This window comes from Salmo salar, chromosome 27 (assembly GCF_965601325.2).
Source record: "Salmo salar chromosome 27, fSalSal1, whole genome shotgun sequence".
Lineage (NCBI taxonomy): Eukaryota > Metazoa > Chordata > Actinopteri > Salmoniformes > Salmonidae > Salmo > Salmo salar.
The window spans coordinates 36142910-36265231 of NC_138317.1; the positions used below are offsets into that span (position 1 = coordinate 36142910).

Below are 122322 nucleotides of genomic sequence, written 5' to 3' on the forward strand. Positions count from 1 at the left end.
TGCAGGTTTGTCATATGATTTCCAGGCACTTGGTGGAGATGAATACAACAATAATCCATGGCAGGACATTTCCCTGCACCCAGATGGAGCCCTGCTACCAGCAGGAACATGGAGCACGCCATGTCACTAAGTCATGCCTTTTTCACAAAGGTATGTATAGCTAATGCTCCACTCATATGAGGAGTGGAGAAGCCCTATGCACCATAAGCCTATCTACTTCTGGAGTAACTCCCTGTCAGAGATACTGGGATTAGAGGGTTTCGCAGGAGGCCCTGGGCCAATCGGTGTTCAGGGGTGAGGGCTTAGGGGTCAGAGGGAGTGAGTGAAGCTACAGACATGAAGATACAACTTGAACCTCAGAGTAAGGCTACCTCCAAACCAAAATGCATGAAATGCATGTCCACCAAGGCTGTTTGGTGGGGGAAAACACTGTTTTACATTTGTAATTGGTTGATGGATAGTCTTTGCAACTTTTCTGCCGGACAGCACAACACAAGCCTAGAGCCCCTTCTCCCCACTGAAAACCATTGAGTTGCTGCGTCTTTTACACATCCATTTGTCTGATTGTACCCTTATAGTCCTCAATCAACAATGTAAATGTTATCTCTTGCTTTCTCTTTCAAGATCATTTAGTACCTTTATCCATCTCTCTACAGGTGCTACAGAGACATAATATTCAAATGACCTCCAGAGCCCCCAGACGAACTACCTGAGATCTCTTCAGGGCACAGAGAAGTAAGCTCTGCTGGTGGTAATATACTTTATACACTATGTAAACCTCCTTCACTATGGCAGTCTGTGTGATGACATATAGCACATTATAAACCAGGTGGTTCGAGCACTGAATACCGATTGGCTGACACCCGTGGTATATCAGACCATATACCACGAGTATGTCAAAACACTTATTTTTACTGCTCTAATTACGTTGTAACCAGTTTATTATAGCAATACGGTACCTCGGGTTTGTGGTATACGGCTAATATATTGGATTCACTGTACTCACTGAAACTCATGCACTCTCCTCCCTAAATCTCTCAGACTTCTATAAAAACGGACTTGTCCATCCCCCTATCCCCAGGTGAGTCTGCTGGGTCATGGAACTCTAGAGCAGCACATCAAAACACCTGCCACCCTGTTGTCAGCTATCAGCAGACAGTTCCCTGAGGAAGGATGCAACTATCAAGGCTTTAAAATTGTCAAATGTGGGGGATGATCACCAAATGCAATAAAGTTTGGTAGAACCTACTCATGTTCATTGTTTTGTAGGTTACAACACAAAACTTTATTAGTCTGTTCTTATTTTTACTAACTACTCCGGTAACTTAAACATCTGACAACATGCAGACTTTTTCCATCATGACAACACTTAGAGCTTATGATTTATTTTTTTATGAATCAATGAAAGTATCGTATCCAGGGTGAATACTGTACATTTGTATTCAGGTATATAAAATATCACACAGACAACTAAAATATATTTCCCAGACAAGACTGAAGTATAGGACAAATAGGTTGCATTTGGACAAGCAGCACAAGTCTGATCTTTTTTTCCCTAATTGGTCTTTTGACCAATCACATCAGCTCTGAAAAACCAATGTGATTGGTCAAAAGACCAATTAGTGGAAAAAATATCAGAATGGTGCTGCGAGTCTAAACATAGCCAGAGATAAGTGAATATGAGTCAGGTGTTGTGTTCATAGCAGTTTCTATGAATTTGAGTTGTTAAATACACTACATGATAAATGGCTACGAGACAGAGATAAGGAGACTCTTGTTGTAATCAAAGGGAAGGTACCATTGAAGGCCCCAGTATTCAGGCAGGCAGCTTGAAGCAGTGGCTTGATAGAGAGATGACACATTTATTATGTACCTTTCATCACCAAAGCCATGTTAACATTTACAGCACACATTTCTCAACAATCCGACCATTTTGTTGGTATTATTGATCTAAAATGGGCAATTCACACACAATATCCAATTCATAAGCATTGACTAATACCTCTAGGGTCCTGTGGTGGTCTGGTAGCATGCTGCTTTCTAGTGATCTTACTCCCTCTCCACCATATCAAAAACAGGAACAACAATACGCCTAGTCAGGCAATAACTTGGCAAACTAGGCTAATTAAACACAACAAGTAAATGTGTACATGAGCCAAATGATACCCAACCAGTACAGCCTAGTTGTCTATTTGCAGTGAAATTGAGGAATGGGGACATTTTTCTTGCGAACTTCTTCAGTCACCAATTAATACATAAACAGGCAGTGGAATGAAGTAATTTGACAAAAAAAATGAACAGGAAAATGAAACAAAGGTCATTAACAAGTCTTTAAAATATATCTAGTAAATATAGCTATAGTTTTAATAGTTTTTATTTTCTATAAACCAAGCTAAAATGAGCTACACTGCAGTGATGATGGTGGGAGTTAGCTAACTACCTTTCCCCCAGCAGTTTCAATTTAGCTAGCTATTTTGCTAGCTAATTACATTTATATCAACTTTATCAATCAGATGGTTAACTAGCAAATATATTTGTTTTCTCCTCGCATCTAACGTTGCCTGATAAAGCTAGCCAGTTGATAGTAAAGCAAGGATGAATGTCGGGCCAGCAAGCTAACGTAATAACAGCTGTTAATAAAATGGCTGATCTGGAGTTTGTCTGAAATGTAGCTACCATTATATTTCAGATGATAAGCAAACTACTGTCAAGCAACCCCCCCCCCCCCCCCCCAAAAAAAGTGATGTACACAGACAAAAGAGACATTTCGCACTCCACACAGCTCTTTCCCACCTGGACAAAAGGAACACCTATGTGAGAATGCTATTCATTGACTACAGCTCAGCGTGCAACTCCTCCCTCTGCAACTGGATCCTGGACTTCCTGACTGGCCCAGGTGGTAAGGGTAGGCAACAACACATCTGCCACGCTGATCCTCAACACCGGGGCCCCTCAGGGGTGCGTGCCTAGTCCCATCCTGTACTCCCTGTTCACCCTCGACTACGTGGCCAAGCACGACTCCAACACCATCATTAAGTATGCTGACGACACAATAGTGGTAGGCCTGATCACCGATAATGATGAAACAGCTTATAGGGAGGAGATGATTGTGGACTACAGGAAAAGGAGGGCCGAACAGGCCCCCATTAACATCGACGGGGCTGATGTGGAGCGGTCGAGAGTTTCAAGTTCCTTGGTGTCCACATCACCAACAAACTGTCATGGTCCAAATACACTAAGACAGTCGTGAAGAGGAAACGACAACACCTTTTTCCCCTCAGGAGACTGAAAGGATTTGGTATGGGTCCCCAGATTCTCAAAAAGTTCTACAGGTGCACCATTGAGAGCATCCTGACCGTTTGCATCACCGCCTGGTATGGCAACTTCTCGGCATCCATCCGTAAGAGGGTAGTGCGTACGGCCCAATACATCACAGGGGCCAAGCTTCCTGCCATCCAGGACCTATATACTAGGCAGTGTCAGAAGAAGGCCCAAAAGATGGTCAAAGACTCCAGTTACCCAAGTCATAGACTGTTCTCTCTGCTACCGCACGGCAAGTCTAGGTCCAAAAGGCTCTACAACTTCTACCTACAAGCCATAAGACCGCTGAACAATTAATCAAACGGCCACCCGGACTATTTTCATTGACCCCCCCCCCTTTGTTTTTACACTGCTGCTACTCGCTGTTTACTATTTATGCATAGTCACTTTATCCCTGCCTACATGTACAAATTACCTCGACTAACCTGTACCCCCAGACATTGACTCGGTACTGGTACCCCCTGTATATAGCCTCGTTATTGTTATGTCATCTTATTGTGTTAGTTTTTATAACATTTTTTACTTTAGTTTATTTAGCTAATATTTTCTTTATTTCTTGAACTGCATTTTTGATTAAGGGCTTGTAAGTAAGCATTTCACAGTAAGGTCTACACCTGTTGTATTCGGCGCACATGACAAACAACATTTTATTTGATTACCTTCAAGTAGATCATTTTGGTTTTATGTGGGTAGCTACATGTGGGTAGCTACATCCTGGTATTTGATTGATGGAACAATCCAGCCAATGGTTAGGCTGCTGTGGTTTTGGGAAAAGGACCTGATTGGTCAGGAGTAAAAGGTCCTGCCCCCAGAGCGCAAATCAAACAAAACTCAGAGCAAGCGCATTTTCTAAATCTGCAAGTGTATTTTTGATTCACAGCAGAATATTCATAGTTGTAAATGGTCTTGTAATAATTCTAAAAAAATGAATTATCTTATTGATATTATCTTATTGAATGTATTCAAATGTCAAATTACAAGTTTGCGACCGTTGTTAAATCTTTCACACAAGGTTGTGAAATTAAATTACACAGTTGCGAATCGTACTTGCAACCATGAGCCTGAATGTGCGACCATGATATTCAAAATAGAAACTCACGTAGTTCTGTCATCATTGTAATTCACAGGCAATAAAGATAAAACACCAGGTAAAAACACCAGGTAAAAACCCTAGGTGTTATTTTAGATTCTGAACTCAATTTCAAATCACACATTAGGAAGAAGACCAAAATAGCTTTTTACCACCTGAGGAACATTGCCAAGGTGCAGCCGTTTCTATCTCAGGCTTATACAGAGACACTCATCCGTGCTTTTATTACAAGCAGGTTTAACTACTGTAATGCTCTCCTTTCTGGTCTACCCAAGAAAGCCATTGGTCAACTGCAAAACATACAGAATGCTGCAGCACGGGTACTGACCAAGACCAAACGGAGAGCACACATTACACCGGTTTTAAGGTATCTACACTCGCTGCCTGTGAGTTTTAGAATTAATTTAAAGATTCTTCTATTGGTTTTTAAATCAATCCACGATTGTACACCCCAATACATGTCAGACATGCTTTTAAGTTATGTACACAGTAGGTCCCTCAGGTCCTCTGGCACTGGCCTTTTAACTCTCCCAAAGCCAAGGACCAAGAGGCATGGAGAGGCAGCCTTTAGTTACTATGCCCCCAGCCTCTGGAATAGCCTGCCAGAGAACCTGAGGGGGGCCGAAACTGTGGACATATTTAAAAGACATCTTAAAACATACCTTTTTAGCTTTGCTTTTCCTTAGAGTGCTTTCTAGTCATTCAGCTTTTATTATTATTATTATTTAGTTTTTTATCCTCTTATGTTTGTGTAGTAAATATTTCAATAATAATTTTTTTTAATTATTTTTTTCCTGTGAAGCACATTGCGTTGCACTCCATGTCTGAAATGTGCTGTATAAATAAAGCTTGATTTGATTTGAATGTACTGTATCATTCACATAAGATATGTGGAAATGGGTTAAAATTAATGTTATGGAATTGGATGAATAGTACAGTACTGACTCTGGCTCATAAGTGAATATGTAAATAGATATATCCTTTTTAATACATTTTATCTCAAACAAGGACATTTTCCCTTTGCCTAACAACATTCTCACTTACACTAAGCTCATTTAACAGTATTTTCTCAGCTAGGCTATATAACATTCTTCAGTAAAAAAGTATACATTTTTATCTCAATAAACCACCTCCCGCTCCAAATTGTGTGCCCAAAATAGCATCCTATTACCTATATAATGGTTAAAAATAGTGCACTACATAAGGAATAGGGTGCCATTTGGGATGTGAACAAAGAGAACACGAAAGAGAACTCCCGGCCGTGCTCTGCTGTAGAGATGAGTAATGCCAGGATGTTGAGCATAGAAGGGACAATGGCATAGCCGAGCACCATAATGCCACCTGAATAACAGGGATTACTGGCTAATATGCCTGTCTGTTTAGCTACTTATAATACGGACGACTGTATAGCAGCAGTTCAGCTGCTCTTCCCCTGAATCACGGTAAACTGTGTGGTACACTGAACAGTCTTTAACAACAGTACCATAAATAGACCAGAAGGGATGTATTTAGGATTTATTTATTTTATTTAACCTTTATTTAACCAGGAAAAGCCCAATGAGACCAAGAGTCTCTTTTTCAAGGGAGACCTGGCCAAGAAGGCAGCAACAATCAATGCATTACATAATTAAAACATACAACAATACAATTTAATTCAACAACATGATCCAGCCTAAAAACAGCATTTACACTCCTCTGATCTGGTGCTAAATGTACCGTATTCTGTATGCTACTAAATCTTACTACAGTACAGCTTACTCATCATACTTGCACTGCAGACTCGACTCAGTCATACACAATTCATGGAACTCACTTTGTAGGTTTTTGAAAATGATGACCAGCGATTATGACGCGGCCAGTATAGCATCCAAATGCTTTAATAGCTAATAAAGACGTCTAACAGACAATAAATGTTTACAGATCTGCTAGTTTGACTCATCCAGGAATAAACAGTAGGAACAACACTGTGTATGGTGTCCATATTAAGACAGCCTCAATCTCAACAGGACTTTGGCTGCCCTAATATGGACACCGTAACCATGAACTGAGCGCATGTAAAATAGACATCATCAGTCAATAAATAAAAAAGTACACTTTTATTTTTTTCCGGTTTAAGCTAATTGATTTACATATGTAACATGTCTTGTTTGTATTGTGTGTTAATAAAACAGACAGTATGCAGGCTCCCATCACATTCCTGAAGCTGCTTGGCATTTTGTAGAAGAACATAACAAAACACACCAGATCACAGAGCAGAGGCCTACTGCCTGTCTAGCAATCTGTTGAAATGATTATTCAATTGATGTCCTTGGAGAATCATTTAGCTCATCCTCTATTCGTACAGTGATATTTTGGGAGTCAAAGGCCCTCATTCTGACAACATGCTATTTGCCCAAAAGAATGAGTGAACTCTCACCATCCATTACCACCCATCCCTCTCTCCTCCCTCTCTCCTCCCTTCCACCCCAGCTACGTCTGAGATCATCACAGGGCTGTCATATCAGACAGCCCCAGTCAACAGATGCATATCGTACTGAATAGAACTCATTAACACGTACAACCACACCAGATGTCACACAAAACCTATTTTTATATAAATGCCAGCTAATTAATTCGCAAAACCCTGCTATTTCTTAAATGGATGGAAAGAAAGAAAGAAAAAAAATCACATCATGATTTGTACTTCAAATGAAAACCCCATCGCTTCTTAAAGATGAGCGGGAGCATTGATAATCTGGTTTGTTGGGTTTAGTAAATCTCCATCACAATGAGGTGTTGCTGAGGATATTTTTTCCAGAGACTCGTGAAATATTAAAGAAAGCATGGAGAATAGGGATGGGGAGCTTCGACTTGAAAGACAACAGACATAGAGGACTTATTTCTTCTGAAAATAAATTGTTTCTAATGATTGTTATTGAGGCCGGTGGGTATGTTGTGTTAAGGCATAAGTGTAGATTGAGGTGCGTGTGGTGTAAGTGATATCACTAGCAGTGGGGGAGATCTCCATGGAAATGTGGGTGGGTGTGAGCTTCGGATTATCATTTTATTGCAGGGCAGTTGTAACTACAGTACAGTTACTGGTATGCAGGGGAATCATCCTGGGAACATGCAGAAAATGTGTTAAACCGGGGAAAATGCTGAATAGAATTACCCATATCAAATTAAATGCAATGTTCAACAACAATTAATTGACTTTTTCTTCACATTCAGAGAAACAGAGTACGGAGGGAATATCATTCCAACCGTGCTTGTTCTGCTGAATGTATTATTGAAATACATTTTCAAATATTTTAGGTTTTTGTTTGCATTAAAGGACTCACTTGTTAGTTGACTCAGTAGTTGGAAAGGAAACAGCAGCATCCCTGTAGTCATTGGTTCTCAATCTTTGTCCTGGGGACCCCAAATCAAATCAAATTTTAAATCAAATAAAATGTTATTAGTCAGATGCGCCAAATACAACAGGTGTAGACCTTACAGTGAAAGGCTTACTTATGAGCCCTTAACCAACAATGCGGTTTAAAAAAAAATACGGATAATAATAAGAAATAAAAGTTACAAGTAATTAAAGAGCAGCAGTAAAATAACAATAGCGAGACTATATACAGGGGGTACTGGTACAGAGTCAATGTGCAGGGGGCACCGGTTATTTGAGGTGATATGAACACGTAGGTAGAGTTATTAAAGCGACGATGCATAGATGATAGCAACAGAGAGTAGCAGCGGTGCTAAAAGGGGGGGAGGGGAGGGGGGGGGCAATGCAAATAGTCTGAGTAGCCATTTGATTCGGTGTTCAGGAGTCTTATGGCTTGGGGGTAGAAGCTGTTTAGAAGCCTCTTGGACCTAGACTTGGCGCTCCGGTACTGCTTGCCGTGCGGTAGCAGAGAGAACAGTCTATGATTAGGGTGGCTGGAGTCTTCAACAATTTTTAGGGCCTTCCTCGTTGTGCCCTCTTCACGACTGTCTTGTGCTTGGATCATGTTAGTTTGTTGGTGATGTGGACACCAAGGAACTTGAAGTTCTCAACCTGCTTTACTGCAGTTCCGTCGATGAGAATGGGGGCGTGCTCGGTCCTCTTTTTCCTGTAGTCCACAATCATCTCCTTTGTTTTGATCACATTGAGGGAGAGGTTGTTGTCCTGGCACCACACGGCCTGGTCTCTGACCTCCTCCCTATAGGCTGTCTCGTCGTTGATCAGACCTACCACTGTTGTGTCATCGGCAAACTTAATGATGGTGTTGGAGTCGTGCCTGGCCGTGCAGTCATGAGTGAACAAGGAGTACTGGAGGGGACTGAGCACGCACCCCTGAGGGGCACCTGTGTTGAGGATCAGTGTGGCGGATGTGTTGTTGCCTACTCTTACCACCTGGGGGCGGCCCGTCAGGAAGTCAAGGATCCAATTGCAGAGGGAGGTGTTTAGTCCCAGGGTCCTTAGCTTATTGATGAGCTTTGAGGGCACTATGGTGTTGAATGCTGAGCTGTAGTCAATGAATAGCATTCTCAAATAGGTGTTTCTTTTGTCTAGCTGTGAAAGGAAAGTGTGGAGTGCAATAGAGATTGCATCACCTGTGGATCTGTTGGGGTGGTATGCAAATTGGAGTGGGTCTAGGGTTTCTGGGATAATGGTGTTGATGTGAGCCATGATCAGCCTTTCGAAGCACTTCATCGCTACAGACGTGAGTGCTACGGGTCGGTAGTCATTTAGGCAGGTTACCTTACTGTTCCTGGGCACAGGCACTATGGTGGTCTGCTTAAAACATGTTGGTATTACGGACTCGGACAGGGATAGGTTAAAAATATCAGTGAAGACACTTGGCATTTGGTCAGCGCATGCTCGCAGTACAAGTCCTGGAAATCCATCTGGCGCTGCGGCCTTGCTAAATGTTGACCTGTTTAAAGGTCTAACTCACATCGGCTGGGGAGAGCGTGATCACACAGTCTTCCACAACATCTGGTGTTCTCATGCATGTTTCAGTGTTATTTGCCTCGAAGCGAGCATTGAAGTAGTTTAGCTCATCTGGTAGGCTCTTGTCACTGGGAAGCGCTCGGCTGTGCTTCCCTTTGTAGTTTGTAATGGTTTGCAAGCCCTGCTACATCCGACGAGCATCAGAGCGGGTGTAGTACGATTCGACCTTCGTCCTGTACTGACGCTTTGCCTGTTTGATGGTTCGTCGGAGGGCATAGCGGGATTTCTTCTAAGATTCCAGGTTAGAGTCCCGCTCCTTGAGCTCTGTATGTACTGTGGGGATGACGTCATCGATGCATTTATTGATGAAGCCAATAACTGATGTGGTGTACTCCTCAATGCCATCAGAGGAATCCCTGGAAATATTCCAGTCTGTGCTAGCAAAACAGTCCTGTAGCTTAGCATCTGCTTCATCTGACCACTTTTTTATTGGTCTAGTCACTGGTGCTTCCTGCTTTCATTTTTGCTTCTCAGATTTGCCAAATGGAGGGCGAGGGAGAGCTTTGTATGCATCTCTGTGTGTGGAGTAAAGGTGGTCCAGAGTTTTTTCCCTCTGGTTGCACATTTACCATGTTGATAGAAATTTGGTACAACGGATTTAATTTTCCCTGCATTAAAGTCCCCGGCTACTAGGAGCGCCGCCTCTGGGTGAATGATTTATTGTTTTCTTATAGCAGAATACAGCTCATTCAATGCTGTGTTAGTGCCAGCCTCAGTCTGTGGTGGTATGTAAACAGCTAGTGTGGTCCACAGCTTATCATGAGATACTCTACCTCAAGCAAGCAATAGCTCGAGACTTCCTTAGATATCGTGCATAGCCTGCTGCCCCTTGTCTTACCAAATGCAGCTGTTCTATCCTGCTGGTGCAGCGTATAACCAGCCAGCTCTATGTTGATAGTGTCGTCGTTCAGCCATGTCTCCGTGAAAATTAAGATATTACAGTTTTGAATGTCCTGTTGGTAGTTTAATTTTCCACGTAGGTCATCTATTTTATTGTCCAAAGATTGCACATTTGCTAGCAGAGTGGAAGGACTTGGAGGTTTATTCGATCGCCAGCGATTTCTCAGAAGGCAGCCCGCCCTCCGGCCCCTTTTTCTCCGCCTCCTCTTCTCGGAAATCATGGAGATCTGGGCCTGTTCCCGAGAAAGCAGTACATCATTCGCGTCGGCCTCGTCAGACTCATTAACCTCTTTGGGGTAGGGGGCAGTATTTTGACGTCCGGATGAAAAGCATGCCCAAAGTAAACTGCCTGTTACTCAGGCCCAGAAGCTAGGATATGCATATAATTGGTAGATGTGGATAGAAAACACTCAAAAGTTTCTAAAACTGTTAAGATAATGTCTGTGAGTATAACAGAACTGATATGGCAGGCAAAACCCCGAGGACAAACTATCCCCCCCAAAAAAATTCAGCCTACCACTGTTTTCAATGGCTGTCACTTTTATTATAATGCGAAATCCTCCCAGATTGCAGTTCCTAGGGCTTCCACTAGATGTCAACAGTCTTTAGAAAGAGTTTCAGGCTTGTTTTTGGAAAAATGAGCCAGAAATTGTAGTTTTTCTAGGTGGCTCCCATTTTGGCTGTACTGTTTCCAAGCGCGTGGAAGAGAGCGCGATTCTCCATCTTACATTTTAGCGTTTATTTACGTATTAGGGTACCTAAGGTTTGATTCTAAACGTTGTTTGACTTGTTTGGAAAAGTTTATTAGTAACGTTTGGGATTCATTTTGTATGCATTTTGATGGAGGGAAACGGGGTGGATTATTGACTGAAGCACGCCAGCTAAACTGAGTTTTTATGGATATAAAGAAGGACATTATCGAACAAAAGGACCATTTGTGATGTATCTGGGACCTTTTGGAGTGCCAACAGAAGAAGATCATCAAAGGTAAGGCATTTATTATATCGCTATTTCTGACTTTCGTGGCGCACCTGCCTGGTTGAAATATGTTTTTCATGCTTTTGTATGCGGGGCGCTGTCCTCAGATAATCGCATGGTGTGCTTTCGTCGTAAAGCCTTTTTGAAATCTGACACAGCGGCTAAGAAGGACGCTACCGTCCCACCTGCCCGTAAGAAGTTAAAGGAAAAAAAGGATTCTGCCAGTCCATGGTGAGTAATTGCTGTCCTGATGTCCAGAAGTTATTTTCGGTCATAAGAGACGGTAGCGGCAACATTATGTACAAAATACGTACAAAATAAGAAAAAAAGGTGCACATTTTGGTTTTTGACTTAGCACTACACAGCTTCTTAAAATGATCAAGTCTTCATCAAGCTTTCATGATTTAAATCAAATCAAATCACATTTTATTGGTCACATACACATATTTAGCAGATGTTATTGCGGGTGTAGCGAAATGTGTAAAAATGCTTAGATGTGTGGTGCTAAGGCAAAACTAAAATGTGAACCACTTTGGGTCCCCAGGATCCGGCATTGAGAACCACGGGACTAAGTCATTGGCATTTGGCACTCATAGCCTACAGAAGACTAGCCTGACTACCCTTCCACAGTGCTCCGGCCAAACGCCACGCCCACTAGCATTTCTTCTCCACCATGTGTCTGGATTTGCTTTCGTCTAACGACCTCTTCTAGAATCTAAACACATTCTGACCATTCTGATTAGTCCCAGAAAACCGATGGCTTGGGCCAGAGCCTGCCTACACAAATCATGAATCACATTATTGGCTTTGATACTCTGATTGGTTAGATACAATCCAATCATTGATTAATTTCTTCTGTACAACGCCCCGCACTTTTACATCAGCACAAACTACTTCTAGGATGGCAGTTTCAGACTGAATCTATGGAGCGAACATAGAGCAGCGTAATTTTCAGGATAAGTCGTCAGGCAAACAGTAAACAGCTATAATGAATACTCACCTCGTTGTCTGTCAAAATCATGTTTCAAATATTGATACGTAATCATTGGTGACCTGAAGGAGTTACTCATATCTCTGTAGCTGAACCATGAGGTCACAGAAACTGTATTTAACCCAGCATGAGCCACATATGACCCGGCATGAGCTACATATGACCCAGCATGAGTACATATGACCCAGTATGAGCACATATGCTCAACCATCTTTGTTCTTGTTTGCAGTACACTAGATTTGTTTGTCTCAGCCTCAATCCTGCTGAATCCCCAACACGCCCGGGGCTAGAGGCAAAACGGGGGCGAATCGATTTAGAAAATAATGAACTACACACTGAGCAATATCAGGAGGCCTTGGCCTCGGTTATATCTGCTTATTTTTCAAATATTATCTGCAGCAGTATGGTGGACAGCCTGAAGAGAGAGAACCTGTTTCACACCTGCCCCTTCTCACCTCGAGGTGATGAAAACACATCATCACATTTTATTTTCTAGAGCAGTCGATTAAAAACACAGCAATCTATGCACCTGATCACACAATATTTTCCAAAATGAAGAGAATAGACACCAACACAGAGGCTTCAGAGGTTTTTAAGGATGTATTGCACAAACACTCACAATGGTGTATTTGCTCAAAAGCAGGAGCCAAGTCCATTTCTATCTGATTAGATCCACAATGGGAAAGTAGCCATGGAAACCGTGTACACAATAACTAGACATGCAGATAGCCTAGCTGTTAAGAGAGTTTGGCCAGTAAACGAACGTGTGCTGGTTCAAATATCCAAGCTGACTAGGTGAAAAACCTGTTGATGTGCCCTTGAGCAAGGCACTTAACCCTGGTTGCTCGGGACAAGAGCATCTGCTAAATGACAATATATATACTGTATATGACAGTAGTTATTCAATCTAGAAAATCTTTTTAAGGTCCACTGGAACTCCTAATAATTGTCCAACGTAAATGTAATGAGAAAAAAATCAATGGCCATTGGTGCAGGGGTCATTTTTCTTTATGGGGAATGTAGGGGAAATGGCCATGAGGGTCTCATGTCATCTGACACAGCCTGGTTCTAAAGAGCCTTCGCCACATCTGTCATGGACTCTCACAGAATTCCTGTCGATGAACACACACACACACACACACACACACACACACACACACACACACACACACACACACACACACACACACACACACACACACACACACACACACACACACACACACACACACACACACAGCCCTCACCTCCCTACTCAACCAACTACAGAGTAGGATTAGAGTTTAATTTCCATGTTTTATGATTTCTCATTATGTTTCATGATGCCGTAAGCCACTAGATACTGTATGTTACAAGCACAAAGAAACCATAAATTATTAAAGAAATGACAGTTTCACAAGTGGAGTTGTCAACAACGTTTCTGCTAGATTTTTTCATGTGGAGATGATCCAGCTTCGAACTACAATGCCATGCGTTATCCACATACCAGCCCAAAAATATGCCATGTTTCTACATACGTATATGGATATTCCCTCCAATATCCTATATTTTTTCTTGTAGAAATCATAGGTCAAATAAGAGTAATAATAAAAACACAGATATTTGTAGTTATAAAGGCACAAGGCGAGACCCAGATGCAGACACAGGAGGCAGATGGTTGGAGTCTTACAATGTTAACTAATCCAAAGGGGTAGGCAAGAGAATGGTCGTGGACAGGCAAAAAGGTCAAAACCAGATCAGAGTCCAATAGGTACCGAAGGGCAGGTAGAAACAGGCAGGAAAGTAGTCCAGAGTCAGGCAGGGGTCAGAACCAGGACTATAAAAAGAGAATAGAAAAGGAGTACGGGGGAAAACACGCTGGTTGACTTGACTAAACATACAAGACGAACTGGCACAGAGAGACAGGAAACACAGGGATAAATACACTGGGGAAAATAAGTGACACCTGGAGGGGGTGGAGACAATCACAGGAACAGGTGAAACAGATCAGGGTGTGACAGTAGTAGAACGTCAATGTACATTGTAAATTAAGAGCTCCATTGCAAAATGCAATATACAGTGCATTCGGAAAGTATTCAGACCACTTGACCTTTTCCACATTTTGTTACGTTACGGCCTTATTCTAAAATGTATTAAATAGTTTTTTTCCCTCATCAATCTACACATATTATACACTGCATAATGACAAAGCAAAAACGTATTTTTAGAAACTGAAATATCTAATTTACATAAATATTCAGACCCTTTACTCAGTACTTTGTTGAAGCACATTTGGCAGCGATTACAGCATCGAGACTTCTTGGGTATGACACTACAAGCTTGACACACCTTTATTTGTGGAGTTTCTCCCATTCTTCTCTGCAGATCCTCTCAAGCTTTGTCAGGTTGGGTGGGGTCACTGCACAGCTATTTTCAGGTCTCCCCAGAGATGTTTGATCGGGTTCAAGTCCGGGCTCTGGCTGGGCCACTCAAGGACATTAAGAGACTTGTCCCAAAGCCACTCCCCCGTTGTCTTTGCTTAGAGTCGTTGTCCTGTTGGAAGGTGAACCTTTGCCCCAGTCTGAGGTCCTGAGAACTCTGGAGCAGCATTTTGTCATGGATCTCTCTGTACTTTGCTCCGTACATCTTTCCCTCGATCCTGACTAGTCTCCCAGTCCCTACCGCTGAAAAACATCCCCACAGCATGATGCTGCCACCATCATGCTTTACTATAGGGATGGTGCCAGGTTTCCTCCAGACGTGATGCTTGGCATTCATGCCAAAGAGTTCAATCTTGGTTTCATCAGACCAGAGAACCTTTTACTGAGGAGTGGCTTCCGTCTGGCCACTCTACCATTGAGGCCTTATTGGTGGAGTGCTGCAGAGATGGTTGTCCTTCAGGAAGGTTCTCCCATCTCCACAGATGAACTCTGGAGCTCTGTCAGAGTGACCATCAAGTTCTTGGTCACCTCCCTGACCAAGGCCCCTCTCCCCCGATTGCTCAGTTTGGCCGGGCAGCCAGCTCTAGGAAGAGTCTTGGTGGTTCCAAACTTCTTCCATTTAAGAATGATGGAGGCCACGTTGTACTTGGGGACCTTCAATGCTGCAGACATTTTTTGATACCCTTCCCCAGATCTGTGCCTCGACACAATCCTGTCACTGAGCTCTACTGACAATTCCTTCGACCTCATGACTTGGTTTTTGCGCTGACATGCAATGTCAACTGTGGGACTTTATATAGACAGGTGTGTGCCTTTTCAAATCATATCCAATCAATTTAATTTACCACAGGTGGACTCCAATGAAGTTGTAGAACCATCTCAAGGATGATCAATGGAAACATGATGCACCTGAGCTCAATTTCGACTCTCATAGCAAAGGGTTTGAATACTTATGTAAATAAGGTATGTGGTTTCTTTGGTGATAAATTTGCAAACATTGCTAAAAACCTGTTTTGCTTTGTCATCATGGGGTATTGTGTGTAGATTGATGAGTGAAGAAAAATAATTAATCAATTTTAGAATAAGGCTGTACCGTTACAAAATGTGGAAAAAGTCAAGGGGTCTGAATACTTTCCAAATGCACATTTTCAGAAACGTTGGTAGATTAGCTTTTATTGTTGTGAATGAAATTGGTGTGTTTTCACTATCTAATTATGGTATGGGGTTGTTCAATGACAGACATGTATTTGTTTAAAATCGATCATTTGATGGTTTCATTTCAGAGAAACAGATAATCACGTTATAAAGCTGCCACACTCATAGATAAATAAGTAGTACTGCTAAGTTCTACACAGTCAACTATGAAAAATAACTACATTTTTTCATAAAGAACTGTATAAATGATACATTAATGACATCAATATTTAAAAAAAATGTTTTCATTTTTTTCAATACAGTAATATGAGATTTTTATGTAAAACACTTATATTTGACATTTTAGTCATTTATCACATGCTCTTATCCAGAGAGACTAACAGTAAGTGCATTCATCTTAAGATAGCTAGGTGAGACAATCACAAATCACAGACATATATACAGGATATGATTTTCTCATTCCAGTTAAGCAATAGATATATAGCATTTAGCAAAAAAAACATTTTCGTACACATCTAAAATCTATGAATTAAAAGTCTGAAAACACATATTTTACAGACACATGAAAGAACCCATAAGGAATCATTTCTGATGAAAAAACACAATGTGAAAAATTGGTGGATATAGCGTTTTGGAAATAAACTATTAAAATGATCCATTACATTAGACCTTCCCACCACTCTTTCTCTCTCCCTGCAGGTAGAAACATGCAGAAGCACCTGCAGCTCATAAAGGCTAAAGGCAAACAGAGAGGCTGACAAGGATTATATGAGCAGGCTCTCATACGGAGATGTACAGAGAGATATCCATCACTATCTATCGTTGCTCCAGATGCCATTAGCTCCCATAGCTGTAGGCAAACACAGTGTGGCACGGCTTAACACTCATTACCAATCTCACCAGGCAGATAGATACCTAGTGCTGTACTGTACTGCAGCCGGGACTGCCTGCAGCCTGGCTGGCTCTGGCTACACAACGCTGGACAACACTGTGTGTGTGTGTGTGTGTGTGTGTGTGTGTGTGTGTGTGTGTGTGTGTGTGTGTGTGTGTGTGTGTGTGTGTGTGTGTGTGTGTGTGTGTGTGTGTGTGTGTGTGTGTGTGTGTGTGTCTCATTCTGTCTGGCTCACTCAACTTCCATTACCCCCACAGCATAGCGGCCAAGCCAACATTTAACATCGACACCAACCTTAATGTGCTCTAAGAATGCCTTCCTGCCTTCCTTAGCTCCAACACTGCTACCTTCCTGCCTTCCTTAGTTCCATCCCTGCTGCCTTCCTTGGCTCCAACACTGCTACCTTCCTGCCTTACTTAGCTCCATCCCTGCTGCCTTCCTTAGCTCCATCACTGCTGTCTTCCTGCCTTTCTTAGCTCCATCACTGCTGCCTTCCTTAGCTCCATCACTGCTACCTTCCTGCCTTACTTAGCTCCATCACTGCTGCCTTCCTGCCTTCCTTAGCTCCATCACTGCAACCTTCTTTAGCTCCAACACTGCTACCTTCCTGTCTTCCGTGGCTCCATCACTGCAGCCTTCCTTAGCTCCATCACTGCTACCTTCTTTAGCTCCAACACTGCTACCTTCCTGTCTTCCGTAGCTCCATCACTGCTGCCCTCCTTCGCTCCATCACTGCTGCCTTCCTGCCTTCCTTAGCTCTATCACTGCTACCGTCCTGCCTTCCTTAACTCCATCACTTCGGCCTTCCTTAGCTCCATCACTGCTGCCTTCCTTAGCTCCATCACTGCTGCCTTCCTTAGATCCATCACTGCGATCTTCCTTAGCTCCATCACTGCTACCTTCCTTAGCTCCATCACTGCTACCTTCATTAGTCCCATCACTACTACCTTCCTTAGCTCCATCACTGCTACCTTCATTAGTCCCATCACTACTACCTTCCTTAGCTCCATCACTGCTACCTTCATTAGTCCCATCACTACTACCTTCCTTAGCTCCATCACTGCTACCTTCTTTAGCTCCAACACTGCTACCTTCCTGCCTTCCTTAGCGCCATCACTGCTGCCTTCCTGCCTTCCTTAGCTCCATCACTACTGCCTTCCTTAGCTCCATCACTGCTGCCTTCCTGCCTTCCTTAACTCCATTACTGCGGCCTTCTTTAGTTCCATCACTGCTGCCTTCCTTAGCTCCATCACTGCTACCTTCCTGCCTTCCTTCCTTAGCTACATCACTGCTGTCTTCCTGCCTTCCTTAGCTCCATCACTTCTGTCTTCCTGCATTGCTTAGCTCCATCACTGCTGCCTTCCTGCCTTCCTTAGCTCCATCACTGCTACCTTCCTTAGCTCCATCACTACTGCCTTCCTGCCTCCCTTAGCTCCATCACTTCTGTCTTCCTGCATTCCTTAGCTCCATCACTGCTGCCTTCCTGCATTGCTTAGCTCCATCACTACTGCCTTCCTGCCTTCCTTAGCTCCATCACATCTGCCTTCCTGCCTTCCTTAGCTCCATCCCTGCTACCTTCCTTAGCTCCATCACTACTGCCTTCCTGTCTTCCTTAGCTCCATCACTTCTGTCTTCCTGCATTCCTTAGCTCCATCACTTCTGTCTTCCTGCATTCCTTAGCTCCATCACTTCTGTCTTCCTGCATTGCTTAGCTCCATCACTGCTGTCTTCCTGCATTCCTTAGCTCCATCACGGCTGCAGCAGCTAAAGTGAATGGAGGTGGAGAAGAGGAATGGAAAATCACATTAAAACTCACCTCTGGCTAATTTGTGTAATTTCTAGCAAATGAGCTCCTATGCCTCTGGAGCGTCTTTAAGGTGGGATGGATTGTGTTATTATTTAATGCCGCAACTCCCAGCCTCTGGCAGCACCTCGTGGTGTGAGGTAGAGAAAGAACTGTACAAAACAATAAGTTAGCAAGCTGGATCATTAGGCCCATATGGTTTATCTGTATCAGGGCCTAAAGTATGGCAGTGCCGTTAAAACCCAGGCTGGTTGAATTAGTTTGTAAGCTGGATCAGTGTGGTTTCTGTATTCGGGCCCACAGTATGAATGAGTGGGCTGTCTATTGCTGTGCCTCTCCTCTCCTCTCCTCTCCTCTCCTCTCCTCTCCTCTCCTCTCCTCTCCTCTCCTCTCCTCTCCTCTCCTCTCCTCTCCTCTCCTCCCCAACACTCCTCTCTCCGCTGTGCCATGGGGTAATGGTGCAGGACAGGTGGTGGTGGTGGTGGTGGTGAGGCATCTCATGCTGATGAAGTGAAACATTCTCCACCATGGATCTATCTTGCTCTCAGTCTCTCTACCCCCTCCCTCTCTCTCTCTACCTCTCTCTTGCTCCCCTCTCTCTCGCTCTCTCTCTCTCGTTCCATCTCTCTGTTTCTCTCTCTCTCCCTCTCTTGCTCCCTCTCCCTCTCTTGCTCCCTCTCTCTCTCTCTCCATCCCTCTCGCTCTCTCTCGCTCTCTATCTCCCTCGCCCTCTCTCTTGCTCCCTCCTCTCTCTCGCTCCCACTCCAAGTCTCTCCATCTCCCCCTCTCCATTTCTCTCCCTCTCTCTCTCGCTCCCCCTCTCTCTCTCCCTTCCCTCTCTCCTTCTCTCTCTCTATCTCTCTCGCTCGCTCTCCCGCTCCCTCTCTCCATCTCTCTTGCTTTCTCTCTCTCTCTTCCTCTCTCTTGCTCACTGTCTCTCTCTCCCTCTCTCCTTTTCCCTCTCTCTCTCTTGCTCCCTCTTTCTCTCTCTCCCTCTTTCATCTGTCACTCTTTGATCTTCTGGGCCCATCTGTCAGTCAGCCTGTATCTGTAAGTTATACTGAGTACAGTACAGTCTTGTGCTACAACAGCAGAACCTGGCTCTGACCTGGCCTAACAGCTGACCTGGCTCTGACCTGGCCTAACAGCTGACCTGGCCTGATAGTTGACCTGGCTCCGACCTGGCCTGATAGCTGACCTGGCTCTGACCTGGCCTGATAGTTGACCTGGCTCTGGCCTGATAGCTGACCTGGCTCTGACCTGGCCTGACAGCTGACCTGGCCTGATAGTTGACCTGGCTCTGACCTGATAGTTGACCTGGCTCTGACCTGGCCTGATAGCTGACCTGGCTCTGACCTGGCCTAATAGTTGACCTGGCTCTGACCTGGCCTAACAGCTGACCTGGCTCTGACCTGGCCTGATAGTTGACCTGGCTCTGACCTGGCCTAACAGCTGACCTGGCTCTGACCTGGCCTGATAGCTGACCTGGCTCTGACCTGGCCTGATAGTTGACCTGGCTCTGACCTGGCCTGATAGCTGACCTGGCTCTGACCTGGCCTGACAGCTGACCTGGCCTGATAGGTGACCTGGCTCTGACCTGATAGCTGACCTGGCCTGATAGTTGACCTGGCTCTGACCTGGCCTGATAGTTGACCTGGCTTGATAGTTGACCTGGCTCTGACCTGGCCTGATAGCTGACCTGGCCTGATAGTTGACCTGGCTCTGACCTGGCCTGATAGTTGACCTGGCCTGATAGCTGACCTGGCCTGATAGCTGACCTGGCCTGATAGTTGACCTGGCTCTGACCTGGCCTGATAGCTGGCCTGATAGCTGACCTGGCCTGATAGTTGACCTGGCTCTGACCTGGCCTGATAGCTGACCTGGCTCTGACCTGACCTGATAGCTGACCTGGCTCTGACCTGGCCTGATAGCTGACCTGATAGCTGACCTGGCCTGATAGTTGACCTGGCTCTGACCTGATAGCTGACCTGGCTCTGACCTGGCCTGATAGCTGACCTGGCTCTGACCTGGCCTGATAGCTGACCTGGCTCTGACCTGGCCTGATAGTTGACCTGGCTCTGGCCTGATAGCTGACCTGGCTCTGACCTGGCCTGACAGCTGACCTGGCCTGATAGTTGACCTGGCTGACCTGATAGTTGACCTGGCTCTGACCTGGCCTGATAGCTGACCTGGCCTGATAGTTGACCTGGCTCTGACCTGGCCTGATAGTTGACCTGGCCTGATAGTTGACCTGGCCTGATAGCTGACCTGGCCTGATAGCTGACCTGGCCTGATAGTTGACCTGGCTCTGACCTGGCCTGATAGCTGGCCTGATAGTTGACCTGGCCTGATAGTTGACCTGGCTCTGACCTGGCCTGATAGCTGACCTGGCCTGATAGTTGACCTGGCTCTGACCTGACCTGATAGCTGACCTGGCTCTGACCTGACCTGATAGCTGACCTGGCTCTGACCTGGCCTGATAGCTGACCTGATAGCTGACCTGGCCTGATAGTTGACCTGGCTCTGACCTGATAGCTGACCTGGCTCTGACCTGCCCTGATAGCTGACCTGGCTCTGACCTGGCCTGATAGCTGACCTGGCTCTGACCTGGCCTGATAGCTGACCTGGCTCTGACCTGGCCTGATAGTTGACCTGGCTCTGGCCTGATAGCTGACCTGGCTCTGACCTGGCCTGACAGCTGACCTGGCCTGATAGTTGACCTGGCTCTGACCTGATAGTTGACCTGGCTCTGACCTGGCCTGATAGCTGACCTGGCTCTGACCTGGCCTGATAGTTGACCTGGCTCCGACCTGGCCTGATAGCTGACCTGGCTCTGACCTGGCCTGATAGTTGACCTGGCTCTGGCCTGATAGCTGACCTGGCTCTGACCTGGCCTGACAGCTGACCTGGCCTGATAGTTGACCTAGCTCTGACCTGATAGTTGACCTGGCTCTGACCTGGCCTGACAGCTGACCTGGCTCTGACCTGGCCTGATAGCTGACCTGGCCTGATAGCTGGCCTGATAGTTGACCTGGCCTGATAGTCGACCTGGCTCTGACCTGGCCTGATAGCTGACCTGATAGTTGACCTGGCCTGATAGTTGATCTGGCTCTGACCTGGCCTGATAGCTGACCTGATAGTTGACCTGGCCTGATAGTTGACCTGGCGTTTCTTAAATAAATAAAATACCTGACCAAACTATAATACCTCTACCATGGCTATGTCTCCCTGTCCACAGGTTAGGATCCGTATCAGTAGTCAGTAAAATGTAAAACAAGAACAATATTGATATCAGTTATTACATCATGAATGATTATTTCTCTATTCATTGCACGGTACTGGCAAAACATTGGTAATGCTTTACTTGACGCCTAGTGTCTTAACACGTTATGACATGGTCATAATCATGTCATAATATATCATAACAGCTGACATAACTTGTCATAACCTGCCATAATATGGTCATAACACTGTCATGACACAAATATTTACACCTGTCGTAAAATATATTGTGTTAATTTATGGCTGGTTATGACACCTACATAAGAGTGTCAAATCATACCACATAAGGCAAAACATTCCATTACACTATAGCCTACTTGTCAACAGTATGTTTATGTTATATAACGTTTTATGAAATTGACCATGTCAAATGATCATTCTAGTTGCGTACACATTGTTGTCAGACATGTACCTACCTCAGTGCTCTGATGCTGATGACTGGGATGAATACAGGAGTACATTTCAGGAGCAGGACAAGACACCCTCTTTTTGACTGATGACTGATATAAGGGCATGTACGTGATATGGCTTATATGATTAGGATGGTCATAATGATTCCTGACAGTGTCATAAAGTGTATTTTCTTAGTCCAAGTAAAGTGACACAGGATGGTCATAATGCTTCATGACAGTGTCATATGATGAAAAAAACATGACTGTAAAGAAATCATTACAACAACAACAAAGGATTTTAGAAACAAAAGGAAACTTCTTGGCAGGAAAAAACACATTTCAATGTGGGTTTTGACACTCTTATGCAGGTGCCATAACAAGCCATAAAATAACACAATATGTGTCACGACAAGTTATGTCAGCTGTTAAGACATTCTATGATACGGTTATGACCATGTCATAATGTGTTATGACGCTAGGTGTCAAGTAAAGTGTTACCAAAATGGTATGACGCACAGTCATATGCACAGTATACTCCACATCTCTTTCTCTCTCTCTCTCTCTCTCTCTCTCTCTCTCTCTCTCTCTCTCGTCAAACGGCTATCACCTCCTATCTGGGTTCTGGGTGAAAAACTTTAGAGATTTAACATGACACAAGGTACCACGCTGTCTCCCTACATGACCTTATAAGGAGCTGAGGCAGCACTACTCTGCCCAGTGGAGGTGGACACCCTCTAATAGATCTGACCCGTTCACTGTCATGTAGTGCGACAGATACACAAGAGCAGTGATATGATATAAGGCCATAAAGAGGACCCGGTGTCATTCCTCCTGTCTCTTTTAGCCACTCTAAGAGGCATGTGATGTCTAGGCCTATTAAAGTCCTGAACCATGGACGATGTTATAGCTTTATACGTTAGCCTGGTTAGATGCCCTTAGAGAGGTGATTAATACAAATTACTGCATCGTCTCTATACCATTATTATGTATGAAATTTATATTAAAAGGTTAAAAACCGATAAAAATGTGTAAGTATCGGGAAAATCAGTCCCAGGAAATGGATGTTGGATTAATTCCTGTCTGATGCCATATGGTAATGTTAAAAATAAAAAAAAAGATATGTAATTTAACGCTGCGCTGATAGGACATTCTCAATTACTGGCCCAGGGTGTAAGATTGAATGTGGTGCAATGTGACTTCATAGGGCTTGACGATCAAGGTGCTGATCCTTGGCAAGATAGGGTACATCAGAAATGGCACCCTATTCCCTACTACATTTAGACCAAGATCCATAGCATTCTGGTCAAAAGTAGTGCACTATATAGGGAATAGGGTGCCATTTCTGAGACGCAGCCTAATGTTGCCCCTCTAGCCATTTCCTAAGGCACGGTGGCTGTATAAGACATCCATTACCTCATTCACCTTCAGTCACACTACATTTACCTTTTAGTCCTTTAGAAGACATTCTTATCCAGAGGGACTTACAGTTAGTTAGTTCATTCATCTTTAAATAGCTAGGTGGGACAACCACACATCACAGTCATAGTAAATACATTTCTCCTCAATAAAGTATCTATCAGCAAATCAGAGCTAGTAAGGGGGAAAATAGCCAAGTGCCAGTGTTAGTTCACAAATGGCTCATTTGTTGTCCTAGCTTCAGGGGAAGCTGGTTCCACTACTGGGGTGCCAGGAAAGAGAAGAGCTTGGAATGGGCTGCCCTCCCATAGGACTACTGGGTTTGGGGTGTAGGTTTTGAGCAGAGCCTGAAGGTAGGGAGGGGCAGTTTCTCTTGCTGCTCCGTTGGCAAGGACCATGATCTTGTAGTGGATGTGAGCTTCAACTGGAAGCCAGTGGAGTGTGTGGATGAGCGGGGTGATATGGGAGAATTTGGGAAAGTTAAACACCAGGCAGGCTGCAGCGTTCTGGATAAGTAGCAGGGGTTTGATGGCACAAGCCGGGAGCCCAACCAACAGCGAGTTGCAGTAGTGCAGACAGGAGATAACAAGGGCCTGGATTAGGAGTTGTCAACCATAATGGAGAGGTCTTGGAGCGGACAGGCCTTAGACGGAAAGAAGAGCAGCTCCGTTTCATAGAGGTGGAGGTTGAGGTGGTGGGCCGACATCCAAGCTGAGATATCTGCCAGACACGAAAAGATGCATGTCGCCACCTGGGTGTCAGAAGGGGGGAAGGAGACAAGTAGCTGAGTGTCATCCACATAGCAATGTTAGGAGACACCATGTGAGGATATCAAGGAGCCGAGTGACTTGGTGTATAGAGAGAAGAGGAGAGGGCCTAGAACTAAGCCCTGAGGGACAACAGTAGTGAGAGTATGTGGTGCAGACACAGATCCTCTCCAAATCACCTGGTAGGAACGACCTGTCTGTAGGATGCATTCCAGGAGTGTGCAGAGCCTGAGACGCCCAGCCCTGAGACTACAGTATGTGAAGCTCGACTGTGTCTGGTCAGAGTAGAGTGAGCATCTCTCTGCTACCTCACTCCCTCTCATGGTGACATTTGGAGCCCTGTCACTCAGTCTTTGTGTTAAAACAGCATGTCATGTTTGGAGATATAGGAATACCCCATCTTTATACACACACACGTATAGTGTACGCATGCAAGAGCATAAACAAATACGCACATGCACACTTCACAACGACTGTGTTGATGTTTAACGACTGTGTTGATGTTTAACAACTGTGTTGATGTTTAACAACTGTATTTATGTTTATCGACCGTGTTGATGTTTAATGACTGTATTTATGTTTATTGACTGTGTTGCTGTTTATTGACTGTGTTGCTGTTTATTGACTGTGTTGATGTTGAACGACTGTGTTGATGTTGAACGACTGTGTTGATGTTTAACGACTGTGTTGATGTTTAACAACTGTGTTGATTAACAACTGTGTTGATTTTTAGCGACTGTGTTGATGTTGAATGACTGTATTGATGTTTATCAACTGTGCTGATGCTGAATGACTGTATTGATGTTTATCAACTGTGTTGATGTTTAATGACTGTGTTGATGTTTATCGACTCTGTTGATGTTTATCGAATGTGTTGATGTTTAACGACTGTGTTGATGTTTAACGACTGTGTTGATGTTTAACAACTGTGTTGATGTTAAACGACTGTGTTGATGTTGAACGACTGTGTTGATTAACAACTGTGTTGATTTTTATCGACTGTGTTGATGTTGAATGACTGTATTGATGTTTATCAACTGTGTTGATGTTTATAGAATGTGTTGATGTTGAACGACTGTGTTGATGTTGTACGACTGTGTTGATGTTTAATGACTGTGTTGATGTTTATCGAATGTGTTGATGTTTAACGACTGTGTTGATGTTTATCAACTGTGTTGATGTTTATCGAATGTGTTGATGTTTAACGACTGTGTTGATGTTTATCAACTGTGTTGATGTTAATCGAATGTGTTGATATTTAACGACTGTTTTGATGTTTAACAACTGTGTTGATGTTTAACGACTGTGTTGATGTTTATCGACTGTGTTGATGTTGAACGACTGTATTGATGTTTAACGTCTGGATTGATATTTAACGACTTTGTGGATGTTTATCGACTGTGTTGATGTTTATCGACTGTACTGATATCTTACCATTCACAAAGATGTGTGATTCTTCCTCCAAATGTCTGGAGAATAGAACGAACAGAGTGGGCTTCAGAAACACATCCAGTTGAATCTCTCTCCTCAGGAACATTCCGTCATCTCAACACCACGTGCCCAGATTGTCAACACTTCCTTCAAACCTTATTGAGCTGTGATGGAATTTGTAGTACTCTGCATTATTGCTAAGCTGTCATGATTAAAACATGCAATTCCAGTCCTCTCCAGTCTACCACTTCCAAAACTTCAATTTTATACAAGAGTGGGGGTCTAAAGCTCTAAAACGCTATGTTTGGCTTATGAAGGGCATTAGTAGTAATGCTCTTGGCTTGTTCCTCCACCCTCTTCCTAGAGAGAGCAGCAATGAGCTGTTTTATTGGATTGGTGGAATTTTATGCAGACAGCCGAATAACCCTTTGGAACCCTTTTAAGACTGTATAGTGTTATAGCAGCTGCAGGTAGCCTAGTGGTTAGAGTGCTGGGCCAGTAATTGAAAGGTTGCTGGTTTGAATACTCAAGCCGGCAAGGCTCATTTGATGTGCCCTTGAGCAAGGCACTTAACCCTAATAGCTCCTGTAAATTGCTCTGGATAAGAGTGTCTGCTAAATTACGTTAAAAAAAAACGTTTTGTTACAGTACGTGTTATTATCCTCATCCCTTTCACGAGTAACCAATCACAAATCTCCTTATTGCAGACATATCTGTACGATGTCCATATTAAGACAACGTCAGTCTCAAAAGGACTTGTTTCAGTCTCATATCAGTCAAAGCTTTAGACATAAATCTAGGGGGATGTAATCTCAGGCAGATTGTATTGTACCCTGTAGAACCCTCCGGAAGGCAAGGCAGCGCAGGCTCAGAGGGTTGAGGTGATGGAGATGATCGCATGGTGGGGTTTGTTCTTACCGTCCTTTTGTTGCAGAGTATCGCTTAGCTTATTAACTGACCTCAGGCTGAACACACACTGGTTTCCATGAAGGTGAGTTCTCGTGTGCCATATCATTATAATGTAATGAAACCTATGGTACGCTGTCTAATGTAGTGGTTATTGATTTTTTTTTAATGAGCAAGTAGGAGTGTCTGGTGAGCAGGTGTCGAAATTGTCAAGTCTATTTTTACTGATGTTAAATTATAAAGCATTCCATAATTACCTCTCATGGGACACTCCACCAGTTCTGACATATCAATCAAAAGTTAAATGAAATAAACAAACAGTCAGCTACATGATCTATGTTATTGGTCGCGTACACATATTTTACAGATGTTATCACAGGTGCAGCGAAATACTTGTGTTTCTAGCTCAACGGTGCAGAAATGCCTAGCTAAATGCTTGTGTTTCTATCTTCAACAGTGCAGTAATGCCTAGCTAAATGCTTGTGTTTCTAGCTTCAACAGTGCAGTAATGCCTAGCTAAATGCTTGTGTTTCTATCTTCAACAGTGCAGTAATGCCTAGCTAAATGCTTGTGTTTCTAGCTTCAACAGTGCAGAAATGCCTAGCTAAATGCTTGTGTTTCTATCTTCAACAGTGCAGAAATGCCTAGCTAAATGCTTGTGTTTCTATCTTCAACAGTGCAGTAATGCCTAGCTAAATGCTTGTGTTTCTAGCTCAACGGTGCAGTAATGCCTAGCTAAATGCTTGTGTTTCTAGCTTCAACAGTGCAGTAATGCCTAGCTAAATGCTTGTGTTTCTAGCTTCAACAGTGCAGTAATGCCTAGCTAAATGCTTGTGTTTCTAGCTTCAACAGTGCAGTAATGCCTAGCTAAATGCTTGTGTTTCTAGCTTCAACAGAGCAGTAATGCCTAGCTACATGCTTGTGTTTCTAGCTTCAACAGTGCAGTAATGCCTAGCTAAATGCTTGTGTTTCTAGCTTCAACAGTGCAGTAATGCCTAACAATATACACAAATCCCCTCAGAACGAACAACGTCAGAGTCCAGAATATAAACATCTATGTATATGATGGTGTGTAGAGACAGTATGGACAGTATATATCAATAGAAAAGGTGTGTAAAGCAGTAGTTATAGAGGATGAGCCATGACTAAAATACATTACATACATATGAAGACAATAAAACTGTACATAAACATTATTAAAGTGACCAGTGTTCAATAACTATGTACATAGGGCAGCAGTCCGTAGGGTGCAGGGTAGAGTGCCAGATGGTAGCTGGCTCATAACAGTGACTAAGTTAAGAGCCGGGTACTGGGCGGAGGTCGACTAAAGTGGCTTTGTGTCCATGCTTTCTTGATACCTCTGCATCTGCATAGTTAGTCTGGAAGGTCACACATGCTGCGAATTAAATTATTTGGATTATTCTGATATCCAGGAAGTAACTACGCTATACCCCTTATTAAAACTCAATCCCAAATGGCACCCTGTTCCATATAGAGTGCACTACGTTTGACCAGATCCCTATGGACCCTAGTCAGAAGTAGTGCACTAGAGGATAGGGTGCCATTTCAGATGCAGCCCCAGTCAGTGATCTTTGAAAAACCGCTGTTCCTTTAGTTCTGATCTGGGAACAGGGAAACCATCGGTATTGCTGCTGCAGACCTCTGGGAGTTACTGACTTCAGATTGCCTATTCCTCTGCCCCCCAGCCCATTCCTCCCTCCCGCCATCCATCTGTCACTATCAGTAAGTCTCTGAGAGTTCCGCTTGATCCTCGTCTCTCTGTCGCTGTCACTCCGTGGACACACACACACACACACGGACGCACACACAAAAATACCCACAGACGCATGCACGCACACACACACACACGTTGCGGTTGGCCACCAACTCCCCTGCTTTGTGCTCCTGCGCCGCAGCTCTGCCTCTGACGCATATGGTAAGCTAGCTGTACGCATCATGATGTCGGAGCATCCTTCTTTCCGCTCCTCTGACCTTTTCTTTGCATGTCTCCTTTTTTGGGAATCCTGAGGAGAAGACTTCTGCAACAGTTGACATATAGGTTTCAATTCCATAATAGAATCTGACATACAGGTACATAAACAGAGAGCTCATCTAGCTAGCTCACAAACACAACATCTAATCAATTTTGAGAATAGAATGATCCCATGGACCAAACTGGTTGATATGATGTCAATATGATGTTATTTGAACTAGTTTTGACAAGTTTTGCCTGCTAAGATAAATTAAGTGAAGTATTGGCCATAACCTTTGTGTAAAAGGTCATCCTAGGTTTTGGTTAGAGGGCTTTGAGGAAACTGTCTGAATTCAAGACCCCCATATATATATATATATATATATATATAATATAATATATATATACACACACACATACACACACACATACATACATATATATATATATATATATATATACACAAATATATATACACACACACACACACACACACACACACACACACACACACACACACACACACACACACACACACAAAAAAAAAAAGTATCTGGATACCTCTTGAAACTAGTGGATTCGGCTATTTCAGCCACACATGTTGCTGACTGGTTTATAAAATCGAGCACACAGCCATGCAATCTCAATAGACAAACATTGGCAGTAGAATGGCCTTACTGAAGAGCTCAGGGACTTTCAACATGGCACCGTCGTAGGATGCCACCTTTACAATAAGTCAGTTCGTCAAATTTCTGCCCTGCTAGAGCTTCCCCAGTCAACTGTAAGTGTTATTATTATGAAGTGGAAACATCTAGGAGCAACAACGGCTCAGCCGTGATTGGTAAGCCACACAAGCTCACAGAACAGGACCGCCGAGTGCTGAACCGCGTAGCACAAATGATCTGTCCTCGGTTGCAACACTCACTACCGAGTTCCAACCTGCCTCTCGAACCAAAGTCAGCACAATAACTGTTCATTGGGAGCTTCGTGAAATGGGTTTCCATGGCCTAACAGCCGCACACAAGCCTAAGATAACCATGCGCAATGCCAAGCATTGGCTGGAGTGATGTATCACGCCTCACGGTCTGGCAGTCCGACGGACAAATCTGTGTTTGGAGGATGCCAGGAGAACGCTACCTGCCCCAATGCATAGTGCCAACTGTAAGGTTTGGTGAAGGAGGAATAATGATCTGGGGCTGTTTTTCGTGGTTCGGGCTAGGGCCCTTAGTTCTAGTGAAGGGAAATCTTAACGCTACAGCATACAATGACATTCTTGACGATTCTGTGCTTCCAACTTTGTGGCAACATTTTGGGGAAGAACCTTTTCTGTTTCAGCATGACAATGCCCCCATGCACAAAGCGAGGTCCATACAGAAATGGTTTGTCGAGAACGGTGTGGAAGAACTTGACATGCCTGCACAGAGCCCTGACCTCAACCCCATTGAACACCTTTGGGATGAATTGGAACACCGACTGTGAGCCAGGCCTAATCGCCCAACATCAGCGCCCGACCTCACCGATGCTCGTGACTGAATGGAAGCAAATCCCCGCAGCAATGTTCCAACATCTAGTAGAAAGCCTTCCCAGAAGAGTGGAGGCTGTTATAGAAGAGTGGAGGCTGTTATAGCAGCAAAGGGAGGGACCAACTCCATATTATCACCCGTGATTTTAGAATGAGATGTTCGAGGAGTAGGTGTCTACATACTTTTGGTCATGTAGTGTATACACTACTATTCAAAAGTTTGGGGTCACTTAGAAATGTCCTTGTTTTTGAAAGAAAAGCAACTTTTTGTCCATTAAAACAACATCAAATTGATCAGAAATACAGTGTAGACATTGTTAATGTTGTAAATGACTATTGTAGCTGGAAACGGCTGATTTTTAATGGAATATCTACATAGGCGTACAGAGGCCCATTATCAGCAACCATCACTCCTGTGTTCCAATGGCACGTTGTGTTAGCTAATCCAAGTTTATAATTTTAAAAGGCTAACTGATCATTAGAAAAGCCTTTTGCAATTATGTTAGCACAGCTGAAAACGGTTGTTCTGCTTAAAAAAGCAATAAAACTGGCCTTCTTTAGACTAGTTGAGTATCTGGAGCATCAGCATTTGTGGGTTCGATTACAGGCTCAAAATGGCCAGAAACAAATAACTTCCTTCTGAAACTCAGAAACTCAGTCTATTCTTGTTCTGAGAAATTAAGGCTATTCCATGCGAGGTATTGCCAAGAAACTGAAGATCTCGTACAACGCTGTGTACTACTCCCTTCACAGAACAGCGCAAACTGGCTCTAACCAGAATAGAAAGAGGAGTGGGAGGCCCCGGTGCACAACTGAGCAAGTGTAAGTCGCTCTGGATAAGAGAGTCTGCTAAATGACGTAAATGTAAATGTAGAACAAGGACACTAAAGTGTCTAGTTTGAGAAACAGACACCTCACAAGTCCTCAACTGGCAGCTTCATTAAATAGTACCCGTAAAACACCAGTCTCAACGTCAACAGTGAAGAGGCGACTCCGGGATGCCGGCATTCTAGGCAGAGTTGCAAAGAAAAAGCCATATCTCAGAGTGGCCAATAAAAAGAAAAGATTAAGATGGGCAAAAGAACACAGACACTGAACAGAGGAAGATTGGAAAAAAGTGTTATGGACAGACAAATCTAAGTTTTAGGTGTTCAGATCACAAAGAAGAACATTTGTGAGACGCAGAAAAAAATGTAAGATGCTGGAGGAGTGCTTGACGCTATCTGTCAAGCATGGTGGAGGCAATGTGATGGTCTGGGGGTGCTTTGGTACTGGTAAAGTGGGAGATTTGTACAGGGTAAAAGGAATCTTGAAGAAGGAAGGCTATCACTCCATTTTGCAACGCCCTGCCATTCCGTGTGGACGGCGCTTAATTGGAGCCAATTTCCTCCTTCAACAGGACAATGACACAAAGCACAGCTCCAAACTATGCAAGAACTATTTAGGGAAGAAGCAGTCAGCTGGTATTCTGTCTATAATGGAGTGGCCAGCACAGTCACCAGATCTCAACCCTATTGAGCTGTTGTGGGAGCAGCTTGACCGTATGGTACGTAAGAAGTGCCCATCAAGCCAATCCAACTTGTGGGAGGTGCTTCAGGAAGCATGGGGTGAAATCTCTTCAGATTACCTCAACAAATTGACAACTAGAATGCCAAAGGTCTGCAAGGCTGTAATTGCTGAAAATGAAGGATTATTTGATGAAAGCAAAGTTTGAAGGACACAATGATTATTTCAACAACAAAAAAATCATTATTTATAACCTTGTCAACATTTCATGTATGTTTTCATGGAAAACAAGGACATTTCTAAGTGACCCCAAACTTTTGAACGGCAGTGTGTATATATACACTGCTCAAAAAAATAAAGGGAACACTAAAATAACACATCCTAGATCTGAATGAATGAAATAATCTTATTAAATACTTTTTTCTTTACATAGTTGAATGTGCTGACAACAAAATCACACAAAAATAATAAAAATAACAGGCGGGCCAGTCCATAGCATCAATACCTTCCTCTTGCAGGAACTGCTGACACACTCCAGCCACATGAGGTCTAGCATTGTCTTGCATTAGGAGGAACCCAGGGCCTACCGCACCAGCATATGGTCTCACAGGGGGTCTGAGGATCTCATCTCGGTACCTAATGGCAGTCAGGCTACCTCTGGCGAGCACATGGAGGGCTGTGCGGCCCCCAAAGAAATGCCACCCCACACCATGACTGACCCACCGCCAAACCGGTCATGCTGGAGGATTTTGCAGGCAGCAGAACGTTCTCCACGGTGTCTCCAGACTCTGTCATGTCTGTCACGTGCTCAGTGTGAACCTGCTTTCATCTGTGAAGAGCACAGAGAGCCAGTGGCGAATTTGCCAATCTTGGTGTTCTCTGGCAAATGCCAAACGTCCTGCACGGTGTTGGGCTGTAAGCACAACCCCCACCTGTGGACGTCGGGCCCTCATACCACCCTCATTGAGTCTGTTTCTGACCGTTTGAGCAGACACATGCACATTTGTGGCCTGCTGGAGGTCATTTTGCAGGGCTCTGGCAGTGCTTCTCCTGCTCCTCCTTGCACAAAGGTGGAGGTAGCGGTCCTGCTGCTGGGTTGTTGCCCTCCTACGGCCTCCTCCACATCTCCTGATGCTCTGGACACTACGCTGACAGACACAGCAAACCTTCTTGCCACAGCTCGCATTGATGTGCCATCCTGGATGAGCTGCACTACCTGAGCCACTTGTGTGGGTTGTAGACTCCGTCTCATGCTACCACTAGACTGAAAGCACCGCCAGCATCCAAAAGTGACCAAAACATCAGCCAGGAAGCATAGGAACTGAGAAGTGGTCTGTGGTTACCACCTGCAGAACCACTCCTTTATTGGGGATGTCTTGCTAATTGCCTATAATTTCCACCTGTTGTCTATTCCATTTGCACAACAGCATGTGAAATTTATTGTCAATCAGTGTTGCTTCCTAAGTGGACAGTTTGATTTCACAGAAGTGTGATTGACTTGGAGTTACATTGTGATGTTTAAGTGTTCCCTTTATTTTTTGAGCAGTATATATATATATATATATATATATAAATACACACACAGCTCTGGAAAAAATGAAGAGACCACTGCAGAATTATCAGTTTCTCTGGTTTTACTATTTATAGGTATGCGTTTGGGTAAAATGAACATTTTTGTTTTATTCTATAAACTACTGACAACATTTCTCCCAAATTCCAAATATATTTGCAGAAAATGACAACTGGTCAAAATAACAAAAATATGCAGTGTTGTCAGACCTCGAATAATGCGAAGAAAATAAGTTCATATTCACAATACTAATGTTTTAACTTAGGAAGAGTTCAGAAATCAATATTTGGTGGAATAACCCTGATTTTCAATCACAGTTTTCATGCGTCTTGGCATGCTCTCTACCAGTCTTTCACATTGATGTTGGGTGACTTCATGCCACTCCTGGCACAAAAATTCAAGCAGCTCGGCTTTGTTTGATGGCTTGTGACCATCCAGCTTCCTCTTGATCACATTCCAGAGGTTTTCAATGGGGTTCAGGTCAGGAGATTGGGCTGGCCATGACAGGGTCTTGATCTGGTGGTCCTCCATCCACACCTTGATTGACCTGGCTGTGTGACATGTGGCATTGTCCTGCTGGAAAAACCAATCCTCAAAGTTGGGGAACATTGTCAGAGCAGAAGGAAGCAAGTTTTCTTCCTTGAACGTGGCTTGATTCATGCATCCTTCACAAAGACAAATCTGCCTGATTCCATCCTTGCTGAAGCAACCCCAGATCATCACCGATCCTCTGCCAAATTTCACAGTGGGTGCGAGACCTAGAGAGGCCTACAAGCCACAGTGTCTCGCACCCACTAGCTAGAATAAAACAATGATTTTAATTTGACCCAAACGCATACCTATAAAAAGTAAAACCAGAGAAACTGATCATTTTGCAGTGGTCTCTTCATTTTTTCCAGAGCGTGTGTGTGTGTGTGTGTGTGTGTGTGTGTGTGTGTGTGTGTGTGTGTGTGTGTGTGTGTGTGTGGTGTGTGTGTGAGTGATATATATATATATATATAGATATATACTGCTCAAAAAAATAAAGGGAACACTTAAACAACACAATGTAACTCCAAGTCAATCACACTTCTGTGAAATCAAACTGTCCACTTAGGAAGCAACACTAATTGACAATACATTTCACATGCTGTTGTGCAAATGGAATAGACAACAGGTGGAAATTATAGGCAATTAGCAAGACACCCCCAATAAAGGAGTGGTTCTGCAGGTGGTAACCACAGACCACTTCTCAGTTCCTATGCTTCCTGGCTGATGTTTTGGTCACTTCTGAATGCTGGCGGTGCTCTCACTCTTGTGGTAGCATGAGACGGAGTCTACAACCCACACAAGTGGCTCAGGTAGTGCAGCTCATCCAGGATGGCACATCAATGCGAGCTGTGGCAGAAAGGTTAGCTGTGTCTGTCAGCGTAGTGTCCAGAGCATGGAGGCACTACCAGGAGACAGGGCAGTACATCAGGGGACGTGGAGGAGGCCGTAGGAGGGCAACAACCCAGCAGCAGGACCGCTACCTCCGCCTTTGTGCAAGGAGGAGCAGGAGGAGCATTGCCAGAGCCCTGCAAAATGACCTCCAGCAGGCCACAAATGTGCATGTGTCTGCTCAAACGGTCAGAAACAGACTCCATGAGGGTGGTATGAGGGCCCAACGTCCACAGGTGGGGGTTGTGCTTACAGCCCAACACCGTGCAGGACGTTTGGCATTTGCCAGAGAACACCAAGATTGGCAAATTCGCCACTGGCGCCCTGTGCTCTTCACAGATGAAAGCAGGTTCAGACTGAGCATGCGACAGACGTGACAGAGTCTGGAGACGCCGTGGAGAACGTTCTGCTGCCTGCAACATCCTCCAGAATGACCAGTTTGGCGGTGGGTCAGTCATGGTGTGGGGTGGCATTTCTTTGGGGGGCCGCACAGCCCTCCATGTGCTCGCCAGAGGTAGCCTGACTGCCATTAGGTACCGAGATGAGATCCTCAGACCCCTTGTGAGACCATTGCTGGTGCGGTTGGCCCTGGGTTCCTCCTAATGCATGACAATGCTAGACCTCATGTGGCTGGAGTGTGTCAGCAGTTCCTGCAAGAGGAAGGCATTGATGCTATGGACTGGCCTGCCCGTTCCCCAGACCTGAATCCAATTGAGCACATCTGGGACATCATGTCTCGCTCCATCCACCAACGCCACGTTGCACCACAGACTGTCCAGGAGTTGGCGGATGCTTTAGTCCAGGTCTGGGAGGAAATCCCTCAGGAGACCATCCGCCACCTCATCAGGAGCATGCCCAGGCGTTGTAGGGAGGTCATACAGGCACGTGGAGGCCACACACACTACTGAGCCTCATTTTGACTTGTTTTAAGGACATTACATCAAAGTTGGATCAGCCTGTAGTGTGGTTTTCCACTTTAATTTTGAGTGTGACTCCAAATCCAGACCTCCATGGGTTGATAAATTGGATTTCCATTGATTATTTTTGGGTGATTTTGTTGTCAGCACATTCAACTATGTAAAGAAAAAAGTATTTAATAAGATTATTTAATTCATTCAGATCTAGGATGTGTTATTTTAGTGTTCCCTTTATTTTTTTGAGCAGTATATATATATATATATATATATATATATATATATATGTGTATGTATGTGTATGTGTACATGCCTGTGCGTGAAGTCTGAAGACATGGCGTTGTGCCAGAACCTGTGCTAGGCTGGTATCGTGGAAGGTTGCTGTGCTGGGTGAGTGGAATCAAAACGTTGCTTTACCTCCAAGCCCAGGAGATAAAGTACCTGTGTGTGTGTGGCTATGTCCAACAAGCTCTCACAGTCTCACTGCAAAATTTGACATTTATCCACAGTTCTCGAATGGTCAAATTTCAATGTTGTTCCAAACGACACATGGTTAAGGTTTTGGATAGGGTTAAAACGTAAAAATAAAAAATAAATGTCCACCAATGGGATCAGACACAAAACCTTATGATCCATTGTCATGTGATTACACCCATCCACCACCTCCGGCCTCAACAAAACCTACTTGATGGTAATAGCGCTCACTGTTGCCCCTAGTGGCTGGTTTTGGAGGCATTTCCTGACATCCTCAGGACATGGATAGATGTCCAATTTCGAAATCACTCTTGAGCGATCTGCCTGGCTATGTCAGTGTGCAAGTTCTTTTGTGCTGTGTATGTGTGAGAGAAGAACCTAACGTCAGTAAGAGGCAGACCTCTCCTCTCCTCTTAGGGGTTAGCCTACCCGTGGGTGTCATTAAGTGTCTGGTGGGAGAGCAGAGCTGCTCCATGTTTAAAACAGGAGGGCAGCCAGGCAGGTGTCTGACTGAGCCAATCTGTGGGATGTCATTACAGAAACAGCAGTGCTCTGAAAGGGCCAGATTTATCAAAGGTCTCCCTCACAGGGGAGCACTTCCACTACAGTCACTCTGCTGCGTTTGCCAGTTCGACTTTTTTTTTTGTATTTTACACACCGCTGTGTTTTCAGGGAGGGAGATATGCCACAGAGAGAAACCAGAAGGACACGCATGCACGCAGGCTTGCACGCAAACACGCACACACACAAACACAAAAACACACACACACACACACACACACACACACACACACACACACACACACACACACACACACACACACACACACGACATGTTATGGCTCATGGAATATACCAGTGTGGTCCTCGATCGTCATTGTTGCTGATCAGAACAGGTTAATGATATACTTTTTCTAGACTCCTAAGCAATTATTCCTTACACGCATGGCTAATAAGCTGGAATCGATGTTGATTAAAAAGTGGAAGATGGGATATTGATATTGGAAAATGTTCTGAGGAGTGGTATTGAATTTCTATTTGTTGTGGTTTTCAATTGGTCGTGAGAGTCGATGACCACGTCACTGCTAAACTGTAGTGCTTATCTGGTCACAGGTCACAGGGTCGCATTTTCAATTTGTGTTCGTGTTTGATCCATAAGTTTGTTTGATTTGTGAGTGACTTCTAACTCTTTGAAACCGAGTCTGTAAATGTTATTCGATACAATCTATTTGATCATTACAATTATCTTAGAAGCCCGACATAAAATGTTTGACTATCATATCAGACCAATCTTTTATAGGCTACTTTCTTGGAAAACAAACCCCAGATCCTAAGATCTGCATAAATGTGGCGGGTGAGTAATTTGTTCTATTCTGACATGGGTTGTATCCCAAATGATACCCTATTCCCTATAAATAAATAAATAAATAAATAAATAAATATATATATATATATATATATATAATAAGAACATAATGCACTGCTTTTGACCAGAGCCCAATGAGCCTTCTTAATGGTGTTGAAGTTACTCTGTGAAGGGAGACTAAGATCTGAGGGGGGGACGAAAAAGAAGAAAAAAAAAACGCCTTACAATGAACACCCTACTAGTACTTTTGAAGATCATACACTCTATTTACACACACAAAAGTATGTGGACACCCCTTCAAATGAGTGGATTTGGCTATTTCAGCCACATCCGTTGCTGACAGGTGTATAAATTGAGCACACCGCCATGCAATCTCTATAGCCAAACATTGGCAGTAGAATGGCCTTACTGAAGAGCTCTGCGACTTTTGAAGATCATATTTTAGCCCTTGATGTACAGTACCAGTCAAAAGTTTGGACACACCTACTCAGTCAAGGGTTTTTCTTTATTTTCACTATTTTCTACATTGTAGAATAATAGTGAAGACATCAAAACTATGAAATAACACAAATGCAATCATGTAGTAACCAAAAAAAGTGTTCTAAATATCAAAATATATTTTATATTCTTCAAAGTAGCCACCCTTTGCCTTGATAACAATTTTGCACACTCTTGGCATTCTTTCAACCATCTTCATGAGGTAGTCACCTGGAATGCATTTCAATTAACAGGTGTGCCTTGTTAGAAGTTAATTTGTGGAATTTCTTTCCTTCTTAATGCATTTGAAATGACAGTCATTACTTTAAGACATGAAGGTCAGCCAATTCGGAAAATTCCCAGAACTTTGAAAGTTTCTTTAAGTGCAGTCGCAAAAACCATCAAGCGCTATGATGAAACTGGCTCTAATGAGGACCACCACAGGAAAGGAAGACCCAAAGTTCATTAGAGTTACCAGTCTCAGAAATTGCAGCCCAAATAAATTCTTCACAGAGTTCAAGTAAAAGACAACTGTTCAGAGGAGATTACATGAATCAGGCCTTCATGGTCGAATTGCTGCAAAGAAACCACAACAAAAGGACACCAATAAGAAGAAGAGACTTGTGTGGGCCAAGAAACATGAGCAATAGACATTAGACCGGTGGAAATTTGTCCTTTGGTCTGATGACTCCAAAAAAAGTATTTTTGGTTCTAACCGCCGTGTCTTTGTGAGACACAGAGCAGGTGAACGGATGATATCCACATGAGTGGTTCCCACCGTGAAGCATGGAGGAGGAGGAAGTGTGATGGTGTGGGGGAGCTTTGTTGGTGACACTGTCTGTCATTTATTTAGAATTCAAGGCACACTTAACCAGCATGGCTACAACAACATTCTGCAGCGATATGCCATCCCATCTGGTTCAAGCTTAGTGACACTATCATTTGTTTTTTAACAGGACAATGACCAAACACACCTCCAGGCTGTGTAAGGGCTATTTGACCAAGAAGGAGTGCTGCATCAGATGACCTGGCTTCCACAATCCCCCAACCTCAACCTGGTTTGGGATGAGTCAGACCGCAGAGTGAAGGAAAAGCAGTCAACAAGTGCTCAGCATATGTGGGAACTCCATCAAGACTGTTGGAAAATAGAATGATGGTCAAAGATAAAGTATAACACATAAAGTCCAAATAAAACATAATAAAAAGTAAGCTTGAATAACACTGAGGGGCAGTGTTTTTACAGCGAATGCCAGTTTGCCTGAGGCTGATGCCATGCAGGTGTTTGTACACATATACATACATGCATATACACACACTCTCATTCAAATACACACACACACAGACACACACACAGACACACACACGTAAATAGTGCCAGACATGCACTCATACATATACAGTTGGTCTTGCTGTTATGATCTTAGTTGTTCTTAGTTTTTTTTTGCATTGTTGTTTTCTGTTTTCTTTTGTCTTATTCTTTTTTCTCATGAGTTCATCTTCTTGGTTGTTGGTGCATTGGGGGGGGGATGGAATTCATTTTATTTTGTATTTCTTGGCGGGGGGGTGACTGTTGGATGGGTCTCGGATGGTTGAGGGACAGCTATGGGGAACTGTGGGGGGGGGGGGATCTTGGAGGGTTTGCGTCCCCGTTTTTTTTTTAGATCCATCGACGTGCCCCTGAGCAGGGCGTTGACCCTGGATGCTTCTGTGTGTCGCTCTGAATGGAAGTCTGTTGGATGACTGGTGTGGTGTAGTTGTTGAGCAGCATCACTGCAAGTATATTGTATGATTGGGATATAAAAAATATATATAATAATAAAAAATAAAAGACTGTTGGAAAAGCATTTCAGGTGAAGCCAAGAGTGTGCAAAGCTGTCATCAAGGCAAAGGGTGGCTACTTTGAGGAATATAAAATGGTTACAACATGATTTCATATGTGTTATTTCGTAGGTTTGATGTCTTCACTATTACTCTACAATGTAGAAAATAGTAAAAATAAAGTCAATCCTTGAATGAGTAGGTGTCCAAACTTTTGACTGGTACTGTACAGTATATGTAATCAATGGAAAAAGTCATAAGACCATAACTTGATACAAAACCTGCTTGGCTCACAACATGTTTCTCTCTGTACTGTTTCCAAGCCTGCTTCCCTGGAGCCAACCATGCCAGGAATACTTGGCTCATCCTAGCACTAGCTGCCTTCCCAGCAGCCGAGGCCAAGGTTAGGCCCCACTCAGGAGGTCCGTCCAGAGGAAAGGTGTGATGAATGGACTACAGCTGGACCTGGCCAGGCTGGCCTACATGAAAAAGCAGAGGTCCACATTCACAGAATTGGCTCATTTAGTACATTGTGTGTGTGTGTTTGTGTGTGTTTGCATGTGAGCTCCTCTACGTATGTATGTGTGTGATGCATAACACATTGTAAACTCACCAGATAGGACCTATTAGAGGTGAATCTAACGGAACCGTGCTGACTAACAATCTCAGGGTGCCAGTTTCCTCTCATACCCGCCACAGAGAGAACACACCAGGAAGAGAGGCTAGGGCTTCCTGGCATCGCGCCCACAGCCTGGGAACAAGTAGAAGCACTACTTCAAATGGACAGACGACTCGCTTAGGCAACGATAGTCACACACTACCATCATACATACAGTTGAAGTCGGAAGTTGACATACACCTTAGCCAAATGCATTTAAACTCAGTTTTTCACAATTCCTGACATTTAATCCTAGTAAAAATTCTGTCTTAGGTCAGTTAGGATGACCACTTTATTTTAATAAATGTGAAATGTCAGAATATTTCACCTTTTATTTCTTTCATTAGATTCCCAGTGGGTCAGAAGTTTACATACACTCAATTAGTATTTGGTAGCATTGCCTATAAATTGTTTAACTTGGGTCAAACTTTTCGGGTAGCCTTCCACAAGCTTCCCAGAATAAGTTGGGTGAATTTTGGCCCATTCCTCCTGACAGAGCTGGTGTAACTGAGTCAGGTTTGTAGGCCTCCTTGGTCGCACACGCTTTTTCAGTTCTGCCCACAAATTTTCTAATGAATTGAGGTCAGGGCTTTGTGATGGCCACTCCAATACCTTGACTTTGTTGTCCTTATGCCATTTTGCCACAACTTTGGAAGTATGCTTGGGGTCATTGTCCATTTGGAAGATCCATTTGTGACCAAGCTTTAACTTCCTGACTGATGTCTTGAGATGTTGCTTCAATATATCCACATAATTTTCCTTTCTCATGATGTCATCTACTTCGTGAGTGCACCAGTCCCTCCTGCAGCAAAGCACCCCCACAACATGATGCAGCTACCCCCGTGCTTCACGGTTGGGATGGTGTTCTTCGGCTTGTAAGCGTCCCCCTTTTTCCTCCAAACATAATGATGGTCATTATGGCCAAACAGTTCTATTTTTGTTTCATCAGAGGACATTTCTCCAAAAAGTATGATCTTTGTCCCCATGTGCAGTTGCAAACCGTAGTCTGGCTTTTTTTATGGTGGTTTAGGAGCAGTGGCTTGTTCCTTGCTGAGCAGCCTTTCAGGTTATGTCGATATAGGACTCGTTTTACTGTGAATATTGATACTTTTGTACCTGTTTCCTCCAGCATCTTCACAAGGTCCTTTGCTGTTGTGCTGGGATTGATTTGCACTATTCGTACCAAAGTACATTCATCTCTAGGAGACAGAACGCGTCTCCTTCCTGAGCGGTATGACGGCTGCGTGGTCCCATGGTGTTTATACTTGCGTACTTTTGTTTGTACAGCTGAACGTGGTACCTTCTGGCATTTGGAAATTGCTCCCAAGGATGAACCAGGCTTGTGGAGATCTACAATTGTTTTTCTGAGGTCTTGGCTGATTTCTTTTGATTTTCCCATTATGTCAAGCAAAGAGGAACTGAGTTTGAAGGTAGGCCTTGAAATACATCCACAGGTACACCTCAAATTGACTCAAATTATGTCAATTAGCCTATGAACAGCCATGACATCATTTTCTGGAATTTTCCAAGCTGTTTAAAGGCACAATCAACTTAGTGTATGTAAACTTCGGACCCACTGGAATTGTGATACAGTGAATTATAAGTGAAATAATCTGTCTGTAAACAATTGTTGGAAAAATTACTTGTGTCATGCAGAAAGTAGATGTCCTAACCGACTTGCAAAACTATACAGTGGGGGAAAAAAGTATTTAGTCAGCCACCAATTGTGCAAGTTCTCCCACTTAAAAAGATGAGAGAGGCCTGTAATTTTCATCATAGGTACACGTCAACTATGACAGACAAAATGAGAAAACAAATCCAGAAAATCACATTGTAGGATTATTTTATGAATTTGTTTGCAAATTATGGTGGAAAATAAGTATTTGGTCACCTACAAACAAGCAAGATTTCTGGCTCTCACAGACCTGTAACTTCTTCTTTAAGAGGCTCCTCTGTCCTCCACTCATTACCTGTATTAATGGCACCTGTTTGAACTTGTTATTAGTATAAAAGACACCTGTCCACAACCTCAAACAGTCACACTCCAAACTCCACTATGGCCAAGACCAAAGAGCTGTCAAAGGACACCAGAAACAAAATTGTAGACCTGCACCAGGCTGGGAAGACTGAATCTGCAATAGGTAAGCAGCTTGGTTTGAAGAAATCAACTGTGGGAGCAATTATTAGGAAATGGAAGACATACAAGACCACTGATAATCTCCCTCGATCTGGGGTTCCACGCAAGATCTCACCCCGTGGGGTCAAAATTATCACAAGAACGGTGAGCAAAAATCCCAGAAACACACGGGGGGACCTAGTGAATGACCTGCAGAGAGCTGGGACCAAAGTAACAAAGCCTACCATCAGTAACACACTACGCCGCCAGGGACTCAAATCCTGCAGTACCAGACGTGTCCCCCTGCTTAAGCCAGTACATGTCCAGGCCCATCTGAAGTTTGCTAGAGAGCATTTGGATGATCCAGAAGAGGATTGGGAGAATGTCATATGGTCAGATGAAACCAAAATATAACTTTTTGGTAAAAACTCAACTCGTCGTGTTTGGAGGACAAAGAATGCTGAGTTGCATCCAAAGAACACCATACCTACTGTGAAGCATGGGGGTGGAAACATCATGCTTTGGGGCTGTTTTTCTGCAAAGGGACCAGGACGACTGATCCGTGTAAAACAAAGAATGAATGGGGCCATGTATCGTGAGATTTTGAGTGAAAACCTCTTTCCATCAGCAAGGGCATTGAAGATGAAACGTGGCTGGGTCTTTCAGCATGACAATGATCCCAAACACACCGCCCGGGCAACAAAGGAGTGGCTTCGTAAGAAGCATTTCAAGGTCCTGGAGTGGCCTAGCCAGTCTCCAGATCTCAACCCCATAGAAAATCTTTGGAGGGAGTTAAAAGTCCGTGTTGCCCAGCAACAGCCCCAAAACATCACTGCTCTAGAGGAGATCTTCATGGCGGAATGGGCCAAAATACCAGCAACAGTGTGTGAAAACCTTGTGAAGACTTACAGAAAACGTTTGACCTGTGTCATTGCCAACAAAGGGTATATAACAAAGTATTGAGATAGACTTTTGTTATTGACCAAATACTTATTTTCCACCATCATTTGCAAATAAATTCATTAAAAATCCTACAATGTGATTTTCTGGAATTCTTTTTCTCATTTTGTCTGTCATAGTTGAAGTGTACCTATGATGAAAATTACAGGCCTCTCTCATCTTTTTAAGTGGGAGAACTTGCACAATTGGTGGCTGACTAAATACTTTTTTCCCCCACTGTAGTTTGTTTACAAGACATTTGTGGAGTGGTTGAAAAACGAGTTTTAATGACTCCAACCTAAGTGTATGTAAACTTCCGACTTCAACTGTACTAAAGGTGCACATAAAGTCTTACAGTATAACCCTTCTGGAAAAACATGAATTTCACCTGATCACATGTGAAGTGTTCTCAAAAACACATGTTTTTATGTGACCATATGATCATATGTGAGGTTAATGTGATAACATGTAAAGCAAAATGTGACAACATGTAAAGCAAAATGTGACAACATGTAAAGCAACACGTGTAAAGCAACATGGGTTTGGCCGGTGTAGGCCATCGTTGGAAAAAATACTTTTTTTCTTAACTGACTTGCCAAGTTAAATGGTTAAATAAAAACATAAAATAACAAAACCACACGTGTGAATATGTGATCACATGAAGTGTTCCAAAAACACATGTTTTCTACATGTAAAATCATGTAGATACATATTGTAAGGGAATGTACATACATATTGAACATTTCTGTCTGAAACATTAAAACAGTCCTATCCATTATGGCTATAAAAGTAAAGGGAAGTGGAATCCTTGCTAGATTGACTCTATCATACTTAATTATGCACGCATGCTTACACTCACACACCATCAAACACACAGCTCACCAAGCCTGAGGTACCCAAGAACCCCCACCCAGAGAACCCCTGATCCTCCAATCAGACATGGGCCAGATGGCCACACATGTTGGGCCTCACCCCTAACACCCCCACGGTCATGTTGCTGGAACTACCCTGATTAGAGCAGCCCTGGCCTGGCCCAGACACTCTGCTACTGAACCCGCTGGCTGGCTTCTGTGGCCTGCCTCTCTGGCCTGCCCACGGTCGGCCTAAGGCCCACCCAGGCCTGGCCTGAATGCCAATGAACTGGATGTAGTGTCGCTGCAGGGCTGAGTGTTCGTGTGCTCTCTCTCTCCTCTGTATGGAGTAGCTGGAGGAGTGTGTGTGGTCTCTCTCTCCTCTGTATGGAGTAGCTGGAGGAGTGCGTGTGGTCTCTCTCTCTCCTCTGTATGGAGTAGCTGGAGGAGTGCGTGTGGTCTCTCTCTCTCCTCTGTATGGAGTAGCTGGAGGAGTGTGTGTGGTCTCTCTCTCTCTCTCTCCTCTGTATGGAGTAGCTGGAGGAGTGTGTGTGGTCTCTCTCTCTCTCTCTCCTCTGTAAGGAGTAGCTGGAGGAGTGTGTGTGGTCTCTCTCTCCTCTGTATGGAGTAGCTGGAGGAGTGTGTGTGGTCTCTCTCTCTCTCCTCTGTATGGAGTAGCTGGAGGAATGTGTGTGGTCTCTCTCTCTCTCCTCTGTATGGAGTAGCTGGAGGAGTGTGTGTGGTCTCTCTCTCCTCTGTATGGAGTAGCTGGAGGAGTGTGTGTGGTCTCTCTCTCTCTCCTCTGTATGGAGTAGCTGGAGGAGTGTGTGTGGTCTCTCTCTCTCTCCTCTGTATGGAGTAGCTGGAGGAGTGTGTGTGGTCTCTCTCTCCTCTGTATGGAGTAGCTGGAGGAGTGTGTGTGGTCTCTCTCTCTCTCCTCTGTATGGAGTAGCTGGAGGAGTGTGTGTGGTCTCTCTCTCTCCTCTGTATGGAGTAGCTGGAGGAGTGTGTGTGGTCTCTCTCTCCTCTGTATGGAGTAGCTGGAGGAGTGTGTGGTCTCTCTCTCTCTCTCCTCTGTATGGAGTAGCTGGAGGAGTGTGTGTGGTCTCTCTCTCTCTCCTCTGTATGGAGTAGCTGGAGGAGTGTGTGTGGTCTCTCTCTCTCTCCTCTGTATGGAGTAGCTGGAGGAGTGTGTGTGGTCTCTCTCTCTCTCTCCTCTGTATGGAGTAGCTGGAGGAGTGTGTGTGGTCTCTCTCTCTCCTCTGTATGGAGTAGCTGGAGGAGTGTGTGTGGTCTCTCTCTCTCCTCTGTATGGAGTAGCTGGAGGAGTGTGTGGTCTCTCTCTCTCCTCTGTATGGAGTAGCTGGAGGAGTGTGTGTGGTCTCTCTCTCTCTCCTCTGTATGGAGTAGCTGGAGGAGTGTGTGTGGTCTCTCTCTCTCTCTCCTCTGTATGGAGTAGCTGGAGGAGTGTGTGTGGTCTCTCTCTCTCCTCTGTATGGAGTAGCTGGAGGAGTGTGTGTTGTCTCTCTCTCCTCTGTATGGAGTAGCTAGAGGAGTGTGTGTGGTCTCTCTCTCCTCTGTATGGAGTAGCTGGAGGAGTAGTGAAGGGGAAATATTTAGCTGGGAGCAATAACGATGAGGACTGATTATTAATCAATTACGGCCACTTTGCCCGGAGCTTGGCGTTGGAGAGTGGGGAAGAGTAATTCTATTAGCAGTGATGTCTCGATAATGGATTTGATGTGTGTGTGCATATTATCATTTTTCTTCTCTCTCTCTCTCTCTCTCTCTCGTTCTTCCCCCTCTCCCTCTGTTTCTTCCCCCTCTTTCTCCGGTTATTGAAAGCTGGGAATATCATCTTCGTCAGCCCTTTAGTGTCATTTGGGCAAGGCGGAAGAGGAGGGATGGCGAGCGGGGAGAAGAATGCATGGAGGGGGGGGGGGATGGAGAGAAGAATGCATGGAGAGGGAACATGGGATCAGCCTAAATCCTGCAGTGTGTTTTTTCTCTCTCTCCCTCTCTCTCCCTCTCTCTCCCTCTCTGCAGAACATGCAAAATTACTGTGCATGTTCTGTGTCCCATGTCAGGGAGAGAGCATGTTCTGTGTTCCATGTCAGGGAGAGAGCATGTTCTGTGTTCCATGTCAGGGAGAAAGCATGTTCTGTGTTCCATGTCAGGGAGAGAGCATGTTCTGTGTTCCATGTCAGGGAGAGAGCATGTTCTGTGTTCCATGTCAGGGAGAGAGCATGTTCTGTGTTCCATGTCAGGGAGAGAGCATGTTCTGTGTTCCATGTCAGGGAGAGAGCATGTTCTGTGTTCCATGTCAGGGAGAAAGCATGTTCTGTGTTCCATGTCAGGGAGAGAGCATGTTCTGTGTTCCATGTCAGGGAGAGAGCATGTTCTGTGTTCCATGTCAGGGAGAGAGCATGTTCTGTGTTCCATGTCAGGGAGAGAGCATGTTCTGTGTTCCATGTCAGGGAGAGAGCATGTTCTGTGTCCCATGTCAGGGAGAGAGCATGTTCTGTGTTCCATGTCAGGGAGAAAGCATGTTCTGTGTTCCATGTCAGGGAGAGAGCATGTTCTGTGTTCCATGTCAAGGAGTGGTTTATGACCTTCTGTTTAATTTCCACTCATACATAAATGCATGCGGCGAGATATGGGACGCGTGTAAAATGGCACGAGGTGTCTAAGGTTTTTGATTAGATTCGTAGGATCCCCATGACGACAGCTCGTATTCGTAACGTCCCAAATGGCACCCTATTACCTTTGCACTGTGTTACTTTTGCCCAGGACCTCATAGTTATGCAATTTATATAGGGAACAGGGTGCCATTTGGGACTCAAACAATGAGTGTGTGGTTGTTTGCACTTTTAAAGACATTTAGAATGACGGTAAACATGTGCCTAACGCATGCATCTCTCTCTCTCGACATCACAATGCATCATTCCCTGTGCTGTGCCACAACTACCCAACACTGACAACACAATGCATCATTCCCTGTGCTGTGCCACACCTACCCAACACTGACAACACAATGCATCATTCCCTGTGCTGTGCCACATCTACCCAACACTGACAACACAATGCATCATTCCCTGTGCTGTGCCACATCTACCCAACACTGACAACACAATGCATCATTCCCTGTGCTGTGCCACACCTACCCAACACTGACAACACAATGCATCATTCCCTGTGCTGTGCCACACCTACCCAACACTGACAACACAATGCATCATTCCCTGTGCTGTGCCACATCTACCCAACACTGACAAAACAATGCATCATTCCCTGTGCTGTGCCACACCTACCCAACACTGACAACACAATGCATCATTCCCTGTGCTGTGCCACATCTACCCAACACTGACAACACAATGCATGGCATGTCGCATTGATCATGTTGCTCACATAAAAAAGGGAAAAGAACTGTTCTCACAATATAAGAACAAGCGTTAACACTTAACTTGAAGGGTTCCGTACCTACATAAAAGACTCCATAACACATTCCTAACAGATACATACTGCCTTCCTAAACCATACATAACACATTCATAACACATTCCTAACCAATACATACTGCCTTCCTAAACCATACATAACACATTCATAACACATTCCTAACCGATACAGACTGCCTTCCTAAACCATACATAACACATTCCTAACAGATACATACTGCCTTCCTAAACCATACATAACACATTCCTAACCAATACATACTGCCTTCCTAAACCATACATAACACATTCATAACACATTCCTAACCAATACATACTGCCTTCCTAAACCATACATAACACATTCCTAACCGATACATACTGCCTTCCTAAACCATACATAACACATTCCTAACCGATACATACTGCCTTCCTAAACCATACATAACACATTCATAACACATTCCTAACCGATACATACTGCCTTCCTAAACCATACATAACACATTCCTAACCGATACATACTGCCTTCCTAAACCATACATAACACATTCATAACACATTCATAAACAGTACATAAGCATTTCAGTATAGTGTTTTTAACATCAAAATAAAAAACAAACTGAATACAAGTTTTCACTCTGGCTTTTTCACCGGTTCATTTTCCCGGTTATCATCACTACCATAACTGAGAAACTGTGTCATCCATCCACGGTCCACTCTGGTGGTGTCACTGGCTCTGGCCCTGTGACAGTCAGCCAGTCAGCACACAGAGAGAAGACCGGGAAGAGAAGAAGCTCATTACACAGGTTAAAGATCTCTGGGGCCTAATTAAGAGCAGCTAATTTCCTACCTGCACAAGGAAACACTGGCCCAGTCATTTTTCATTATTAATACTTTAAACACTGGCTGACAGACAGCCAGCCTTGACGGAGGGAATCTCAGGCCCATCAATTAACCCCTGTCCTGGGTTGCTGCTGTGGCTAGATGGTCCTCCGGGGGGAGGCTATGGGGGTGGGGTGCAGCTTGTACATATGAATATTAATCTCTTCACCTTTATCATTTTGGGACTGAGGGGGGGAGGGGGGGACTGAGAAGGGAAATGAAGGGGGAGACGAGACAGAAGGGCCGGTGGCTCTAAGGACAAGAGATGCCCTCTCTTCGTGAGTGACCTTTACCATCTCTCTGTGTCTCACACTCACTCAACCTCTTGCTCCACATCTCCTTTGGAACCCTGGGAGGAACCTGAGGATGTCTGGGATTTTAACCTGCGTTTAGGTCTTTAGGATCTGTGTGTAGTAGAATCATCCATCAAGTCTGTCTTGGAGTGGTTACAGTTTAATGGTTTAACTGGCAAACAGATGAGGAGAGTGCTAGGAGAAAGGTGTAATTGTGAGCTATATCATTCATCTGCTTTAATATCATCCAATTCTCAAACTGTACTGGGGCCATGCCGGTATCAAGCGTTTTAGAGTAGAAGTGCTGATTTAGGATGAGTTTTTCCTTTTAAATCACAATGAATAAGATTACATGGACAGGAGGGACTGATCCTAGATCAGCACTTCTACTCTGAGTCACTTTATACATAAGCTGCCAGCCCTGAAGATAGATATCTATCTATATATCTATCTATGTGTATATACACACAAAAGTATGTAGACACCCCTTCAAATTAGTGGATATGTCTAGGAGCAACAACGGCTCAGCCGCGAAGTGGTAGGGTGCACAAGCTCACAGAACGGGACCGCCGAGTGCTGATACGCGTAACGTAAAAAATCGTCTGTCCTTGGTTGCAACACTACAGAGATCCAAACTGCCTCTGGATGCAACGTCAGCACAAGAACTGTTCGTCGGTAGCTTCACGAAATGGATTTCGATTGCCGAGCAGCCGCACACAAGCCTAAGATCACCATGCGAAATGCCAAGCGTCGCCTGGAGAGGTGCAAAGCTCGCCGCCATTGGACTCTGGAACAGTGGATACGTGTTCTATGAAGTGATCTCTAGAGCAGTGGAAACACGTTCTCTGGAGTGATGACTCACGCTTCACCATCTGGTAGTCCAACGGATGAATCTGGGTTTGGTGGATGCCAGGAGAATGCTACCTGCCTGGAATGAATAATGCCAACTGTAAAGTTTGGTGGAGCATGAAAATGCCCCCTTGCACAAAGCGAGGTCCATACAGAAATGGCTTGTCGAGATCGGTGTGGAAGAACTTGACATGCCTGCACAGAGCCCTGACCACAACCCCAGCAAACACATTTGGGATGAATTGGAAAGCCGACTGCAAGCCAGGCCTAATTGCCCAACATCAGTGTCCGACCTCACTAATGCTCTTGTGGCTGAATGGAAGCAAGTCCCTGCAGTAATGTTCTAACATCTAGTGGAAAACCTTCCCAGAAGTGTGGAGGCTGTTATAGCAGCAAAGGGGGGACCAACTCCATATTAATGCCCATGATTTTGGAATTAGACGTTCGACGTGTGTCCACATACACTACGTGACCAAAAGTAACATTGCATTCTGGACATGGAGATATTGATTAATACAGCAAATACTATTTCAGCAAAAGCTGAAGAGTTTCTCATCTACAAACCGATTTGAGGGAACACAAAAAGCACACTTTAAATCATGGCACTATGCATAAAACATGATATCAACAGAAAGTATGGAATATTTTTCCTCCATGACTGCTCCTCCTCCTGTAGTTTCCATTTCCTCCTGTCCCTGGGAGTCAGGATGCAGCCACAGAGACACCGACTAATCCCAAACGGCTCCCTATTCCCTTTATAGTGCACTACTTTTGACCAGGGCCCTGGTCAAGAATGAACTGTAAAGGGAACAGGGTGCCATTTGGGATGCAAAAACAGTGGTCGGGCTACCGCTCTCCCTGACTCGTGCCACTCTCCCTGACGCTCTCCCTGACTGGACCCCCTCTACCGCTCTCCCTGACTCGCTTCCACTGACTCATCCCCCCCACCGCTTCCACTGAATGATTCCCCTAGCGCCCAATGTACCATGACATGTGGGTCCAGTATCTCTGTAATGTATATGAAATAAAACATGGGCAACCATGTTGTGATCTGTGCCCTCTGTAGCACCTACGGTCCAACAGTGACCAATGCACCATGGCGCCGGAGCTGAAACCAATTGTTTTTTTGTTTGTTTGTTTATCTGCGTTGTTTGGAACTTATTTTTTAACTCTTTTTGAAGATAATGTTGCCGCTACCATCTCTTATGACCGAAAATAACTTCTAGACATCAGAACTGCGATTACTCACCACAGACTAGCATAAGCCTTTTCCTTCTTTCACGACTCCAACGAGCCTGAGGCGGAGGATATATGGCTCCCTCGGGAACAGGCCCCGAGCCCCGTGGTCTGCGTGAAGAGGCGGAGAAAGAGAGGCCGGAGAGCGGGCTGCCTGCTGAGAAGTCGGAGGCAATCAAATAAACCCCCACTTCCCTCAATTCTGCTAGCAAACATGCAATCTTTAGACAATAAATGGACGAGTTATTGGGAAGATTAAACTACCAACGGGACATTAAAAACTGGAACATCTTATGCTTCACGGAGTCGTAGCTGAACGACGACAATACCAACATACAACTGGCTGGTTATACGATGTAGCGGCAGGATAGAAGAGCGGCGTCTGGTAAGACAAGGGGCGGAGGTCTATTTTGTAAACAACAGTTGGTGCACGATATCTAAGGAAGTCTCGAGCTATTGCTCACCTGAGGTAAAGTTTCTCATGATAAGCTGCAGACCACATTACTTACTGAGAGAGTTTTCATCTATATTCTTTGTAGCTGTTACATACCACCACAGTCAGAGACTGGCACTAAGATAGCATTGAATGACCAGTATTCCGCCATAAGCAAACAACAAAATGCTCACCCAGCGGCGGTGCTCCTAGTTGGGGCTAGGGGGCAGTATTGAGAATTTTGAAAAAAATGTGTGCCCATTTTTAACTGCCTCCTATACCAACTCAGAAGCTAGGATATGCATATTATTAACATATTTGGATAGAAAACACTCTGAATTTTCTAAAACTGTTTGAATGGTCTCTGTAAGTATAACAAAACTCATATGGCAGGCAAAAACCTGAGAAAAATACAAGCACACAGTGACAAAGGATTCATTTTGCACTTCCTACGGCTTCCACTAGATGTCAACGGATCTTTATAAAGTTGTTTGAAGCGTCTATGATGAACAGAGACCGGATGACAAGGAAGGGAAGTTGACGTCCCTGGGATGTCGTCACTTCATTATTGCGCGCACATGCGCGTTCATGTGAGGCGAGACATTTTTCAAAACGTTTTTCAAGACACAGGAGAGGTCGGGTTGAAATATTACTGATGTTTCACGTTAAAAATGGCCCTAAAGATTGAAGCTAAACAACGTTTGACATGTTTGAACTAACATAAATAGATTTTTTTTTAAACTTTTCGTCGTGACTTTTAACATTTTGAGGAGCCTACTGAATGCGCTAACAACATGGAACAACTTGGAGTTATTTGGACATAAATTATGAACTTTGTCGAAAGAAACCACATTTGTTGTGGACCTGGGATACCTGGAAGTGCCTTCTGATGAAGATAATCAAAGGTAAGGGATTATTTACAATAGTATTATTGATATTAGATGGTTGCAAGATGGTGCTAACCTGTATATCCTAGCCTATTGTTCTTATAGCATAGCACCCCGTTTATTGCAAAGTGTGATTTCCCAGTAAAGTTATTTTGAAATCTGGCAATGCGGTAGCATTTACGAGATGTTAATCTATAATTCTTTGAATGACAATATTATAATTTACCAATGTTTTCGAATAGTAATTTTGTAAATTGTAACGCTGCTTCACCGGAAGCATTTGAGGGAGAAAAAATTCTGAATTTCACCGTCACTGTAAAATGCTGTTTTTGGATATAAATATGAACTTGATGGAACAAAAAATGCATGTATTGTATAACATAATGTCCTAGGAGTGTCATCTGATGAAGATTGTCAAAGGTTAGTGCATAATTTTAGCTGGTTTTCTGCTTTTGGTGACGCCTGTCTTTGAATTGACAAAACATTACACACAGCTATTTTCAATGTACTCTCCTAACATAACCTAACTTTATGCTTTCGCCGTAAAGCCTCTTTGAAATCGGACAATGTGGTTGGATTTAGGAGATGTTTATCTTTCAAATGGTGAAAAATAGTTGAATTGTTTGAGAAATTGAAATTATTAGATTCTTGCAGTTTTTAATTTCCCGCCATGGTATCTTGTCAATAAATCCCATTAGCGGGATCAGAGCGGGAAGGGGTCCTCTAGAGGTTAATAAATGTACAACCATAGGGAAAACAACTCTGGACCACCTATACTCCACACACAGAGATGCATACAAAGCACTCCTTACCCTCCATTTGGCAAACCTGACCATAATTCCATCCTCCTGATTCCTGCTTACAAGCAAAAATTTAAGCAGGAAGCACCAGTGACTAGATCAATTAAAAAAAGTGGTCAGATGAAGCAGATGCTAAGCTACAGGACAGTTTTGCTAGCACAGACTGGAATATGTTCCGGGATACCTCCAATGGCATTGAGGAGTACACCACATCTGTCATTGGCTTCATCAATAAGTGCACCGATGACGTCGTCGACCAATGGCATTGAGGAGTACACCACATCTGTCATTGGCTTCATCAATAAGTGCACCGATGAGCCCTGGATTACAGGCAGCATCCGCACTGAGATAAAAGGCTAGAGCTGCCGCGTTCAAGGAGCGGGACTCTAACCCGGAAGCTTATAAGAAATTCCGCTATGCCCTCCGACAAACCATCAAACAGGCAAAGCATCAATACAGGACTAAGATCAAGTCCTAATACACCGGCTCTGACGCTCGTCGGATGTGGCAGGGCCTGCAAACCGTTACAGACTACAAATGGAAGCAAAGATGAGAGTTGCACAGTGACACAAGCCTATCGGACGAGCTAAACTACTTCTATGCTCGCTTTGAGGCAAACAACACTGAAACATGCATGAGAGCACCGGCTGTACCGGAAGACTGTGTGATCACCCTCTCCGCAGCCGATGTGAGTAAGACCTTTAGACAGGTCAACATTCACAAGGCCACAGGGCCAGACGGATTACCAGGACGTGTACTGCAAGCATGCGCTGACCAACTACCAAGAATCTTCACTGACATTTTCAACATCTCCCTTTTTCCGAGTCTGTAATACCAACATATTTTAAGCAGACCACCATTGTGCCTGTGCCCAAGAACACTAAGTTAACCTGCCTAAATGACTACCGACCCGTAGCACTCACGTCTGTAGCCATGAAGTGCTTTGAAAGGCGGGTAAGGGCGCACGTCAACACCATTATCCCAGAAACCCTACACCCACCCCATTTGCATACTGCTCCAACAGATCCACAGATGATGCAGTCTCTATTGCCCTTTCCCACCTGGACAAAGGAACACCTATGTGAGAATGCTATTCATTGACTACAGCTCAGCATTCAACACCATAGTGCCCTCAAAGCTCATCACTAAGCTAAGGACAGTGGGACTAAATACCTCCCTCTGCAACTGGATCCTGGACTTCCTGATGGGCCGCCCCCAAGTGGTAAGGGTAGGTAACAACACATCCACCACGCTGATCCTCAACACAGGGGCACCTCAGGGGTGCGTGCTCAGCCCCCTCCTGTACTCCCTGTTCACTCATGACTGCACGGCCAGGAACGACTCCAACACCATCATTACATTTGCTGATGACACAACAGTGGTAGGCCTGATCACCGACAACAACGAGACAGCCTATAGGGTGGTCAGAGACCTGGCCGTGTGGTGCCAGGACAACAACCTCTCCTTCAATGTGATCAAGACAAAGGAGATTATTGTGGACTACAGGAAAAAGAGGACCGAGCACGCCCACATTCTCATCGATGGGGCTGTAGTGGAGCAGGTTGAGAGCTTCAAGTTCCTTGGTGTCCACAACACCAACAAACTAACATGGTCCAAGCACACCATGATAGTCGTGAAGCAGGCACGACAAAACCTATTCCCCCTCAGGAGACTGAAAAGATTTGGCATTGGTCCTCAAAAGGTTCTACAGGTGCATCATCCGAGAGCATCCTGACTGGTTGCATCACTGCCTGGTATGGCAACTGCTCGGCCTCCGACTGCAAGGCACTACAAAGGATAGTGCGAACGGCCCATTACGTCACTGGGGCCAAGCTTCCTGCCATCCAGGACCTCTATACTAGGTGGTGTCAGAGGAAGGCCCTAAAAATTGTCAAAAGACTCCAGCCACAGACTGTTCTCTCTGCAACCGCACGGCAAGCGGTAACGGAGCACCAAGTCTAAGTCCAAGAGGCTTCTAAACAGCTTCTACCCCCAAGCCATAAGACTCCTGAACATCTAATCAAATGGCTACCCAAACTATTTGCATTGCCCCCCCCCCCCCCAGCTTCTACCCGCAAGCCATAAGACTCCTGAACATCTAATCAAATGGCTACCCAAACTATTTGCATTGCCCCCCCCCCCCACCCCACCACCACTCTCTGTTGTCATCTATGCATAGTCACTTTAATTAACTCTACCTACATGTACATACTACCTCAACTAACCGATGCCCCCGCACATTGACTCTGTACCGGCACCTCCCTGTATATATTGTTATTCTTTTACCGCTGCGCTTTATCGTAAATTCCGGACTATAAGCCGCAACTTTTTTCCCAGGCTTTGAACCTCGTGGCTTAAACAATGACACGGCTAATATATGGATTTTTCCCGCTTTCAATTTTTTTTTCAAAAAAAAACATTCTGTGACGTGCTCAGTTTTTTGGCGGCATGAAGCTTTCATTAGACCAATGAAATTGCCTAACGGGTTAAGGTTTACTGTTTAGATTAAATCGAGCGCTCTCAAACTTCCCATCATTCTGATTACGGTAGTCATTTTGTCACCCTCATTATGGCAAAGACACGGAGAAATGCATATGATGCAGCTTTCAAGTTGAAAGCGATTGATCTGGCTGTTGGAAAAGGAAATAGAGCTGCTGCACGGGAGCTTGGTCTTAATGAGTTGATGATAAGACGTTGGAAACAGCAGCGTGAGGAATTGACTCAGTGCAAAAAGACAACTAAGGCTTACTGCAAATGTTTTATTTTTTGTTACAAGCCGTGTTTCGTTAAAGCCTATTTATTTTTGTTACAAGCCGTGTTTCATTAAAGCCTGTGTAAAGTTCATTTGTTTCAATGTACCGGTAGGCACCTGCGGCTTATAGACATGTGCGGCTTATTTATGTTCAAAATAATATACTGCTCAAAAAAATAAAGGGAACACTTAAACAACACAATGTAACTCCAAGTCAATCACACTTCTGTGAAATCAAACTGTCCACTTAGGAAGCAACACTGATTGACAATAAATTTCACATGCTGTTGTGCAAATGGAATAGACAACAGGTGGAAATTATAGGCAATTAGCAAGACACCCCCAATAAAGGAGTGGTTCTGCAGGTGGGGACCACAGACCACTTCTCAGTTCCTATGCTTCCTGGCTGATGTTTTGGTCACTTTTGAATGCTGGCAGTGCTTTCACTCTAGTGGTAGCATGAGACGGAGTCTACAACCCACACAAGTGGCTCAGGTAGTGCAACAACCCAGCAGCAGGACCGCTACCTCCGCCTTTGTGCAAGGAGGAGCAGGAGGAGCACTGCCAGAGCCCTGCAAAATAACCTCCAGCAGGCCACAAATGTGCATGTGTCTGCTCAAACGGTCAGAAACAGACTCCATGAGGGTGGTATGAGGGCCCGACGTACACAGGTGGGGGTTGTGCTTACAGCCCAACACCGTGCAGGACGTTTGGCATTTGCCAGAGAACACCAAGATTGGCACATTCGCCACCGGCGCCCTGTGCTCTTCACAGATGAAAGCAGGTTCACACTGAGCACGTGACAGACGTGACAGAGTCTGGAGACGCCGTGGAGAACGTTCTGCTGCCTGCAACATCCTCCAGCATGACCGGTTTGGCGGTGGGTCAGTCATGGTGTGGGGTGGAATTTCTTTGGGGGGGGGGGGGGGTCGCACAGCCCTCCATGTGCTCGCCAGAGGTAGCCTGACTGCCATTAGGTACCGAGATGAGATCCTCAGACCCCTTGTGAGACCATATGCTGGTGCGGTTGGCCCTGGGTTCCTCCTAATGCAAGACAATGCTAGATCTCATGTGGCTGGAGTGTGTCAGCAGTTCCTGCAAGTGGAAGGCATTGATGCTATGGACTGGCCTGCCCGTTCCCCAGACCTGAATCCAATTGAGCACATCTGGGACATCATGTCTCGCTCCATCCACCAACGCCACGTTGCACCACAGACTGTCCAGGAGTTGGCGGATGCTTTAGTCCAGGTCTGGGAGGAGATCCCTCAGGAGACCATCCGCCACCTCATCAGGAGCATGCCCAGGCGTTGTAGGGAGGTCATACAGGCACGTGGAGGCCACACACACTACTGAGCCTCATTTTGACTTGTTTTAAGGACATTACATCAAAGTTGGATCAGCCTGTAGTGTGGTTTTCCACTTTAATTTTGAGTGTGACTCCAAATCCAGACCTCCATGGGTTGATAAATTGGATTTCCATTGATTATTTTTGTGTGATTTTGTTGTCAGCACATTCAACTATGTAAAGTAAAAAGTATTTAATGAGATTATTTCATTCATTCAGATCTAGGATGTGTTGTTTAAGTGTTCCCTTTATTTTTTGGAGCAGTGTATTTTTTATTCAGGTGCGCTTAATAGTCCGGGAAATTACGGTAATTACTTGATACTTTTCTCTTATTCTTATCCATATTTGTTTAAACTGCACGGTTGTTAGGGGCTCATAAGTAAGCATTTCACTGTAAGGTCTACACCTGATGTATTCGGCGCATGTGACTAATAAAATTTTATTTGATCCAGTGCTGTATCTCATATAACATATATATATTATAAAAACATTGTTCTTTTCTTTGCGCTCTGTCTGGGCTACCAAGATAGATGGGTTGGTGATGTCTGTGTCCTCCTGGTCTCTGTGGACTCACGGTCCTCCTGGTCTCTGTGGACTCACGGTAGTGTAGATCGTGTGGTTCATTCTAAAGAGAGAGATCTAGACCACCCCCATGAGTCAAAAAGGTACAGATGTCATAATGAATCACTGGGTGTCCCAAATCAAAAATATATATAGGACAAAACACACATCACGACAATAGAGACACCCCCCAACACTACATAAAAGAAAGACCTAAGACAACATAGCATGGCAGCAACACATGACAACACAGCATGGTAGCAACACAACATGGCAGCAGCACAACATGGTAGCAGCACAAAATATGGTACAAACATTATTGGGCACAGACAACAGCACGAAGGGCAAGAAGGTGGCGACAACAATACATCACGCAAAGCAATGAAAACTAGAATGTTTTTTCCCCCATGTCTTTATTGATGTGGTTTTCCCTACCGAAAGACAAACATTGTTCTCTAACCAAGAATATAATAACAGAACACCAGACCTGAATGAAAGATCATGATCAATATTGCCATAGTCATAACAGCATGTGCAAAGATTCTGTAATACGTAGAAATGTCACCTTTAAACTGCATCCTACTATACCGTTAGTTCATGTAAACCATTTCACGCGTGTGCACTGTGCATCAAATTCACAAACAAAAGAAAATAAAAAACATTGGGGAAATCCATTGCAACATAACACTTTTTTTGTGCGAGCACACAGTGTAGCAAAACAGCCGGCGCATGAACGGCCCGAGGCCGTTCTTATTTACAAGCAATAAAAAGCCTTACACCTGTTGATTGGTGGCAAGACTCGAACACTCGCCTCTGTGGGTGTTTCCCAACTGGCACCCTATTCCCTAGATAATACACTACTTTTGAGTAGGAATACGGCACCGTTTGAGTAGCATACCTGTACCATGGCTACTGCCAGATACCCATTCAAAATGGGCTTTCTCTGTGAAGTATAGCCTAGTGTACCAAGTTTGGAAAAGTTATTCAGACAATTGCCCATCGTCTCTGGGGGTAAACATTAGTTCAGTGGAAAACTCCAGGATCAAGACAGACAGGGCAAACCAAAAGACCAGTATTCACGCTAACCTGTTCCAACTGGACAGGATTTAGAAGAGTGGGTGCCAACTAGACCGCAGTTAGACAGACAGACAGACACACACACACACACACACAAAGAGAGAGTGAAAGAGAGACTGAGCCAATAAACTAGTGTCTCCCATCAAACTAGATAATCTTCCAAAAACACTCCAAAAAGGCCAGTAACCGGAATCAGAGGTTTTGTTGGACTTATCTGTTCCAGGTTCATTTTAAGCAATATTTATAATGTTACTTTCCTTGTAAAGTATGCAAAACACATTAAAATCTAGCAAAAGAATAATTAACAAATCAATTAATAATCATAAGAATGACTGATAATCATATCAAAACTATTCATAAGCAGCTTTTTAAAAGGATACTACAGGACTTTGGCAAGGAGTCCCTTTATCTCCTTCCCCAGAGTCAGATGAACTGGTGGAAACCATGTTTTAATACTCCGTGTCCAGTATGACTCTGGTTAAATAGATAAAGGGCCTCATTGCCAAAGTCCAGAAGTATCCCTCAACAACCTATGACAATTTAAAATATACAAGTGTCATACATGTTGTCAAATTTGGGCAATTAAAAATGAGGCCAGACCTTGCTTTGTTAGCTTCATTAGTTAAATGGATTCCAGTGGTACACCAGTGTGAATGATTGGGCCAAAGCCATGCCAAAAGCCAGGGGCTCAAATGAAACTCACATTAAATACAAAATACGGCCTGTACCCTCCTGGCTTGGTTAGTAACGTCTTACTGGGCTCCATGGCACACAAACATACGTTTTTACAGAACCAAACATGTTGACTTCCTGGCAGTCATTAATGTAGTAATGATTGAAAAGCAACAGCTGTCCATTGGTTGCCACATCCATGGTACACAGATCACCAAAGATAAATTAAAACAATTCAGGGGGTGCACACAGACAGCATTCATTGTGACGTTAGGACCAATTCAGGGGTGCACACAAACAGCATCCAAGTTTGGGGTTGCACACAAACAGCATTCATTGGGTAATTACACAGATCACCAAAGACAAATTAAAACAATTCAGGGGGTGCACACAAACAGCATTCATTGTAGAGTTAGGACCAATTCAGGGGGAGCACACAAACAGCATCCAATTCAGGGGTGAACACAAATAACATTCATTGTAACATTATCAGCTTTAAGTATGTTTAGTGTTTCAGAGGGTCTCCTTCCATAAAGAGTGAGAACGTTGAACCAATAGAATGCAATACCTGAAAACTTGGACGGATACACATTGCCTTCGAGACAGATTCTTGAAAAAAAATGTAATTAAAATATACTTTATAAAAAAGGCTGCAGGGCTACCCAGCAGGGCGACCCAGCTAGCACAGTTGACCGAATAGGTCTTTGGATACTGACAGCAGTACCTTTGACAGCAGTACCTCTGACAGCAGTACTCTGTAGAGTTATTGGAGGCATGAGTTTGGACATTTTTATTGCATTCCAAACGGTACCCTATTCCCGACACACATCACACAAACATGTTTTACCAGAGCCCAGGCCTGGTCAAAAGTAGTGCACTAGAAAAGGGAATAGGGAACAATTTCAGATGCAGCCTCCCTTTCAAAGTACAGTATGCAACTCCTGGTAGGGTTTGGGTGTTATACAGTGAGGGGAAAAAAGTATTTGATCCCCTGCTGATTTTGTACGTTTGCCCATTGACAAAGACACTCTTAAAGGGAGTGCTCCTAATCTCAGCTTGTTACCAGTATAAAAGACACCTGTCCACAGAAGCAATCAATCAGATTCCAAACTCTCCACCATGGCCAACACCAAAGAGCTCTCCAAGGACGTCAGGGACAAGATTGTAGACCTACACTCGGCCTGGGGCTCCATGCAAGATCTCACCTCGTGGAGTTGCAATGATCATGAGAACGGTGAGGAATCAGCCCAGAACTACACGAGAGGATCTTGTCAATGATCTCAAGGCAGCTGGGACCATAGTCACCAAGAAAACTATTGGTAACACACTACGCCGTGAAGGACTGAAATCCTGCAGCGCCCGCAAGGTCCCCCTGCTCAAGAAAGAACATATACATACCCGTCTGATGTTTGCCAATGAACATCTGAATGATTCAGAGGACAACTGGGTGAAAGTGTTGTGGTCAGATGAGACCAAAATGGAGCTCTTTGGCATCAACTCAACTCGCCGTGTTTGGAGGAGGAATGATGCCTATGACCCCAAGAACACCATCCCCACCGTCAAACATGGAGTTGGAAACATTATGCTTTGGGGGTGTTTTTCTGCTAAGGGGACAGGACAACTTCACCGCATCAAAGGGACGATGGACAGGGCCATGTACCGTCAAATCTTGGGTGAGAACCTCCTTCCCTCAGCCAGGGCATTGAAAATGGGTATTCCAGCATGACAATGACCCAAAACACACGGCCAAGGCAACAAAGGAGTGGCTCAAGAAGAAGCACATTAAGGTCCTGGAGTGGCCTAGCCAGTCTCCAGACCTTAATCCCATAGAAAATCTGTGGAGGGAGCTGAAGGTTCGAGTTGGCAAACGTCAGCCTGGAAACCTTAATGACTTGGAGAAGATCTGCAAAGAGGAGTGGGACAAAATCCCTCCTGAGATGTGTGCAAACCTGGTGGCCAACTACAAGAAACGTCTGACCTCTGTGATTGGCAAAACCCTTGTTGGCACCAAGTACTAAGTCATGTTTTGCAGAGGGGTCAAATACTTATTTCCCTCATTAAAATGCAAATCAATTTATAAAATTTTTGACATGCGTTTTTCAGGATTTTTTTGTTGTTATTCTGTCTCTCACTGTTCAAATAAACCTACCATTAAAATTATAGACTGATCATTTCTTTATCAGTGGGCAAACATACAAAATCAGCAGGGGATCAAATACTTTTTTCCCCTCACTGTATGTACTGCATACATCCTCATTCACCATCGACTAAGTGAACCCAGTTACTTTAAAGTGGCATTTTAAAGCAGAAATGTAGTTCTGTCTCTCTCTGTAGAGTCGACCTCTCTGAATAACCCCCTAATGAACCGCTCCCGTCGCTCACAACCCAAGGCATTCAGCAGGAAAAAAAAGGATTTTTAATAATTTGTGTGCCTGCTGCTGTGAATTAGCTACCGGTGCGTTTTTCTCTCCAGACATACTTGCTGACGGCACACAGGCTGGCACTCAAAAATGCTTATCATTACAAAAACTCATCTACTGGCTACCTTCCATTCCCCAATATTAGCACAAGTAAAATACATAAATAAAAACACTACTGAATAAATAAATGCTTTTTTCCCTCCCCTTTGTTTTAAATGGAACAAATTTTGGCACACAAGGTTCTTTGAGGTGCCAACCCCCCCTCGCCCCCTCTCCTCGGCTGGTGGTCTACATATGTGTGAGTGACACAACCTGTTCGGCACTAGCTCATCCCTCCCTCCTTTCCCTGGCATAACATTCCCCCTACTCCTTAAGCAGAGGAGTTTCCCCTCTCCCTGCCGCCCACCTCCCTCCCCTCTGCTCTGCTCCTTAACAGCAGGCTGCAGTACGTCCATCAGAAGAGCTGCATGAAGAAGTCAGGAGCCCAGTCCAGGGCGGTCTGGGCCACAGCCAGAGCGGCCGCCCCCAAGGTGGCTGAGATGCCCCACACGGCCATCTTGACGAGCTGGTTGGCAGCCTGGTTGGCATCCTGGTTCGGCTGCGTGTCCCTGGACAGGACCAGCTGGGAGTCTGGGCCTCCGAGGCCTCGGGCCCGGCCCTGGAGAAGCTGCCGACGTAGGACCGAGTCAGGCCGCTGCTGCTGAGTGGCCGTCTGGAAAGCCTTGAAACAGTTGATGGTGATGCTGGAGACAGACAGAAGTAGATACTGTCTGAGAGAAACACTTTCTCATCTCTGCTGAGTTAGTTATGGCTTACAAGAATACTGAAACGGTAGACAAATATATGTTAATAAGAAAGATTAAGGGAAAGAGACAGGTGAAAAAAAGTTAACAACCATATGGGAGGGAGGGAGGGAGGGAGGGAGGGAGGGAGGGAGGGAGGGAGGGAGGGAGGGAGGGAGGGAGGGAGGGAGGGAGAAAAGTAGGGAAGAAGGGAGGAAGGGAACAGTGCCCTATGGCCTTAACAAAGACACTTCATATGGCTACAGCTTTTTCTCAATTACATTAGCAACACAACACCAGCTAGTGCTGATGGGTAAGACCACAGCAACACACATTTTTTTATTTTTCTCCTCAACAGTTCGGAGAAAAACATCATTAAAAAATCATAAAATATTCACTTCCATTTCATTATCATCCCTCTGGAAGTAATAGTAAACATGGCGCTGCAATACCAAATGCAAATGCCTTTTTTCCTGATTATGAACCTTGCAACAAAAAAACGGGACGGTTAATGGCAGAAAAGCGCCTCTGGGAAAATGGTACCCTGAGTGTTCGTGCCTGGGCTGAGGGGCTCAATGTCTAAGTCGTTCGCTCTCCTTTTTTAAAGAGGGCTTTTAGAGTGTCCCCCTCTCCCATCTCTCTCCCTCTCATTAGTATAATTTGCTACTGCTCCCAGGCTGAAAATAGCTGACAGGTAACAGCAGAGCAATTAACTTTTAAACTTTCACTTTAAACAGCTTAACACCCCAGAGGGCCAGGTTGTTCTGATGAACCTCCTGTAGTGTACATACTGTAGTGGTACACCGATGACTCCTATCACTCACTCCTCTCCTACGGCATCCCAAATGACACCCTACTTCCTATATAGTGCACCACTATTGACCAGAGCTCTATGTGCCCTGGTCAAAAGTAGTGCACTAAATAGGGAATAGGGTGACATTTGGAATACACACTCTGTGTGACAGTGTACTGTGCAGTCGGTGGCTGGCTTAGCCCATGTTCTCTCCTCTCATTTGTCCTCCTGTTGAAAGGGACTAGGACCTCGCCAATGACCGTGACACTGAGGCTTTGAATACAGCTGACAGGATAGTGAGCTGATGACTGTGATCAAAGCAGCTCATTCTAAACCTTCAGGGAGTTGGGGGAAATATTTTGTCAGGTTGAGGTGGCTTTGCTGGTGTCTTAACTTAGAAATGAAGTATGTTGTCATTTCAGGGATATAGGGCCATTTCAAAATGAATTTGGCTATTGGCCTTGTGAGCCTTCCACCCTGTGCCCACCTGTCATTCTCTGTGACGTGGGCCGCAATAGTTGTGTATTCATGTTTTAATTAATGTTTAGCATTACTACACCAGTGATGCGTCCCAAATGGCACCCTATTCCCTAGGTCAAAGTAAAGTAGGGACACAACAGAGGTCAGACGGGTGAGTCGGCATGCAGCTGTCCTCGTGACCCAGAAGAAGCAGAGGATGTTAAGTGTGGTTGAGTCGTCACCGACAGGCCCTGTTCTGTTTGTCGTGGTGCCACCGGGAGCTGCTCTCTCAGCCGTGCAGTGTGACGCAACACTACCGCCCTGCTTGCACTCTCCCTCTTTACTTTTGAGTCCCTTTCTAGCTCTTTCCTTTGCCCTCCCCAGGATACACAGAATAAGTGGGTCACTAGTTCTAACACTTTACCTCACAGGTCATGTCATTCACCACTCTACTACTGAGCAAGGTGAGGGGACACGAGGTCATATGTTACTCTACATTAGGTCAAAGTTAAACAAACACGGACATGACCTTCCTTAACGAAGCTAATGCCAAGTCTCGAATAGGAGACCCCCACAGCCCACTCAGTCTGCCTAGCTCTCCTGGGTTGTATTCATTAGACACTAAAACAGAAGAAAACGGACTGAAACAGGGAGAATTCTACCTGAAATGCCCAATAAGTAATGCTACTTTTCCATTGCAAAACATTGTTTGCATTAATGATTATGACCCTGTCTTCTAGATGTCGCCTCCTCGCTCTACCCGATGTTACCTTTTGACTGACTGACTGACCTTACTACAGGAAGGAAGCAACCAGAAACCAGCCATCCAGAGAGCGTGGCACTATCAGTGTAACTACATTGCCTGTCAGGCAGACATTTGTATCCGGCTGTCACTCAAGGCCTCCTGTCAGCAATGTCATTTACCCCCGGAGAGGAATGACTGCAGCTCTAGTGGAAGGATACAGACCGAGAGACGACTGCAGCTCTAGTGGAAGGATACAGACCGAGAGACGACTGCAGCTCTAGTGGAAGGATACAGACCGAGAGACGACTGCAGCTCTAGTGGAAGGATACAGACCGAGAGACGACTGCAGCTCTAGTGTAAGGATACAGACCGAGAGACGACTGCAGCTCTAGTGGAAGGATACAGACCGAGAGACGACTGCAGCTCTAGTGGAAGGATACAGACCGAGAGACGACTGCAGCTCTAGTGGAAGGATACAGACCAAGGGACGACTGCAGCTCTAGTGGAAGGATACGGACCGAGAGACGACTGCAGCTCTGGTGGAAGGATACGGACCAAGGGACGACTGCAGCTCTAGTGGAAGGATACGGACCGAGGGACGACTGCAGCTCTAGTGGAAGGATACGGACCGAGGGACGACTGCAGCGCTGGTGGAAGGATACGGACCGAGGGACGACTGCAGCGCTGGTGGAAGGATACGGACCGAGGGACGACTGCAGCGCTGGTGGAAGGATACGGACCGAGGGACGACTGCAGCTCTAGTGGAAGGATACGGACCGAGGGACGACTGCAGCTCTAGTGGAAGGATACAGACCGAGAGACGACTGCAGCTCTAGTGGAAGGATACAGACCGAGAGACGACTGCAGCTCTAGTGGAAGGATACAGACCGAGAGACGACTGCAGCTCTAGTGGAAGGATACAGACCGAGAGACGACTGCAGCTCTAGTGGAAGGATACGGACCGAGGGACGACTGCAGCTCTAGTGGAAGGATACGGACCGAGGGACGACTGCAGCTCTAGTGGAAGGATACGGACCGAGGGACGACTGCAGCGCTGGTGGAAGGATACGGACCGAGGGACGACTGCAGCGCTGGTGGAAGGATACGGACCGAGGGACGACTGCAGCGCTGGTGGAAGGATACGGACCGAGGGACGACTGCAGCTCTAGTGGAAGGATACGGACCGAGGGACGACTGCAGCTCTAGTGGAAGGATACGGACCGAGGGACGACTGCAGCTCTGGTGGAAGGATACGGACCGAGGGACGACTGCAGCTCTGGTGGAAGGATACGGACCGAGGGACGACTGCAGCTCTGGTGGAAGGATACGGACCGAGGGACGACTGCAGCTCTGGTGGAAGGATACGGACCGAGGGACGACTGCAGCTCTGGTGGAAGGATACGGACCGAGGGATGACTGCAGCTCTAGTGGAAGGATACGGGCTACGGAGAGGGAAAGTGAGGGAGGGAGGGGGGTAGGGGGTATGTAGATGTCACTGTTAACTGTGAATTGGTATGGCAAACACTCACAACCACACACACAAAAAAAAAATCAGCGCCAAGCATCCTATCACACAACGTCATGACCTTCAAGATGTTAACACACGGACTTGTTTACAATCATACGATGCCTTTGCGTATGAAACACAGATTTTTAGACTGAGTATGAGAGAGAGGAAGGAAAAATGAATGCAGAGGCAACTCTTCGCTTCTCGTTGGAGGGAGCTCTGTCAGAGGTGATTGTGCACAAGGTCTAACTGGCTAATCCGTTTCCAACGCTTCTGTGCTTCCCAGCATGCTCGCTGTCGCTGCGCAGGAACCACTGCCGTGCCAGCCCACTCCACCCCCACCTCAACCCCCCACCGCCTGGCTCAGAGATGTGCCGGAGGTGATATCACTGTCCCCCAGTGCAGCCTCAGTGGAGGCCAAGCCGGCTACATCACAGTCCTGCTGGGCCAGCCGCCTCTCACAGTAAATCCAGAAGGCCGGGAGGGGAGGCCCCTCAACCAAACAGCCAACCAACCTACTGCTGCTGGAGGAGCTGATGCACTGGGTGGGGTACAGCTGGCAGCTTCTGCAGGAAAGAAGTGCTAGGCTAAATTCTGTTGATTTGATTGTGATAAATCACAATGTTTCTTAATCATCAGAAAATTGTCACTGAAGAGGCCTGAAAAAAGCTATTGAGGGAGAACTCTACATCACCACATCCTCCCCATTGTAGCCCATTCTAACCACATCCTCCCCATTGTAACCCATTCTAACCACATCCTCCCCATTCTAACCACATCCTCCCCATTGTAGCCCATTCTAACCACATCCTCCCCATTCTAACCACATCCTCCCCATTGTAGCCCATTCTAACCACATCCTCCCCATTGCAGCCCATTCTAACCACATCCTCCCCATTCTAACCACATCCTCCCCATTGTAGCCCTTTCTAACCACATCCTCCCCATTCTAACCACATCCTCCCCATTGTAGCCCATTCTAACCACATCCTCCACATTCTAACCACATCCTCCCCATTGTAGCCCATTCTAACCACATCCTCCCCATTCTAACCACATCCTCCCCATTGTAGCCCATTCTAACCACATCCTCCACATTCTAACCACATCCTCCCCATTCTAACCACAGCCTCCCAATTATAGCCCATTCTAACCACATCCTCCCCATTCTAACCACATCCTCCCCATTCTAACCACATCCTCCCCATTGTAGCCCATTCTAACCACATCCTCCCCATTGCAGCCCATTCTAACCACATCCTGTCCGGGGGTATCATCGGATGGGGCCACAGTGTCTTCTGATCCCTCCTGTCTCAGCCTCCAGTATTTATGCTGCAGTAGTTTATGTGTCGGGGGGCTAGGGTCAGTCTGTTACATCTGGAGTATTTCTCTTGTCTTATCCGGTGTCCTGTGTGTATTTAAATATGCTCTCTCTAATTCTCTCTTTCTGTCTTTCTCTCGGAGGACCTGAGCCCTAGGACCATGCCTCAGGACTACCTGGTATGATGACTCCTTGCTGTCCCCAGTCCACCTGGCCGTGCTGCTGCTCCAGTTTCAACTGTTCTGCCTGCGGCTATGGAACCCTGACCTGTTCACCGGACGTGCTTGTTGCACCCTCGACAACTACTATGATTATTATTATTTGACCATGCTGGTCATTTATGAACATTTTAACATTTTAACATCTTGACCATGTTCTGTTATAATATCCACCCTGCACAGCCAGAAGAGGACTGGCCACCCCTCATAGCCTGGTTCCTCTCTAGGTTTCTTCCTAGGTTTTTGGCCTTTCTAGGGAGTTTTTCCTAGGGAGTTTTTCCTAGCCACCGTGCTTCTTTCACATGCTTTGCTTGCTGTTTGGGGTTTTAGGCTGGGTTTCTGTACAGCACTTTGAGAATATCAGCTGATGTACGAAGGGCTATATAAAAATAAATTTGATTTGAAATTTGATCCTCCCCATTGCAGCCCATTCTAACCACATCCTCCCCATTGCAGCCCATTCTAACCACATCCTCCCCATTGTAGCCCATTCTAACCACAACCTCCCCATTGCAGCCCATTCTAACCACATCCTCCCCATTGCAGCCCATTTTAACCTCATCCTCCCCATTGTAGCCCATTCTAACCACATCCTCCCCATTCTAACCACATCCTCCCCATTGTAGCCCATTCTAACCACATCCTCCCCATTGTAGCCCATTCTAACCACATCCTCCCAATTGCAGCCCATTCTAACCACATCCTCCCCATTGTAGCCCATTCTAACCACATCCTCCCCATTCTAACCACATCCTCCCCATTGCAGCCCATTCTAACCACATCCTCCCCATTGCAGCCCATTCTAACCACATCCTCCCCATTGTAGCCCATTCTAACCACATCCTCCCCATTCTAACCACATCCTCCCCATTGCAGCCCATTCTAACCACATCCTCCCCATTGTAGCCCATTCTAACCACAACCTCCCCATTGCAGCCCATTCTAACCACATCCTCCCCATTGCAGCCCATTTTAACCTCATCCTCCCCATTGTAGCCCATTCTAACCACATCCTCCCCATTCTAACCACATCCTCCCCATTGTAGCCCATTCTAACCACATCCTCCCCATTGTAGCCCATTCTAACCACATCCTCCCAATTGCAGCCCATTCTAACCACATCCTCCCCATTCTAACCACATCCTCCCCATTGCAGCCCATTCTAACCACATCCTCCCCATTGCAGCCCATTCTAACCACATCCTCCCCATTGCAGCCCATTCTAACCACATCCTCCCCATTGTAGCCCATTCTAACCACATCCTCCCCATTCTAACCACATCCTCCCCATTGCAGCCCATTCTAACCACATCCTCCCCATTCTAACATCATCCTCCCCATTGTAGCCCATTCTAACCACATCCTCCCCATTCTAACCACATCCTCCCCATTGTAGCCCATTCTAACCACATCCTCCCCATTCTAACCACATCCTCCCCATTGTAGCCCATTCTAACCACATCCTCCCCATTCTAACCACATCCTCCCCATTCTAACCACATCCTCCCCATTCTAACCACAACCTCCCCATTGTAGCCCATTCTAACCACATCCTCCACATTGTAGCCTATTCTAACCACATCCTCCCCATTGCAGCCCATTCTAACCACAACCTCCCCATTGTAGCCCATTCTAACCACATCCTCCCCATTCTAACCACATCCTCCCCATTCTAACCACATCCTTCCCATTGTAGCCCATTCTAACCACATCCTTCCCATTGTAGCCCATTCTAACCACATCCTCCCCATTCTAACCACATCCTCCCCATTCTAACCACATCCTCCCCATTCTAACCACATCCTCCCCATTCTAACCACATCCTCCCCATTCTAACCACATCCTTCCCATTGTAGCCCATTCTAACCACATCCTTCCCATTGTAGCCCATTCTAACCACATCCTCCCCATTGCAGCCCATTCTAAAGTCAATCAGACAAATAGAGCCAGAAACCAGGGGTTGGAGTGCGGTGAAAGCTACTAATTTCATCTCCGCCCCAAGAACAATATTGGGGCATGTACCACACGACCCAGCCTTCCCAAATTACCCACTCCACCTCCCCCCACCTCCCCCTCTGATGGAGATGGGGGTTTTGCATGCTAAATAAGACAGCCCCATAATTACCTAGGGACTAGGCTTATTTAGTGGATAGCTGGCATCCGCACAAGCCCCCCCCCCCCCCCCTCTCTCTGTGGTGTGACGAGTGTGACGTTGAAAAGAGAATACATCCCAAACCCAGACGACTAACCCTCCCATCCGTCTCCACAACCTTTTCTGACAAGAGACAGGTTTTTCTGCTTCTCTCGCTGCCTGTCAGATCTGAAGTGAACCAGATTTCTGTCACTGGATCCAAAACACTGTTTAGAAGGCATTTCTGTCCACCAGGGAGACATGAATAGAGGGAGAACAACATTGCTCTTGCGGGCATGGTAAAGGTATTCATTACCTCCCGCTGGTGTTGATAGCATCATAAAAGTGAGACAAGCAACCTACCTGTGGGGGGAAAAAGGAGAAACGCACAGGGATCTACAGGCTCAATCTCACAGACCGACACATAGTGTTTGCATACAAAGGACTGGTATGCAAACAGGCAGGACTGAATGTCAGCCACATCACAATAGACACTAAGGAGGAAGAGGATCAGCTCCAGCATCATGAGGAGAATAGTCTGTGGTGTGGGCTGGGGGACTTTGTGCTCAACAACCCCACCTGCTGGACATGTGGAAAAACCACAGAGCGCTCTACTCTACTCGCAGTCTGAACAAAGTTAGATCTACTGCGAATACTACACAGGGGACTATCTCCCCTCACGTTCCCTATGTTTCAGGTCAGTTCAGACTAAAACCTGATTGTTGGATATGTGAATATTGTAAGTCTAGAGTGTGGTACGTTCAGCCCAACACACTATTGGGGGCACACTGCCTGCCCTCAAGGACACCTACAACACCAAGTGTCGCAGGAAGGCAAAGAAGATCATCAAGGACCTCAGCCACGGCCTGATCTCCCATCCCTCAGACGCAGGCAGTAGAGGAGCATCATGGCTAAAACTGACAGACTGGCTAATAGCTTTTACCCCGAGACGATCAGACTACGCAACAGCAACCACTAGTCAGCAACCTGACCCCCCTGTCCCCCTCCTGCCCCCCAGACTTCCTTTTTTGGCTTTGAGGTTCAGATCTGAATTTGAGGGATCTAGAGGATCCACGCCAGGCCTGAACAGTAAAATCCCATCCCTTACAACAGACAGACATCCAAGAGTCTGCAGGCTGGATGGAATCCCCTGCTGGGTCTACACTGCAGATAATCCACCGTCTACAAGCTCAATCTGACTGTGCTACATTTGGTTCCAAGTAATGTCTCCTCCATTACCAAGTGACTGGCAGGATCCACATCTCCATTAATTCCTCAGCCAGATGTAGCAGGAGCCTCTGTTCTTTAGATCATAGACCCTGACAACACTAGTCATAACACTGGACTACTAGTTGGTTGAAGCAGTCTCCTCCCCTCCCAAAGGTACTGTATTATAGAGGGAGACCCTGAAACACTCACCTCTTGCGGGACTGCAGAGCAGCACGCTTGGCCAGCAGGGAGGGTGGGTAGCGGGTAAAGAGGCAGTGGGCCTGGGTGATGAGCTCCTCGTAGGGCAGGTCCTGGGGGATCTTAGACAGGAGTTGGTGCACCATGGCCATGTCACACTCGGTTTGCTTCACCTCCTTCTCCCTGTGCAGGACGATCTACAAAGGAGACAGAATATTAGCATGCTCTGTCCCATTCAACCAATCAGTAGAGAGTAGTGACAATTCGTCTAGCTACATTCTGTTAAAACCCAATTAATACGTTTCAATACATTCATAGTAGATCAACGCCTACCATCAACGCCTACCATTATACACCAGACTGTGATCTCATCCGGGAGATGTGCGGTGAGTAACGATTGTGGGTTTTGGCCGGGCACACACCCCCCCCTCCGTGCCGAGTAACCTGAGCGGCAGGACGAACTACTGTGCCTGGTAACCTGAGCGGCAGGACGAACTACTGTGCCTGGTAACCTGAGCGGCAGGACGTACTACTGTGCCTGGTAACCTGAGCGGCACGACGAACTACTGTGCCTGGTAACCTGAGCGGCAGGACGAACTACTGTGCCTGGTAACCTGAGCGGCAGGACGAACTACTGTGCCTGGTAACCTGAGCGGCAGGACGAACTACTGTGCCTGGTAACCTGAGCGGCAGGACGAACTACTGTGCCTGGTAACCTGAGCGGCAGGACGAACTACTGTGCCTGGTAACCTGAGCGGCAGGACGAACTACTGTGCCTGGTAACCTGAGCGGCAGGACGAACTACTGTGCCTGGTAACCTGAGCGGCAGGACGAACTACTGTGCCTGGTAACCTGAGCGGCAGGACGAACTACTGTGCCTGGTAACCTGAGCGGCAGGACGAACTACTGTGCCTGGTAACCTGAGCGGCAGGACGAACTACTGTGCCTGGTAACCTGAGCGGCAGGACGAACAACATTTCCTGACTGCTTTGTATCCCGACTTCAAAAGGCCTCAGGCCCCCTTTGGTTTGTATGCAGCTCCAATATCTAGCAGGGGATAGGCTTATGGAAGGAGACGAAAGGGGCCATTTAAAGCAATCTAGCACAAACACAGCTAGTCCTCCACACCAAACCTCTGGTGAGTTCATTACAGTTGTTTAATTAACTGGTCTAGCTACAACAAAGTGCCCTGGATCCCTGTACTTGCTTGTGTGAGTGTGTGTGTGTGTGTGTGTGTGTGTGTGTGTGTGTGTGTAAAAAGATAAATCCTTGCCTTTTCTTTTTGAAAAACTTGTTGTTTTCTTTTGCTGCTGACAAGTAGTCAAAAAACAACTCCATTTACAAAGCGCAGAGCGAGAAAGACACATTTGAAGTTTGGCGAGATATCACTTCCCCAATACCATCTAATGAGAGCTTAGTGGAATGTGTGGACTACTTCGTGTTTTTTTGTCCATTAGTGACCACTGTCCTATACACTGAGAGGACAAAACATTAAGAACACCTGCTCTTTCCATGACAGACTCACCAGGTGAATCCATGTGAAAGATATTATCCCTTACTGATGTCACTTGTTAAATCCACTTCAAATCAGTGTAGATGAAGTGGAGGAGACAGGTTAAAGAAGGATTTTTAAGCCTTGAGATAATTTAGACATGGATTGTGTATGTGTGCCATTCAGAGAGTTAATGGGCAAGACAAAATAATGAAGTGCCTTTGAACGGGGTATGGTAGTAGGTTCCAGGCACACCGGTTGGAGTGTGTCAAGAACTGCAACGCTGTTGGGTTTTTCACACAACAGTTTCCCATGTGTATCAAGAATGGTCCACCATCCAAACAACATCCAGCCAACTTGATACAACTGTGGGAAGCATTGGAGTCAACATGGGCCAGCATCCCTGTGAAACGCTTTCGACACCTTGTAGAGCCCATGCCCTGACGAATTGAGGCTGTTCAGAGGGCAAAAGGGGGTGCAACTCAATGTTTTGTACACTCAGTGTAAATAAGAGTGCATCTCCGAATTCACCTCAGATAGTAATTTGAGCATGGTACAGTCACTTACAGAAAATACACACTGCACCAAAAATATGTTCAGCAGACAACTTGAAAGCACACAGGCGCAGGTACAGAGTAAGGCAGAAGAAACATGTCCATTCCTCACAAAAATGCACAACAACATATCTATTGTATTACTATAAAACAGAGGTCACAGTTCAAATGGTGGTTCTTACCACAGCAGCGAAGTAGATGGCCATCAAAGGGTGTGAAGCCAGGAAGAAGTCATAGAGCCTGAGAACGTGACGGAACTCAGACAGGACGTGGCCGTACCATGTGATGAGCCAGCTCAGAGCAAAGATGGTGCCCACCTCGGCCCTGCAGCAAAACACATGAAGGCAGTTATAATTTTTGGGATAATGTGATAGGCTAGAGGTACGATATATATATATATATTCCTCAAAAAAAATAAAGGGAACACTTAAACAACACATCCTAGATCTGAATGAAAGAAATAATCTTATTAAATTCTTTTTTCTTTACATAGTTGAATGTGCTGACAACAAAATCACACAAAAATAATCCATGGAAATCCAATTTATTAACCCATGGAGGTCTGGATTTGGAGTCACACTCAAAATTAAAGTGGAAAACCACACTACAGGCTGATCCAACTTTGATGTAATGTCCTTAAAACAAGTCAAAATGAGGCTCAGTAGTGTGTGTGGCCTCCACGTGCCTGTATGACCTCCCTACAACGCCTGGGCATGCTCCTGATGAGGTGGCGGATGGTCTCCTGAGGGATCTCCTCCCAGATCTGGACTAAAGCATCCGCCAACTCCTGGACAGTCTGTGGTGCAACGTGGCGTTGGTGGATGGAGCGAGACATGATGTCCCAGATGTGCTCAATTGGATTCAGGTCTGGGGAACGGGCGGGCCGGCCCATAGCATCAATGCCTTCCTCTGGCAGGAACTGCTGACACACTCCAGCCACATGAGGTCTAGCATTGTCTTGCATTAGGAGGAACCCAGGGCCAACCGCACCAGCATATGGTCTCACAAGGGGTCTGAGGATCTCATCTCGGTACCTAATGGCAGTCAGGCTACCTCTGGCGAGCACATGGAGGACTGTGCGGCCCCCCAAAGAAATGCCACCCCACACCATGACTGACCCACCGCCAAACCGGTCATGCTGGAGGATGTTGCAGGCAGCAGAACGTTCTCCACGGCATCTCCAGACTCTGTCACGTCTGTCACGTGCTCAGTGTGAACCTGCTTTCATCTGTGAAGAGCACAGGGCGCCAGCGGCGAATTTGCCAATCTTGGTGTTCTCTGGCAAATGCCAAACGTCCTGCACGGTGTTGGGCTGTAAGCACAACCCCCACCTGTGGACGTCGGGCCCTCATACCACTCTCATGGAGTCTGTTTCTGACTGTTTGAGCAGACACAAATGCACATTTGTGGCCTGCTGGAGGTCATTTTGCAGGGCTCTGGCAGTGCTTCTCCTGCTCCTCCTTGCACAAAGGCGGAGGTAGCGGTCCTGCTGCTGGGTTGTTGCCCTCCTACGGCCTCCTCCACGTCTCCTGATGTACTGGCCTGTCTCCTGGTAGCGCCTCCATGCTCTGGACACTACGCTGACAGACACAGCAAACCTTTCTGCCACAGCTCGCATTGATGTGCCATCCTGGCTGAGTTGCACTACCTGAGCCACTTGTGTGGGTTGTAGACTCCGTCTCATGCTACCACTAGAGTGAAAGCACCGCCAGCATTCAAACGTGACCAAAACATCAGCCAGGAAGCATAGGAACTGAGAAGTGGTCTGTGGTCCCCACCTGCAGAACCACTCCTTTATTGGGGGTGTCTTGCTAATTGCCTATAATTTCCACCTGTTGTCTATTCCATTTGCACAACAGCATGTGAAATTTATTGTCAATCAGTGTTGCTTCCTAAGTGGACAGTTTGATTTCACAGAAGTGTGATTGACTTGGAGTTACATTGTGTTGTTTAAGTGTTCCCTTTATTTTTTTGAGCAGTATATATATATATATATATATATATATACATACACACTCACATACATACGTGGACACCCCTTCAAATTAGTGGATTTGGCTATTTCAGCCGCACCCGTTGCTGACCGGTGTATAAAATCGAGCACCCAGTCATGCAATCTCCATAGACAAACATTGGCAGTAGAATGGCCTTACTGAAGAGCTCTGCGACTTTCAACGTAGCACCATCATAGGATGCCACCTTTCCAACAAGTCAGTTCGTCAAATTTCTGCCCTGCTAGAGCTGCCCCGGTCAATTGTAAGTGCTGTTATTGTAAAGTGGAACCGTCTAACCGAGTGATGAAGCGCATAGCACGTAAAAACTGTCTGTCCTCGGTTGCAACACTCACTACCGAGTTCAAAACTGCCTCTGGAAACAACGTCAGCACAAGAACTGTTCATCGGGAGCTTCATGAAATGGGTTTCCACGGCCGAGCAGCCACACACAAGCCTAAGATAACCATGTGCAATGCCAAGCGTCGGCTGGAGTGATGTAAAGCTCGCCGCCATTGAACTCTGGAGCAGTGGAAACGCGTTCTCTGGAGTGATGAATCATAGTTCATCATCTGGCAGTCTGACGGACAAATCTGTGTTTGGAGGATGCCAGCAGAACGCTACCTGCCCCAATGCATAGTGCCAACTGTAAAGTTTGGTGGAGGAATATTAATGGTCTGGGGCTGTTTTTCATGGTTCGGGCTAGGGTCCTTAGTTCTAGTGAAGGGAAATCTTAACACTACAGCATACAATGACATTCTAGACGATTCTGTGCTTTCAACATTGTGGCAACAGTTTGTGGAAGGCCCTTTCCTGTTTCAGCATGACATTGCCCCTGTGCACAAAGTGAGGTCCATACAGAAATGGCTTGTTGAGATCAGTGTGGAAGAACTTCACTGGCCTGCAGAGCCCTGACCTCAACCCCATCCCTGCAGCAATGTTCCAACATCTAGTGGAAAGCCTTCCCAGAAGAGTGGAGGCTGTTGTAGCAGCAAAAGGAGGGTCCAACTCCATATTAATGCCCATAATTTTAGAATTAGATGTTTGACGAGCAGGTGTCCACATACTTTTTTGGTCATGCAGTGTGGTCATGTAATGTAGTCAAAGGTAGAGGAAAGATGGAGGAGAGAGTGTGCTGAAATAGCAGTGGGCCGGATTCCAACAGCCTAGGCCATGTGAACATGTCAAGTGAATTCAAAGTACATCGTCACAGAGTCTCAATACACTTTACAAGAGGAAATAAACAGCAACAACATCGCTCAACCTCTCATTATAAAAAGCAACAGCAACATCAACAGCTAATTTGTACACTGGCTAATGAAAAAACACCAGTTGAAGTCTCACTAGCTGATGTCACAGGAGGTTGGGGATGATGGGTTTGTGGTAATGGCTGGAGCGGAATTACTGGAATGGTATCGAATACTTTCCATGTGTTTGATGCCATTCCATATGTTCTGTTCCAGCAATTATTATGAGTTGTCCTCCCCTCAGCAGCCTCCACTGGTTGATGCACAGAAAAATTCAATCTCCTGCTGCTGCTGGGGGGGGGGGGGGGGCAGCGCTTATCCTGTATTTGCCTCCAAAGTGGGGATGGATGTCTTAGTGAAATGTGTAAATAAAAGGCTACATCCCACAGGGCTCTGGTCAAAAGTAGCACTATATAGGAAATGGTTTCCATGGAAATAGGGTGCCATTTGAGACACACCCACAAGTTATGCCGATGCCAGCTTCTGTGAGTAAGGACGGTCACACACTGATGATGTAATTATAGACTACAGAGAGCCCAGTCCTAAAGGCAAGGCATTAGGCACGGTTCACTACAGAAGCCCTTTGGACTGCAGTTCTTAATGCAGCTCTATTTTAGGAGCCAAAAATGGCTCTTGGGTGATTGCACGCCAGCGGGAGCTGAAAAATATTTTGGTATCTCAGATTGTTCTGGCAATTCTCACATAGGAACGTCATGCTTTTTACTTTTTAATGTCTTAAAATGAACAAATTCAAAAAAGGTAGATATATTTGTAATGTTGAATAAATGTGTGATGTTTAATTTCAGAATCTAGACATACTCCATATTGTATAGCACACTATAAGGAGGATAACGACAGCAAGATGTCTATATCATTTACGGTTCACAGATCATAGGGTCTTACATGACAAATCTAAAAAAGCGCTTAAAATGTCTGCTTTCAACAGCTTTTTCTCAAAAATGGTTGGTGATACAAAATGTAAAAAGCATTTCAAAACATCCTTCCTCTCAATTAAGTTTATTATGTGAAAATTGCCAGAACAATCGGAGATACCTAAAAAAATTCTGCTGGCGTGGAACGATCCTTTTCTGAGTTGTTATTTCTGGGCTTGGCAGGAGAACAACTCATTGTACTCTTGAGTGCCGCTCATTTAAATCCCCTGTGTCTAACATCCATAAGCAGCCCTATAGCCAACTGAACATTTAGGACGGAAACCACAACAGCAACAATCATTGCATTGTCAAATGTCTTGCCTCTATAAACCTTTCATTTTGTTAAAATTAAGTAACGCCTACTTATAAAAACTAGGCTAAAGAACTGTTCTAGCATCAAATACTTCTTCAGGTAGCCTAAAAGGTAGCCTAAAAACAGTGGCAGCAGGGCCAGACGGAGCACACCAAACCTGTGGGCTTCTGTCTCAAATAGTACCCTATTTTCTAGGTAGGGCACTAGCCTACTGTACTTTTGACCAGGACCCATAGAGCTCTGGTCAAAAATAGTACACTACATAGGGAGATATGATGCAATCTGGGATGCACCCTTCTGCTCGTGGCCCTACACTAGCCTACAGTGACCAGAACAGAGACAGCAGGTTAGAAACCTCCCTCCTGCCAGCCCGTGTCCCAAGATGCACCCCTATTCAATATTTAATAACTAGATCCTCCTATTCTCTACATTTTACATGGCGCTACTATCAAAAATAACTTTATTTTCTATCAGGGCCTGGGGACACTCTGCACGCAACAGAGAAAGACGGAGGGAGTGAGTGAAAACTCAACACTAGAGGTTTATGTGATACAGGTTACCCCATAAAATTCCAACGCAACACCCAGGACACAAATAAGACGAGGACAATATCAAGTACTGTGGTAGTGCGTGTTAGTACACCACACACTGGGGTTTTAAGAGGGTTGGTTACACACACACACACTTTGACCAGCATTCAAATAAAACACAGCTTCAGGTTTTGAGTCTAAACATTGATCCTTATCTAACGCGTTACATTTCCTCTGAGCTGTATGAAAGACATGTCTAGCGTGCAAAAACAAGAATGTCCTCAACCATGCGACTTGCCAACGCAACAATCATATTGACGTTGAAAAAACCTTAAGATGGTTGACAATCAAGACACTGACAGAACAGTGACAGCACAGTGGAAGGCGGTGGAATCCTTTGACTGGCTGACAGCTAGCTGTGGAGACAGGAAACCAGGGCCCATTCTTAACTCAGTCTTCCAATTAAATCCCACCGTGCTATACGTTCTTGTCAGACCATCAATTATACAAACACATCAAATAAATAAGAAATCCAGTCTTTCCTCATTCTCTAGCCCTCTGTTCTGATGTCTCATACTAACTACACACACTGATGGCAAGGCAGGTAGAGACAGATTGATTTTACTCTATCCCATCGATTACTTCTCTCTCAGTTTGACTCGAGTGTAATTAATATCCTGGCTGCGACAACCTACCTTTCCAAGACAAACATGTACACTCTACTGCCCCCTTCAGGAGAGAAGAGTGGGAAGCATGGCCGGTGTTCATAAAGCATCTCAGAGTAGGAGTGCTGATCTAGGATCGGCTTTGCTTTTTGGATAATAATGAATACAATTACATGCACATGGGAGAACTGATCCTAGATCAGTATTCTACTTTCAGAGCCTTCATGAATATGGGCGTACACAAGTAAACACATTTTATGTATACACTGGATGTCAAATATATATATTTGACATCCAGTCAAAAGTTTTAGAACACCTACTCATTAAAGGGTTTTTCTTCATTTTTACTATTTTCTACATTGTAGAATAATAGTTAAGACATCAAAACTATGAAATATCACATATGGAATCATGTAGTAACCCAAAAAAAAAACAAAAAAAAAAGTGTTAAACAAATCAAAATATATTTTATATTTGAGATTCTTCAAATAGCCACCCTTTGCACACTCTTGGCATTCTCTCAACCAGCTTCACCTGGAATTATTTTCCAACAGTCTTGAAGGAGTTCCCATATATGCTGAGCACTTGTTGGCTGCTTTTCCTTAACTCTGCGGTCCGACTCATTCCGAACCATCTCAATTTGGTTCAGGTTAGGGGGATTGTGGAGGCCAGGTCATCTGATGCAGCACTCCATCACTCTCCTTCTTGGTCAAATAGCCCTTACAAAGCCTGGTGGTGTGTTGGGTCATTGTCCTGTTGAAAAATAAATGATAGTCCCACTAAGCCCAAACCAGATAGGATGGCGTATCGCTGCAGAATGCTGTGGTAGCCATGCTGGTTAAGTGTGCCTTGAATTCTAAATGAATTCTAAATGAATCACAGACAGTGTCACCAGCAAAGCACCCCCACACCTTCTCCTTACAGTGGGAAATACACATGTGGAGATCATCCGTTCACCCACACCGCGTCTCAGAAAAGACACGGCAGTTGGAACCAAAAATCTCCAATTTGGACTCATCAGAACAAAGGAAAGATTTCCACCAGTCTAATGTCCAATGCTTGTGTTTCTTGGCCCAAACAAATCTTTTCTTGTTATTGGTGTCCTTTAGTTGTGGTTTCTTTGCAGCAATTCGACCATGAAGGCCTGATTCACAGTCTCCTCTGAACAGTTGATGTTGAGATGTGTCTGTTACTTGAACTCTGTGAAGCATTTATTTGGGCTACAATTTCTGAGGCTGGTAACTAATGAACTTATCCTCTGCAGCAGAGGTAACTCAGTGTCTTCCTTAACTGTGGCGGTCCTCATTAGAGCCAGTTTCATCATAGCGCTTGATGGTTTTTGCGACTGCACTTGAAGAAACTTTCAAAGTTCTTGAAATGTTGTGTACTGACTGACCTTCATGTCTTAAAGTAATGGACTGACGTTTCTCTTTACCTATTTCAGCTGTTCTTAACATAATATGGACTTGGTCTTTTACCAAATAGGGCTATCTTCTGTAAACCAACCCTACCTTGTCACAACACAACTGATTGGCTCAAACGCATGAAAAAGGAAATAAATTCCACAAAATAACTTCTAACAAGGCACACCTGTTAATTGAAATGCATTCCAGGTGAATCTGGAATGAATCTGGAATGAATTCTCAACCTCATGAATATGGTTGAGAAAATGCCAAGAGTGTGCAAAGCTGTCATCCAGGCAAAGGGTGGCTATTTGAAGAATCTCAAATATATTTTGATTTGTTTAACACATTTGTTTAACACATTTGGTTACTACATGATTCCATACGTGTTATGTCATAGTTTTGATGTCTTTACCATTATTCTACAATGTAGAAAATAGTAAAAATAAAGAAAAACCCTTTACTGTCACATACACCAGATAGGTTTCACCTAACCTCTGATGTGTGAATATTTATTTATTTATTTAACAAGGCAAGTCAGTTAAGAACAAATTCTTATTAACAATGACGGCCTAACAAAAGGCCTTCTGTGGGGATGGGAGGTGGGATTAAAAATACTATTAAAATTAAAAATAAATTAAATATAAATACAGGACAAAACACACATCACGACGAGAGAGACAACACAACATAAAGAGATACCTAAGACAACAACAAAGTAAGGCAGTAACTCATGACCTGAACCACCTACTGAGATGTGCCTTTTGTTTAGTAAATCAGATGATAATATGAGGTGCTAGGGAGGCTGGATTGGGTCTTTAACTCTAACAAATCCACACAAAAAAACGAATAATTACCTCAGCATAAAATCATGTAGCTGTGGATCAACTTGCTCCAGTATTGGCATTAGGTAGTTCAGTATGTGCTTGGTGCTGTCCATGGTAGGATCCATGAAATCCCTGCAGGAGCATAGCGTGGCCATGATGGACACAGAAGGGAAGCCATCTTTGTTGTGTTAAAATGTTAAAACAAGGGGTATAATAAGAGAACAGGGTCGCAATATTATTTGAAATCTTTCAAATACTTGTCAAATAAAAATAAAATAATGTTGCATGTGTCGTAAAACAACAGACTAACAGTAAAAATCTGTGTTTGATTGAGCTTGCCTGGCGCAATGAAACCAATGGAATAGTCTGAAAATTGCCATGCCCACCCATCTGGCACTACAGTCAGGCTCAAGCAAAATCTCACAGTAGTTGAAAGATTTCAAATACTATTTCAACTCAGGCCTGGGCTGTTATTTATTCATAAAGCGTCTCATAGTAGGTGTCCTAATATAGGATCAGATTTACCTTTAATATTGAATAACATTACACTGTATATGGGTAGGGGGGGACCTGATCCTAGATCAGTAACAAAAGCAATAACCCTCATAATCAATAACATTATACTGTATTATTGGCAGGGGGGGGGGGGGGCAGATCTGATCCTAGATCAGTAACAGCAATAACCCTCATAATGTATAAGATTATATACAGTGTGGGCAGGGGGGACCCGATCTGATCCTAGATCAGTAACAGCAGCAATAATCCTCATATCTACCTGAGGTGGTGATTGGAAAGGGTCTCCACCATGGCAATGGCCATGCGCTCTCCAACCACCAGTAGGAAGGTGACCACGATGTCATGGTAACCCTGGTAGTAGTGTAACGCAGGGTTCTTCTGTAGGACAACCAGGATGATGTCGATCAGCTGTTCCTGTAGTACCTGCCTCTCGTCCACACGCATGCCTGGGGAGAGGGGAAGAAAACATGGCTGTATCTCAATACTGACTGGGGAGAGGGGAAGAAAACATGGCTGTATCTCAATAGCGAATGGGGAGAGGGGAAGAAAACATGGCTGTATCTCAATACTGGTTGGGGAGAGGGGAAGAAAACATGGCTGTATCTCAATACTTCGGGAAAAAATTAAAAATATTACAAATTTAAAAAAAAAGAGATAGCAGCAAACTCTTTCGCTCTGATTCAATCCATATATTAACAACCAACGTCTAGGCAGCAAACTGCAATCACTAGAGCTTCAGATACTCGTCTCAACCTCAGTGTCTCCATACCTGTCAACTGTTTGCTTTCATCATTTAATTAACTTCAAGAACACTAGACACTGATACAAGCAGCCCATCTCTGGTAGACACAAGGACTGGATTGAAGTCGGTTTCCATCATATTGGTTTTAGTTTTAATAATCAAGTCTCCTTCAATCAGTGGTCATGATGAAGAAAAGGAAATCAGGAAATGCTTAAGGAAGCCACTGAAGAACAGTATTGAGATGCCCCCCAGTAAGACCCTGAGTTAACTGACAAAGGGAGGAGACCGTGAAGTATCAGCTGACCCCTGATCAGATCAAATGCATGTACAGTGAGTGAGTAACTTCCATTCTATTTTATTCAATGGCAGGGAGTAAGTTGCCTCTACTCTAATGTATTATATTCTATTGTATTCTATGTCAGGCACAGTGAGTGAGTTACCTCTTGGGAAACGTTTCATGGACCTCCTGACATCAAGGAGCACCTGGTTGAAGTCCTTGTGGTTCTCTCGGATATCCTTGGCTGGAATCAAAACACAACTGCTTGGTGTCCACCCCCCTCCCAACCATTGGTTTCAGTTGAACATACAATATTCATCAGTACTACTGCCAAAGGCCTTGAATGTTGCTTGTGGGGTATTTACGTTCCTCTGTTGCACAGTTTTGAGGACTAAGGATGAGTCAACGTTGATAGAAGCCACCTGAAGTTAATGAGGTTAATAGTAGGCTACATTCATTTAACATACATCAACGGACTATAGACAGCTAGATGCATGCTGACACAATGTACAACTTGGCGTCATAGGGATAGTTTCTACAGCCATGTCTCAGGGCAATGGCCAACTGCAATAATGGGCATCCATATTCCTCACATGTAAACATCTCACTCACTTGGTTTAGCAGGCAAGTTGTACACATTGACGCTGAGCAGCTTGGGCCAGACTTTCCTCCTGATCTCGTCTGTTAGAAGGCCTCCCTCGCTGATGGCCGCCCTCCGCAGGGTCTCAATGTCCACAGGGTCACAGTTCAGGGCCTGGTGGATCTCCACCAGCTTCAGCTTTTTCCACGACTCATGCTCTGTTTGACAACAGAAAATATGAATTGAGATCATACATGTCGTTCAGATAGCAGTACGGTCTTGACTGTGGTCACGGTTGGCTTGGATGATATCCCCAGTATTTATTGAGTACCACTGCAAGCAACAGCTCTTGTCTATGCTGGTATGTTGAAATCACTTTTTGTCAGTCAACTCCTTTGACATAATGCTATTTAAAGTGCTTGCTTTTCACACTTAATACTATGTTACTAATTTGAAATGTAGTGCATATAGTTAGCAATAGTATCCCACCAATCTATTTCAATCTTGCTTTGCTTCAACTGCATGGGCAACTTTACTGACAGTAACTACTTTCACTTATGCAGGTTGACATGTTTTGAAAAAGAATGAGTGATTATGAATTCTAGAATGTGCATTTGTATTGCCATTAAGAATGATGGTTCATATGGATAAATCCCATCCAGGCTCTGCTCTGGGTCAATCGATGGTCACATTGCTTTGTTGTTCCACGTAGCATGTTGGGCAGCTGGCCAGCCGACAGAGGACTCATACAGAGCTAGTTACACGAGAAGCTATGCATCTATTCAATTATCAACTGTACAACTATTCTCACCATGTACTATATGGGTAGATTATCTGCAATTTGGTAATGATTTAGTACTGATTGATTAAGTTTACCTCCATGTTGCTGTGCATTCCCATTCACCCGGGCTCCTGTACCTTGCTGGTGTTTCCTTCCCTTTTTCATATCCTGTTAAAATTAATAGAGCATCAACAGTACATATGTTTTGCTATCGGCACTTGCAGATATAAATCCAGCTTTAAAATAGTTTATCTAACGACAGAAAACAACAATTAAAACGAATTCAGAGCATGAGCTGTCATTTGTCAAACAGCTGTTCCTGTCCATCGGCACTTGTCCCAGGAAATCAACAGAGGTATTTATTTTGAGGAGGGATTTATATTTTTATGTTATCTGATTGGTGAAAAAGGATCTCCTTCTAAAAATCTACGCATCTTATTGGCTCATTCACTGTCAATTGTAAATAGATTAAGGCGGGCTCAATGTATTAGCATTTGTAGTTTTATGTTCTCACCGATTTCATCGTCTGGTAAGCAAATTCGTGGCTATGAGTGGACTTTGAGCAAAAACACATGTTTATTAATAATATTTCACATATTTTATAGGGCTTTTTTTTATAATGACTTAATCCAAAAGTATTAAAACGGTGCGCCACTTGGCAGCACCAAAAGAACTTCAACTCCCGAAGTCCTCGTCGGTTCACTTCAGGACGACAGAGCGAGCCCCCATAGAATCTCATACAAACTATCGCTCCTCCTCAATCAACCGAATGTTGGCGTTTACAACAGGGACTGCAGCCCGCTCCTCTACAGCTTGCTGACAACACGGGCTGGACTTTCCAGCCGAGACTTGAGGGAGAAACGTCTAGTGCAATTCCAGCAAGATAAGGTTGAATGTATCAAATTTAGGAAATGGGCGACAGAAACGATAGAGTCCCAATGATGACAGGCAGGACAAGGAGATCAACCATCGGCCCCACGCCAGCTGGGGGCAATTCGAAACAAGCCAATGGCAGCAAGCAGAGCAGCGCAGGGGAAAAAACGCCAAGCCATCCGAGCCACAGCAACGGGAAGGTGAAGAAGGAAAAACAGGTGCACGAGCCGGTCAGGACACCACAGGAGAGGAGCAAAATATGCGAAAGGCTCAGGTAAAGCATGACACAGAAGCATAACACACGGCTTTTTGAGGTCACAGACACGTATTCAATCCCTGATGTCTTCAGTTCTAGCTGCCTGTCACTGATCTTTTGTCACTCAGAATGTTATGTATTGAAGGCCTTTGGTATTAACTATAGGTTCCTCATAATATGAGGCCAAAGACTAATCAGCTAGGTTCACTTACGCCATGTATGTTCTCTTTGCTTAGCTACGTGTTTGAGAGAAATCTAGGCCACATGTCTATAGGCTACATTTGCAGATCATGTATTCTGCAGTGAATGTAAATGTGTAACACCAGTGGAGCTATGGCTGTACACCATTCAGTGATCCTCAATCTTGGTCCTGGCTGGATGACGCACAACAAAGTCTGTTGATTCAACTAATCATCAACTCCTTTTTACTGTCTCCCCAGCTGCCATGTCCTCCAGGAGTCCCTGCTCAGCTCAGCCAGTGGATACAGTAACTACAGAGGCATCCTGAACTGGTGTGTGGTCATGCTGGTAAGTGCGAGCCTGCCTTCTGTACATAGCAAATTGCACATTAAATTGTCATCCACCTCCTATGATTAAGGAAATATGGACATGTACACACCATATAAATATAATTATTAATCATTCTATTTCTATGGTACACACTCAAAAAAAATCTCATTTGTTTTTAAAAAACAATACTTTTTTGGGGGGGTTGGATGACATAATGTGATTAATAAGGAGCATGCTACACTTGATGCACTTTTTTCTTCCAATTATTGATAAGCATGCGCCTATTAAGAAACGGACTGCTAGAGCTGTTAACAATCTGTAGATTGATGAGGAATTGAAAAGCTGTATGGTTGGGTGGGACGATGCAAAAGGAGTTCACATCTGATTGGCAAACTTACTGTAAATTGAGAAATTATGTGCCTAAACTGAACAAAAAGAAGAAATTGTCTTATGAAACCAAAATAATTGAAAAAGTATGATTGGGGAAAAAAGTGTTGGAATACTTGAAATTAAATAATGGGCAGAAAGACAAATTCAACTCCATCTCTCATTGAATCAGATGGCTTATTCATAACAAAACCTTCTGATGTTGCCAATTACTTTAATGACTTTCTTTGGCAAACTAGGCATGAAATGCCAACAACATATGCATGCATAAAATACCTAATAATGAAAGAAAAGCATTGTAATTTTGAATTCTATAAAGTTAGTGGAAAAGTTGTCCATCAATAATGAGAAACCACTTGGTATAGACAACTTCGATGAAAGGCTACTGAGAATAGTAGCGAAATATATTGGCTCATATCATTTTTTATTTTATTTATTATTAACAATGTTTGTCCTCAGACCTGGAGGGAAGCCAAAGTCATTCCACTACCTAAGAATGGTAAAGTCCACTTTACTGGCTCTAACAGCTGACCAATCAGCTTACAGCAAACTTCTGGGAAAAATTGTTTTTGACCAGATACAATGCTATTTCTCTTTAAACAAATTAACAACAGACTTTCAGGGCACTCAACATGTACTGCACTGACAAAAATGACTGCTGATTGGTTGAAATAATAAGAAGATTGTGGAAGCTGTACTGTTAGCTTTCATTATAGTCTTTGATATAATTGACCACACTTGTTTAAAAAAAAAAACTTGTTATGGCTTTTCAACCTCAGCTCTGAATCCACAATATGGCAATATTTCTAATAGAACACAAGGTTTTCTTTAAAACATGTAAATGTCTGGTGTACCGCAGGGCAGCTCTCTTGGCCCTCTACTCTTTTCTATATTTACTAATGACCTGCAACTGGCATTAAGCAAAGCCAGTGTGTCTACTAGGGTTTCCGTTAGCAGGTAATAGCTGGCTTTTGTCCGTTTTTTAAAATGTATTTATTAAGAAAAGCTGATGTCCGGGAGAAGAAAAAATCCCATTGCTTTTTAACCTTTTCATTGATGGAAATGCATTTGACTGGTCATGCTTATCGGTCTGTAGGTTAATTTGCATAATTTAGTGGAATTAAATTGGCATGTGTGTACAGTATATTTGTTATGGATCTTATTTATCACGTGTACAGATACAGAACCTTTGAGTGGAAAATCTGTCAGACAGCACGAGAGCCGCTGCTGCAGCATCATGTGGTGCTTTCAAGACAACTGGGAACTCTGAAAAATACGAGGTTAAATCATGACTTCAGTGATCTTCAGGTCGGAAAGTCAGGGCACTAGAAAGAGGCCAGAGTTCCTGAGTTGGATGACCGTTAAAAATGTTTTTTTTCTCCCAGTCGGAGCTCGTGTTCTTTCCCCCCAGTCGTTTTGAACGTACTGAAGTCAGAGTTCCCAGTTGTTTTGAACGTGGCAACGGAAGGCAGGCTTCATCACACACCACTTTGCAATGAGCTGGAGGCAGTATGTGTTTTGAAAACATACTTAATTGTTTGAAACTCTGAATGTTTTAATACATATGAGGCATGTCATACCTTGCTTCAAAGTAGCCTAATAGATCTCCTCTCTTTCTAAACAATATTTTCAACTCTTGACACATGAAACTGCTCACATGTTCAGTGCCCTTTTGAACAGAGTGTTTTCCTGCTAATTGCATTATGGAACTAACATTCACATGTAGCCTCCTGCTTTGTGTGCATTGCTGCACTTATAATGTGAATAAATAATAGTTTATCAACATTTTAAAGTTAAACATTCTGATCTGTTGCATCAGACTTACTGTTTTTTTATGTAGCCTAGGCCTACTGGTTGTATGAACTTGGGATCTATCGTCCCACAACTGTCCCAGAGTCTGTTTGGAATAGGCTTTTTCTTTCTCGACGAGCTGACCAATAGAATAGGTAGCGTAAACTTTCCTACTATAGTAGATTGACATAAGCTAGTGATTTTACTGTTCGTTACTCAGCTTGTTGGCTGAGGAAAAATAAATGTGGACAGTTATTCTAACATGTTCAAAGTACACCAGAATTCGATAAGGACTGCACATCATTGCATCCTTGACTTGCATGTTCTGTTAATATGAATTACCATATTCTAAATGTGATTTCTGTCATTCTGAGCACCGTGGGTGGACGTCCTAATCAGGTTACACACCCAATGCATATGGGTCTGGTAAATTTAAAAAGTTGCCGGTCAAATGTCCGGCGCCACATTTTCCGTAACGGAAACCCTGGTGTCTACGTATGCTTATGATTCAACCCTATACGTGTCAGCAACCACTGTAGCCCTAAACAAAGAGATGGAGTCCGTTTTAGAATGGGTCCTGAACATCTCTAAAACTAAGCATTGCATATGGTACAAATCATTCCCTAAGTTCTACACCTCAGCTGAATCTGGTAATGAATGGTGAGGCTGTTGTGCAAATTGAGGAAACTAAGTTACTTGGTGTTAACTTGAATTGTAAACTTTCATGGTCAAAACCTATTGATTCAATGGTTGTAAAGATGGGAAGGGATCTGTCTGTGATAAAGAGATGCACTTCGATCCTCTTCACTGTAATTGGAGGGATAATATCAATACTATGCATGCCAGACTCTACTGGCTAAAGTAGAGGAGAGACTGACTGCATCACTTATTTTTAGAAGCAACATTAATGTGTTAAATTCAAAATTGTTTACATAGTCAACTGACACACACCAGTGGTCTTTTCAGTTTCCAAATCCAGGACCAAAAAATCCAGGACAAATTCAAGAAAATGTGCAGTATTATATAGAGCCATGATTGCATGGAACTCACTTCCAGCTCAGATTTAGCAGATGAACAGCAAACCTGGTTTACTGATTTAAAAACAACACCTCACAGCACAACGCCTCTCCCTATTTGACCTAGATATTTTGTGTGTATGTACTGATATGTAGGCTGTGTGGCATCTTTTTTAAATGTATGCGGTTCTGTCCTTGACCTGCTTTTGTCTATTAATGTTCATTATTATGTCATGTTCTGTGTGGACCCCAGGAAGAGTAGCTCCTGCTTTCCCAACAGCCAATGGGGATCCAAATAAACTACCAAATCTAGGCCTGGGATTCTGCCCCTGTTTTGCCACTGAAACCGTCGAGACCTATTTATGCTTAAACCGCTTTCACAGAATAATCACCTGATCTAAAAGGTGTTTTGAAGACAGACATTCAGAAGTAGGCCACTGCTACATTTTCATAAAGCAGGCTGTGCAGAAGCCTCTGGTTGCTCTGTGAACCACCACCACTCTGTTAGTCTGGTCTTTGATCTATTTCAGCTGGAAGCCAGTTGCTGTAGGAGGTGCCCTGAGGTTAGAGCCACAGAGAGAATACAGTGATGCTGCTGGCAACTGAGCAGCTATATTGGGGCTATTAAAATCAATCTGCATGGACCCATATTGTCTTTTTTAGACTCTGGAACTCAGACTGCAATTTTTTTGAATACCATGTTGAATACTCTTCTGTCAATCAGGGTATTCATTGGATCTGTGCAGACTCCAACTCTGATCAGCTTTGAGGATGGATGGTTGATTCTGTCTCTCAGTAGACCTACATGTCTTCTTTCCTGCCAATAGCTGCAGTTGTTTTGACCGTCAGCCGATCTCAGCTCGATCTCAGCTAGATCTCAGCTTCTCTTGTGCTGTTGTCTACACAGTGAGAATCATGCATACAGTAGATAACCGTTGTAGCTCAATGGTGTGGTAATGTCTTTTCAGTGCTGTCTCTCAATAGCAATGGTAAACAATATTTTTATCCACGCTACGCCTGAGCACGGCAAACATAAAATGATCAGTTTGATAAGAGAATAAGGAACTCGTCTCTTGCCGCCTCATATTTTATTATTATTAGAGAGAAGTGTTATATGAGCTACGAAGAGACTTCGGACGAGAGCTGATGCTTTTTGGCCATGTGTTATACAGCTTGCCTCATTCAACTCTCTTGCTCTCACTCACTCACTTCTTGATCACTTTCTTGCCCTTATATCAACAAACTAAAACTTTACTTTACATTGTAGCAGTAACAGAAAAGACAGTCACCACCCCTCTCTTGACACTTTGGCAGATAGACTCTGTGGTGGGTATTTAACACTGTAACACGTTGTCCTCCTGTTTCTCTCAGTGAGAGGAGCCTGACAGAGGTTCTTACTCTAATCTCTCTACAATGTGTCCCTTCACATATTTTAACTCATTGTGCTACTCCACCTGCCTCTTGTAGCCTACTGGCGGACATAGGTCGAACAACACATCCAAGCAAGTTTTCTGGCATAGGTCCATTGGACAAACCGGAGGTCCATTTTAGCTGGGTTTAATGTGGTCTCTGATGTTTTGATCAGTCAAGTTTGCACTGTTTAGATAAGCAAGGTGCAACCTATTTACACAGTGCAAACACGGTCTGCCTGGTATGCTAGGCTGCTGGCATTGTTACAGTAATGGAGTGGGCAATGGGCATTGGCTGTCATTTGACTTTGCTGGGGAGGCCAGAGCACTCATGACTCCCATCAACTGTTTGATTTGTCAGATGATGTGTTACAGTTAATTCTGTCCCCAAGGATAAGGTCAAGTGATGACACAGTCTGAGGTGAGAATTTATTTCTTCCTTTGAGGATAACCATTTTTCCTGTTCTCCTTCAAAAGTGTGACTGGAATTTCAAGGGTATTTTATCATTTTTCTGGCAGAACATGGCATTTATAACTTGCACGGACAGAAGGGAGGAATTGTTAAATGCTAATTACTGAAATGAATACGGACAGAATCCCATGTCTTCTAGCTAAAAATAAACACCCATTTATTTCTGTTTGAAGAGAGACTGCTGGAAAAGCTTCCCATCGTCTTCAAAGCATCTGAGCGAGAAGTCTAATTTCCAAAGCCGGTATTAATCTGTCTTTGAAACATGATCGCTATGCCATTCCCCAGAAATCATCCCTATATTCTTTGTACCCGGTAATGAATAATTATGAAATTCAAGTGGAAAATTGCTGGCAAGAGGGGATATGTGCGCTAGAAAACAGATCTAACAGCGAGGAATGTCCATAGAAATATAATTAATTTGAATGTATTTCTATGGGCATGACGTCCACGGTCCTTTTTGCAACAATCCTTTACAGATGGCTTACCACATCGTCTTACGTCAGATTCCGCCTGACACACGTTGTGTAGGAGTGATGCCATCTGACGTAAGAAAATGGGCTCATCAAGGATATTATTCTGTCACAATGATGCCCAGCTAGTTAGAAAGGGCTTGTTCCTCTGCATGTGCTGCTTAATGTAGGCCTAACCAGGTTTCTCTTTCTATCAAAGGGCTCCTGACCTAGCCTCCATCTATCCGCTGTATGTAGGCTGTGTTAATAAACCATCAATATTGCAGTTTCCATATCTAACAGGTCATGTACACTATATATATGTGGACACCCCTTCAAATTAGTGAATTTGGCTATTTCAGCCACACCCACTGCTGACAGATGTATAAAAACTAAATTGAGCACTAAATTGAGCACCCAGCTATGCAATCTCCGTAGACAAACATTGGCAGGAGATTGGCCTTACTGAAGTGCTCTAACTTTCAACGTGGCACCATCATAGGATGCCATCTTTCCAACAAGTCAGTTCATCACATTTCTGTCCTGCTAAAGCTGCCCTAGTCAATTTGGAAGTGCTGTTATTGTGAAGTGGAAACGTCTAGGTGCAACAACGGCTCAGCCGCGAAGTGGTAGGCCACACAAGCGCACGGAACGGGACCGCAGAGTGCTGAAGTGTGTAGCGCTTAAAAGTTGTCTGTCCTCGGTTGCAACACTCACTACCGAGTTCCAACCTGCCTCTGGAGGCAACATCAGCACAAGAACTGTTCGTCGGGAGCTTCATGAAATGGGTTTCCATGAGGGAGCAGCCTCACACAAGCCTAAGATCACCATGTGCAATGCCAAGCGTTAGCTGGAGTGGTGTAAAGCTCTTGGACTTTGGCTCAGTGGAAACGCATTCTCTGAAGTGATGAATCACGCTTCACCATCTGGCAATCCAATGGACGAATCTGTGTTTGTCGGATGCCAGGAGATCACTACCTGCCCCAATGAATTTTTGCCAACTGTAAAGTTTGGTGGTGGAGGATTAATGATCTGTGGCTGTTTTTCATGGTTCGTGCTAGGGCCCTTTAGTTCCAGTGAGGAGAAATCTTAACGCTACAGCAATGACACACTACATGATTCTGTTCTTCCGACTTTGTGGCAACATTTTGGGGAAGGCCCTTTTTTCTGTTTCAGCATGACAATGCCCCCATGCACAAAGCGAGGTCCATACAGAAATGGTTTGTCGAGATCCGTGTGGAAGAACTTAACCGGTCTGCACAGAGCCCTGATCTCAACCCCATCGGATAACTGTGGGATTAATTGGAACGCTGACTGCGAGCCAGGCCAAATCCTTCAGTGCCTGACCTCACTAATGCTCTTGTAACTGAATGAAAGCAAGTCCCCACAGCAATGTCCCAACATTTTAGTGGAAAGCCTTCCCAGAAGAGTGGAGGCTGTTATAGTAGCAAAGGGGGGACCAACCCATGAGATGTTCGACAAGCAGGTGTCCACATACATTTGATAATGTAGTGTATGTTATGTTAGGTTAGGTAGCCAAAGGCTACATGCATAATTGATGCTTAGCTACACTACATGACCAAATGTATGTGGGCACCTGCTCGTCGAACATCTCATTCCAAAATCATGAGCATTAATATGGAACATTGCTGCGGGGACTTGCTTCCAGAGTATGTGAGCAGAGTTGAGTGGTCGGAAATCCCGCTCATCGCTCATGGAGCGGTCCGCACTCACAGGAAGAAAATAACTGCCACTCCAAATTCGCTCCATTCATTAAAATCACAATTTAACCAACACCCATCTATTTTTGTGGCTTCCTGGACCAACCATTTGGTTTTGAATTATTGAAACCAAACCATATGATTTGAATGAAAAGTATTTGAATAAACAAAGGTGAATCTAAGAAGCTCACCATGTTAAATAGGCTACATGTCATATTAAACAGCATATAAACTCTCTAAATAGGTCAGGAGCCAGACAGTCTAAGAAGGCTATATGATTTCAATTATTTCAAGGCTATAGCCTACAAAGAAACACATTGTGAGTGTGACACACTAGGCTGGTAGGGAGTCAGGGACATTAGGTCCTCAGCATTTAAACAACATTTCTTTGTATTAAATCATTTTATAGCCTTTAAATTCATTTTTGTCTGTGGCTTCAGGCTCATGCGACGGTGCCTGGATGGCAGGCCAGCAGTGGGGAATATCCTCTCCGTGCTTGCAGAGCCACTGGGGATGCTAAACATCCTTTTGGCCAGGTTGGGCAGAGATTTATTTATTTGATTTTTCTACTCTCTGAATGGGTCTCTTGGGGTCTGTCTGTTTTTCACGGGCCTTTTCAGAACGGGTCTTACTATCCTCGAGTCCATTCGGAACGGGTCTCCTTTAAAAAATAATAAGTTATGCATATCGGGCCGGGTGGGAAAGCGATGGGTCCATTTGGGAATGGGTCAAACGTATTAGACCTGTGAAGACCTATAGCTCAAACATAAAGATAGTATTGAGTATTTTTGGGGAGGAGGGGTGAGAGCAAATTAGCAGTTCATCTATATCAGATGACAGAAAACAGGTACATTGTGAGAAATGAGGAAAGATATATATATATACACACATAGAGTATCTCACAAAAGTGAGTACACCCCTCACATTTTTGTAAATATTTGAGTATAACTGTTCATGTGACAACACTGAAGAAATGACACTTTGCTACAATGTAAAGTAGTGAGTGTACAGCTTGTATAACAGTGTAAATTTGCTGTCCCCTCAAAATGACTCAACACAGCCATTAATGTCTAAACCGCTGGCAACAAGTGAGTACACCCCTAAGGGAAAATGTCCAAATTGGGCCCAATTAGCCATTTTCCCTCTTTGGTGTCATGTGACTCGTTAGTGTTACAAGATCTCAGGTGTGAATGGGGAGCAGATGTGTTAAATTTGGTGTCATCGCTCTCACACTCCCTCATACTGACTGGTCACTGGAAGTTCAACATGGCACCTCATGGCAAAGAACTCTCTGAGGATCTGAAAAAAAGAATTGTTGCTCTACATAAAGATGGCCTGGGCTAAAAGAAGACTGCCAAGACCCTGAAACTGAGCTGCAGCACGGTGGCCAAGACCATACAGCGGTTTAACAGGACAGGTTCCACTCAGAACAGGCCTCGCCATGGTCGACCAAAGAAGTTGAGTGCACGTGCTCAGCGTCATATCCAGAGGTTGGCTTTGGGAAATAGACGTATGAGTGCTGCCAGCATTGCTGCAGAGGTTGAAGGGGTGGGGGTCAGCCTGTCAGTGCTCAGACCAAACGCCGCACACTGCATCAAATTGGTCTGCATGGCTGTCGTCCCAGAAGGAAGCCTCTTCTAAAGATGATGCACAAGAAAGCACACAAACAGTTTGCTGAAGACAAAGGACATGGATTACTGGAACCATGTCCTTTGGTCTGATGAGACCAAGATAAACTTATTTGGTTCATATGGTGTCAAGCGTGTGTGGCGGCAACCAGGTGAGGAGTACAAAGACAAGTGTGTCTTGCCTACAGTCCAGCATGGTGGTGGGAGTGTCATTGTCTGGGGCTGCATGAGTGCTGCTGGCACTGGGGAGCTACAGTTCATTGAGGGAACCATGAATGCCAACATGTACTGTGACATACTGAAGCAGAGCATGATCCCCTCCCTTCGGAGACTGGGCCGCAGGGCAGTATTCCAACATGATAACGACCCCAAACACACCTCCAAGACGACCACTGCCTTGCTAAAGAAGCTGAGGGTAAAGGTGATGGACTGGCCAAGCATGTCTCCAGACCTAAACCCTATTGAGCATCTGTGGGGCGTCCTCAAACGGAAGGTGGAGGAGTGCAAGGTCTCTAACATCTACCAGCTCTGTGATGTCGTCATGGAGGAGTGGAAGAGGACTCCAGTGGCAACCTGTGAAGCTCTGGTGAACTCCATGCCCAAGAGGGTTAAGGCAGTGCTGGAAAAGGATGGTGGCCACACAAAATATTGACACTTTGGGCCCAATTTGGATATTTTCACTTAGGGTTGTACTCACTTCTGTTGCCAGCGGTTTAGACATGAATGGCTGTATGTTGTGTTATTTTGAGGGGACAGCAAATTTACACTGTTATACAAGCTGTACACTCACTACTTTACATTGTAGCAAAGTGTCACTTCTTCAGTGTTGTCACATGAAAAGATATAGTCAAATATTTACAAAAATGTGAGGGGTGTACTCACTTTTGTGAGATACTGTATATATTTATATATTTTTTTCCACCCTTGTTGATCCCACATCTCATCTCCTGTTTGTTTTTGGAGAAATACAGGAGGAAAAACAAGCCATACTGTATCAAGTTACTCTGCCTTGTGTGGGTTGGTTCCCAGGGTTATCTTTTGCCAGAATAGATTGTTATCAGCCTTCATAGAATGGAGATGATTAAGTATGGCTCATATCAACATAGGGCAGTAGACTTTGACCTGTTAAAATCAAGATAGAATCCTATCTTTGGTCCAGACTGGTGTGCGTTCATCTTAACTACTAAACTAACACCCTGGAACAGAAATTACTACTGATCAATGTCTTTTCATTCATATGATTTTGTTTGTATGAATTTTGTCAATACAATAGAGAAGTTAAGAGATGCTCCGGAACTTTGGCAACTACTAAGTATTTTTTAAACTTCCTGCTTTGGGCTGAATGTGTCAATCTATTCATAATCTATGAGCAGAATTACTGTCTTACCTCAGTTAACCATGAAATCTCTAGTAGAATGCAACTGTTTTTCTGGAAGCTGTGCTGCACCATTTGCCTTACATTTCCCCCCACGTGGGCCAGCACCCTAGCAATTCGAGTTCAACCAATGAGCTTCAGCCCCACGCCATATGAGTCACAGAGCGAGAGCAATGACGTGGTGCACATATCTGCACATAATGTGATGTAGTATGCCATTTTTAGGGATGACTTTTGGCTCATGAGTGCTACTTTCATAACTACTGGCTAAAAAGTATACAAAAGTACTGGAGAATCCCTTTAATAAGAATGGCATAGCCTAAGCTTACTATCACAGTGTACCTTTTGATGTACCTTTTTCAATTGGTAAAGCACATTAGCGCTGTCTCCAACAACAACAAAAAGTATTGGTCGGCCAAGAGTCGTCTCTTCAAACAATCAATTGGTCAAAATGTTTAAATGTGTAATTTTCCATATAGACACATTCTATGTTTGAATAAAATCAATTATATGTAGGCTACTGTGCTTGTCTGATGCTTTAAGCACAGCGATCAAAAAAAATTAAGACACACAAATTACTAAAGAGGAGCCTAACCAGAAGAACAAATCCTGACCCTCCTCCACCTGCTGCTGGCCTTCTGCAGATTCTACCTTTTTTAACTCCTGAAGTTGCCGGGTAACATGCTACACCAGCGGTCGGCAACCTTTTCCATTTGGCATGCCAAGTTATCGTACCATTTCTACTGATCTGCGTGCCAGTTATGATTTTCATTTGCACATTTTCGTGGAACAGTTTCATTTCATTTTATAATAAGGTCATCGTACAGTGATTCTTCCTTTAAAAGTTACGAGCTTATGCTGTAACCGTTTGTGGTAGATAGTGTGGTGCAATGACAGAATGCTACCATCTCAAAGTCAATGTCATGTGGTTAATCAAAACTCTATCTAAAACTATATTGCCAATATGTAAAAATAGCTTACATAAAGCCAACAAATAAAAACATTGCAGCCCACAGGTAGAAAGTATCCTGATTTAAAAAAAAATATCTCTATCTATCCTATAAATCACATTGGCTACACATGGCCTATCTGCAAGGAACTTGAAACATTGTATCAACTAACTTGGTCTGCCCAAAGCTTGTGCTATCAACATTGGAGAGAGCTGGAAAGATGTTTCAAATTGTTTACGTTGAGAACTATTGTCATTCTCAATTAATGTAAAAACAGACTTTGTTTACTTACTGTTTGAGGCAAAGAAAAAATGACTTTGAGAAGCTCCACGGTGATGGTGAGTTAAGACAATGGGAAATAGTATCAGATCCCCAAATGGGAACATTTATAGGCCTACATTTGCGTGCCGGCCAGGTACGTGGCAGGGTCTGCAGACAATCACAGATTACAAAGGGAAAACCAGCCACGTCATGGACACCGTCATGCTCCCAGACAAGCTAAATACGTTCTCTGTGGTCAACATGAGTAAGACATTTAACCGTGTTAACCATCGCAAGGCTGTCGGCTCAGACGGCTTCCCTAGCCGCATCCTCAGAGCATGCGCAGACCAGCTGGCTGGAGTGTGCACAGACATATTCAATCTCTCACTATCCCAGTCTGCTATCCCCACTTGCTCCAAGATGTCCACCATTCTTCCTGTTCCCAAGAAAGCAAAGGTAACTGAACTAAATGCCTATTGCCCCGTAGCACTCACTTCTGTCATCATGAAGTGCTTTGAGGCTAGTTAAGGATCATGTCACCCTAGACCCACTTCAATTTGCTTACTGCTCCAATAGATCCACAGACGGTGTATTCGCCATCGCACTGCACACTGCCCTATCCCATCTGGACGAGGAATACCTACATCAGAATACTGTTCATTGACTATAGCTCAGCCTTCAACACCATAGTACCCTCCAAGCTCATCATTAAGCTTGAGGCCCTGGGTCTGAACCCCGCCCTGTGCAACTGGGTCCTGGACTTCCTGACGGGCCGCCCCCAGGTGGTGAAGGTAAGAAACAACCTCTCCACTTCGCTGATCCTCAAGGGTGCGTTCTCAGCCCCCTCCTGTTCACCCAAAACTGCGTGGCCATGCACACCTCTAACTCAATCATCAAGTTTGCAGAAGACACAACAGTAGGAGGCCTGATTACCAACAATGAGACAGGGTGTGCATGGCGTGGAGGTGTGGTGCCAAGAAAATAACCTCAACGTCAACAAAACGAAGGAGCTGATCGTGGACTTCAGGAAACAGCAGAGGGAGCACGCCCCTATCCACGGGACCGCAGTGGAGAAGGTGGAAAGTTTGAAGTTGGCCTGCGTACACATCACTGACAATCTGAAATGGTCCACCTACACAGACCGTGTGGTGAAGGAGGCTGAAGAAATGTGGCTTTGGCCCCTAAGACCCTCAAACTTGTACAGATGCACAATTGAGAGCATCCTGTCGGACTGTATCACTGCCTGGTATGGCAACTGCACCGCCCGCATCACCGGGGGCACACTGCCTGCCCTCCAGGACACCTACAGCACCCGATGTCACAGAAAGGCCAAAAAGATCATCAAGGACAGTAACCCCCCGAGCCACTGCCTGTTCACCCCGCTACCATCCAGAAGGCGAGGTCAGTACAGGTGCATCAAAGCTGGGACCAAGAGACTGAAAAACAGCTTCTATCTCAAGGCCATCAGACTGTTAAACAGCCATCACTAGGCGGCTTCCACCCGTTTACGTAACCCTGAACCTTAGAGGCTGCTTCCCTGTATACATAGACATGGAATCACTGGTCACTTTAATAATGGAACACTCATCACTTTTTTTTATAATGTTTACATACCGCTTTACTCATCTCATATGTATATACTGTATTCTACTGTATTTAGTCAATGCCACTCTGACATTGCTTGTCCTAATATTTATATATTTCTTAACTCAATTATTTTACTTTTAGATTTGTGTATTGTTGTGAATTGTTAGATACTACTGTGCTGTTGGAGCTAGGAACACAAGCATTTCACTACACCCGCAATAACATCTGCTAAATATGTGTATGTGACCAATAACATCTGCTAAATATGTGTATGTGACCAATAACATCTGCTAAATATGTGTATGTGACCAATAACATCTGCTAAATATGTGTATGTGACCAATAACATCTGCTAAATATGTGTATGTGACCAATAAAATGTGATTTGATTTGAGGTGAGCCTAGTCTATACGTAATCAAGGTGTGTGTGTGTGTGTGTGTGTGTCCTTTCTCAAGATTGACAGGAGCGATCCAAACAAAAGACCATTAATCAATTGACAACTCGCAAATGGAATTGAATAAACTTTTTCTCACAAGTGTAGCCTAGGTTATGTGTTCTGCAAACAACGTGTCCACTCCTCAATGGTAAGAGTATTATAATAATAATAATAATAATATATTGAATGCATTAAAAAATAATTTTCCATAACCAAACAAACATTGTAGATTACAAATGATGGTAAATATACTACTGGTGTGTCATCCCCGCAGACTGCAATGGATTAGTCCACTCCGACAGGTGCTGTGTATGTATGTATGTATGTATGTATGCCATTGCTCGACAAAAAGTCTACCAGCAGCCTATTAACTAAACAATCGACCAGTCGATTAAATGGGGTCAGCCCTAAAGCACATTTTATATTTTAATCATTAACAGACGCTCTTATCCAGACAGACTTACAGGAACAATTAGCGGTAAGTGCCTTGCTCAAGGGCACATTTTGATTACTGGCCCAACGCTCTTCTTAAGCGCTAGGCTACCTGCCACACACTGATTACAAAATGTCTTGTATTGCAGGTCTTGAGCAATGCACGCCTTTTCCTGGAGAATCTTCTAAAGTAAGTATGTGCAGCTATAGGCACCCCAAATATCTATTAGTCTAGTCTGTTAAACTTCTATATCATCATGTGTTGATCACTGAGATCCGAACTGTATCTCCCATCACCGCAGATCCATTCATTTTGACCACAGCTTCTGTAGTAAGCCTCTCATAACTATCTCCTTGTGAACAAAAATATCCATCCATGTGACTTTTTTGTCTCTTTCCCTCCTCTCTCTGATAGATATGGGATATTGGTGGACCCCATCCAAGTTGTTTCACTGTTCTTAAAAGACCCATATAGCTGGCCTGCACCATGCCTTGTCATTGGTATATAGCTTTAATCCGTTTCCTCTTTGGCATGCTAACTGTATTATTGTGGTGGTTGTACATCTTCCAAAATCTATTTATTTGAATAGCTCATTGTCTGGCTTTTGTTGCTTAGCAACCTGAGTCTATACCTGTTTAAAATACCATCAAGTGTTTTTCCACCAACTGTGGGCAAATGTACTCATTTTGGAACAATGTAGCAATATTATACAGCTGTCTTTTGTTGAATACCAGAGTGTGTTTTTTTTATTTTTCCTCCTGCAGTCTCCAACGTGTTCATAATGGCAGCTTTGTACACAGAGCGGAGGCTATCTGTGGTGAGTGTCGTGCCATAATGTCTGGGACTAATGTGAACGATGCACTGTGAAATCTTACTAATCTCTCTGTTGCTCGTGAACACAAACATTTCAGACATCTGTTAGCTGGAAATGGAGGGGGACAGCATTTTCCTCTAATCAAAACCAATGTGGCTCCTCTAGCTAGTTGACAACAAGGGCTGTTCTTTGTGTCTTTGGAAGGTCACTTGTTTTTTTTAGATAAGGATTATATTGTATTTCACCCCCCTAATATTTATTAGATAGGTCAGGTAAAGACTGACAGGAAAGGTGGAAGGAGAGGGGAAAGGATGTACTAGAAAGAGTGGGCTGGATTCGAACCCACAGCCTCACTGGTACCCACACTCTTACTGGTACATGTATTCTGGAACCACCCCTGTCCCACAGAGATCCCAGATAGTTTTAATTTTAATCCTGTGCTCGGGCCACTGTGTTAACAATGGTTTTAATTCCTGTTGCTCTGCAGGGCACCATCTCAGAGACGACTGGAACATTTCTTTACTTGGTCAATCTGACTACCCTCCTCTGTTTCCCATCAGCCACTGTGCTCACGCTGACCTCCATGACCCCAGGTGAGATGGCCTGATCGTGATGCTTACGCTGCATGGTCATATACATAGATCTAATGTGTCTAGGCTAAAAAAATATTTCTTGATCAAAAAGACTAAAGGCTTTTCTCAGAGCGGATGTATTTAAAAGAGGCACATATAGTTTTGTAAAGCTTGATAATATCAATAATTTTTTTCTTGTCCAGCTGGTGGAGTCTTTGCCCTGGGTGTGTACACCATCCTCTTCATGAAGCTGTACTCATATAAAGACGTTAACATGTGGTGCAGAGAGATTAGGCATACCAAAGCCCGCACCCTGACCCGCTCCCATTCATGTGAGTACTACTGACCACTACTGACCAGTAGTACCACTGTGTCGAACTTTACATTTTAGTCATTTAGCAGACGCTCTTATCCAGAGCAACTTACAATTAGTGCATTCATCTTAAGATAGCTTGGTGAGACATCACATCATGTCGTGTACATTTTCCCTCAAAGTATCTATCAGCAAAGTCAGTGTTAGTAGGAAAAGACAAGGGACCTTTTTTGGGGGTGGGGGGGTGTCGGGGGCACCGTGGGAGTTATTTAAGATACTCTTCAAAGACGTAGGTTTTTGGAAGATGGTCAGGGACTCCGCCATTGGGGTGCCAGTACAGAGAAGAGCTTTGACTGGGCCAAGAGACCAGAGGTGGCAGAACGGAGTGCTCGGGTTGAGGGTTTAAGCATAGCCTGAAAGTAAGGAGGGGCAGGTCCTCTTGCTGCTCCGTAGGCAAGCACCAAGGTCTTGAAGGTAATGTGATCTTTGACTGGAAGCCAAGGGAGTGTGCAGAGGAGAATGGTGACGTGTGTGGGAGGAGTAGGAAGGTTGAACACCAGGCAGGCTGCGGTATTCTGGATAAGTTGCAGGGGTTTGATGGCACAAGCGGGGAGCCCATCCAACAGAGAGTTGCAGTAGTCTAGGCGGGAGATGACAAGGGCCTGGATTAGGACCTGCGCCACTTCCTGTGTGAGGAAAGGTTGTACTCCATGGATATTGTAGAGCATGAACCTGCAGGAGCGAGTCACTGCTTTGATATTTGCAGAGAACGACCGGGTGTTGTCCAGGGTCACGCCAAGGTTCTTTGCACTCTGGGAGGGGGACACCGTGGAGTTGTCAACCATCATGGAGAGATCTTGGAGCAGGCAGGTCTTCCCTGGGAGGAAGAGCAGCTCAGTTTTGTCGAGCTTGAGGTGGTGGGCCAACATCCAAGCTGAGATGTCTGCCAGGTACGTGGAGATGTGTCGCCACCTGGGCGTCAGATAGGTGGAAGGAGAAGAGTAGTTAAGTGTCATCTGTATAGCAATGATAGGAGAGACCATGTGAGGATATGACTGAGCCGAGTGACTTGATGAAAAGAGGAGAACACTTGGGGGGCACCAGTAGTGAGAGCACGTGGTCCAGACACAGATCCCCTCCATGCCAACTGGTAGAGCGACCTGCCAGGTAGGATGCAATCCAGGAGTGTGCAGAGCATGAGATGCCCAACCCTGAGAGGGTGGAAAGGAGGATCTGATGGTTCAAGGTGTCAAAGGCAGCGGATTGATCTGAGGATGAGATCAGAGGTGAAAGAGTTAGCTTTGGCAGAGTGGAGAGGCTCTGTGATACAGAAGAGAACAGTCTCTGTTGAGTGAATAGCCTTGAAGCCTGACTGGTTAGGGTCAAGAAGATCATTCTGAGGGAGATAACGAGAAAGCTGGTCAGAGACGCTCACGTGTTTTTGAAAGAAAAGACATTAGGCATACCAGTCTGTCGTTTTTGACGTGAAAGGGGTCAAGTCTTGGTTTCTTGAGAAGGGAAGGGACTCTGGCCATATTGAAGTCAGAGGGGACGCAGCCAGTGGTCAACGATGACTTGATAAGGGAAGTGTGCAATGGGAGGAAGGGAGTGGGGTCAAGTGGGGTAGTTCTGTGTGAGTGGGATCAGTGGGCTCAGTAGGCTTAGTGAATGAGTAGCGGATTTTGTCTGCGGAGGGAGGTGGAGGATTCAGGACGATGGAGGAGAGTTTCCCAGGGTTGGAGACAGAATATTTCAATTTAGAGTGATAGTGGCTTTAGCAGTGGATACAGAGGAGGAGAAGGTAGCGAGGAGGGAGTGGAAGGATGATAGGTCCTCCGGTAGTGTTCCTCCATTTCCGCTCAGCTGCCCGCATTCCTGTTCTGTTAGCACGCAGTGAAGGACTCAGCAATGGAGCGGGAGGGGAAGGTCGAGCCGGCCGGGAGGAAAGGGGACAGTGAGAGTCATAGGATGCGGAAAGGGAGGAGAGTAGGGTCGAAGAGGCAGAGTCGGGAAACAGAAAGGACAAGGATTTAGCAGAAGGGAGAGAGGATCGACGAGGAGAAAGTAGTGGAAGAGAGAGAGTGAAGATTGCAGCGGCACATGACCATCTGGGTAGGGGCTGAGTAGGTAGGGTTGGAGGAGAGGGAGACCATCTGGGTAGGGGCTGAGTAGGTAGGGTTGGAGGAGAGGGGGACCATCTGGGTAGGGGCTGAGTAGGTAGGGTTGGAGGAGAGGGAGACCATCTGGGTAGGGGCTGAGTGGGTAGGGTTGGAGGAGAGGGGGACCATCTGGGTAGGGGCTGAGTAGGTAGGGTTGGAGGAGAGGGAGACCATCTGGGTAGGGGCTGAGTAGGTAGGGTTGGAGGAGAGGGAGACCATCTGGGTAGGGGCTGAGTAGGTAGGGTTGGAGGAGAGGGAGACCATCTGGGTAGGGGCTGAGTAGGTAGGGTTGAGGGAGACCATCTGGGTAGGGGCTGAGTAGGTAGGGTTGATGGAGAGAAAAGGAAACAAAGTAGTTGCCAGAGACATTAAGATGAGGTCAAGCATATTTCCTGCCTTGTGATTGGGGAAAGGGTGAGGTCAAAAGAGGAAAGGAGTGGAAAGGCGTTGGTAGGTTAAAGTTGCCCAGTACGATTAGTGGTGAGCCATCATTGGGAAATTAGCTTATCAAGGTGTCAATGTCATTGTGGGCACCAGGTGGGCGATAGATGACAATAATGTTAAGCTTGAGAGAAGGGACCGTGACTGCTGGGAATTCAAATGAGAGAGACAGTTGAGAGGGGGGGGGGAAGAGAAAATCTCTATTTAAGAGAAATGAATAGCTCTGTGCCACCACCGCGACGACCAGATGCTCTCGGACTATGAGAGAACACATAGTCAGATGATGAGAGAGCAGCTGGAGTAGCAGTGTTCTCTGGGGAAATCCATATCTCCATCAGGGCCAAACGTGAAGGCAATATAGGCTGAGATGAACTCAGCATACAGGTTTACCTTCATACTACCTACCTTACTTGCTGCGTGTGTGTGTGTCTGTTTGCTTGTGTATTTATGCATGTGTGCATAATTAGGACATTCATTAATTTAAGTAAAAGCACAAATAGCCAAAAATGTTAGAGGTGCTTCAAATTCTATGGCTGCCATCTTTCTACAGTACACCCTCCAGAGGATAATACTCTACCTGGTTGACATTATTGGTATTTGATCTTTACTCCAGTGCTGCTAGTGTAATTATGTCAACTGGATAGCATCGCCAAATTAGAATGTTGACATACTCACTCTCACACTCACACACAGCTCTGGGTCTTCTCTCAATTTGCGCCCTCTCGATAACACGGATGCTGGCTGAGATCTGATTGGCTATCCCAGGATAATTACGCTGACCTCTCCAAAATGCGTGTGATGTGAGGAGAAATAGACGGGTATTTAATTAGCTGTATGACTCATTGCTGTATGAGTAACTTCTGTGACCTGTTTCTTTGGCTGGGCTGTTGTTTACTGCGAAAAGCTTTCAGCGTTTGTTTAAATATGTATATTTTGCCCCCTGAATAAATACGAACACACACACAGATGATTAGATGCACCCTCATGTTTGCAGCAATGTCACACTTTCTGAAAAGTTACTGTTCTGCCATCGCCATCTATTGGTTGTGTAGAAGTACTGCTGTCAGAAATAATTTGTTTTTTTTCATCCAAACTTTCTATGCCCCCATAGGTCCATCTGTGGCCCAGTCAAATGGATCAGCTGTACATGCTCATGTGTCCTACCCTGGGAATCTCACACACAGAGGTCAGAACAGAAAGAGATGCAAAACATAATGACTAGTAGCTAGTTGCAGTGTACTGTTGAAAAATAATGTAATCCATAAATCCAAATAAACAATTTTTACGTACAAAATTCTTATTTCAAAAGAAGATGAATTAATTTGTGTTTCACTGTCCTCCCTCCACAGATATCTATTACTTTGTGTTTGCCCCAACACTCTGCTATGAGCTGAACTTCCCCCGGTCACCACGGATACGCAAGAGCTTCCTGTTGAGGAGACTCTTTGAGATGGTGAGGTCAAAGATCATATCATGAAAACAGAGATGTGCTATTTACATGCACCCTAAATAATACACACTGCGATTATGAAAACATATTTTTAAAGGGCCAATTCGCAGTTAAAGCATTTTTCCCCACAACTGTTTCACTAAAAAGCTGAGGGATGGGACTGGAGATATGTAATCACTCTCAAATTCATAGATGGAGCTATGGATGCAAGAACAGACCATCCCATTATATTTTTTACCATGTTTTGAGGCTATGCAGTGTTTGTTTGCATTCACTTTATTTACAAACATTGGACTAAAACTAATCTCATGAGGCATTTATTAAGTTACATTCTTCAAGAATCAATGGGTACATATCATAAATTCAAAAAATGTATGTAGCAACTGCTGATTGCCTCTTTTAATACATTTTGAAAGATGTTGTGTCATCTAAAAACTGATCTCAAATCTTTTCCAGCTTTTCTTCATACAGTTACTGATTGGATTGGTACAACAGGTACGTTCATTATGTGTTATCCATACTGACATTTGTTGCTATTTGGTGTATTTTCACTCATCAAACCAGATTAAAATTATTTTGATTAATGGGTGACTTTATTATCCCAAATAACAAGGTATACTTTTATGTTAACCATGTCTCACAGATGCACTAATCTGGATGTTATTTGATTTCAGTGGATAGTGCCGACGATTCAGAATTCGATGAAACCATTCCAGGTAAATATTAACATCCGTTGTCTGTTAGACTTCTGTCTATTCAACTGCTCCATTCCTTTGTGCTTAGGGGTGACTTAGTTTCATGTACCCTCTATGGCAGGATATGGACTTTTCCAGAATGATGGAGCGCATGTTGAAACTGGCTGTGAGTACAAATACAGACCACATAACCTAAACCCATGTCTCCATTAAGGCTGTCCCCCGCCCCCCCCCCCCCCCCCCAAAAAAAAAAAATATTAAATGTTTTCATAAATAGACGCACACTGTGTTTTAATAAAATCAACTACACTGAACAAAAATATAAATGTAAAGTGTTGGTCCCATGTTTCATGAGCTGAAACAAAAAAATCCCAAAAATGTTCTATATGCACAAAAAGCTTATTTCTCTCAAATTTTGTGCACAAATTTGTTAACACCCTTGTTAGTGAGCATTTCTCCTTTGCCAAGATATTCCATCCACCTGACAGGTGTGGCATATCAAGAAGCTTATTAAACAGCATGATCACAGGTGCACCTTGTGCTGGGAACAATAAAAGGCCACTTTAACATGTGCAGTTTTGTCACACAATGCCACAGATGTCTCAAGTTTTGAGGGAGCGTGCAATTGGCATGCTGACTGGAGGAATGTCCACCAGAGCTGTTGTCAGAATTTCTGAGGAGTATTTCTGTCTGTAATAAAGCCCTTTTGTGGGGGAAAACTCATTCTGATTGGCTGGGCCTGGCTGCCAAGTGGGTGGGCCTATGCCCTCCAAGGCCCACTCATGGCTGCACCCCTGCCCAGTCATGTGAAATACATAGATTAGGGCCTAATTCATTTATTTCAATTGACTAATTTCCTTATATAGACTGTAACTCAGTAAACACATACATACAGTACCAGTCAAAAGTTTGGACACCTACTCATTCAAGGTTGTTGTTTTTTTACTATTTTCTACATTATAGAATAAAAGTGAAGACATCAAAACTATGAAATAACACAAATGGAATCATGTAGTAACCAAAAAAAGTGTGCAAAGCTGTCAAAGGAAAAGGGTGGCTACTCTGAAGAATCTCAAATAAAATATTTGGTTACTACGTGATTCCATGTGTTATTTCATAGCTTTGATTTCTTCACTATTATTCTACAATATAGTAAAAATAAAGAAAAACACTTGAATTAGGTGTCCAAACTTTTGACTGGTACTGTATGTACATAATCCTTAATGTCCAGACTGTCTAATGGCACAAGGCTTCCTCTCCTCTCCCCTCTACCCCAACAGGTTCCCAATCATTTAATCTGGCTCATCTTTTTCTATTGGTTTTTCCACTCTTCCATGAACTTCGTAGCTGAGCTGATGCGGTTTGGGGACAGGGAGTTTTACCGGGACTGGTGGTAAGTGGATGTTGATTTCCAGTTAGCCTTGTATTTGTTTTTAGTTTGTTATTCGTGCAGTGATACCATGTGAATTGTGCCATCTGTTTGGGTTACATGTAGTGATAGATGTAATGCTAAAATAGCTTAGTCAAAACAATTGTTTTACTTCAAGAGCGAGGCTGCCCTGCACATCCTTTCCCTCCATGTCATATACAGTTGCAACTTTGTCTCTCTGAGCCAGTCGCATGTTGTTTTGTAGGAACTCTGAGCCGGTCACATGTTGTTTTGTAGGAACTCTGAGACGGTCACATGTTGTTTTGTAGGAACTCTGAGACGGTCACTTACTTCTGGTCTAACTGGAACATTCCTGTGCACAAGTGGTGCCTCCGGTGAGTAGGAGTTGAAGAAATAACATTGATTGAAACAATACCACCACCTACAGCACTGACTTTATGGCAGTGTGTGTTCACTAAGTGCCGTAACCTTCTGTGACATAATGGATGGTTTTAAGATTTACTGTAAAGTACACTCTGGGTTACTGTCTACAGTTCCAAACTAATAAATCATTTATTTTCATCATCCGTTCTCCACAGCCACTTTTACAAGCCCATCATGAGGAGGGGAGCGAATAAGTGGGTCGCCCAGACGGCCGTCTTCCTGGTCTCCGCCTTCTTTCACGAGGTTTGTGTGGGTGGCTGCCATCGAACGCTGACTCATGGTTTCACACTTGACTTACCTGATTTTACATGTCAGTGTTAAAGGCTGCACTGTAATAATCCTCCTCCCTCTCTTTCAGTACTTGGTGAGCGTTCCTCTGAAAATGTTCAGACTGTGGGCGTTTATGGGCATGATGTCTCAGGTCAGACAACCTTTTCATTATCAAACGGTGGATTTGGGTGACCTCTGTTAGTGGTTACACACACAGGTTTTTAAAGTACCTGGCTTTAGAGTTCAGTGTTAAAGGACGGTTTCCCCCTAAAACTGACCTTTTCAGATTCCCCTTGCCTGGTTTGTTGGCCGCTTCCTGAGAGGTAACCATGGCAACGCTGCAGTCTGGATCTCGCTCATCATTGGCCAGCCCGTCGCCGTGCTGATGTACGTCCACGACTACTACGTAATACATTACATGTCACAATCATGAACAGTTGGTCGCAAGCAGAGGAGCAATACATTATACTAAAGGACAAATTGAATGTCAAATGTTTACTTTGAAAGGGAAAAATATTATGAAGCTTGACTGAATAGTAAGAATGTTACACTAAGTAAATAGTTTGGCCTCCAGAAACCATTTCTCTAATGCACTTATACATCAGAGAGACTTGGCTCCCGTCCTATCATTGCTGTGAAACACTGCCCTGACAAAACTAGAGAACATTTGTAGGCCTTTTCTCTGTTTCTTACTTAGTCTACAACTATGAAGATCAATGCAGACATTCCTATAGATAAACCTTACAAATCGGTGTGCTGCTTTTCCTCATGTGTTTGACACATCTTTCTTGCCTTTGATTAAATGATCTGAGTATATTATTTGAAGTTGTGAACTCATGTGGCTGCAGTAATAACCAGTCACATGTATTGTGCATAAGTCAAGCCAAATCTGTTATTACACTTGTGAAACTAATGTGTTTGCACTACAATGCATGCTGTTTGCTAATAAATACACTTTTTTTTTTTTTGCCATAATCTTTGTAAATGGAACTGGTGGAGTTGTTGCACATGCAGCTAAGAAAAATATGGAAATGTCTGTTCTACTCCATTACAACCAACTAATTGCAGCATTACCACAAATGGAAGAGGCAAGTATAAGGGGGAGAAAGTAAAGAACTTGTCTGTAGGTGCTGCATTAAAGAAAATTGTGGTAAATAAAGTATACCAGTTTCAATTTAAGAACCAAGAAAAATGTACAGCTGCGCCATATTGCAAAATAACTAGGAAGAGATTTTTAATGTACTGATTCCATGGCACATGGTTTATGAACTGATACACAAAACGACACTGGATTCAAAACTTAGTTTTTCAATTAAAATGATTTATACAAAATTCTTGCAACCAATAGAATGTTATAGGGTATACAACCATCCCAGCTCTGCATATTTTGCTGCGAAGAGAATCATTTGTTTTGGTACTGTCCATATGTAGCTTGTTTTTGGTCGCAGGTTCAGGAATGGCTGACAAAATGCAACATTTACCTGGAGTTAACTCTGCAAATAGCACTGCTGGGTGATTTTAAAGTCAGTCAAATCGATCAATAATATAACTTAGCAAAAATTGAGGGGGGGGGGGGGGGGGGGAAGGAAAATATATATTTACCAAAAAAAAATAGATGGGGGATGATGCAGACAATTACATTGATAGAAGCCACAATATTAAAGCTTATCTACCCCCTCCCCCAAATGTACTAAATAGACAAGTGCTCTTAAGATGAATCAGAGCTTAAGTACAATAAGTTGTTTTATGCCAATATTGCCATCCTATTAAAAAGATGCTGGTGATCCAAATAGTAATAACCATATTGATTGTGTTGTACCAAACATACAGTATGCATTTGTCCCTTTACTCCATTCCAGACCTTCTGCACTTCAGTGATCCTTGTTTTGTCACTAGTATACTGGAACTGTGGTCTAGTTAGCCCTCAACCCTTCATGTTCAGTAGGACAGTCTATACATGCCTTTTTTCTTCAGCAAATTGCCTACTTATTCATGCCCGTGTGCCTGACATCTCTACATGAGCCACATAAACCAAATCCAGCCTGTATTCTCACTTCAGAGAAACTAAAGTGCTTAGTTTCTATTGTCATTGTAGAAAATAAGTATTGGTTGAGTTCGGTTTTAATTCTTTCTTTACACTTTTCATTCTTTACACTATTCATTCAGGAAGTTTGCTCATTTACAATCAAGATTAGTGTATATTTGATGGGCAGGTAAGAGGTATTTTCAAAATGTGATGTTTGTTTATACTGTAACTCAACTAAAGATCTATTTTAAGCCCCCAATCTAGTGGGTAATATGTTTCTAGAACCTTGAATACCAGTGTGAAGTCAAAGGATTGCATATGTAGGTGAGAGGGTAGATTTTTCTATTAAATAAAATCCTGCCTGTGGAACTGTAACCTGACTATTTGCTTTCTTGTACATAATGTAATAACCATGAGTTTACCATGTCCAGTGCTGTTGTCAATTATTCATTTGTTGCACAATAATTGAGGGTTCCACTTGGAATTGCTGATTTTTCTGCTAAACAATGTTTATTGTGCAGAGAAACAAGAATTTAAGCAACAATCACATGGTTCCAAAATATGAAAAAAAATGAACATTACAACAAATTCAGACAATCTGCAGATAAAATTCACATCTGGTATGGGGTAGGAGAATCGATTCAGCTGCCCTACTGCTATAAAAATACAAAAGACAAACATGTCAATTAGCTACAAGAACTGCAATCCATATTGTACTTTTCTTCAACAGATCATTCTTTGAGATGCATATGGACCCTGGTCAAAAGTAGTGCACTATAAAGGGAATTTGGTGTGCAGACTGTATGAGCTGTGCAGTCCAGAAGAAATACCAGCCCGCAAAGACGCACGAGACTGAACTTCACTGTCAACGTTCGAGTTGACATAATATTAGCCCCCTTTCAATGCAACATACTGAAACAAAATGAACTATGCACGACTCAGTTTTAGGCAGAACGCATCATCATCGGAGGAATTCTATTGCATTGACAGGCACGAGCGGTTGCGAATAGATGTGCTTGTTTTGAGATCAAAGCAAGATATTTTTTCCCCAGTTATAGCTAGTCAGCAATGGGGGAGTGATGGCTTCCAACAAAAGCATAAAATGTGTACATTTATAGCCATCTTTGAAAAGCGAGTCAGGTAAAAGCTTTTTTTATGTCGCAGTGCTGTATTTTTAGATGGGCAGCCAATAAGCATCACACTGCTACTGTAGGCTGTATCATAGAACTATTATTCACTATTTCAATAGTCAGTTCCATGTTAAAATCTTATGGGATGCTTTTGATGATAGGCCACTCTGGTAGGCCTACATTATGATCAAATAGCCACAGTAGCAAACTAACTTAAGCATGGCCTCAGTCTTCACAGTAAACGCACGCCAGAGGTGGCACAGAATTTTCGCTCAAGTTTGTGCTCAGCATCCCGAAAATTAGCTCAGTGCCGGAATTTCTTTTAGGAAACATTGGCTGTAGGCCTACATTATGACAAAGTAACATTTATCTTGAAATTGACATTATTTGTGCTCACCTTTGCTTTGTTCTGTACGGGTAAATACAGTTTGAACTCTGCAGGGAGCTCATCTTCTGAGTACAGTCGGTCAGAGAAGTACACTCTCCGGATGCGGCAGTTTGCATGGATCTGGAACCCAAAAAATGTAATTATAATTATTTCACCTTTATTTAACCAGGTAAGCTAGTTAAGAACAAGTTCTCATTTACAACGGCAACCTGGCCAAGATAAAGCAAAGCGACACAAACAACACAGAGTTACACATGGAATAAACAAGCGTACAGTCAATAACACAATAGAAAAAAAGAAAGTCTATATATAGTGTGTGCAAATGGCGTGAGATGGTAAGGCAATGAACAGGCCATAGTAGCGAAGTAATTACAGTTTAGCAAATTAACACGAGTGATAGATGAGCAGATGATGATGTGCAAGTAGAAATACTGGTGTGCAAAAGAGCAGAAAAGTAAATAAAAACAATATGGGGATGAGGTAGGTAGATTGGGTGGGCTATTTACCGATGGGCTATGTATAGCTGCAGCAATCGGGTTAGCTGCTCAGATAGCTGATGTTTAAAGATAGTGAGGGCAATATAAGTCTCCAGCTTCAGCGATTTCTGCAATTTGTTCCAGTCATTGGCAGCAGAGAACTGGAAGGAAAAGCGGCCAAAGGAGGTGTTGGCTTTGGGGACGACGAGTGAGATATACCTGCTGGACCGCATGCTACGGGTGGGTGTTGTTATCGTGACCAGTGAGCTGAGATAAGGCAGAGCTTTACCTAGCATAGACTTATAGACGACCTGGAGCCAGTGGGTCTGGCGACAAATATGTAGCGAGGACCAGCCAACGAGAGCATACAGGTTGCAGTGGTGGGTGGTATATGGGGCTTTGGTGACAAAACAGATGGCACTGTGATAGACTGCATCCAATTTGCTGAGTAGAGTATTGGAAGCTATTTTGTAAATGACATCGCCGAAGTCGAGGATCGGTAGGATAGTTTTACGAGGGTATGTTTGGCAGCATGAGTGAAGGAGGCTTTGTTGCAAAATAGGAAGCCGATTCTAGATTTAATTTTGGATTGGAGACGTTTAATATGAGTCTGGAAGGAGAGTTTACAGTCTAGCCAGACACCTATGTATTTGTAGTTGTCCACATATTCTAAGTCAGAACCGTCCAGAGTAGTGATGCTAGTCGGGCGAGCGGGTGCGGGCAGCGAACGGTTGAAAACATGCATTTGGTTTTACTAGCATAAGAGCAGTTGGAGGCCACGGAAGGAGTGTTGTATGGCATTGACGCTCATTTGGAGGTTAGTTAACACAGTGTGCAAAGAAGGGCCAGATGTATACAGAATGGTGCCGTCTGCGTAGAGGTGGATCAGGGAATCACCCGCAGCAAGAGCAACATCGTTGATATATAAAGAGAAAAGAGTCGGCCCGAGAATTGAACCCTGTGGCACCCCCATAGAGACTGCCAGAGGTCCGGACAACAGGCCCTCCGATTTGACACACTGAACTCTATCTGAGAAGTAGTTGGTGAACCAGGCGAGACAGTCATTTGAGAAACCAAGGCTGTTGAGTCTGCCGATAAGGATACGGTGATTGACAGAGTCGAAAGCCTTGGCCAGGTTGATGAAGACGGCTGCACAGTACTGTCTTTTATCGATGGCGGTTAAGATATAATTTAGTACCTTGAGCGTGGCTGAGGTGCACCCGTGACCAGCTCGGAAACCGGATTGCACAGCGGAGAGAGTACGGTGGGATTCGAAACAGTCAGTTATCTGTTTATTTACTTGGCTTTTGAAGACTTTAGAAAGGCAGGGCAGGATGGATATAGGTCTATAACAGTTTGGGTCTAGAGTGTCACCCCCTTTGAAGAAGGGGATGGCCCCCTTTGAAGAAGGGGATGACCGCAGCAGCTTTCCAATCTTTAGGGATCTCGGACGATACGAAAGAGAGGTTGAACAGACTTGTAATAGGGGTTGCAATAATGGCGGCGGATAATTTTAGAAAGAGGGTCCAGATTGTCTATCCCAGCTGATTTGTACAGGTCCAGGTTTTGCAGCTCTTTCAGAACATCTGCTATCTGGATTTGGGTGAAGGAGACGCTGGGGAGGCTTGGGCAAGTAGCTGCGGGGGGTGCGGAGCTGTTGGCAGGGGTTGGGGTAGCCAGGAGGAAAGCATGGCCAGGCGTAGAGAAATGCTTATTGAAATTCTCGATTATTGTGGATTTATCGGTGGTGACAGTGTTACCTAGCCTCAGTGCAGTGGGCAGCTGGGAGGAGGTGCTCTTATTCTCCATGGACTTTACAGTGTCCCAAAACCTTTTGGAGTTAGAGCTACAGGATGCAAATTTCTGTTTGAAAAAGCTAGCCTTTGCTTTCCTGTGTATAAAATACAGGCAAGGTAATGCAATGTGCCATTTAATCTTGTTCCAAACATAGCCTAACTGATAATTCAAGGTTTGACGTAAGAGATAGCCTGGTCCCAGGTCTGTCTGTACTGTCTTTCCAACCCCTATGGTCACCAAACTTGGCATGCCAATGACCACAGGAGTTGGCAAGGCAGCACAAACAGACCTGGGACCAGGCTAGGTAAGAGCTCTGTATAGTGTATCTTGGACCATGACCCTGGTCCATGAGCCTTTCTGACTGACCTGCACACGGAGTGTCTCGATGTAGTTGGTGCCGTAGGCCCGCCGTGTGAAATCGGACAGGTTGAACTGGATCTGGTTCCAGCCGTCATCCAGCCTCATGGGCATTGTACAGATGAAGGGTTTTACCCGCGTGGTGCTCTGGTAGTTACTGGCCCGGAACCGCCTCCTCACATTCTTGTCATCCAACACCTGCGATTGGAAAGGGAGAGCTAAGCTCAGTCAAACTGATCACTTGTACCCTTTTCACACCACTGAGCCAAATCGAAGCAAGCTGTACTGGACTGGCCTGGTTACGCATCCACCATAGTAGCTGGAACCGCACTGTAAAGAAGAATATGAATAGAATAGCCTTTAAACGAGCCAGTGCAGTACGGGTCAGCCCTATAGTGTCAATCAGGCATTGTTGTATAAAGAATTGCTTTACATGTTTTACAATAGCGTATAGCTTTCTTTGTATACATATGCAATGGATCTATTTGTTGACTTGGATGATAACCTACCTGGACTTCAAAGGTGAAATACTTCTTCAAGTTCTTGATGATCATAACCAAGAAAGGTAGTTTGATGCCAAGTGTCTTCTTTGGGTCTGCCGGACATGTGATGTAGGTTGTGCTGTTGAATTTAAGGACAAATGGTTAGATGTGGTTGCCTGAGTAAGAGAAAACAGGCTGGTGAACATGGAACAAGCTTACCTGACATTTGTTCCCTCCACTTCAAGCACCAGCGACTGGATGTCATTGTCTGTAATCCGTTTTATGTGGCCGTTCCTGACCTATAGCACAAGCAACATTTTGAAATGGGTAAGCTAGCGTGTACTATTACTTTTAAGAAATGTGTTTTATTGAATGTGAACTCAGGAAGATTAGGCACACTCTGATTAACTCATGGGTATCTAACCTAGCTAATAAACTGACGTTAGCTAACTAACTAAAGGCCTGCTTATGACAGTGGCATGAGGAGTACAACGACAACACAGTAGCCTTCAAATCTGAGTTAAAACAAAGCTTACAGCATGACATGCCCTAATGCTAGCTAGACACTGGGCAGTTTGAGGACCACAGATCAGCTAGCTACTAACTTTAGTAACGTTAGCTAACTTCTAGATTTATACTGCAGTGTCATGCGCAAACTAGTTATCTAGCTAGTTATATGGCTAAAGTTAGCTACTTGCTCTCTGGAGCTCACCACCATACCAAACCCTGCAATAAAGCTTTAGCTAACGTTACCTACTGTGGCTAGCCAATGTTACCTAGCCTTGTCAAATTAGCAAGCAAATTCATGCGTAAGCTTCTGTAAATCGTTGCTTACCTTTTTATCCCATATCTGAAGAGGTTTGCTCCCAATGCTATACAATATAGATAGGAATCCACTTTGAAATGTGTTTTTAAACATTTTGTGTGCGTTTATAACGCCGTCTCGTGTGCATGTGTTGTTACTTGTTGCTAACGTTACTTTAGTTTAGCTAATTGATTTAGCTTATGCTTCAACTCCAAGTTACGTGTGGCACACAATAATGGCGATTCCTTCTGCCTCGCAAAACGCCCAAAAAGATACGCGTCTTCTATGAAAAGTACCTTCAGAAAACCCTAAATGTTACTAAAGTATTGCCGTCCGGCACCACTGTCTGTACCAGCAATATAAACCATGCACTTGCTCGCCGTTTCCCCTTTTGTATTGTTGAGTTGCTATAAAATGTAAGGCGGCCCACTTATCACAGCGGACTTCATTGTTGACTCATATCAGCTACCATGGTAACACAAAGCTTTAGCGGGGCCAGAGACACTTTGGAGGAGATGGGAAACTCCATAGAGCCAGCTCGTACTTAGGTTGGGCCTCATACACCCCTTTCTGTGTTTGTAAAAGATTGCCGCAGGAGGGCGATGCTCGCAAACTGGTGGCAGAATATGGGGCAGTTCTTAGAAATCCAGCAACAAAAAAAAAGCCTCTATTTAGATGTTATTTATGAGTGCATTTCACACTACTTTTGGATTATAATTGTATTTTCAGGCTTGTATGAATGTCCTGCTTAATATAATGTTTGTGTCATGGTGTAACAGTATAGCTTCTGTCCTTCTCCTCGCTCCAACCTGGGCTTGAACCAGGGACCCTCTACACACATCAACAACTGACACCCACGAAGCCTCGTTACCCATCGCGCCACAAAAGCCGCGGCCTTTGCAGAACAAGGGGAACAACTACTTCAAGGCCTCAGAGCGAGTGACGTCACCGATTGAAACGCTATTAGCGCACACCATCGCTAACTAACTAGCCATTTCACATCGGTTACAATGCCAAACCAACTGCATTATACTTCAAAAACCTTTCAACCAGTACAATAGTTCTTTGGCTAGCTTTTGCTACAGCCTATGTCAATGAGCTTTAGCATTCTATGCCAACAATTCCTGCATTCAAAATAGTTATTTTACAAAGATAACAACTAAATACAAGACCATGGTGCTTGCCTACGGAGCTGTGAGGGGAACGGCACCTCCATACCTTCAGGCTCTGATCAGGCCCTACACCCATACAAGGGCACTGCGTTCATCCACCTCTGGCCTGCTGGCCCCCTACCTCTGAGGAAGCACGGTTCCCGCTCAGCCCAGTCCAAACTGTTCGCTGCTCTGGCACCCCAATGGTGGAACAAGCTCCCTCACGACGCCAGGACAGCGGAGTCAATCACCACCTTCCGGAGACACCTGAAACCCCACCTCTTTAAGGAATACCTGGGATAGGATAAAGTAATCCTTCTAACCCCCCCCCCCCCCCCCCCTTAAAATATTTAGATGCACTATTGTAAAGTGGTTGTTCCACTGGATATCATAAGCTGAATGCACCAATTTGTAAGTCGCTCTGGATAAGAGCGTCTGCTAAATGACTTAAATGTAAATGTAAATATAATCTTAGTGACTGTTCAAGCAATAATCAAAACATCATTGCAAGCGTATGAGAACCCCAAAAATATATTTTGTTTAGAATTCATAAAAACTTAAATCTAGGCTATAGTGAATGGGCGCAGATGGCGATGGCTTTATTGCTGCAGCCAAGAGTCGCACGCATCTGTACCTTACGTCAGTGTGTTGTGTACGGGTAAGGGGTCTATAGAATTTCTATCTCCTCCTTTCCGTAATATCTCTGGCATGGCTGTCTTTAAAAAAGGGGACTGTCTAAAAACATAACTGCAACAGTGTAGCACCGTTTCACTCCCCAAATATTTTTGCAACACCTGAATTACCTCTTCCGTTTCATCAAAGTGCTTATTGTGTTTTTGATTAGACAAAATAAAACTAATGATTTATTCCAATCCCAGATAAAGGTTAAAATTATTCTAATAACACAGGACACTCACACCAGATGAGGAGGAGATAGAGTCCTATCAGAGCTCCATAATCATCATGTTTAGCCAACAAAATAGAGCTCGTGATTTGGCGGGAGAAGTGGGCTTTTTGGCAAACTCACAGAATCCAAGGTAACAAGAGCACACGGGCAGGGTTACAAAAGTTGAACTAGTGGTGCGGATAGTGGCGGTGGATATGCATCTTATTCTACCTTCTACAAAGACTGGTAAACTTGAAGCACAAATGATACAATCAGAATGCTACTTTCAGAATTACACCTGCCACGAGGACAGTTTATACCCACGTGCAAAGAATAAATAAATGATGTACAGAACCAGTCAAAGGTTTGGACACAGCTGCTCATTAAAGGGTTTTTCATTATTTTTACTATTTTCTACATTGTAGAATAATAGTGAAGACATCAAAACTATGAAATAACACATATAGAATAATTTAGTAACCAAAAAAGTGTTAAACAAATCAAAATATATTTTTGATTTTTAGATTCTTCAAAGTAGTCACCCTTTGCCTTGATGACAGCTTTGCATACTCTGGTGACGCTGACCTTAATGGTGGAGACACTCGGCATCTCTCCTGGGTTCTATTCCATTGCTTTTATCACACAGCTGGGCACAGCGACTTTACCCTCAATCCAGAATGAAAACAACACCATGGTGAGAATGACGGAAGAAACACAGCACAATGATGAGAATGAGGAAGAAACACAGCACAATGGTGAGGATGAGGGAAGAGACACAGCACAATGATGAGAATGAGGGAAGAGACACAGCACAATGGTGAGAATGAGGGAAGAGACACAGCACAATGGTGAGAATGAGGGAAGAGACACAGCACAATGGTGAGAATGAGGAAGAAACACAGCACAATGGTGAGGATGAGGGAAGAGACACAGCACAATGGTGAGAATGAGGGAAGAGACACAGCACAATGGTGAGAATGAGGGAAGAGACACAGCACAATGATGAGAATGAGGAAGAAACACAGCACAATGGTGAGGATGAGGGAAGAGACACAGCACAATGGTGAGAATGAGGGAAGAGACACAGCACAATGGTGAGAATGAGGGAAGAGACACAGCACAATGGTGAGAATGAGGGAAGAGACACAGCACAATGGTGAGAATGAGGGAAGAGACACAGCACAATGGTGAGAATGAGGGAAGAGACACAGCACAATGGTGAGAATGAGGGAAGAGACACAGCACAATGGTGAGGATGAGGGAAGAGACACAGCACAATGGTGAGAATGAGGGAAGAGACACAGCACAATGGTGAGAATGAGGGAAGAGACACAGCACAATGGTGAGAATGAGGGAAGAGACACAGCACAATGGTGAGAATGAGGGAAGAGACACAGCACAATGGTGAGGATGAGGGAAGAGACACAGCACAATGGTGAGAATGAGGGAAGAGACACAGCACAATGGTGAGAATGAGGGAAGAGACACAGCACAATGGTGAGGATGAGGGAAGAGACACAGCACAATGGTGAGGATGAGGGAAGAGACACAGCACAATGGTGAGAATGAGGGAAGAGACACAGCACAATGGTGAGGATGAGGGAAGAAAAACTAAATTATGAGAATGAGGGAACAAACATTTGACATATATCGAATGCTAAACCTTTGGATACATTTTTCACACATTTTATTCTTGTCGTGGAACAGGGACAGTGCTAGGAACCTCCAAAATGTGTGATATAATCACTGAAACCTCCCTTATTAAATGAATAACGCACACTGCCATAAAGTGGTGATAACTAGACACACTAATCATTTCACTAGGTCTTTTTCTCCCCACATTCACTATAAAAGTCATTGTCATGTGTACAGCTGTTGTGTTCCAGGCAGTTCAAATCTATGAAATCTTGAGCATTTTGAAGTAGATTGAGCACAAACGCAGTTGAATATCTGAAAATGCTCTAGGCCTACTGACAGTGGGAATTGTTCCTTTATTGGGTAAAATTTGAAAGCTTGTTTAGGAAAGTAGTCTGCCCTGCTCACGGTTCCACATACAATACTGCTTTATATGACTCCCTTTACTATTTTGAATTGGTATAATGTTTACTTTGTCCTGCCATGTAACTTAATAAAAGCATTATATTAACTTTTTCAAACAAGACACAATGGGTTTTTGTGCGTTTTACAGTCATTTACCCTTGAGTTCTCAATTAACTTTTTCATTGGTAGCGCTGTAGGCTATCGGAACCCCAGAAAAAGTATCCCACCTTTAAAGCACATCTCCTTTGGAGATTATGAATTGGTTTGGCTCAACTCTTCGAGTACTCTCCTCCATCCTCACTTTACCTCCTGTACAAAAAGGTCAAAGGTGATCAAGAAGAAGAGGAAGGGAGGAGAGCAAATGTGGCAACAAATACGCTTGTATGAAATGAGACACTCCATCTTCACTAGCATGTCATCAGGCAAATGAAGTTTACAGGGATGGAATCCCCATATAAGTGTGTAAAGTAGTAAAAAGGTCAACTAACGTAGTCAACATCTACAGGTGTTTTATTGTGTCCTCTTCATACAGAATAAGGCTTTCAATTGTTGGCCAGTCATTGTGTTTAGCCTGAGGCCAGACTTAAGGGTTACTCATGTGCTATACCAGGCTTCCAATGGCAGTAGCCATGACTTTTACCAGCCATAAGATATGATCAAAAATGACTTTTATAGACCTTTGCTGCTCAGATGGTTGATCAAGCAAGAAATAATTAGCTGTAGCTTTCCATATGAAACAATAGTGAATTCTGAATCATTATTGAGCTATAGTGTATGTATCATAGTCTCCATTGTAAGATCCCCACCATGTTTCTGTTTAGTATGAGCCCAAGTGTTGTATTTTCTGATACATTTTCTCCCAGGATCAGTTCATTTCATATTTTCATTTGATGCGTTATAGTTTATAATTGTGGTCTATTGTTGCTGTTCTACCCTAATGTTTCCACTTCAGCTCAAACCTACAATCCATGCAAACCCTTACTGACTTATGGCATACGGAGGGACCTGTGCAATTGCTCCTCTCCATGCATAAAATCCCCCAGGAGTTTGGATTTAAGCCTGTAGCTATTTATTTGTTTTCAGTGTATCCACATAAATAATTTATCTTTGGTAGATATATTCTGCTATTGGAATGCAATAAATACTATCATTCTCATTTTGCATGTAGGCCTAGTGCTCAAAACAAAAAAGTGTGCTCAAAACGCTGGGCCAAAACAAATATCATATTTCCTTTAGGACTGCAGAATGGCTTTTATGCAACTGACTTTCGTTCATTTTTCCCTTTTAGAAATACGTATCTTGACATAATATCTTTGGCAATGTGGCCCCAAAAAGTTGATTGTCCAATATTTGGAAATTTGACTCATCATTTATTTACCCATCTAGACATTTTGGTTGCGTACAAAATGGCACCCTATTCCCTATATAGTGCACTACTTAGGAAATAAGTAGTAGTAGTGGGGTAGTTTAAATTGAAGTTCGGTTTAAGAACATTGATAACTCAATTCACGTAACAATAGGGAATAAGTAGTAGTAGTGCAGTATATAGGGAATAAGTAGTAGTAGTGCAGTATATAGGGAATAAGTAATAGTAGTGCAGTATATAGGGAATAAGTAATAGTAGTGCAGTATATAGGGAATAAGTAATAGTAGTGCAGTATATAGGGAATAAGTAATAGTAGTGCAGTATATAGGGAATAAGTAATAGTAGTGCAGTATATAGGGAATAAGTAAAAGTAGTGCAGTATATAGGGAATAAGTAGTAGTAGTGCAGTATATAGGGAATAGGATGCTATTTGGGAGGAACCCTTTCTCTCATGATGATCCAGAAGATCAACAAAGTTTCAACACATTACTTCAGAAAAAAATGACTTTCTACATATAAGAAACACTGATTTGATCTGATCCTCACATCTGGTGTTACATTAGAGGTTTGGTAAATGGTTTGTCCTAATCGGTCCAGTAAACACTGTGTGTGCTGGGACGTTAATCCCTTGTCACTTGCAGTAGTGTGTGCAGATGTGCACATCGCACAGCATTGTCTGGACGGATTTAGAGCTGTCTGGCTGAAGCCAGAGAGCCAGAGCAAAGAGATGTCTGATCTGAGAGGGTTTCTCTCTGGGTTTGGCAGCCGTGTCCCGCTGCAGTGGCAGAATGCAACGTCTGACTATGCCAACATGTGTGTGTACTTCTTTCCCTACCTTATAAGGGGCTCAATGTCCTTACATTCACCTGAATGTCCCAACAATTCACCTGAAAGTCCTAACGATTCACCTGAAAGTCCTAACGATTCACCTGAATGTCCTAACGAGTCACCTGAATGTCCTAACGAGTCACCTGAATGTCCTAACGATTCACCTGAATGTCCTAACGATTCACCTGAATGTCCTAACAATTCACCTGTCACGTCCTGACCAGTATAAGGGTTATTTGTTATTGTAGTTTGGTCAGGACGTGGCAGAGGGTATTTTGTTTATGTGGTTCGGGGTGGTGTTTTATGTAGTAGGGTGTTTGATTTATTATTTCCGG

General features: G+C 44.1%; 3 protein-coding genes and 1 long non-coding RNA gene across 9 annotated transcripts in view; 2 read left to right on the forward strand and 2 right to left on the reverse strand.

Annotated features, from left to right (window-relative positions):
• The window catches only part of LOC106588984 (uncharacterized), a 4613-nt gene extending 3365 nt beyond the window's left edge, over window positions 1-1248 (forward strand). For both annotated transcript variants that reach the window (XR_001324743.2, XR_001324742.2), the window contains 3 exons: window positions 6-150; window positions 657-735; window positions 1082-1248. This is a non-coding gene — a long non-coding RNA (uncharacterized LOC106588984). The remainder of the gene's footprint in view (window positions 1-5; window positions 151-656; window positions 736-1081) is intronic.
• A 60990-nt stretch (window positions 1249-62238) lies between these two features.
• On the reverse strand, window positions 62239-84513 carry LOC106588987 (TBC1 domain family member 20). Its single transcript, XM_014178583.3, has 8 exons — window positions 84269-84513; window positions 83425-83610; window positions 82976-83056; window positions 82053-82239; window positions 81308-81409; window positions 73552-73693; window positions 71336-71520; window positions 62239-62703 (listed from the first exon to the last, which is right to left on the reverse strand). The coding sequence occupies exons 1-8, from the start codon at window positions 84336-84338 to the stop codon at window positions 62415-62417; spliced, it is 1242 nt and encodes a 413-aa protein (XP_014034058.1). The 5' UTR covers window positions 84339-84513; the 3' UTR covers window positions 62239-62414.
• A 164-nt stretch (window positions 84514-84677) lies between these two features.
• LOC106588986 (diacylglycerol O-acyltransferase 1) lies at window positions 84678-110656 on the forward strand. Of its 4 annotated transcripts, none has more exons than XR_001324747.3 (17): window positions 84678-85320; window positions 85743-85830; window positions 99877-99917; window positions 100143-100228; window positions 100493-100545; window positions 101030-101135; window positions 101318-101446; window positions 105139-105213; window positions 105377-105480; window positions 105934-105972; window positions 106152-106193; window positions 106272-106338; window positions 107520-107565; window positions 107839-107936; window positions 108141-108228; window positions 108344-108406; window positions 108542-110656. XR_001324747.3 is itself a non-coding variant. In XM_014178582.3 (17 exons), the coding sequence occupies exons 1-17, from the start codon at window positions 85085-85087 to the stop codon at window positions 108686-108688; spliced, it is 1476 nt and encodes a 491-aa protein (XP_014034057.1). In that variant the 5' UTR covers window positions 84678-85084; the 3' UTR covers window positions 108689-110656. The 4 variants fall into 4 exon arrangements, 2 of the variants coding, with proteins under 2 accessions (XP_014034057.1, XP_014034055.1); XR_001324746.3 differs by having other exon boundaries at window positions 106294-106338; window positions 107453-107565; XM_014178582.3 differs by having other exon boundaries at window positions 107871-107936.
• Window positions 110657-110765: 109 nt separating this feature from the next.
• On the reverse strand, window positions 110766-116199 carry LOC106588988 (cilia- and flagella-associated protein 20). 2 transcript variants are annotated; one of them, XM_014178585.3, is made up of 6 exons: window positions 115747-116199; window positions 115131-115210; window positions 114939-115050; window positions 114439-114627; window positions 111809-111919; window positions 110766-110934 (listed from the first exon to the last, which is right to left on the reverse strand). In XM_014178585.3, the coding sequence occupies exons 1-6, from the start codon at window positions 115828-115830 to the stop codon at window positions 110932-110934; spliced, it is 579 nt and encodes a 192-aa protein (XP_014034060.1). In that variant the 5' UTR covers window positions 115831-116199; the 3' UTR covers window positions 110766-110931. The 2 variants fall into 2 exon arrangements, with proteins under 2 accessions (XP_014034060.1, XP_014034059.1); XM_014178584.3 differs by having other exon boundaries at window positions 110766-110937; window positions 115747-116198.
• Between the last annotated feature and the right edge of the window lie 6123 nt (window positions 116200-122322).

What these genes read in the sequence shown, in the direction of transcription:
- LOC106588987 (XM_014178583.3), bottom strand. Translation starts at nt 84,338, where the DNA reads ATGAAAAAGGGAAGGAAACACCAGCAAGGTACAGGAGCCCGGGTGAAT. An exon ending in CTTTCCAATCACCACCTCAG is followed by an intron (nt 81,410 to 82,052) that starts GTAGATATGAGG and finishes ATGCTCCTGCAG; the next exon opens with GGATTTCATGGATCCTACCA. An exon ending in GCTCTGCAGTCCCGCAAGAG is followed by an intron (nt 62,704 to 71,335) that starts GTGAGTGTTTCA and finishes GTCTGTCTCCAG; the next exon opens with CATCACCATCAACTGTTTCA.
- LOC106588986 (XM_014178580.3), top strand. Translation starts at nt 85,085, where the DNA reads ATGGGCGACAGAAACGATAGAGTCCCAATGATGACAGGCAGGACAAGG. An exon ending in CAGAGCGGAGGCTATCTGTG is followed by an intron (nt 100,546 to 101,029) that starts GTGAGTGTCGTG and finishes GTTGCTCTGCAG; the next exon opens with GGCACCATCTCAGAGACGAC. An exon ending in TGGGAATCTCACACACAGAG is followed by an intron (nt 105,214 to 105,376) that starts GTCAGAACAGAA and finishes CTCCCTCCACAG; the next exon opens with ATATCTATTACTTTGTGTTT.
- LOC106588988 (XM_014178584.3), bottom strand. Translation starts at nt 115,830, where the DNA reads ATGTTTAAAAACACATTTCAAAGTGGATTCCTATCTATATTGTATAGC. An exon ending in TTCAGATATGGGATAAAAAG is followed by an intron (nt 115,211 to 115,746) that starts GTAAGCAACGAT and finishes CTTGTGCTATAG; the next exon opens with GTCAGGAACGGCCACATAAA. An exon ending in ATTTCACCTTTGAAGTCCAG is followed by an intron (nt 114,628 to 114,938) that starts GTAGGTTATCAT and finishes TTCCAATCGCAG; the next exon opens with GTGTTGGATGACAAGAATGT.